Source organism: Pristiophorus japonicus, chromosome 5, assembly GCF_044704955.1.
Source record: "Pristiophorus japonicus isolate sPriJap1 chromosome 5, sPriJap1.hap1, whole genome shotgun sequence".
Taxonomy (NCBI): domain Eukaryota; kingdom Metazoa; phylum Chordata; class Chondrichthyes; family Pristiophoridae; genus Pristiophorus; species Pristiophorus japonicus.
This window is the reverse complement of record NC_091981.1, coordinates 116,189,561-116,333,739: the sequence shown is the minus strand read 5'-3', so window position 1 is coordinate 116,333,739 and position 144,179 is coordinate 116,189,561. Positions and strand designations below refer to the sequence as shown.

The 144,179-nt window shown below is 46.6% G+C and overlaps 2 protein-coding genes and 1 pseudogene across 3 annotated transcripts; 2 read left to right on the top strand and 1 right to left on the bottom strand.

Moving 5' to 3' along the window:
- Positions 1-51,765: 51,765 nt before the first annotated feature.
- ngly1 (N-glycanase 1) lies at positions 51,766-103,810 on the bottom strand. The gene is made up of 12 exons (XM_070880880.1): positions 103,323-103,810; positions 98,125-98,239; positions 94,561-94,803; positions 88,771-88,933; positions 76,737-76,956; positions 72,554-72,675; positions 69,894-70,039; positions 60,948-61,058; positions 54,920-55,090; positions 53,909-54,094; positions 52,257-52,434; positions 51,766-52,150 (listed from the first exon to the last, which is right to left on the bottom strand). The coding sequence occupies exons 1-12, from the start codon at positions 103,418-103,420 to the stop codon at positions 51,975-51,977; spliced, it is 1,929 nt and encodes a 642-aa protein (XP_070736981.1). The 5' UTR covers positions 103,421-103,810; the 3' UTR covers positions 51,766-51,974.
- Positions 103,811-103,828: 18 nt separating this feature from the next.
- oxsm (3-oxoacyl-ACP synthase, mitochondrial) lies at positions 103,829-118,012 on the top strand. 2 transcript variants are annotated; one of them, XM_070880883.1, is made up of 4 exons: positions 103,829-103,912; positions 106,470-106,591; positions 107,520-108,588; positions 117,581-118,012. In XM_070880883.1, the coding sequence occupies exons 3-4, from the start codon at positions 107,606-107,608 to the stop codon at positions 117,981-117,983; spliced, it is 1,386 nt and encodes a 461-aa protein (XP_070736984.1). In that variant the 5' UTR covers positions 103,829-103,912; positions 106,470-106,591; positions 107,520-107,605; the 3' UTR covers positions 117,984-118,012. The 2 variants fall into 2 exon arrangements, with proteins under 2 accessions (XP_070736984.1, XP_070736983.1); XM_070880882.1 differs by lacking the exon at positions 106,470-106,591.
- A 2,193-nt stretch (positions 118,013-120,205) lies between these two features.
- On the top strand, positions 120,206-120,324 carry LOC139264838 (5S ribosomal RNA; annotated as a pseudogene).
- The last annotated feature ends 23,855 nt before the right edge of the window (positions 120,325-144,179 follow it).

Below are 144,179 nucleotides of genomic sequence, written 5' to 3'. Positions count from 1 at the left end.
GTTCATTGGATACATTCAAGACGGAGTTAGATATGGCCCTTATGGCTTAGGGGATCAAGGGGTATGGAGAGAAAGCAGGAAAGGGGTACTGAGGGAATGATCAGCCATGATCTTATTGAATGGTGGTGCAGGCTTGAATGGCCTACTCCTGCACCTATTTTCTATGTTTCTATGTTTGGCAGGAACTTTGAATATTTGGAAGAAAAGTCATGACCAATTGCTATTGGACTAGATTTGAAATTATTTAATGGATTAAATTTTCATCGAGAAATGTGTTTGAAGTTTGAACATATTTTGATGTATAATCATTTTCTATTCAAAATTTCCTGGGATGAAAGTCATGCAAACAGTTTACTCACTGTAAAACAAAACATGTTCTAAAAGATAAATGCTGTATCTAGAATAGAATATGTTTGCTTCACATTTAACAGTATGAATGTGTATTTGAAATAAGATAAGGTAGCATATTCTTCACAGCAAGAGTTGTGTGCAAGACTTGCTGAATGGAATTAATACAGTATTGCATATTTTTATATCAGTTTTCATTTTTTATTTATGGATGCAGCAATTACATCTTCTGAAACTTGGTTGTAACAGAATAGATTAATTCCACTTTTTGATTACAATCTTGAGTTAGGCACTTATGTGCTGCTTGCCTGTCAGATTTGGAACAGGATTCAGCTTAGTTGATTCGATTACTTAACTGCGCTGAACCTTAAAGTGCAATATTTAAAAAAATATTAAGGGCTAGAATTTCCCTAAAGCCCATCAGGTGCAAACATGAACCGTAAAACATACTGCAGCCCAAAAAACCGCTAAGGCTGGGAAGATTATCGCCGGCGAAAACTTCGTGAAAAATGTTTTTTTAAATCTGCCCAGCGATAAACATGGGCCTTGCACCCCCAATCTGGGCGAAAAAGTGCAACTTAGGTTGGATTGGGCAGTGCCGAAAGAAAATGGCGAAAAATAAAATCTATGAAAATTTACACCGAGGCTACAGGTTGGGTCCAACACCAAAAAAATTAAAATAATTTTTCAAAAAAACCTAACTAAAAATCCAAAAAACATTCCCAAGACACTTTCAAATTAAATCACCTCAACAGATTTTGAAAATAATGTGTTAAAAAAAAACAATCACTGACCTTTTTCATGCAGATCTACTTACCTAGCGCCCAGTTCCGCTGATCCTCGAGGGCATTTAAAAAAAAAATACTTACCTATGGGTCACTGCTCAGCCAAAAATCACTCCTGGGTGAGTGGATAGTGATCTGTGGACGGTGCATGCTGGCAGTCCGCTCCCCAGCGGGACTTCGAAACCGCGGGCATACCTCAGGTAAGGAATATTCCGCTCACCTGATTACCGCCCAGAAATGGGAAATTCTAGCCCCATATCTATAAAAAAAAAACGCAGTTAAATATTGCAACATACAGGACACAAAATGATTATGGTCCATTGGGTTTGTCCCAGTATCTGCAACACTATCTTGTACCTCTCAATCACTTCCCTTCACAAATATCCATCCTGCTCCCTCTTGAATTTACCAGACACCATATACCTGCACTGTTTTCTTGAGTTGTCCATTCCTCAGGTAATCTTTGTAAGGCTTTTTCCTTTCTTGGTATTAAATGTTACAACTCAATCTCATTTTAGTGCTCGCTAGGATAAGCCCAAAGTACAAATACCTATTATTTCACAGCCTAAGCTGTGTCACATTTGTATTGTTAGAGCTATAACTACAGTATATTCCAGTGAATAGTAGAATTCAACAGGCAGATTTTCACAAATGTAGAATGATAAAAAACAGATGTTCAGTAGTGAAACACTGGGGTAGAGTTGCCGCTTTGGGTGCAATCGGTAATACGGGCACACATTACGCACAAAATTGCGCTAGTTTTCACAACTGAATTTTTTGCTCAAGTTTCCGTTCAATCATTTGCATATTGCCAAATGTAAAATCTTCTATGACCAGCGCAACCGGGCAGCATTTTAACTTTTTTTGCATCAAACAATATTCCTGGATATATCCGAGTGTAACCTAGTGCAGTCCAGGTTACCAAAATGGGTTTAATCACATTTTTAATGTGTCCAGTCAACCACCTGAGAGTAAACCGATTTGTAAATAATTGTAGATGACTTTAAAAAAAACTATAATGAATCAATTACTGGTTTCATTGGTGTACAATAGCCCGTTTTAGTAAATTATGTAATATTTAAAAGATGCCCAATAGTGCCCATGTGCCTAAAAAGTTTAATTTTAAGAGCCTCCTCGAAGGCCACAAATGGGCACAATTAGCAGAAACTTGCCATGATGATTAATTCAATGGGGGTGTGGCCAGTTGTGGGTGGGGCCCACTTCCAGCGCTATGTTTAAACTAGTGCAAAAGATTTTGGAAACTTGAGGGGAAGGGAGACGGAGGGAATGGTGAGTGGCAGAATGGAATGGGCACTCAGGGCAGGAAGGCAGGATGGGGGCAATAAAAGGTAGAAGAAAGCATGAAGGAAGGAGGCATATCCTCATGGAAGGAGTAAGCTTGAGGGAGAAGAGTGGTAGCAGAGATGGAGGGTGGCGATGCATGCACATTCGATAAGGGCAGGAGTCGACTATCAAGAGAGCTCGAGGGGAAAAAAAAGCTGGCTACACCTTTAAAAAAAATAGACGAGCCTTTAAAAAAATAGAATGAAGGAAACAAAGGTGGTAAAATCCCAATCAGGGAAGAAGCAAGACTGTGAAAGCTTACTTGGAGAGAACCACTAGTGGAATGAAGCCTTCGGTCTGACCAGCTACAGGACTGGGAGGACAACATGTGACCTATTCAAAAATTAATGAATTTTAAAATATATTTTTTTGAAGAAAAAGAACATGTGGAATTCAATTTCAGAATACAGGTACTACATAATGAAACAGAATTTTAGCAATTAAGTCACCATAAATCATTAGCCCTGGTAACACACTAGGGTGTTATGCCATGACAGAGTATCCTCAACTCACCATGATCAACTGCACGAGAGGCTTGCTGATAATATATAGCTCAGCTTTAGGAAGAGGAGCAGGCCATTCAGCCCCTCAAGTCTCTACTGCCATTCAATGAAATCGTGGCGAATCTGTATCCTAACTCCATCTATCCGCCTTAGCTCCATATCCCTTAATACCCTTGGCTAGCAATAATCGATCAATCTCACATTTAAAATTATTAATTGAGCTAGCATCTACTGCTTTTTACGAGATATTTCCACACTTCTACAGCCCTTTGTGTGAAGAAGTGTTTCTTAATATCTCTCCTGAATGGCCCAGCTTTTCAGTCAGGTCCCCCTTGTTCCAGACTCCCACCAGCGGAAAAAGTTTCTCTCTACTGACCCTTTCAATTCCTTTCAAAATTCTAAAAACCTCAATCAAATCACCCCTTAATCTTAATAGCTACATCTATTACAAAAAACCTTGCATCAGCACACACCGCCTGTCAACTTATTCCCGTTATAACTTCACATAGGTAATGGAAACGGATGGAAATTTGTCATGCTGTAATTACTTCCTCCCACTAGAGGTAGTGCTGGAGCACCTCGGTTTTGAATTTCCCATCTCCTCAACCTGTACTCCTATACTCCAACCAACTCTGCTTTCTGAATTGCTGTATATTTTGCAAGGACAGGAATTATGAAAATATTGGGATTTTTAAAGCAAATAGTTTCAACCTGCATGTTAAAAGTCTATTGTGCTGATGTAAAAATGCTCCAAACAAATTGGTGACATTGACTGCAAAACTGCTTCTCTTCTTGGGCCTCCAATCCCATCATCAAACCCTGAACATATGAGTAGCTTTAACAGCTATTGCCAATGTTTACTTGATGTCCCGAGGTTGGGGAACAATTGTTAAAACTTGGAAATGTTTAAGAAGTGTCAAATCTGTGATCAGCGAACATTGAACAGCAGAATATCTTTCTGAACTGTCGAACAAAACAGCTGAAATCACCTGTTCCATGCCATGTTATTGAACACCTTTCCCAAGAACAATCCAGCCCATGCTACATAACAAAACTGAGTCAAAAGTAACCAACAATTAAATACATATAGAATATGCACGAGGGGAATATTTTATAAAAGTCAGAAACACAGAGATCCTCAATCCACAGATGCCAGAATGATAATGGCCCAACTTAAAACGATGAACAGAGATTAAAAATCTTAATTGAGAGATTAGTCACGAATAATTACAATATTTCCACATTAGTGATAACTTGTAATTCACTTGTGGCTATGTCTTGAGTCAAGACATTTACATAATCGTAACTATGTCTTCAAATACGTGGGTTACACACTCAAAAATGCTTTGTTTAAAAAAAATAAAAGGAACAATTCTATTTTGATAAATAATTTAATCTAACTGAAAATGTGCTGAATATTAGAGAAATGTATAAACAGGAACTGTTTTTTCACATTCATCACCAGTCCTCATTAGCAAGCAAGTGCTCTTTGCTATTACACCGGGATGAGCACTACAAATCACTCTATTCACGTGCATAACAGACGTTTAAAATGGCTGTGAGGCGCTACTGTCCTGCAATGGTGTTCGCAAGATATTTTTGTCAACTATAACTTGAATAGTTCAACAATTTGAGTTGAAACAAATATATGGTTACAAGTAATAACAAATTATTCACCTGCCCATTTAAATGACTTGCAAAATTCTCTGAGAAACCTGTGCCTTCCTCAAATAAAATCCAATAAGGGAAGTAATCTATGAAAACTATTTTTGTTTTAAATTACATTGTGTCTTTGTAGAATGAATACACAGGGCTAAAAATTCACTGACCTTGCGACCAGTTTTTCATGATATTTCACCGTTTTTGGCAAAAAAACAGTGCAACGGGAAATTCGGAGAAGTCTTGCAGCAGGCGCTTTTCAAATACCGCTGGAGAGAGGACCGTCGCCGTGCAAGACTCAAAATATCGCTTTTGCCAAAAATTTGGCTGAGCGCACCCGTATTTAGGATGAAAAAAAACGCCAAGGATAAAGCTACGTTGCAGCCCTTGGATCAGCGGTAAGCAAGATGACCTGCAAAAAAGGTTTAAGTTAAAGTTTTTATTTTTTTAATTCTTTTACAGCGATTTGCTAGTTAAGTGTCTTGTGAATGTTGTGATTTTTTTTGCTATTTATGTTTTGGTGTTTTCCCCCCTCCCTAGGCCCAACTTGCAGTGGTATCGACCTCGGAGTAAAGTCGCAGAAAATTCGCGATTTGCGCCACGAACCCTTGTGCAACAGTGAATCTTACCACTGCGCAAATTGAAACTCTAATTTACTGCCTCATAGCAATAGCGTTGCCATAATGATAATTTGGGCGAAAAAATACAATTATCACTGAGAACCGAATTTCTAGCCCTTAGACTTTCCAAAATGTCCTTGGGAAAAAAAATATTTCCAACAGTACAATAGCTAACTGTGATTTACCACAAAAGGAATCCCTGATCACATTCAAAATCAAAGACTACGGCATTTCTTCGTGGGAGAGAGGGACAGGAGAAAAAGAAAGACGGGGGAAACATAGGATCAGGAGTAGGCCCATTCAACCCCTCAAGCCTGTTCTGCTATTCTATTAGATCATGGCAGATCTGTAGCTTACTCCATTTACACACAACCCCAGTTAATTGCAACCACTACAGACTACTTCACAAAATGAGAATTTCTATAAAGCAGGAAGCAACAAAAATCAAGGCTGGACTGGTGCATAGCAACCTTTATCTGCCTAAATGTCTTATATCGTACTCAGTCCATGGATCAACAGGTTTGTCACTTTCCACTGTGCAGCTTTTTTTATAAACAACGTTGAAATTCACTTTCTAGCAGCACAGGCATCTTACATTTTTCAGTTTCCAACAGCCAGCCATCAAGCCGGATGTCCTGAGGGGTTTTGTGATTTGACCACCTAAACAGCATTTGATCAACATGGTCATCTTACTTTCACTCTTCTATCCATTCCCTGTTCTTTCCACCCCAACGCCCCCTCTCACCAATTCCTTAAGACATTCACTTTTCTTTTCAGAGTTCTAGTAACCCAGGATTCAGAAATGCAACACTTCTGTGCAACTAGCTTTTGAATCTTTAATTTCTTCAAAGAATTCAAAATATCCATTTGCTTGCGCAACGACAAGTCACAGCACTTTATGAGCCATCTTGAAATTCAACTTCCATTCCTCCCTCACCCACCCAACACTGGCAAACATTAGAGATGACTGGAAACCAGGTCAAACCAATTTTTAGGCATATTGACTAATGAACTCAATCAGATTGAGGGGTGAAAGCCTCAGGTTCAAAGATGAAAAGTCTTGTTAGCACACGATTTGCATGCCACACTTGGATACAAGCAGGTTTTGCAATAAAACAAACTTTTCATAATTGAAGTATAGAGGAAAAATGGAAGAAAGAAATGGTTGCCTTAAAATGGGAATTATAGTTAAGCACGTTGCAAATAAACAGGTATGATTCCACTTCCCTTTTCTCCATACCCAACAGCAAAAAAAAAATCTATCAGAATAAGTTCTGAAAATTTTAATTGACCCAGTCAGTATCTGCAGCGTTTTGTGTGTGTGTGTGGGGGGGGGGGGGGGGGGGGGGGGAGAAGGAGGGGAAAGAGTTCCAGATTGCCACTACCCTTTGTGCAAAAAAAGATTCACTCCAGATTTCACTTCTAAATGATTTATAGCTCCAAGGTTATGCCCTTTTGTTTGGATTTTAACCCAACCAGCAAAAAATATAGGGCCCAAGTATCCCCAGGAGTTGCTCCTATTTTTTTTTTGAGCAAATAGGTTTTTTTGAAGTATCTTAAAAATCGCAATTCTCCCCATTTAGTTTGCTCCAATTTAAGTGAGTTAGTTCAGTTTCTTTTTAGTTCAGTTTTACTTTCCCAAAAGGCCACTTACGCCTGTTTTGGACATTTAAGCAAGTTTAGCCAGTGAAAAGTTACTCCAAACTAACTTAGTCTGGTGTATGTGGCCACTTCTGTATGCTCAGAAAAACCTTGGAGACTTAAGAAATCAGCGCAGGTTGCCAGAGATTGGAGGGGGGGGGGGGGGGGAAGGAGGGAGGGGAGAGGGGATTTTGCAAAGCACTAAACACCTTCACAACATTAAAGAAGCATAAGTACATTTAAAGCACTAAACAAAACAATACATTTAAAGCACCAAGCACTAAATAAAGCACATAAATAAGCATTCAATAACATTAAAAAATACAAGGAAGCTGAGAGGACCTGCACTAAGACTTACAAAGCACAAAAAAGTAACAAATTAATTAATAAAAAATAGAAGGAACCCTGCACCTAAAGCACCAAGACCAAAGTAATAAGCAACCAATCAATAACAAATGAAAAATAGAAGTCCTACCTTTATGTGAAGGGAAGGTGTTTCTGTCAGTCTCTCTCTCTCTCTGACTGTGAGGGCTGGGGAGAGGGGATATTTGGAGAGAGAGAGAGAGAGAGAGAGAGAGAGAGAGAGAGAGACACGCACGAAATGTATTCGATTTGGTCAACAAAATAACGCCACGAACCAATATTGGATTGGTGCCAGCAGCTGTTGGTTGTTTGCCTTGGTTCGTTCAAAGTTTGCTTTTCTGGCCTCAGCCAGCTTGGTAATTCAGCTCGAGCCAGGTCCCATCTGCCTCGCCCCCTCTTGACCTGTTACTTTGCTTTTACACGCTGCATGAAGCCAACCCCGCTCTCTGAATGCTTCATGTGTCCCGCACGCACATTAACACTGTTGCGGAGCAGCTCCTGGCTTTGACTTGCTGGTTGACAATAACGCCTTTGGCAAGTTATGCTGTAAAGATCCCAATCTTGTCATAAAATATTCAAGATACTTTAAATCAAAGCGTGCACCCACACAGGCACAACCACTGAAATAATGCTGCTAGGGCCAGGGCTAGAGGCGGCGTGCTTCAGGCCCCTCCCACACAGCCTGCAGAGATTCGGGCTGTGAGGAGCTACTGCACATGCGCGCACACTCTAGCATGCATGTGCATAGGTCCCAGCACGGTTTTCAGCGCCGGGACCTGGCTCCGCCCCCACCCCCCCACCCCCTTGGCGCCGTTTCTGTTCTTAAAAAGTCGGTGCACCTCATGGAGGTGCGCCGTTCGAACAGAGGGCAAACTTGGGCCCAATGTCGCTGTAGTTAGCAATGTCTCTGTAGTTAGCTACAGAATCGCTTTGATTAGATCACCCCTCAACTGTCTAAATTCAACAGAATATAAGCCTAGTTTATGCAACTTGTGTTCATATTTAACCCCTTTGCCCAGGTACCATTCTGATGAATCTGCAAGGCAAATATATCTTTCAAGCGGTGCAGTGCCCAAAACTGAACACAGTACTCCAGAATTTGACAAAAGGTTTGTACAACTTAAGCATCACTTCCTCACTTTTGTATTCCAACACCCTTGAGATAAAAGGCCAACATTCCACTGACTCGATTACTTTTTGTATCTGTGCACTATATTTTAGTGTGTACATGGACACCTAAATTCCTTTGCTCCTCCACAGCTCCTAGCCTCTCACCATTAAAATATTGATGTGTCTTTCGTGGACGACATTTATTGAACCAAGTCTGTCAGTTTTACCCACTCACTTAAATTAATAACATAAGCAATAGGAACAGGAGTAGGCCATGCGGCCCCTCGAGCCTGCTCCGCCATTCAATATCATGGCTGATCTGATCATGGACTCAGCTCCACTTCCCCTCCCGCTCCTCATAACCCCTTATCATTTAAGAAACTGTCTATTTCGGTCTTAAATTTATTCAATGTCCCAGCTTCTACAGCTCTCTGAGGCAGCGAATTCCACAGATTTACAACTCTCATAAGAAATTCCTCCTCATCTCTGTTTTAACTGGGCGGCCCCTTATTCTAAGATTGTGCCCTCTAGTTCTAGTCTCCCCCATCAGTGGAAACATCCTCTCTGCATTCACCTTGTCAAGCCCCCTCATAATCTTATACATTATAAGATCACCCCTCATTCTTCTGAATTCCAATGAGTAGAGGCCCAACCTACTCAACCCTTCCTCATAAGTCAACCCGCTCTTTGTATCGTCGGCAAACTTGGCTACATTACACTCAGTCCCTTCCCCCAAGTCATTAATATAGATTGTAAATAGTTGGGCTCCCAGCACTTATCCCTGCGGCATCCCACTGGTTACCGATTGCCAACCCGAGAATGAACCATTTATCCCGACTCTCTGTTTTCTGTTAGTCAATCCTCTATCCATGCTAATATATTACCCCCAACCCCGTGAACTTTTATCTTGTGCAGTAACCTTTTATGAGGTACCTTGTCAAATGCCTTCTGGAAGTCCAAATACACCACATCCACTGGTTCCCCTTTATCCATCCTGTATGACTTCAAGGTGCCCTAGAAAAAACTGAGGATCAGTTGGGGTTAAAGGGAAACCTCTCCAGTACATGGGATCCCACCTGACAAAGATGTTTATGTTTTTCCAATGCCCAACGCTACACCGGGGCATCGACTGAAGTGTTCTTGGCCCAACCAGTTTCAGTTGCTTCATCGGTGACCTTCCCTCCATCATAAGGTGAGGAGTGGACTCTTTAGCTCCATTTGCAACTCCATAGATAATGAATCAGCCCATGCTGGCCTACAGTAGGACATGGCAAACATACAAGCTTGGGCTGACAAATGGCAGGTAATATCCATGCCATAGAAGTGCCCGGCAACAGGAAAAATCCCAACCATCTCCACCTGACCTTCAATGACACAACCATTGCAGAGTTCCCCAGGATCTTAGGGATCACTACTGACTAGAAGCTTAACTGAACCACCCATATCAACACCATGGCTGAAAGAGCAGGGGAGAGGCTTGCTACACTGACGGGTGGCTCACTTCTGGACCCCTTAAAGTCTCACCTACAAGGCTAAAGTCAATCCTGAAATCCTGCTGGAAAACTTACCACTTGCATGTGTGGGTCCAGCTGCTGTATTGAGTTTTTCCAGAGTGAAGCTCTCATGGTGAGGTATTTCACCACTATCCTGCTTAAATTTCTGAGCAATACTGATGGCTCTCAATGTAGACAATTTGACACTTCCAGTTTTATCAATCTTCAGTGTCAATATGCCTGGATGCTATTAGATTTTTGCACAGTTGCTGAGACCCTTCAGACGATCAGCCATGCCAGCCAACCTGAAGTCACTTCATTACTTGATGTTTGGAGATGTGCAGAAAAGGTTGACTGCTTGTCAAGTCAAGGGGAGGATCTTAGTGGATTTCATACATGGAAGGAAATGGTGATGGTGCAAATCATGGGACTTAAGCAAATCTCTCGGACCTGGGTTTCCACCCCAGGGTATTACAAGAAACAGAAATAAATTGCAGTTATGTTCTCATAATTTTCCAAAGCTCCTTAGCTTCAGGAATTGTACCACTGGATTAGAAAATTGCAAATGTCAACTCCATTATTTAAGAAAAGGAGGGGGGACAAACAAGGTAACTACAGGCCTGTCAGTTTATCAGGTATGGGAAATTTATCAGAGACAGAGTAACTGAGCACTTGGGCAATTATAAACCTGATCAGAGAGTCAGCATGGATTTTTGAAGGCTAGGTTGTGTCTGACTAATTTAGTTGAATTTTGAGGTGGTCACTGGCATGGTGGATAGGAGAGTATGTATTTGGACTTTCAGAAGGCATTTGATAAGATTCTGCCCAAGAAATGATCAAGTGCAAGAAATTGGAGATAACCTTGTGACATGGGCTGGCAGTTGGTTGGGAGTTAGGAGAAATGGAGGAGGGATAAAGGAAACAATTCCTGATTAGTAGGAGATGATAAGTGGTGTTCCTCAGGGGTCTGTACTGGGGCCTCAGCTTTTCGCCATATATATTAATGACTTGGATGAAGAAATGGAGAGTTGTACATCCAAGTTTGTAGATTAAATGTTAGGAGGCTCAGTACGTTGTGTTAATTGGAGCTAGAAGTTAAAGGAACAAGGACAAATGGGAGGAAAAACAATGTGTGAGGAGGACACAAAAAATCTCCAAAAGGACATAGACAGGCTAAATGAGTGGGTAATAATTTGGCAGATGGCGTATAATGTTGGAAAGTGTGAGGTCATGCACTTTGGCAGAGAAAAAAATCAGAGCAAGTTATTAGTTAAATGGAGAAAGATTGCAAAGTGCTGCAGTACAGCAGGACCTGGGAGTACTTGTGCATGAAACACAAAAGGTTAGTACGCAGGTAGAGCAAGTGATCAAGGCGGCCAATGGAATCTTGGCCTTTATTGCAAAGGGGATGGAGTATAAAAGCAGGAAAGTCTTGGTGAGGCTGCACCTTGAATACTACCTGCAGTTTTGGTTTCCATATTTACGAAAGGATATACTTGCTTTGGAGGCAGTTCAGAGAAGGTTCACAAGGTTGATTCCAGAGATGAGGGGTTGACTTATGAGGAAAAGTTGAGTAGGTTGGGCCTCTACTCATTGGAATTCAGAAGAATGAGAGATGATATTATCGAAACGTATAAGATTATGAGGGGGCTCGACAAGGTGGATGCAGAGAGGATGTTTCCACTGATAGGGGAGACTAGAACTAGAGGGCATAATCTTAGAATAAGGGGCCGCCCATTTAAAACTGAGATGAGGAGAAACTTCTTTTCTGAGGGTTGTGGATCTGAGGAATTTGCTGCCTCAGAGAGCTGTGAAAGCTGGGACATTGAATAGATTTAAGACAGAAATAGACAGTTTCCTAAAACGATAAGGGACTAAGAGGTTATGGAGAATGGGCAGGGAAGTGGACCCGAGTCCATGATCGAATCAGTTATAATCGTATTACATGGTGGAGCAGGCTCAAGGGGTCATATGGCCTTCTCCTGCTCCTATTTCTTATGTTCTTATACTTATTCAAATGCTGCCTTGATGTCACACATCTGTTCTGGACTGGCTGAACACTGGCATCAATAATGATAGGTGTCTCAACAAGAGACTCAGTAGGATTGTTCACGGTACCTTTGGCTGAAAACAACTGCGGATACTTCAGCCTTGTCTCTTGCTCTCACATACTGGACTCCATCGTGGTTGAGGTTGGGTACATTAAGATAGCCTGGTTGTCCACCACCAGTGTCGATTGGATGTAGTAGGGCTAGAGCTTTGCTCTGACTAATTGGTTGTGGGACCACTTGGCTCCATCAGTGGCCGACTGCAGATAGCCTCATGTAGTAGCTTCCCTCAGTCGGTACCTCATTGTAAAATATCCTTAAGGCTGCTCCCGGCATACCCCTCGACACTTCGCATTCAACTAGGTTGGTCTCCTCCCTTAAATTTTGTTCAAAGAATGAATGATATGCTCGCGCTATGAGGTGGCAGATTGTGGTGGTATACAATTCTGTGCACAGCCCACAGCCTCTTATTGATGGCCAATTCTGGGTTGCTAGATCTTCTCCAAGTCTGTCCTACTTATCACACAGGTGGTGCCACACTACACAATGGAAGTTATCCTAATTGTGACACTGACTTTGCAAGGAGAGTGTGATAGTCACTCCTACCAATGATGCAGGAGGTTTCTTCAACAATTTTTGACCCAAACCAGTCTCAGTTTTTCTAGGGCATCGTGGAGTAATACACATTCAAATGGCGCCTTGATGTCAAGGGCAACTACTCTCACCTTTACTCTGGACTGGCTGAACAACGGCATCAATAATGACAGGGACCTTATCAACATTCTCTATAAGCTGCACGATTGCACAGTTCTCTTGCCACTCCTGCACAGCCCAGGACCAGCTTTTTTAATGTTAAGTTTCACACTTGCGCAACACTGAATGGGCTGTGCAGTCCATAAATGGGACTGGCACCCCAAAAAAAAGGGAATATTGGACATGCCTTTCTAACCTCTGGAGTCGACTACTCCAATGATCACCTGGCCAGCCTCCTACCTTGCACCTGCTGTAAACTTTTGAGTTCATCCAAACCTCAGGTGCCCACATCTTTACTTTCACGCATCCAATTCGCCCATCAATCCTGTGTTCGTTGACCTACATTGGCTTCCGGTCCAGTAGCATCTCAATTTTAAAATTCTCATCCTGGTTTTTAAATCCCTCCATGGCCTCACCCCTCCCATCTCTAACCTCCTTAAGCCCTACAACCCTGCAAGATATCGGCACTGCTCCAATTGTTGCCTCATGCACATCCCTGATTTACATGGCTCCACCATTGGCTGCTGTGCCATCAACTGCCTGGGCCCTAAGCTCTGGAATTCCCTCCCTAAACCCCTCTCGCCTCCTTTAAGGCGTTCCTTAAAATCTACCTCTTTGACCATGCCCTAATATTTCCTTACGGTGCGTGAATATTTATCAAATAGTGATCATAATATGATCAAGTTCAACGTAATGTTTGAAAGGGAGAAACACGAAACAGCTGCTCAGATTCTAGATTTAGATAAGACCGTTAGATAAGGTGATGAGACAGACGCTGTCCACAGTAAGCTGGGCAAATCCATTAACAAGTAAAATGACAGATCAATAGGTGGTGTTCAAAAAAGAATGTGATACAGAACTGGCTTATACCCTAAAGGGCAAGAGCTCTACTTGCTAAAAAGACACTGCCACAGACAGCTAAAGAGGTAAGGGGCAACATAAAACTTAAAGAAAAAGCATACATAAATGCAAAAACTTGAACACATCCTCCCCCCACACCCCCCCTACCCCCACTCCTGTCCTCCTCCTACCCCCCGCCCCCCCACTCCTTTCCTCCTCCTCCTCTTACCCCCCCCCCGACCACCAAACAACCTCAGCCCGGCCTTCCACCCCAGCCCAACCGACGCCCCTCCTTACCTCTCCTACCTCGGCCCAGGCAAAGACATTCCGAAATCCGGAATGGCCTTGGTCCCTAGGTTTCCGGATTTCAAATGTCACACCTGTATTATAATCTTCCAAAGTGCTCTCAATTCTGGAACCGTTCATTCAGATTGGAAAATTGTGCATGTCACTCCGCTATTTAAGAAAAGGAGAGAGGGGGAAACCGGGGAATTATAGACATATGTTGTCAGGAAATTACTAGGGTCTATAATTAAAAGGAGAGTGACTGAACGTCTTAAATGTTCTGCAGATCAGAGAGAGCCAGCATGGATTTGTAGCATGTAGGTCATGCCTGACTAACCTAATTGAATTTTTTGACGAGATGACTGAAAGTGGACAGGGGAATGTCCATGGATGTTATTTATATGGACTTCCAGAAGGCATTTGATAAAATCCTTCATAAAAAGACTGTTAGCTAAAATTGAAGTTCATGGAATTGAAGGTAAATTATTGACCTGGTTAGAAAATTGGCTTCAGGAGACAAGAGATGTGGGATAATGAGCAAGTACTCTGTTTGGCAGGATGTTTAGTGGTGTCCTGCAAGGATCTGTGCTGGGGCTTCAACTAATAATCACATTTATTAATGACTTATGATGGTATAGAAAGCCACATATCCAAGTATGCCAACGACACAAAGATAGGCATCATTGTAAACAGTGTAGATGGAAGCATAAATTACAAGAGAGATTAAGAGATTAAGCAAATGGACAAAACTGTGGCAAATGGGTTTAAATATAGGGAAGTGAGTCTCGTCCGCTTTGGACCTAAAAATTAGTACTTTCTAAATGGTGAAAAGATAGAAACAGTGGAGATCAAGGCACTTGGGGATACATGTACATAGAATATGAAAATTTCATGGACAAGTACAGGAAATAATCAAAAAGGCTAATGGGATACTTGCCTTTATATCTAGAACAACCAGAATACAAAGGAGGTAGAGTTATACAAAGCCCTGGTTAGATTACACCTGGAGTACTGAGTAGTAGTTCCGGGCAATACACCTTAGGAAAGATATACTGGCCTTGATGAGAGTGCAGCGTAGTTTTACCAGAATGCTACATAGACTAAATTACAAGGAGAGATTATACAAACTAGGGTTGTATTCACTGGAATTTAGAAAATTATGAAGTGATCTGATTGACGTTTTCAAGATATTAAGGGGAACGGATAGGGTAGATAGGGAGAAATTATTTCCGCTGGTTGGGAAGTCGAAGACTAAGTGGCATAGTTTAAAAATTAAAGTCAGGCCTTTCAGGAGTGAAATTAGGAAACACTTCTACACGCAAAGAGTGGAGAAGTTTGGAACTCTCATCCGCCAACAGCAATTGATGCTCGGACAATTGTTAATTTTAAATTGGAGATTGACAGATTTGTGTTAACCAGAGGTAGTAAGAGATATGGAGCAAAGGATATATGGGCCCGCAAATTGTGGTGTCTGTGACAGCCTACTCTGAGTATGTCTTCGTAATCCCTTTGAAATGCCAGCAAGTTCCGGAACTTGCGCTCTGTCACTGTATGCCTGGACAGATCATCTGGCAGGGGGGGGTCCAAAAAAGTTGGGCTATTTGCTCAGTGAATAGCCTGCAATTGCCCACTCAAGTGTTTTGGATGATGCAAGTAGGATCTATGCCTGCTTGTATCAGCATAATGGGATATCTAAACCTAAAATTAAAATTTTTATATCCTAAATTATGCACACACACTTTATTAAATGAGTTTATGCAAATATTGGACCAGATTACAGTCTTAATGTACGGAATTATCAAAAAATTAAATTTTGAGGTTAGTTCAATAAAGGATCATGATTAAATTGCAATCGTGTACATTGTCTAATTATTAGATTTGGGGATTCCATTGCATATCATTATGGGATTTCCTTCGTAAATAATTACAATGGAATTCTCCTGTGTCATTGGAGGACCTGGTCCACACGATCCCAGATGTGCTTCTGAATTGCCTGCATCCCTGGGATCCATGGACCATTACACTGTCCTCTGTCTTGAGGCCCGAGACCACAACTCTTCGCAGCCTAGGCGCCAGGAGGTACTTTTCAGAATTGTTTTGCGTGTCGGGGGTGTACTCCGGAGGTATGCCTCTGACTGCAATTTCTCGGCCATGGAGTTAGATCACAGATCAGCCATGATCTCATTGAATAGCGGAACAGGCTTGAGGGGCTAAATATCCGGCTCCTGTCAAATTTATAACGCTCCTGCCACTATGTTAAACTACATTAAAAGGTGCTGTATAAATACAAAGTTGTTGTTGAAGCCATGAGCCTTCACATGGTCCAGAATCAATATTGGGGACCCCCAGAACAACTTTCATTTGACTGCAAATACCATTCTGCTCCCATCTCTTATGGGTCAGGATATATCTAGGGATGGTGACGGGGTTTGAAATGTTGGCTAATAGAAGGGAGTACAAAAGTATCAGGCTGTCGCTTGACTAGCTCAGGACAGTTTTTCCAACTTGGGTACCAAGTGAGGAGGACTATGCTAGGTCAATCTGGGCCAAGATATCCCAATCTTGTCCTAAAAATTATGCTTGGGTAGTTATTATTGTGAACTATTTGAAGACAAGCTGGCTTGAGATTTTTCCAAAGGAAAAACAAGAAAGCTTTGAGGGAAAAAAAATCTAGAGAAAAGTAAAACCTATTTTTGGCTAACCAATATGCACTTACTGCATAAAAATAACCAGCTGGATCCATGACCATAGGATCATCATTTAATCTCAACATTCCATATGGAATGACTCAAACTGGAAAGGGGTGGAGGGTGTAAGAAAAGTGATTGTTTGGGCTTGAAGTAGAACATGTTCTTTCACCTTTGTATTATTTTCAGTCGTACCAGAAAACCAGTGCCCAATCTGTGTTCCAGTAACCCTATACAGCAAGTAATGACTGACTTAGTACAAACTTTGAAATACAAGACACACAATCCCAGAGCACACTACCGGTGAAAGAATTCTACAGGCAAAAGCAGTTTGTGCTGCTTCACTACTGATACTTAGGTGGATTTTTGCAATTCGAGCCAGGGATAAATGAGGTGGTTTAGGTTAAATGCAAAAAAACTTTTGTATCATAATTCAGACAAATTCCAGTTCAATAATGAAAACATTGTTTGTACAGGATTTCTGCCACATTCAATTTCAAATACTGGAAGAATTAATTACATCTGTTTCACCATTTAGCAATATTCATGAAGTTAGCTATTCAGACATTTGCCAGATCTGAAGTTTATTAACAATGGGGGAATGTGACAATATTTTTCACCAAATTTCCTACCAAGGAAAAGTGCACCAAGTGTTCAGCCATTGGCATGTTTTAAGTAAGGTCAAGCAACACCAGATTGCCCCTTTGGTTAGTCCAAAGTCTTAAACCCCCAGTTCCAATTAATGGAGGATGCCTGGGTTTCTGGAGATAGGGGAACAATAGAAGAGACAGGTGTGGAAGAGTGGGTTTTTGCTGATGCAGGAAACTTTAAGTGACTTAACATTTTCTTTGAAGAGACATTAAATATCTTGAACATAAAAAGAGAAAGTACTTTGACCAAGAGGTACTCCCCCAGATTTTCCTTCCATTTTGAGAAAACCTCAGGGAGCATACTGCACCATTAAATGAGTATGGCTGACAATCTTCCAAGTTCCATCATTAGACTTTTCACAAGCAGGCAAGAATCTGATGAGCAGTATTCAGTGCACAAAACTCTGCCTTTCCTCACTCAATAGCAAAGATAAGCAGCCAAGTGAAGTACAACTGCCTGAATGTACTATTCCTTTGGCGGTCAGCAGCAAAGCGAAGGTGTTCGCCACTGGCCCCGAAGTACACTTCACACAAGGATCTCGTGATTTGTGTCGAGAACTTCGATTTCGGACATTCAATTCAACGGAGGCTAGTGGGGATCACCTTGCACAAACTGAAATAAAGATGGACAAGCTTTAAAAAAAAATGGATAAATTTCACACGGCACAAAATTAAAATTCATTTTCCAGGCCCTGAACCTTTGTTTAGCAGTCAATAAGCTGTTAAAATGCCAGTTACACCCAATCCCTTTGGCTCTAACCTTTAGTGGGGAATTTAACAGTGTACTTCGTCAGCTTCCCAGATTTGTGATTATGTTGATTGCTGGTGCAGCCTGTGTTGGAGTGGTGAATTGCAGACCACAACTTCCAAATCCTGTAGTTGCAGAGAGTTTCAAAAGCGGAATGACGGCAAACATTGCCAGTTCGCTGTCATCCCAACCGCAAATTCCAGGCCAATGTCTCAGTGCAGCTTCTTTTGGCGGGGGTAGGGGGAAGAAGTGTGCTACAGAAAAATAATTGGAGGCAAGTTTAGTTCAAGCAGGTACATAGAACGATTCATGTAATATTTTGATCAGTGAATTAATAATTTTGAATATAATTTGAATACAAAGCTATTGCAGACTGAAAGAATGGTGTGCATTTAAAAACAAAACGGAATAGAATTTACAAGGTGGGTGTCCTCCTGATCAAGACAGGCATTCTCAATGAGTCTTGTCTTTATTTCTCCTTCTAACATCCACCTTGCATTTTACTGAAATTAGGTTTCAATATTGAGCCTCAGAAGTGTTTTAAAAATTTGTTCCCAGGATGTGGGCGTTGCATATATTTCCCATCCCCAATTGCCCATGAGGGGGTGGTGGTGAACCATCTTCTTAAACAGCTGCAGTCCTTGTGGTTAAGGTACTCCCACCGTGATGTGAGGGAGGGAGTTCCAGGATTTTGACCCAGCGACTATGAAGGAACAGCGATATAGTTCCAATTCAGGAAGGTGTGTGATTTGGAATGGAACTTGCATTCCCATGCGCCTGCCGCCCTTGTCCTTCTAGGTGGTAGAGGTCGCGGGTTTGGAGAGGTTTGTCGAAGAAATCTTGGCAAGTTGCTGCAGTGTATCTTGTAGACGGTACACACTGCAGCCACGGTACGCCGGTGGTGGAGGGAGTGAATGTTGAAGGTGGTAGATGGGATGCCAATCAAGCAGGTTGCTTTGTGCTGGATAGTGTTGAGCTTCTTGAATATTGGAGTTGCACTCATCCAAGCAAGTGGAGAGTATTCCATCACACTCCTGACTTGTGCCATGTAGATGGCGGAAAGGCTTTGGGGGGTCAGGTGGCGAGACACTCGCCGCAGAATACCCAGCTTCTGACCTGCTCTTGTAGCCACAGTATTTATGCGGCTGGTCCAGTTAAGTTTCTGGAAAATGAAGCAGCCCATCATAGGCAGCCCCTCGGAATCAAGGAAGACTTGCTTCCACTCTAAAAGTGAGTGTCCTTAGGTGGCTGAACAGTCCAATACCAGAGCCACAGTCCCTGTCACAGATGGGACAGATATGCCGCATGCTCTTTCCACTGCCTGCGCTTGATTTCTGCATGCTCTCGACGATAAGACTCGAGGTGCTCAGCGCTCTCCCGGATGCACTTCCTCCATTTGGGACTCCCTGGCCAAAGACCGTCCTAGGTGTCGGTGGGGATGTTGCACTATATCAAGGAGACGTTGAGGGTGTCCTCTGTGCACCTTTGGCTCATTTACAGTGAAGGAGATCAGAGTAGAGCGCGTGCTTAGGGAGTCTCGTGTCTGGCATGCGGATAATGTGGCCTGCCCAGCGGAGCTGATCAAGTGTGGTTAGTGCTTCAATGCTGGGGATGTTAGCCTGGTCGAGGACACTAATGTTGGTGCGTCTGTCCTCCCAGGGGATTTGTAGGATCTTGCGGTGATGATGGTGGGGGGATTCAGCAATGGCGATGCAATTAAGTGTACTCCTTAAAACCTACCTCTTTGACCAAATTTTTGGTCATCTACCCTAATTTCCCCTTGTGGCTTGTTGTCAAATTTTGTGTCTTATAATACTCCTGTTAAGCACCTTGGGATGTTTTACTATGGTAAAGGCGCTATATAAATACAAGTTGTTGTTGACTCCAGCCAGTTGAGAGTTTCCCCCGATTCCCATTGACGTCAATTTTACTTGATTGATGCCACACCCGATTAAAAGTTGCCTTGATGTCAAGGGCAGTCATACCCACTTCACCTCTGGAATTCAGCTCTTTTGTCCATGTTTGCACCAAGGCTATAATGAAGTCTGGAGCAGAGTGGTCCTGGTGGAACACAAACTGAGCACTGAAGAGCAGGTTATCGGTGAGTGTCACTTGATAGCACTGTTGATGAGACTTTCCATCACCTTGTTGATGATTGACTTATGGGGTGGTAATTGGCCGGATTGGATTTGTCCAGCTTTTTGTGGACAGGACATACCTGGGCAGTTTTTCACATTGTCAGGCAGATTCTAGTGTTGTAGCTGTATTGGAACAGTTTGGCTAGAGGTGTGGCTAGTTCTGGAGCACAAGTCTTTAGCACAACAGCCAGGATATTGTCAGGGCCCATAGCCTTTGCTGTATCCTGTACACTCAGCCGTTTCTTGATATCAGTGGAGTTAATCAAATTGGCTGAAGATTGACTTCTGCAATGGTGGGGACGGCAGATAAGGGATCATCCCCATGGCATTTCTGGCTGATGGGTGCAAACGCTTCAGTCACATGCTGGGCTCTGCTATCATTGAGGATGGAGATATTCATGGAGCCTCCTCCCATTAGTTATTTAATTGTCCACCACCATTGATGACTGGGTGTGGTAGGACTGTAGAGCTTTGAACGAATCTATTCATTGTGGGATCACTTCGCTCTGTCTATGTAGCATGGTTCTTTTGCTGTTTAGCATGCATATAGTCCTGTGTTGCGGCTTCCCCAGGTTGGCACCTAATTTGTCGGTATGCCTGATGCTGCTCCTGGCATGCTCTTCTGCACTCCTCATTGAACCAGGGTGCATCTCCTGGCTTGATGATAATGGTAGTGAGGGATATGGTGGGCCATGAAGTTAGATAGTGGTGGAATACAATTCTGTGGGTGCAGATGGTCTGCAGCGCCTCATGAATGCCCAGATTTGACCTGCTCGATCTTTTCTGAATTTATCCCATTGAGCACGGTGGTAGTGCCACACAACACGATGGAGGGTGTTCTCAGTGTGAATGCGGGTCTTCGTCTCCACAAGGACTACGCGGCGGTCTCTGCTATCAACGTTGTCATGAACAGATGGATCTGCGACGAGGTCAAGCAGGTTTTTCCCCTTGTGTTGGTTCTCTCACCACCTGCCGCAGACCCAGTATGGCAGCTATGTCCTTCAGCATTCAGCCAGCTCAGTCAGTAGTGGTGCTACTGAGCCACTCTTAGTGATGGACATTGAAGTCCCCCACCCAGAGTATATTTTGTGCTCTTGCAACCCTCAGTGCTTCTTCCAAGTGGTGTTCGACATGGAGGAATACGGATTAATCAGCTGAGATAGGGTTGTAAGTGGTAATCAACAGGAGGTTTCCTTGCCCATACTTAACCTGAAATCATGAGACTTCATGGGGTCCAGAGTCAATGTTTAGGACTCCCAGGGCCACTGCCATCCTGCCTTATACCACTGTACTGCCATCTCTGGTGGGTCTGTCCTGCCGGTGAGACAACATACCTACGGATGGTGGAGGAGGAGTCTGGGACATTAGCTGATGAGGATGACTATATCAAGCTGTTCCTTGACCAGTCTGTGGGACAGCTCTCAATTTTGGCACGAGTCCCCAGATGTTAGTGAGGAGGACTTTGCAGGGTCAACTGGGCTGGGTGTGCCATTGTCTTGCCCGGAGCCAATGCCGGGTGGTCATCTGATTTTATTCTTATTATTGTTTTTCGTAGCAGTTTGGTACAATTGAGTGGCTTGCTAGGCTATTTCAGAGGGCAGCTGACAGTCAACGACATTGCTGCGGGTCTGGAGTCATATGTAGGGCAGATCAGGTAAGGATGGCACATTTCCTTACCTAAAAGGACATTTGTGAACATTTAGTGGACATTTGGGAGGACCAGCAATGGGTCCAACCATAGCTTGCGCATTTCTCAGTTACACAGACCTGTACTTTCTGGACAGTATTCAGGGATTAGGTCAGTCTAAGAGGCTTGTTGCAGAGTATTTCTTTGTGATCCAGGCTTCCTGGCCCCCTCCCAAATCCTTAGTAGACTTTCTATTCCATATGCCTTTGGGCCTCCATGCATAGCCAGGTCAGCTGTGGACTGTTGCCTCCTCTTTTCTTGTTCTCTTGAAAAAAGGTGGCAAGAGAATGCAAGGCTATCCCTGCTACCATAAAACGAGTGAAAAGCTCCTGTAGCATTATCTTTTCCTTTCTCTCTCTGTGGAGCTGCCTGCCATCCACTTACCAACTGTCCAGGGTCATAATTGAAACTAGGAGTTCACCATGTTAGGAATAAGAATTAGCAGGAGTAGGCCATTCAGGCTCTCGAGTCTGCTCTGCTATTCAATAAGATCATGGCTAATCTTTGACCTCAACTCCACTTTCATGCACTGTCCCCACATCCCTTGGTTCCCTTAATATCCAGTATATTGCAGTATTCTGGAGATTGGCCTTCAAGCGTGGCATTGGTTGGGATTGTAGCCCGAGACAAATATAATGAGTAACTTAGTAATTGCTCTAACTAAATTTTGTATGGCTAATTTAACACCAAATATGGCACACTATACATTATTTTATGTAATGAAAACAATTATTGAATTAATTAAATACAAAAGACCCAGAAATTGTGGAGAGAACTATAATTTAAAATGTGTATGATTTTCCTCAACTGTCCCATCATTTTTCTTTTACTTGATGGATTTTTAAAAATTCATACATGGGTTTTGGGCATTGCTGGCAAGGCCAGCATTTATTGCCCATCCCCAATTGTTCTTAACTGAGTAGCTTGCTAGGCTATTTCAGAGGAATATGCACATCATCAATTGATCTCTAACCAATAGGTATCTTTGCATTGCTGTGAAAAGAAACCCCCAACTTCAGCAGCAATGTTGTAATATAGTACAGTATGACAGAACCATTTCAAGAGATAACTTTTACCTTTTCCTCCAGAGATGGTTTTTAACCTGTTCCTACAAAAACATTTTTTTTTTTGCAGTTTTCAGATGGCTGGCCTAATCAGCCTTCAGGCAGAATTATTTGAATTTTGGAATGTGGACAATATTTACTTCCCATTCTTCTAAGCAAATAATCACAAAATAAAAGACTATGTTAGAAGGATATGCTGACAGGGCGAGATGAAGTAGGGTGGGAGGAGGCTCATGTGAGCATAATCACCTTCCAAGGTAACTGCACTTCAGACGGCATTAAAAGCCAAACACATAGTATAGACTAGTCACATGTAGGCCAGACCAGGTAGATGTGGTAGATTCCCTGAAGACATTAGTGAACCAGCAGTTAGGATTTTACAACACTCTGGCAGGTTTCATGGTCATATTTTCTCATGCTAGCCCACAAATTATCAGATTTATTCAATTCAATTTTATAATTGGCTATGCTGGAATTACAACTCTCAACCTTCTAGTTGCAAATCCAGTACTATAAACCACTATACCACAGTAGACTATATATGCTCACAAATGAAAGTCAGTATTCATAACTTTTAAGCAATGAAGATGCAGTTTATTTCTGGCAATGCTATGACATCCACCTTAAAACATAAAACGTCCAAACTTCATACCATCAAACGCATCTGCCCAGTGATGCCATTTCTACTTGAAGGTTTTCTGTAATAAAGAGGCATTCATCACAATGGACATTTCCTGTCCCATCCCTTACTTAGATCAGTTTTGTTACCAGTTGCACTTCCATGGATTATGCAATGACAATGTGCAACTGATGGATACTAACATTTATTAACAATGGAATTGTCTAAAGTCTGGTAACCAATAGAAAACAACTTTTTCTTTCTAATCCATAGATCCATAGTCCTGCAGTCCTTGACTCAATTTTTACACTTCTGTTAAGAACATAACAGGAGCAGGAGTAGGCCTTTTGAGCCTTCTCCCCCATTCAATAGGATCATGGCTGATCTTCTACCTCAACTCTGCCTCCCACACTATCCTCATAACCCTTGATTCCCATAGTATCCAAAAATGTATCGATCTCTGTTTCGAATATTCTAAAATGACTGAGCAACCACAGCTCTCTGGTGTAGAGAATTCCAAAGATTCACAACACTTCGAGTGAAGAAATTTCTCATCTCAATCCAAAACCCCTTATTCTTAGATTGGGATGCCCTAGTCTCCTTAACCAGGGGAAACTTCCTCTCAGCATCTACCATCAAGCCTCAAGAATTTTGTGTGTTTCAATGAGATCACCTCTCATTCATCTAAACTCTAGGAAATGTAGGCCTAATCTACTCAATCTGTCCTCATAGGACAATCTCATCACAGAAATCAGTCCAGTGAACCTTTGTTACACTCCCTCTAAGGCAGGTATATCGTTCCTCCTGTCCTGCGACAGTTAGAACTAGTGCTCTCCATCCTCCCGTCCTGCAACAGTTGGAACTGGTGCGCTCTATTCTCCCTTCTTGTGACAGTTGGAACTGGTGCTCCCCACTCTCTCACAGTGCAGGAGGCCATCCAAGTGAGGAGAGTAAAAGGGAATGCAATTGTGGTAGGGGACAATATGGTCAGAGGGATAGATACTGTTCTCTGCAGCTGCGACCAGGAGTTCCGAAGGTTGTGTTGCCTGCCCAGTGCCGGGGTTAAAGATGTCTCCTCACAACTGGAGAAGAACTTAAGAGTGGGAAAGGGAGGATCCAGTTGTCATAGTCCATGTAGGAACTAACGACATAGGTAGAACTAAGAATGAGGTTCTGCTGAGAGAGTTTGAGGAGTTGGGGTCCCACGCGCCAATTGGCATAGGGATAAGCAGATTAGAAGGTTAAATGCGTGGCTCAGAGTGGTGTGGGAGGCAGAGGTTTTGCTTTGTGGGGCACTGGCACCAGTACTGAGGAAAGAGGGAGTTGTTCGGTTGGGATGGGCTCCACTTAAACCAGGCGAGAACCAGTGTCCTGGCAAATCGAACAACAGAGCAGTTGACAAGTCTTTAAACGAATGGGGGGGGTGGGGAGGTGGAAGAATTCAGGAAAGAGTAAATTTAAAAGCAGCAAGAGAAAGGCTCCAGAGCAGAGCAGAGTTTTGTGTAAAAAAATAAGCAGAGAGAGTCAGGAAGGGAAAGAGAAAGTTATAAAGGGCATCAGTGACTAAGGTGACATCAGGGAAAATAGAAAAAAGTCAAAGCTAAAGGCATTATATCTGAATGCGCGAGGCATTCACAACAAAATAGATTATTTAATAGCGCAGATAGAAATGAATAGGTTTGATCTAATAGCCATTATGGAGACATGGTTGCAACGTGACCACGGTTGGGAGCTAAATATTCTAGGATACTTTATTTTTAGAAGAGATAGGCAAATTGGAAAAGGAGGAGGGGTAGCCCTGATAATAAATGATGGGATAAAGACAGTAGAGAGAAAGGATCTCGGCTCCGAAAATCAAGAAATAGAATCAGTTTGGGTGGAGCGAAGGGGCAGAAACAGCAAGGGGCAGAAAACATTAGTGGGAGTTGTTAAAATGCCCCCAAACAGTACTTGTAATGTAGGGCAGAGTATAAATCAGGAAATTAGAGTTGCATGTAACAAGGGTAATACGGTAATCATGGGGGACTTTACTCTACATAAAGACTAGGCAAACCAAATTTGCAGTAATATGGAGGACGAATTCATGGAATGGGAAACTTTTAAAAACCAGCAAAGGACGACTAAAAAAAAATGGGGGAAGATAGGTTATGAAAGTAATCTAGCACAAAATATAAAAACATAGTAAGAGTTTCTACAGGTATATAAAAAGGAAGAGAATGGCTAAAGTAAATGTTGGTCCCTTAGAGGATGAGACTGGGGAATTAATAATGGAAATGGCAGAGACTTTGAACAAATATTTTATCAGTCTTCACAGTAGAAGACACTAAAAACATCTCAATAATGGATAATCAAGGGGCTATAAAAAGGGAGAAACTTAAACCAATATCACTAAAGAAGTAGTACTCAGTAAAATAGGGGGAGTAAAGGTGGACAAGTCCCCTAGCTTGCATCCTAGGGTCTTAAAAGAAGTGGCTGCAGAGATAGTGGATGCATTGGTTGTAATCTACCAAAATTCCTTGGATTCTGGAGAGGTCTCAGCAGATTGGAAAACTGCAAATGTAACACCCCTATTTAAAAAGGGTGGCAGACAGAAAGCAGGAAACTATAGACCAGTTAGCCCAACATCTGTCGTGGGGAAAATGCTGGAGTTCATTATTAAGGAAGCTATTGCAGGACATTTGGAAAAGCATAATTTAGTCAAGCAGAGTCAGCATGGTTATGAAAGGGAAATCACGTTTGACAAATTTGCTGGAGTTCTTTGAGGATTTAACAAGCAGGGTGGATAAGGGGGAACCAGTGGATGTGATGGATTTGGATTTTCAGAAGGCATTCGACAAGGTGCCACATAAAAGGTTACTGCACAAGATGAAAGTTTGAAAGTTCACGGGGTTAGGGGTAATCTATTAGCATGGATAGAGGATTGGCTAACTAATAGAAAACAGAGAGTTGGGATAAATGAGTAATTTTCCGGTTGGCAAACAGTAACTAGTGGGGTGCCGCAGGGATCGGTGCTGGGTCCTCAACTATTTACAATCTATATTAATGATTTGGATGAAGGGACCGAGTATAATGTAGCCAAGTTGGCTGATGATACAAAGATGGGTGGGAAAGCAAGTTGTGAGGAGACACAAAAAATCTGCAAAGGAATATAGACAGGCTAAGTGAGTAGGCAAAAATTTGGCAGATGGAGTATAATGTGGGAAAGTGAGAGGTTATCCACTTTGGCAGAAAAAATAAAAAATAAAATTATTTAAATGGAAAAAAATTAAAATTGCTGCAGTAGAGACACCTGGGGGTCCTTGTGCATGGAACACAAAAAGTTAGTATGCAGGTACAGCAAGTAAGCAGGAAGGCAAATGGAATGTTGGCCTTTATTGCAAGGGGGATAGAGTATAAAAGCAGGGATGTCCTGCTACAATTGTACAGAGTATTGGTGAAGCCACACCAAGAGTACTGTGTACAGTTTTGGTCTCCTTATTTAAGGAGGGATATACTTGCATTGGAGACAGTTTAGAGAAGGTTGATTCCCGAGATGAAGGGGTTGACTTATGAAGAAAGGTTGAGCAAGTTGGGCCTGTACTCGTTGGAGTTCAGAAGAATGAGAGGTGATCTTATTGAGATATACAAGATAATGAGGGGGCTCGACAAAGTAGATGTTTCTACGCATGGGGGAATCTGGAACTAGGGGGCATAGTTTTAGAATAAGGGGTCGCCCATTTAAAACTGAGATGAGGAGGAATTTCTTTTCAGAGGGTTGTAAATCTGTGGAGGCTGGGTCATTGAATATATTTAAGGTGAAGATAGACAGATTTTTGAGCGATAAGGGAGAGCAGGCAGGGAAGTGGTGCCATGATCTTATTGAATGGCGGAGCAGACTCGAGGGGCCAAATGGCCTACTCCTGCTCCTATTATATAATGTTTACAAGATAGTTTTCTAGATCAGTATGAGGAACCAACTATTTTAGATGTACAGTAGTATTGTGCAATGAGAAAGGATTAATTAATAACCTGCAGTAAAGGGGCCCTTAGGGAAGAGTGATCATAACACGATTTAATTTTGAAATTAAGTTTGAAAGTGATTTAGTTAAATCTAAAACCAGGGTCGTAAATCTAAAAGCAAACTATGTCGGTATGAGAGGCGGGTTGGCTAAAGTAGACTGGGAAACTACATTAAAAGGTATGACGGTAGACAAGCAATGGAAAGCATTTAAAGAATCAATATATAATTTACAACAAATATACGTTCTTTTAAGGCACAAAAACTCCACAGGAAACGTGGTCCAACCGTGGCTAACAAGAGAAGTTAAAAATAGTATTAGATCAAAGAGGCTTATAATGTTGCCAAAAAGAACAGTAAGCCTGAGGATTGGGAGGATTTTAGAATCCAGCAAAGGAGGACCAAGAAATTGATAAAGAAAGGGAAATAGAATACAAGAGTAAAGTAGTGAGAGACATAAAAACAGACTGTAAAAGCTTCTTAAGGTATGTAAAGAGGAAAAGATTAGCAAAAGTAAATGTTGGTCCCTTACAGGCTGAGACAGGAGAAATTATAATGGGGAATAAGGAAATGGCAGAGAAATTCAACAAATATTTTGCATCTATCTTCATGGAAGACGACGCAAAAAACCTCCCAGAAATAGTGCAGAACCAAGGGTCTAGCGAAAATGAGGAACTGAAAGAAATTAGTATTAATAAAAAAAGTACTGGAGCAATTAATGGGACTGAAAGCCAATAAATCCCCTGGACCTGATGGCCGACATCTTGGGTTTTGAAAAAGAGGTGGCTATAGAGATAGTGGATGCATCGGTTGTCTTCTTCCAAAATTCCATAGATTCTAGAAAGGTTTCCATTGATTGGAAGGTAGCAAATATAACCCTGCTATTTAAGAAAGGAGGGAGAGAGAAAAGAGGGAACTACAGACCAGTTAACCGGACATCAATAGTAGGGAAAATGCTAGAATCTATTAAGGACGTGGAAACAGGACATTAATAATAATCGGGTGGGCAGAGTCAACACGGATTTATGAAAGGGAAATCATGTTTGACAAATCTTTTTTTGCAGTTGTAACTCGCAGAATAGATAAGGGGGAAACCAGTGGATGTAGTGTATTTGGATTTTCAGAAGGCATTCGATAAAATGCCACACAAGAGGTTATTAAACAAAATTAAGGCTCGTGGGATTGGGGGTAATATACTAGCATGGATTGAGGATTGGTTAACGGACAGAAAACAGAGTAGGAATAAACGGGTCATTTTCGAGATGACAGACAGTAACTAGTGGGGTACCGCAAGGATCAGAGCTTGGGCCTCAGCTACTCACAATCTATATCAATAATTTGGATGAGGGGACCAAATGTATTATATCGAAGTTTGTTGATGATACAAAGATGGGTGGGAATGTAAGTTACGACGAGGATGCAAAGAGACTTCAAGGGGATATCGACAGGCTAAGTGAGTGGGCAAGAACATGGCATATGGAATATAATGTGGAGAAATGTGAAGTTATCCACGTTGGTAGGAAAAATAGAAAAACAGAGTATTTATTTTTAAACGGTGAGAGATTGGGAAATATTGGTGTCCAGAGGGACCTGGGTGTCCTTGTACATGAATCACTGAAAGTTAACATGCAGGGACAGCAAGCAATTAAGAAAGCAAATGGTATGTTGGCCTTTATTACAAGAGGATTTGAGTACAAGAGAAAAAATATCTTACTGCAATTATATAGGGCCCTAGCGAGACCACACCTTGAGAATTGTGTACAGTTCTGGTCTCCTTACCCAAGGAAGGATGTACTTACCACAGAGGGAGTGCAACAGAGTGATTCCTGGGATGGGAGGATTGTCCTATGAGGAGAGATTGAGCAGAGTAGGCCTATATTCTCCAGAGTGATCTCATTGAAACATACAAAATTCTTACAGGGCTTCACATGATAGATGCAGGGAGGATGTTTCCCCTGGCTGGGGAGTCTGGAACCAGGGGTCACAGTCTCAGAATAAGGGGTCGGCCTTTTCCAACTGAGATGAAATTTCTTCACTCAGAGCGGGGTGAATCTTTGGAATTCTCTACCCCAGAGGGCAGTGGATGCTCAGTCGTTGAATATATTCAAGACAGAGATCAATAGATTTTTGAATATTAAAGGAATCAAGGGATATGGGGAAAGTGCAGGAAAGTGGAGTTGAGGTAGAAGATCAGCCATGATCGTATTGAATGGCGGAGCAAGCTCGAAGGGCCGAATGGCATACTTCTGCTCCTTAAAAACTGTACACAGTACACCAGGTGCGGTATCACCAAGACCCTATATAATTGTAGTAAGACTTATTTACGCTTATACTCCAACCCCTTTGTAATGAAGGCTATAATACAATTTGCTTTCCTAATTGCTTGCTGCACCTGCATGTTAACTTTGTGATTCATGTAGGACACGCAGTTCCCTCTGAATACCAATATTTTCCAATCCCTCATCATTTAAAAATATTCTGTTTATTTTTGCTCACACTTTACATTATATTTCATCAGCCATGTTGTTTCCCACTTACGTAACATGTCTATATCCCTTTGCAGCCTCTACATCCTCCTCACAGCTTACATTCCCACCTTACATTGTATCGTCAGAAAACTTGGATATATTACACTCGGTCCCCTCATCTAAGTAAGTCATTGATATAGATTGTATTAGGTGATCCTTACGGTAGCCCACTGCCAACCTGGAAATGACCTGATTATTCCTACTCTCTGTTTTCTGTCCGTTAATCAATCCTCAAATCCATGCTAATGTATTACCCCCAATCCCATGAGCCCTATTTTGTGTAATAACCTAATGTGGTACCTTAAATCAAATACTTTTTGAAAATCCAAATACACTACATTAACTGATTTCACCTTATCTACCCTGCTAGTTACAACTAACATTCCTACCAGGCTGCGTGGCCACGCAGCAATCTATAGGTCCCGTGCAGGCCACAGCAGCTTTTATAGTGGGAGAAACCAGGCGTGCGAGAAAATTTGAATGGGGTGCGCACCCAGTTAAAGGGACCGCGCACCAAAAAAAAGAGGAAACATTGATTACAACCGCGAAATACAAACAGATTTGTCAAACAGGATTTCCCTTTCATAAATCCATATTGACCCTGCCCAATCATAAGATTTTCTAAATGCCCAGTTACCAAGTCCCTAAGATTCGAGCATTTTGCCTATTACTGGTATCAGACAAACTGGCCTACAAGTTCCCTGTTTTCTCTCTCCCTCCTTTCTTGTTAAATAAGGAACATTTCTATCTCAAGTCAGTAATATGACAATTAAAAGCATGATCATCCACGCTTGCTGAATACATTAAAGTGAAGTAACCATCTAAAATCAATAATGAACTGTAAAGTTGCAATTACAAAAAAGAAATTAAGAACTGTGGAAAAAGTAGGAGCGCCATATTTCATGTACAACACAATTCAAGAAGTACATTGCATAAATAGGAATGTAGAGGGAACTGACCTAAAGAAAATGTTGTAACTTAACAGAACACAACTTTTGTTTTAGAAGGTTTTAAAGTTAACTACATTTTCCAAGTCTCTAAAATAAAAAAGATCTTGCATTGGTAAAGCAGTTTGGGCTTTACACAGCCAGAAAGTTTACTTCTTCCTCCTATCGTTTGCAAGCTGTCAGTAACATGAAGGGAATCAGTCACATCTATTTTTGCAGAACTCAACGAAGAGCAGGAATGAAACAAGGATGGAGACGATGTGGTTCTCAAGACAATAAAAAAAAACACAACTTTAGACACATTAGAATCTCGAACCTCTCAGAAATGTTGCCGACTTATGAAAGGTTTTTAAAAATCCAGAGCATAAAAATTGTTATTAAATTGACATAGGCTTTTGTATCCATCCCAAACTTTAAATAAAGACCTCTGGCCGGCCTGGTGAGCAGGGTGCGCCTTACACTGATGGATACCGAGGGGAGAGAACACCCACCCTTCACACACACATAACCCCGTTCCTTCTCCCGACAAGGGCAATCGACCCCCACCCCTGCCCTGCTAAATGCCTTTCCTCACACCGGACACTTACCACCCAGGTCAAACCTCCTGACTCTCCGTCTCCTTTGGACATTTTTCCGAAGACTGCCCTCTCTCCGCCGCGGCTCGATGGTAGTGCGGGTCAGTTGCGGTTTAAATGTGGTTTCGGTTATCCCGGTCTCCGCGGTTACCGGCTCCACCAAACCGTCGGCTGTTCCAATCCCTCGCCGTCACATCGATGACGACCGCCGGCCGGCCCGCCCGGCACACTGGCTCTCCGCAGGTCTGTGAAGCCCCGGTTTAAACACTAATATTTATAAAACGTGAGAGCGGGTGGGGTGGGGAGGATGGCGGCTCCTTCTGTACCGGAGCGGCCTCCCGTTTGTTTGCCTACGCCGGATCCGGGCCGGGGGCGGCGTGTCTCCCCCTCAGTATGCCGCCGCCGTTGCAGTTCCTGGTGTTTTAAAGAAAGCCGGGTCGTATCGGGACTTCTGGAGCGACAGTGCGGGCAGGGAGAGGAAACGGCCCGCTTTATTCTTCCCTCTTGGTCGTCGTCTTCGAGCCGGCGTCGAGGCCGAGAATCTACAAAGACGTAAACAAAATACCCGTATTTAAATACTCTGCCGCTACCGCCTCTTCAGAATAAAATGGAGTATCGCCAGCGTTAAAATTTCCTGGCCGGCCGGCAGGCGGACCGTTAATTTAATGTTTAAACGGTGGCCTCGCGCTCTGCCGCTGCCCGCGCGCGCTCACGCAGCGAGCCCGAACAATAGGAGCGCGAGGAGGCTGACATCCGAGTCCGCGTCCCCGGCCCTCGCTCCCTCCCGCTCCACTCAGGCGGACGGCAGGCCGCCTTGTCCAATCGCCTGCTTCCGTCTTCACCGGCTGTCAGAGCCACCAATCGACGGGGCCGTTCCGGCGTGACGTGTTTGATTCGTTTTTTTTAAATCTCGTGCGACTGCGCGAGAAATGACGGAGGCTGAGAGAAGGGGCAGCTGGTGCTGGTGCTGGTGCTGGTATCAATAGTGGGAAAGATCGGCACTTCTCATTTATTTCTTAAAATCAACCTCCATAAAGAATACTAGACGTCTGTACTGATTACCTTTAATGTATTGTACATTGTACAGTTTCTCCAATGGAGCCCACACAGCCATGTACCTCAGGAAACGAACATTGCCCCCCCCCCCCACCCCAGGCCATCTCACCTTTTATATCCTACCCTTCAGCAATATAATCTGATAGTTTCTTCATCGATGCCAAAGTCCCCAAGCTTTAAGTTTCCACACCCCCGTCTAGCCCCTGCTCCAGTCTCCAACATTCAAACGTGGATGAGCTGAAATCACCTGCGGTTTAATGTGCGTAAAACCAAATAAATCCTTTCTTGGCACCACATGCTTCCGCTGCCATCTCAAGGTTCTGCTTGATCCTGAGTTTCCAGGCCCACTCTTTAAAACGCTTCGAAATGTCTTTCTGTACGTGAAGAATGTTATAAACAAGTAAGTAGTACTGTTTTGCTTATAAATCATATGCAAATGACCAGTTTTGAGAAACATAATCTCAGTTAAACCTTTGCTACCTACTGTCACGTTAAGAAAAATGCTACACACTTAATTTTTAAATGTTACACATAGAAGTTATAACAGCACCATTTGGCCCAACCATACTGTCGGCGCTTAGCTTATATGTGAGCAAATAGTCCTAATCGCATTAATCCACCATGTTCCAATATCCATTCATCCCTTTTTTCTTCATTTGGCTTTCCCAGTATTGTCCAATACGTTAGCCATTAGCCACACATGGCGAATTGTATTTCTGCTTAGTCAATAAAAAATGAGTAATCAACACCATCGTTGGGCATGTGATCGGAACTAATAGGCATGTCTACTTTCAATTTTTTTGTACGTTTCCTGGTAAAATGGTAAGATGGCACGTAGAGTGTACCAGTGTTTTTTGATCATTGTGAGTGCTTTACTTCCTTAGTTACTGCTTACTGATTATCTGCTAAAAATGACATTGGTGAAACAGCACATTTCAGCACCAAGGCAACATTGAATAGAGACGGGGAACTGACATTGTGGTCAGCTCGACCAATTGGAATAACTGCTCCAGATCATCAGAAGAAAGCAAGCCCCACCAATAACCAGCAGCTCCAACAGGGCACATCATACCAAAGAACAAGCAACATTCAAGGCTTCTGGATGGACAGGTCTGATGCATCTTGTGAAGAAAAATAATGGATTCAATAGCTTTGGTACAAGAAAACAGGAAATTATGACATTTCTGTGAATAATTCTTTTAGACTACTGACTGATGCGCCAGTGGGGGATCTAGTCAAAGAGGTGAGAATGGGTGAAAGTTAGATGAAAATTTCAGGATGAATGGAAATTCAGTTTACAGTTGTGGATAATGAAGAGGCCACTTTGCCTTTTGTGCACAGTCATTTGCTGAGAATAACTTGAAGAAACATTTTGCAAATGTGCACTCTTAATTTGACAGAAAATTTCCATTGGTTTGAAGAAAAGAATGCATGAAATTTCTCAACTGGAATCAACTTTAAATCAGCAGAAAACAGTTCTGAAATACTTTTTCCGGTCTTCGGAATATAACTTTACCAGTTCCAAAACTGCTTGATTTCTGGCGCAAGGTAAGATGGAACGGTGGTGAAATTGTGGTGCCAGTTATGGGCATTTTATTAATGAACTATGAACTAAATATTCGAAACTACATGCTGCAGAAAATTTGAGAGCTGCAATTGTCATCAATTTGTTGTCATTGTTGGATCTGTCTGGCAGCATCGAATCTCAGCTGAAAGCTGAACTAAAAGATTCTCTTGCATTTTCACTTGCACTGGATTAATCCTGCAGCACAGCAGTTAGTGTTCTGGGTATGATTTATAGAATCATAGAATGATACAGCACAGAAGGAGGCCATTCAGCCCATCATGCCTGTACCTGCTCTTTGGTGAAGTTATCTAATTAGAACCACTCCCCTGCTCTTTTTTCATAACTCTGAAAAATTTTCCCCTTTAAGTATTTATCTAATTCCCTTTTGAAAGTTACTATTGAATCTACTTCCACCACCCTTTTAGGCAGTACATTCCAGATCACAACCACTTGTTGCGTAAAAAAGGTTTTCCTTATGTTGCATCTGGTTCTTTTGCCAATCATCTTGAATCTGTCTCCTGGTCACCGACCCTTCTGCCACTGGAAACAGTTTCTCCTTATTCTCCTCTATCAAATCCGTTCCATGATTTTGCACGCCTCTATTAAATCTCCTCTTAACCATCTCTGCTCTAAGGAGAACAACCCCAGTTTCTTTAGTCTCTCCACATAACTGAAGTCCCTCATCCCTGTTACCATGCTACTTCTGCATCCTCTTAAGGCTTTGGCATTGAACTCAGAGGAGCTGTTGGCGGTTACGGAACAGAAAGGCCTGATTTATTCTGATAAGGCCAGAGAACAAGTTTACTTTGGTTCTCAGACCTTTTCGTTGCTGGATACTGGATCATTGCTGTGTGCCAGCAGAATCGCATCCAATTTTGGGTGCAAAGAAATTTAAGTATACAGTAATGCCATATTGCAACCCCACTGTCTCAAATCATGAGACAATCAGACAAGGTTCTATACAGGTTTAACATAACCTCTCTGCTTTTGAATTCTATTCCTCTAGAAATGAACCCCAGTGCTATATTTGCACTTTTATGGCTTTTTTAACCTGCGTTGCTACTTTTAATGATTTGTGAATCTATACCCCAGATCCCTTTGCACCTCTGCCTCATTTAGACTCTTATGTTCCAAGGAGTAGGGAGCCTCCTTACTTCTACCAAAATACACTACCTCACACTTATCTATATTGAAATTCATTTGTCATTTACATGCCCTTTCTGCATGTTGGCTTACGGTAGAATTAATTAAAAGCTTCTAGTTCGTCATGTACAAACCTTTTAAAAATTACTTATCAGAAATTACTGGGATATAAAAGAACTGCATAATAATGCATTACCACTTCAGAAATGTCACTCAGTTACATCATCATCATAGGCAGTCCCTTGGAATCGAGGAAGACTTGCTTCCACTCTTAACATGAGTTCTTAAGTGGCTGTACAGTCCAATACGAGAACTACAGTCTCTGTCACAGGTGGGGCAGATAGTCAGTCGTTGAGGGAAGGGTTGGGTGGGACTGGTTTGCTGCACGTTCTTTCCGCTGCCTGCATAACGTGGTTATGCATTGACAAACAATCCAAAAGCCCTAGGTGAGCTTAGAAGCATATTCAATTGTGCAATTTGTATTAATTTTAACATTTTCGACATAATAGGCCATCCCTCATGTCACTATAGCAATGGCTGCACAAGCAGCAGGAGCAGCGGCTTTCCTATGGCGCTGACGTGCTGTACATCCACGTAAGTAATTAGAATAGTGATCACAATGCAGCCAGACAACCAACAAATATAAAGTGCTGTAGTTCTTTAGTTCACAGTATTAAAAAGAATTGAACGAAAATGGGTATCCGTAGTTTCAACTTCAGTCACTTCCATTAATAAACGTGGTCTTCTTGAACCAGCACACTCCCCACCCCCCTAACCCCCGCCCCATGTAACATGCAGAGATGGATTGGGGGGGAGGGGAGCGGGGCAGATTGGGCAGTCGCCCGGGGCCCAAGCCTAGAGTACTAGAGTAGGGCCCATACAACGTCGGATTAAGGATAAGGGTAAACAATATTGACATTAAGTGATGTAGCAAGAGCGGAGCGAAGCCGCAAGGGCTCAGGCACATGTTATTCTCGACTTGATGTAAACAGACTGAAGGTGCCCTTTTTCTAGAGGTGCATTTTACACACAAATTGGGGGCGAAAAAAAGGAAAGAGCACCAGCTATGCGAGGAGTAAAAGAGACGAGAAGTAGCTAAACTGATTAAACTAGATAACTTTTTCCAACTAAAAACTCAAGATCATGAAGATGAAGGCCAAGACGATGTTATGCAGTCAACTTCAACAACCATACCACTAGTGGCACCCGACCCGGAGTTGGCCGAGTTGGAGCTCCAAGTCCAAAAAGTTGAATAAGATGAAAACCAATTGCCGCATACTGAGCTGAAAGAGGCACAACTTACGAGTGACATTGGGCTGTGGGGAGACAATATCTCAGAAGACATGCAAAACCATTGGATTTCAAAAGGTAGTGAAGGGTGCCGAAACTGATAAAGACTTCCAAAATTCCAGCATGATTCATACCAAGGAAGGATGTCGCTGATACTGCTTGAAGTCTTTCTTCACACGTGTGCACCCGCTGACAGGGAAACGTGTGGAGCAAACGTGGCACTGTTATTCACCTTCAAACGGTAGAGTATACTGCTTTGCTTGCAAGGTTACAGCACGAACAAGTAGCCACTTTACTCATGTGTTTAATAACTGGAAGCATGGAGATGAGAGGATTTCATCTCACGAAAACAGCCACCAGCATAGAGAATCCATGGTAGTAATGTGCACTAGACAAGCAAGCACTGGCTGTGTGGATGGTGATATTGTCTTCCAGTTTGAAAATGAACAGCAGTACTGGCGCAAGGTGCTAGAGCAGGCTGTCTGTGTGATGACATTTCTCTGTGAGCGAGGTATTTCATTGCGAGGCAGAGACAAAATCATTGGGTCTCCAAGTAATGGTAATTATCTGGGTGTGTTGGAGGATCTCGCAAACTAAGATGCATTTCTTGCTGAACACATCAAGCGGTTCGCCAACAAAGGCAAGGGGCATACTTCATACTTGTCTTCCACCACATGTGAAGAACTGATTTGTCTGATGGGTAGCAAAGTACTTGAGACGATTATCCAGGATTTGAAATCAGCGAAGTTCTATTCAATATCTATTGATTCCACGCCAGATGTCACACACTCAATTCAGCTGACATTTGTCGTCCGTGATGTTCTGCCAACTGGTCCTGAGGAAAGGTTCTTAAAGTTCTTGCCGATAATCGGTCATACTAGACAAGAAATAGCAGAAATAATACTGGCATTTCTGGATGAGAATGAGATCAACATACAAAACTGCCGTGGACAATCTTATGATACTGCTTCAAATATGAGTAGGAAATACGTTGGTGTTCAAACTATCATCAAAGAGCTATACCATGCGCAGCACACTCACTCAACCTTGTGGGGTAAAACAGTGCCAAATGCAGCCCAGTGATCATCAGATTTTTTGACAAGTTGTACAATTTTCTCTCTGCATCAACATATCGCTGATTACTACTTTATGAAAAACTAAAGCCTTTAGGGCTGTCTGTCGTCAAACAGCTTTCTGCTACTTGATGGTCAGCAAGGTTATGAAGCAGTGTCGGTCCTGCTCAAAGGTTACACTCCCATATGCAAAGTGTTGGAATCCCTGGCAACTGATGTGGAACAGAAAGTTGAATGCCGAAATGAAGTTCAGTTGATCCTTGACAAATTGGGCGAACTGGATTCAGCTATTCTCGCTGTTATTTGGAACACAGTTTTGAAGCGCTTTCACCTGACCAATCTCTCACTTCAAGAGTGGTGAGTCAGCTAGAAACAGTATAAAAAGTGAGGGCTTTGTGCAGACCTGCACGAGTACAGCAGGAGCTCAGAGTGGAAAGGTAAGAGTTTGGTAAGTGGAAGAGTTTTAAGGGTTAATCCCTTTTAAACCATTTCAATTACTAGTGTAAATTACTAGTGACAATTTATAGTAGCTTCTAAAGATAAAATAAAATTACAAGTTTAAGTAAAACTGAAATATTAAATAGATAGGATTCTTGTAGGTTTAAGCAGAGACAAACAAGCAAGCTAACTAAGTTAATTGGCCAGCTAGTAAAAACTGCTTCCCTAAACAGGCCAGTGGTGAGTCAGCTAGAAACAATATAAAAAGAGAGGGCTTTGTGCAGACTTGCACGGAGTGCAACAGGAGCTCAGGGTGCAAAGGTAAGAGTTTGCTAAGTGGGAGAGTTCGGGCAAGTGGGAGTGGGAGGTGTTGCTTTGTCTTGTTTTCCCCACCAGTGCTGACTCCCCGACCTGGGAGGAAAAGAAAACGAAGTGTGACGTCACAGCCAAGAGGGCTGGTTGATTGGTGAGTAGTTTTTCTTTTTTCCTTATCTTGTCAGTAAGAACCCTTTGGCATTGTTGCCAAATTAGGTTATTTTAAGGGTTAAGTCATGGCAGGAGAGCCCAGACCCGTGTCATTCTCCTCCTGTGCCATGTGGGAAATCAGGGACGCTTCCAGTGTCCCTGATGACTATGTGTGCAGGAAGTGTATCCAGCTGCAGCTCCTGTTAGACCTCATGACGGCACTGGAGCTGCAGATGGATTCACCCTGGAGCATGCGCGATGCTGAGGCTGTCGTGGATAGCACGTTCAGTGAGTTGGTCACACCGCAGGTAAAGGTTACAAAGGCAGATAGGGAAAGGGGTGACCATCAGCCAGAGCTGGAGTAGGAAGGCAGTGCAGGACACCCTGCGGTCATCTCCCTCGAAAACAGATTTACCGCTTTGGATATTGTTGGGGGAGATGGCTCACCAGGGGAAGGTAGCAGCAGCCAAGTTCATGGCACCGTGGGTGGCTCTGCTGCACAGGAGGGCAGGAAAAAGAGTGGGAGCTGTAGTGGTAGAGGTTTCTATTATAAGGGGGATAGATCGGCGTTTCTGCAGTTGCGACCGAGACTCCAAGATGGTATGTTGCCTCCCTGGTGCAAGGGTCAAGGATGTCTCGGAGCGGCTGCAGGGCATTCTGGAGGGGGAGGGTGAACAGCCAGTTGTCGTGGTACATATAGGTATCAACGATATAGGTAAAAAGCAGGATGAGGTCCTACAAGACAGATTTAGGGAGCTAGGAGTTAAATTAAAAAGTAGGACCTCAAAGGTAGTAATCTCAGGATTGCTACCAGTGCCACGTGCTAGTCAGAGTGGAAATAGCAGGATAGCTAAGATGAATACGTGGCTTGAGAAGTGGTGCAAGAGGGAGGGATTCAAATTCCTGGGACATTGGAACCGGTTCTGGGGGAGGTAGGACCAGTACAAACCGGACGGTCTGCACCTGGGCAGGACCGGAATCAATGTCCTAGGGGGATTGTTTGCTACTGCTGTTCGGGAGGGTTTAAACTAATATGGCAGGGGGATGGGAACCTATGCAGGGAGACGGAGGGAAATAAAATGGGGGCAGAAGCAAAAGATAAAAAGGAGAATAGTAAACGTGGAGGGCAGAGAAACCCAAGGCAAAAATCAAAAAGGGCCACATTATCGCAAAATTCTAAAGGGACAAAGAGTGTTAAAAAGACAAGTCTGAAGGCTCTGTGCCTCAATGCGAGGAGTATTCGTAATAAGGTGGATGAATTAATTGCGCAGGTACCTATTAACGATTATGATATAATTGGGCTTACGAAGACATGGCTCCAGGGTGACCAAGGCTGGGAACTCAACATCCAGGATTATTCAACATTCAGGAAGGATAGACAGAAAGGAAAAGGAGGTGGGGTAATGTTGCTGGTTAAAGAGGAAATTAACGCAATACTAAGCAAGGACATTAGCTTGGATGATGTGGAATCTGTATGGGTAGAGCTGCGGAATACCAAAGGGCAGAAAACGCAGTGGAAGTTGTGTACAGACCACCAAACAGTAGTAGTGAGGTTGGGGATGGCATCAAACAAGAAATTAGGGATGCGTGCATTAAAGGTACAGCAGTTATCATGGGCGACTTTAATCTACATACAGATTGGGCTAACCAAACTGGTAGCAATGCGGTGGAGGAGGATTCCCTAGAGTGTATTAGGGATGGCTTTCTAGACCAATATGTCGAGGAACCAACGAGAGAGCTGGCCATCCTAGACTGGGTGTTGTACAATGAGAGAGGACTAATTAGCAGTCTTGTTGTGCGAGGCCCCCTGGGGAAGAGTGACCATAATATGGTAGAATTCTTTATTAACATGGAGAGTGACACAGTTAATTCAGAGACTAGGGTCCTGAACTTAAGGAAAGGTAACTTAGATGGTATGAGACGTGAATTGGCTAGGATAGACAGGCAAATGATACTTAAAGGGTTGACAGTGGATAGGCAATGGCAGACATTTATAGATCACATGGATGAACTTCAACAATTGTACATCCCTGTCTGGAGTAAAAATAAAACGGGGAAGGTAGCTCAACCGTGGCTAACAAGGGAAATTAGGGATAGTGTTAAATCCAAGGAAGAGGCATATAAGTTGGCCAGAAAAAGCAGCAAACCTGAGGACTGGGAGAAATTTAGAATTCAGCAGAGGAGGACAAAGGGTCTAATTAGGAGGGGGAAAATAGAGTATGAGAGGAAGCTTGCAGGGAACATAAAAACTGACTGCAAAAGCTTCTATAGATATTTGAAGGGAAGAAGATTAGTGATGACCAACGTAGGTCCTTTGCAGTCAGAATCAGGTGAATTTATAATGGGGAACAAAGAAATGGCAGACCAATTGAACAAATACTTTGGATCTGTCTTCCCTAAGGAAGACACAAATAACCTTCCAGAAATACTAGGGGTTCGAGGGTCTAGCGAGAAGGAGGAACTGAAGGAAATCCTTATTAGTCAGGAAATTGTGTTTGGGAAATTGATGGGATTGAAGGCCGATAAATCCCCAGGGCCTGCAAGGCTGCATCCCAGAGTACTTAAGGAAGTGGCTCTAGAAATAGTGGATGCATTGGTCATCATTTTCCAACATTCTATTGACTCTGGATCAGTTCCTATGGACTGGAGGGTAGCTAATGTAATACCACTTTTAAAAAAAGGAGGGAGAGAGAAAACAGGGAATTATAGACTGGTTAGCCTGACATTGGTGGTGGGGAAAATGTTGGAATCAATTATTAAAGATGAAATAGCAGCGCATTTGGAAAGCAGTGACAGGATCGGTCCAAGTCAGCATGGATTTATGAAAGGGAAATCATGCTTGACAAATCTTCTAGAATATTTTGAGGATGTAACTAGTAGAATGGACAAGGGAGAACTAGTGGATGTGGTGTATTTGGACTTCTAAAAGGCTTTTGACAAGGTCCCACACAAGAGATTAGTGTGCTAAATTAAAGCACATGGTATTGGAGGTAATGTATTGACGTGGATAGAAAACTGGTTAGCAGACAGGAAGCAGAGAGTCGGAATTAACGGGTCCTTTTCAGAATGGCAGGCAGTGACCAGTGGGGTGCCTCAGGGTTCAGTGGTGGGACCCCAGCTATTTACAATATACATCAATGATTTAGATGATGGAATTGAATGTAATATCTCCAAGTTTGCAGATGACTCTAAGCTGGGTGGCGGTCTGAGCTGTGAGGAGGATGCTAAGAGGCTGCAGGGGACTTGGACAGGTTAGGTGAGTGGGCAAATGCATGGCAGATGCAGTATAATGTGGATAAATGTGAGGTTATCCACTTTGGTGGCAAAAACAGTAAGACAGAATATTATCTGAATGGTGACAGATTAGGAAAAGGGGAGGTCCAACGAGACCTGGGTGTCAAGGTACATCAGTCATTGAAGCTTGGCATGCAGGTACAGCAGGCGGTGAAGAAGGCAAATGGCATGTTGCCTTCATTGCTAGAGCGTTTGAATATAGGAGCAGGGAGGTCTTACTGCAGTTGTACAGAGCCTTGGTGAGGCCACACCTAGAATATTGTGTTTAGTTTTGGTCTCCTAATCTGAGGAAGGATGTTCTTGCTATTGAGAGAGCACAGCGAAGATTCACCAGACTGATTCCCGGGATGGCAGGATTGACATATGAGGAGAGACTGGATCAACTGGGTTTGTATCCACTGGAATTTAGAAGAATGAGAGGGAATCTCATAGACACATATCAAATTCTGACGGGATTGGACAGGTTAGAGGCAGGAAGAATGTTCCCGTTGCTGGGGAGTTCCAGAACCAGGGATCACAATCTAAGAATAGGGGTAAGCCATTTAGGACCGAGATGAGGAGAAACTTCTTCATTCAGAGAGTGGTTAACCTGTGGAATTCTCTACTGCAGAAAGTTGTTGAGGCCAGTTCGTTAGATATATTGAAAAGGGAGTTAGGTATGGCTCTTACGGCCAAAGGGATCAAGGGGTATGGAGAGAAAGCAGGAAAGAGGTACTGAGGTTGAATGATCAGCCATGATCTTATTGAATGGGGTGCAGGCTCGAAGGGCCGAATGGCCTGCTCCTGCACCTAATTTCTATGTTTCTATAAGAGACCAGCTTGAATCTGAATGTCATGGTGTCCTTACTCAAGTCCCTTGTCGATTTTTGTCAAGACCCAGCGGACAGAGTTTGAGGACTTCGAAAACCATGAGATTAAACTGTGTGGCCACGAGTACAATTCAGCTCAGAGGTGCGTCCAGGTACGCTACTGCCGCTATGACGATGGAGATGCTGAAACCACTGTGCTGTCACCCAAGGAGAAATTCAAAACTGAAGTGTTCCTTGTCATCATTGATCAACTAATCAGTACCTTGAAACACCCACCGCCTTGAAGCATACAAGGAAATCAACTGAAATTTTTAGAATCCTGTCCAAGCTAGCCACTCTATCGACTCATGAGATCAAACAAGCCACAGCAAATCTTGCCCACTCCTACCCCAAAGATCTGGAACCTATGATTGAAAATGAATTCATCCAGTTATCTAGCTTGGTGCTATCCTCAACAGAACTTCAAACCTCAATTTGTGTCAAACAAACTAAGTCAGCAGAGCTGAGAATATACCAATTCCTCCATACACACACCCTCACCCAAACCTTTTCCAACATTGAAATAGCTCTTCAAATATATCTGTCGATGATGGTATCAAATTGCAGTGGTGAGCGGTCCTTCTCAAAACTAAAACACATCAAGGATGAGGTTAGGAACCGAATGGGACAAGATCAACTTAATAATCTTTCAATCATGAGCATCGAGAGCGAAGTACTGAGAGGACTTGACTTCTTGAAAATCATTGATGAGTTTAGCCGACAAAAATCTAGGAAAAGACCAATGTAATGTTATACTTGTAGTTGCCTCTGTGGAGAAAATTGTTGTCGTCGATTTAGTTTCAAAATGTAAAGATTTTTTTTATTAAAGTGTTGTTGTTTACTGTTTATACAGGGTTTCATCAAGGTATCGGTTTGATTGTTTGGAAACATAATAAAATATTAAATGAGTGCCGTCATAGTATCAATGAGAACATAACCTGAGATGAAGACCTGACCTCACCTTGACCTGATGCATACTCAGTATAGTGCCCTGTGACTTAGTTCACTAATGTCATTTACTGCAGGATATGAATAGGAATAGGGGGCCCATGGCCGGAGTACTGCCCGGGGCCCAAGGCACCCTTAATTCGTCCCTGGTAACATGTCAGAAATGCAGCACTTACTCACAGAAGTGCAGAAAAACACATACACAATTTGCCTCACCAAATTAAAAACAAAAAACAGCGAAAACTATGATTTAACAGAAATAAACATTCATCTTTCTTCCTGGATAGGAGAACCAATCAGACTGACTTGGAAATATTTATAAAGATGTTAATTTACGAATTTTGCTGCTGATGTTTTTCTCTCAAACATTCTCCACAATATTAATCCCAGTTCTTATGAAAAGTGTTAAATTATTTTAGGTACTTCGCAATTAAATACCGGGAAACAAACTTTATTGTACTCTCAATTTTTAATCTCCTATTTCAAACATATATACCAAATGAAAATTGTACATTATCAGTTTAATCAAAGTATTTTCTGTCTTTCTCAATAAACAAATAGTGGTTTCTTCTAAAGTAGCTTCCTGCAAATTTTATGCATCATTACATAACGCTTGTTTCTATTAACACTCAGCTAAACGTTTAAGAGGAAATCTATATTTACATTACTCCTGGGACTTGTTAGGACTATAGAATGACAGACAAAATAAAATGGTTTGTGTTTTTCTCCTTTTTTGTTTCTCTCCCTAAACTTCTTAATATTATTTTGTTTAAAAGTCAATAAAAAGTAATAGTAACTCCTACAAATCTCCCCCTCCTCAACAGCATGGTTGCATGTTTATGTAAAGCTACTCACTACAGTCGATTGTTCAAAATCAAATATTGAGAAATTTCAATTTTAAAACGTTTTCAACATTTCAGAGCCTCTTTAAAAGCTTCAAGATCTGGTTGAAATTTAGACGAGGGGAAATTTATTTTTATTTCTTATTCTTCCAAAATCATTTTCGAAACTTGGGGGGTTGGGGGTGGGGGAGTGTTTTTAACACTCATTTTTTGTGAAAAGTTCATTAAAAATCTTTACATTCTTTCAAGTCTCGTTGCAGCTTTGACAAAAGAATTTGCTCCAAGTTTTTCTTGCCCTCTTCAATATTGTCATTAAACGTACAACAAAAAAAATAAAATAAACTCTCATACAAACGGAGCTCAAATAAGAAAGTGAATAAAGTGGTTAAACTTCCTAACAAGGCGGTGAGATTATCTATCCCCAGCCTTGGCGATATGTTGGGATCAATTTTGAAGAAGTTGTTTCCTCTTTTTCTGCTGCCATTCCCTCTATCTCTTAGACTCTGAGGTATAAACTGGGGCACAAACTTTTTCCCTTCTCATAATATGATTTAAATAACCCTGATAAACACTTTCAAAAACTCTGGCAAAATTTAACTGGAATTTACCGTGGGACTTCAACATCACTTTACTGATTTTTTTCCGGTTTTAAACATTTTTCTGAATTTTTTTTCTCAAATTTTTGTTTCACAGGTCTAAAGTTGTTTGCTTTAGCCTCCTTCCAGCGACCATTGTATATGTACTGCACCTCCATCTGTGTTGTTCCAAAGTGCAGCTGCTGCTCAGTCCCTGAGAATGGACTACATGCATCTGGACTCTTGCCCCTCTTTTGCTGTCTCTCTCTCTCTCCCTCTGTTTCTCTATCTCTCTGTCTCTATCTCTCCCTGTCCCTGTATCTCTCTTTCTTTATCTCAGTGGCCAAAATTTTCCAGGTGGTCAGCGGGTGGGATCGGTGACGGGTCGGGTGGGAGATTTGATTTTTTTGACAGCGAATCAGGAACCCGCTGTCATCCCGATGCAACATGCCTTTAGCTTTTAATTTTAACTGCTCGCCCACTGGGTCCACGCTGCTCGTGGACCAAGTCTGGTAACTTGAGGCGGGAGTTGAATGGCCATTAAATCAGCTGATTAGTTGACAGCTTGAAATGTACTCTAAAAGCTCCCACCTCACAGCTGTTCACTTTCCAAGCGCAGAATCTGTTGCTTACTTCATTTGGAACATAGATTGAGCTTTATGCAGGCTGCAAGTGTTTGGTGCAAACTCTCCATCCAGTCACCACATTGGAACAACCTCTCATCATCGATAGATTGCTTCTGTCATCTCAACTTCACCTGCCATCTATTCCATCAGCAAGGGTACCGTTTATACTGTTTCACCTTGGTCCTCAGAATCTAACTAGGATCATCCCCAATACCAGCAGCACCAGGCACACCAACAACAACACCAACCTTCTCCACAATCAACTAATGCTGCACAGGATAGAGGGCATCAGCATCTGAGCTGCCTGGAAGGCCAGGGATGGCCTCACGATTGCCAGATTAATTTCACTTGATTCTGTACACCCTGGCTGCCACATGAGGCATCAGGTTGGCACCACTCTACACCAACACCATAAAGCATCCCTTCAAAGTTCAAGCCATTCGTTTCACCCTCATCACCATTGTGGGGGTACCGTTTTGTCTCACCATTCACTGCAACTCATTGAGCCACTTCCAAAGATGCGCATAAATCTGTCCAAGAACACAAAGTGTTGAAAATAAAGGTTTCAATATTTGACAGCACATTAACAGAAACTTTACATGAACATTGGTTAAAACACCCAAGTCGCTACCCTTCTTCTTAGGCAGTCCCTCGAAGTCGAGGATGACTTGCTTCTACACTAAAAATGAGTTCTCAGGTGACTGATGAGATTTTAAACAGTGGAAGATGCCTGTGCATTAATTCTTTTAACGTGGGGTGGCTGTTGCACACCAGCTACCACATGGGCTTGACAGAGCAAGGTCTTGGTCCAGTGGCAAAGGGATTCAAGATGATTGGAGACCAGGCTCCGCTGCTTAGGCCTAATGCATACACACAAACATACTCCCACTGTCCTTCCTCCTTCCCACAGGTCCTCCCTAGGATTTATAGCACGTAGTGTAGGCCTCACAACCTCGATATTGGCCCGTGCTGCGCCTTCCCTGGGCCTCAACCCCACTGCTGGTCCACGCTGCACCACTCCTGAGCCCCCACCTCTCCGCTCCTCTGGGCTTCGCCGATCCCGACCTCCACTCCTCGCCACTTCCGACCTCCGCTCCTCACTGTTTCTGATCTCTGGTCCCGACCTCCACGCCACTTCCGACCTCCACTCCTCGCCGGTCTCAACCTCCGCCCCTCGCCGCTTCCGACCTCCAGACCTTGCCGGTCCCGACCTACGCTGCTCACCACTTCCGACCTGCGCTCCTCACCGTTTCCGATCTCCGCTCCTTGCCGCTTCCAATCTCCGCTCCTCGCCGCTTACGACCTCCGGACCTCGCCGGTCCCAACTTCCGCTCCTCGCCACTTCCGACCTGCGCTCCTTGCTGCTTCTGACCTCCGCTCCTCGCCACTCCCAACCTCCTATTAGATGTCTTTAAAATGTATTCTCTGTCCAGTTATTTTATTAATAAATGGCTACCCTAATGTGTTGTTAGTTGGAATGATTGCACAAGGATGAGTATGAGGTGTGGCTAATGAGAAGGGGATGTGATAATGTAGATAGAGGGATGGGTGGAGGTGCAAGGTAAGTTAATATAAGGATGTGCAGGAGTAGGGAAGGGAAGGCAGAGTAATGGGGATGTGATGAGAGGCAAATCAGGATGAAGCTAAGTGGCTTTGTACTCTCATTTCCTGATCTAATGCACCACTACACCCAGGTCCTCCCGACGACATCCCTGATCGTGACCTCCTCTGCAACGTGCATTCAGGCTGTCTTGGTCTCCTGGGGAGGTCTCTTCCACCCATGGGAATGGAAAAGGACTTCCCTGCGTGCTTTGACTCCCTCCATAAGCATATGGAGTACCCAGTTGCGACTTGCACCGTGAGCTATGCATTCCTTGGCTCCGTGCGGTGATCATCGGTCAGAGGATCTATTGGAGGCCGGGATAATCCCTATCCCCCGTCTCTCTCTCTTTCTCTCTTCCCCTCCAGTCTCTCACCCCAGTCTTTCTCCCTCTCCCCGTCTTTCTTCCCCAGTCTCTCTCTGAACCCCCCCCACCCCATCCCCGTCTCTCTCCCCAGCCTCTATTTCCCTCCCAGTCGACCTCCCCTAATCTCTCTCCCTTCCAGTCTATCCCTCTCCCCATCTCTCTCCATCCTCCTGTCTCTCTTCCCCCCTCCCATCTCTTTCTCTCCCCCCCCCCCCCCCGTCTCTCTTTCTCCCCCCCCCCCCCCCCCCGTCTCTCTTTCTCCACCCTCCAATTCCCTCTCCCTCCCCTTTCAATCCTCGATCACACCGGCCTCCAACGGATCCCCTGACCGGTGTTCGCCGCACAGAATCGAGGAATGCATGGCCCCGGTGCAAGTCGCAACTGGGCATGCATGGTACTGGTATACCGTGGGCTCGTGCAGAAGGTTGCGAAGGTATTCGTGCAAATCATCAGAGCACAGGGGATTCTCCCGCTGTCCAGCTGAAAGGTCAAAGTTTAAGGGAGAGAACAAAACCCCTCCGGCATTATACAGGAACCCATTGACTATCAGAACACACACTTCAAGAGCTATTGAATGGGAAGACAGATTATTATCTGAATGGTGACAGATTAGTAAAAGGGGAGGTGCAAAGAGACTTGGGTGTCATGGTACATCAGTCATTGAAGGTAGGCATGCAGGTAAAAGCAGGCAGTAAAGAAAGCAAATGACATGTTGGCCTTCATAGCGAGGGGATTTGAGTATAGGAGTAGGGAGGTCTTACTACAGTTGTACAGGGTCTTGGTGAGGCCACACCTTGAGTATTGTGTGCAGTTTTGGTCTCTTAATCTGAGGAAGGATGATTCCCAGGATGGCTAGACTGACATATGAGGAAAGACTGGATCGGCTAGGCTTATATTCACTGGAATTTAGAAGAATGAGAGGGAATCTCATAGAAACTTAGAAAATTCTGACGGGACTGGACAGGTTAGATGCAGGTAGAATGTTCCCGATGTTGGGGAAGTCCAGAACCAGGGGTCACAGTCTAAAGATAAGGGGTAAGCCATATAGGACCGAGATGAGGAGAAACTTTTTCACCCAGAGAGTTGTGAACTTGTGGAATTCTCTGCCACAAAAAGTTGTTGAGTCCAGTTCGTTGGACATATTCAAAAGGGAGTTAGATGTGGCCCTTATGGCTAAAGGGATCAGGGGTATGGAGAGAAGGCAGGGGTAGGGTACTGAAGTTGCATGATCAGCCATGATCATATTGAATGGCCTGCTCCTGCACCTATTTTCTGTGAGGAGGCTCCAAGAACATCCCCATCCTCAACGATGGCAAAGTCCAGCACGTGAGTGCAAAAGACAAGGCTGAAGTGTTTGTAATCACCTTCAGCCAGAAATGCCGAATGGATAATCCATCTCGGTCTCCTGGTTTCAGTCGTGGCTCAGTAGGTAGCACTCTCGCCTCTGAGCCAGAAGGTTATGAGTTCATGTCCCACTTTAGAGACTTGTGCACAAAAATCTAGGATACTCCAGTGCAGTAGAAGGAGTGCTGCACTGCGGAGATGCCGTCTTTCGAATGAGACGCTAAACCGAGGCTACGTACGCCCTCTCGGGTGGACATAAAAGATCCCGTGGCAATATTTCGAAAAAGAACAGGGGAGTTATCCCGCGTCGTGGGCCAATATTTATCCCTCAATCAATATAATAAAATCAGATTATCTGGTCATTATCACATTGCTGTTTGTGGGAGCTTGCTGTGCTCAATTGGCTGCCGCGTTTCCTACAACAGTGACAACACTTCAAAAATACTTCATTGGCTATAAAGCGCTTTGGAACATCCTGAGATCATTCTATAAACAGAAGTCTTTCTTTTCCCTCCTGAGATCCCCACCATCACAGAAGCCAGTCTTCAACTAATTTGATTCACCCCACGTGATATCAAGAAACGGATGAGTGCATTGGCTACAGTAAAGGCTATGGGCTCCGGCTACATCCCATCTGTCTTGAAGACTTGTGCTCCAGGACTAGCTGCACCTCTAGCCAAGCTGTTTTAGTACAGTTACATTACTGGCATCTACCCAACAAAGTGGAAAATTGCCCAGGTATGTCCCGTCCACAAAAAGCATAAATCCAATCTGGCCAATTACTGCCCCATCAGTCTACTCTCAATCATCAGCAAAGTGATGGAAGGTGTTATTGACAGTGCTATGAAGCAGCATTTACTCATTAACTGTTTACCGCTGCTCAGTTTGTATTCCACTAGAACCACTCGGTTCCAGACCTCATTACAGCCTTGCTCTAAACATGGACAAAGGAGCTGAATTCCAGAGGTGAGAGTGACTGCCCTTAACTATATAGTTATCTAGACAGCAATTGACCGACTGTGGCATCAAGGAGCCCCTAGTATATATGAAGTAAATGGGAAACTGGGGGAAAATTCTCCACTGGCTGAAGTCAAAGCTAGCACATAGGAAGATGGTTGTGGTTATTGTAGGTCAATCATCTCAGCCCCAGGACATCGCTGCAGGAATTCCTCAGGGCAGTGTCCTAGGCCTAACCATCTTCAGCTGTTATTAATGACCTTCCCTCTATCAAAAAGTCAGAAGTGAGGATTGTTCAGTGATGATTACAGTGTTCAGTTCCATTCGCAACTCCTCAGATTATGAAGCAGTCCGTGCCAGCATGCAACAACATTCAGGCTTGGGCTCATAAGTGGCAAGTAACATTTGCACCACACAAGTGCCCGTCAATGACTATCTCCAACAAGAGAGTCAGGGGCTGGGTATTCTGTGGCGAGTGACTTCACTTCCCGCCTCCCCAAAGCCTTTTCACCATCTACAAGGCACACGTCAGGAGTGTGATGGAATAATGTTCACTTGCCTGGATGTGTGCAGCAGGACAAAGCAGTCTGCTGGATTGGTACCCCATCCACCATCTTTAACATCCACTTCCTCCACCATCGGCACATCGTATCTGCACCATCTACAAGATGCACTGCAGCAACTCGCCATGGCTTCTCCCAACCCACAAACTAAACCGTCTAGAAGGACAAGGGCAGCAGGCGCAAGGGAACACCACCACTTCCAAGTTATCTCCAAATCACAGACCATTCTGACTTGGAAATCTATCTCCGTTCCTTCATCGTCGCTGGTCAAAATCCTGGAACTCTCTACCCAACAGCACTGTAGGAGTACCTTCACCACTCGGACTGCTGCGATTCAAAATGGCAGATCACCACCACCTTCTTATGTGCAACTGGGGATGGATAATAAATGCTGGCCTTGCGAGCAATGCCTACATCCAGTGAATGAATTAAAAAATGCAGCACAACATTTGCAGCACTCACGAACATCAAAGCTCAATGTGGGAGGCAACAGTTATCCAGTTACTGTTCAATAAAATTGGCAGTATTTAGCCCAAGGCATTGTCCAGTGAATGTTTATTTTGCCACCTTCCAAAGTCAAGGAAGGTCATGGGAGACCACATGATATTACCAGAATGAAATAATGGCAATTTTCATTTGACCCCTGACCTCACTACACATTACCTAGATAATGAACATGTATAGGTACAACCCAGGCCATATGGAGCAAAGGCGCACCATTAAGTGTGGGTCTGAGATGCTGAATCCATAAAAAAAAAAGAGAAAAGATCCCAAAATAATATTCAGCACTAGCTATATTTAACTAATACATATTGAACAATGTTTGTTTAATCGCCATTTAAAAAGAATTAATAAAACCCTGCATTTATATAGCACCTAATCATGTTCTGAAGACATTCAAATGCACTCAACATCCAATTAATTATTTTTGAAATGTAGTCACACGTGGGTAAATGTGGCAGCCAATTTGTGCTGTAGGCACATTTAGTTTGAGAAGCTTTCTAGAACATATTGGATATTTTACAATGCATTGAGAACACAGTACAAAGCACAAGTAACCAATTTTTATTTACCATATGGTATAAGAAAGCAAAGCTATCTTATATTTTACTGATATTCTCCATTGTACACAAGTGTTGCTGTCACAGTCTCCAAAAAAAATTCAATGAAAATCTCAACTGCATCCAAAAGTATGGTACTGAAAATAGTTTTAGTGCAAATGCCTGTTCTATTGAATACGTTAATATAAAAAATTACATGGTTTGAGTAATTTGAAAACTTCTGTTCATGCTATTTGTAAAGTCCTTACTCTACAGCATGAAACCACACGAGGCACATTCTGGGAACAAGGTCACTCTGTGACCTTAACTCTTTATTTACAGGACTCCAAGTAATGACCCTGCGTGGGACCTCCCTTTTTATACTTGTGTGATCAGGTAAGGAGTGTCTCCCACAAGTTCACCACTTGTGGTCAAGGTGTGCATTTAGGTTGAGTGTATACAGTAATACAGTGGTGTTACATTGAGGTTACATACATGACACGAATCTAAATATCCTGAAGAGTTATTACAATCTCCATGGGATACTCCTGACGATCATTCAAACTTTGTCTGAAGAGTTGGGTGTGCTGCCATGCAACAGCTCCTTCTCCACCACTTAGCTCAGCTTCCAAAATTAATTCGGTAGATCCATTAAAGTCAGGGAATGAATGAGTAGCTTGATCTAATTTAAAGAAAAATATGTAAGAATTAAGATCATTGTTACTGTACTTATTTTTCCTTATCAAGGGGAAAAAGAGTGTCAAATTCAATAATATAGCAATACACACCTCCATTTAGATCTACACTGACTAAGTTTGAAGTTAGATGCCATCGAACTTCTCCAGTTTGAAATGTCTGACTGCTGGATCTAATCGAAACATCGGCAATCCTTAGACCCACTGAACCACATTCAAACTTCCAACTGACTTTAGCAGATGATGATCCTTCTGTGCGAGCAATATACACCTTTTTCCAGAAAAAAAATTATAAAATTATACTGTAACAAGTTGTATATAGTAAAACTTTTCTACAACAAATCTGATTGTTTATATAATAAAACAAATTTAGAGAGTCATAGTCAGCTGCACGAGAGCAATAAGCATCAACTGCATGGCCAAATAATTAAAACATCTTTTCACCAATCTATGCTATTGTCCTTGTAAATGAAGAGGTCAACTTTGATCGTCCCTAGTACTCCAGAGCCATGTTAATGATTGAACAGTCAGCGCAAGAAAATGCCCTAACTGGTAGGGTGATTCTATCAGAACAAGCAATGCAAACTTACCAGTACTCTTAACTTCTTAAATTCTAGTAATACCCCATTACACATATTCAAGGTTCCCTCAGCCTTGGTTCTCCCAATCTGCATGCAAGCTTCCTAGACTTAGGTAAGTGGATCATGTCTCTATACAGAGACAGTATACACTATCTCAGGCAAACATAAATTCTGCAGGTGCAGATTTAACAATAGGTTCACTAAGAAACTCCCAACCACAGTGATGTTTTTCCATGTCAGATATCCTGCTTTGCTATGCACATCATAGAACAATTACACAACTACTCCATGTTTGTAACATTCACACTACAACAAAGGAATGTCAAGTAACCAAGTGCACTGGACCAATAGGGAGTACAAAGGTCCAAGTATTCTTTTGAAACTACCATTTTATAAAGTATTAATTTTGAGTTATATTGGAAGGTTGGAGTACCACAAAGATTTAGAAAACAATTTGTTGTACAAGCTCACACCACGATTCATCTGCAACTACCAAGCATTCCCACAGCCCAGCCAAGCTGTACACCTCCAGAGCAGTGTTAATGATTGAACAGTCAGCGCAAGAAAATGCCCTAACTGGTAGGGTGGTTCTATCGGAACATATTATTATGTACACCTACAAGGATAATTTACAGAAAACAAAGTTCCAAATACAGTTCTGCTAAGTCAAAGGTTTACAAGTTGGGCTCTTAGCACTAAAGCAAAAATCATGTTAAATATTTATACCGGCCAGTAGTAGAAAAAAAGCTTATTTTCCAGAAGCTATGCTGAGATTCATTAATAGCTCATTTTCTATATAATTATACAGTGCATCTCTAATGAACCCTTTCTAGCAATAGAAGCACCTTCTAATATCTTGATGGGTGACCACTATTTACATGTGAGCCCGAACAATTAGTGTGGCCAGCTTTTTGATCAGAGATCATCACAGTCAAGCTTAGGACCTTTCTGGTTTGTACTGCTCAGCTACCCACTGCATCAATTAGCTGAGCCATTTGGCAGCCTTATTTCTATACTTTTTTGAAAAAAAAGACATACCCTTTCCATTCCAACAGGTTTTCACTGGAAATGTATTAGAATTCCTACTGGAACAATGAGGGCTTTTTAATAGCTCTTTATGGAAGATATGTACAAATGCGAGAAAATCTTGCTGCAAACTCATACCATTTTCCAGTCTTGTTCCACTTTTCGAAGCACAGAATCCATTTTCCATACACCTTTTTCCCAGTCATTAATGATTTCATTGTTGTTGGAGACTCGAATATAGTGATTTTCTGCTACATTGTATTTGAGATGAAACAACTTTGCTGTTTTTTCTTTTTCAGTAGCTAGAAAACTGAATCCTGTGTTCTGTGCAGAAAGAAAACTACAAGGTGAAAAATTGTGCTCTATACCATAAAATAGCCTTGTATAAACAGTGTTGGAATACATTATTGGGTAACTTGGAGAAGTTGCTGAGCAGAAAGAAAAATCTGAGAGAATTGCCTTCATATGTCTCAGAAACTTATTTAAAGTGTTTTACATATGGTAAATTAATAAATTAGTAAATTAATGGCAAATAAGTAGCACATCAGCCATGAAACTTGTAGTTCCGAGTGGGAGCAGGGCAGGGGGAGTGGGCATTACAAAATTTGGACTCCTACAACTGCCATTTCTCATGCACGACCCTGGATAGGGATGCCAGCAGGCTAATAGATTGGGGGGGGGGGGGGGGGCGCGGAGGGGGCAGCAAAGACAAGGTTGATCCTGTTGGACGTCCTCACAGGTGGACATTGCAGCAAGAGCTAATAGGGAATAGAATCCTGATCTTTTTCCCTCCGCACTGAGACCAATTACAGCAACCCTAACTCCACCCTAGATGAAAGCAAATAAATCAACATATCAGGGGATCAAATCCAGTATTTCACTGGTCCATATGGTACAACATCACACTAATGATGTATTTACCCACCAAGTCATCCTGAATTTATAATGTAATGGCCCTATAGGAATTTGTACTTTCAGCTGAGACATAAAACATGAAATGTTTACAATGGAAAAAAAATTATAAAGAGTCCGGAATTCCACAATATACAAAAGAGCTTTAAAATCAATGGAAAGCTTCTAATAATCAAAATACAATGGGCTGAAAAAGGAGTTAGTGCCCAAAAAGCCAAGTTTAATTGATCATACTACCTGAGTAAGGGCTCCAGTTTCTCCTCTAGCTACTCTCCATATTACAGAGCCTGATGTCCTCCCACCAAGTTCTCCTGGATTAGGGGTCTTTGGCGAAATGAATTCTACAAGTTCAACAATGTACCTTTCCAAAAGTTCTTGCTTCCTGTCTTGTGGAAGGAAGTGCCTTCTCTGAAATTATAAAATAATCAGTAATGAAACCAGGTTTCAATTTAACCAGACAGGTTTATACACCTCGTTAAGGCCATTCTGTATGATTCACATTACACTAGAACTCAAGACTGTATCCATTTAAATCCCACTTCAAAAAATATATTTAATTAAGTAAATTTAACACACTCCTTTATGCCACCAATCATGCAGTATAAATAACCTGATGGTCTTGATAGCAAAATCTATCTGGAATTAACTCACTGCTTCGGACCAGAATGTCATTGCAGCTTATAATGGAACCCCATAGGTTGAATCCCCCAGCTTTGAGATCTGGAATCTACCTGACTTTACATCGAACAATGTAGGTATGTTTTTAGCATGTTAATGTGCTTTCCTCTAACATCAGAGAGTTTTCACAACCAGACTGCGAAGGTCATGAATACAATTTGTATTAACTCCACATGTGCAAAATTTTCACACCCAAAGTAGCACTAAAGACATGTAAATAACTTAAATACAGAGAACAAATTTTGGTCATGCAGATTTCCATTGGTGCTGAATCCAGATTGCAATATAAACAGGGCAGATTAGTCATAATGACTATGTCATTTACAAAAACCTGGATGACACAGAAGTGTTGGAGGAGGATGGCACGATCAGACACCGTGGAGGAATAATGCACCACGATCACAGGGATTGCTGTTCAAGATTTTAATTAGGGCAATTTTAGTGGCGTGAGAGCAGAGTTGGACTGGAGATATTTGAATATGGAGCTACTGAAAAGATGGGCATGAATTGGGAGGTGACAACCCTTGAGGGGAGACAGAGGTTAAAGATGGGTTGGGAGTTGCTCATGACAAGATTTTGAGGGGTCTTTATTAAAAAAAAGGGAGGGGTGGTGATAACAGAAGTTTTGAAGGGGAGCTAGACAATGCCTCCTGATATGTAACAACTGACAATATTTACCAGCATTGGAACAGAAAAAGGAATTGTATACTTATGAGTTGATTGGGAACTGAAATCCAAGGGAGTAGGAGCTGGATCTCATGGACAAGATTAACTTTGAGAAGGCCTAGTAGAGTTTGTAACCATTAGACTTGAGTGGGAATCAAGGGTCTAATGAGACAGAGAGGAACTTAAAGGAATTCTTAGTAAAGAGAAAGTACTAAAAAGACTTGCATTTATAGAGCACCTTTCATGACCACCGGGCGTCCCACAGCGCTTTACAGTCAATTAAGTACTTTTTGAAGTGTAGTCACTGTTGTGATGTAGGAAACTCAGCAGCTAATTTGCGCACAGCAAGCTCCCACAAACAGCAATGTGATACTGACCAGATAATCTGTTTTAGCAACGTTGACTGAGGGATAAATATTGGCCCCGCTCTTCTTTGAAATAGTGCTATGGGATCTTTTATGTCCACCCGAGACAGCTGAAGTGGCCTCGGTTTAATGTCTCATCTGAAAAAAGGCACCTCCGACAGCGCAGCACTTCCTCAGCACTGCACTGGAGTAGTGTCAGCTTAAGAGTTTTGTGCTCAAGTCTCTGTAGTGGGACTTGAACCCACAACCTTCTGACTCAGAGGCGAGAGTGCTACTAACTGAGCCACTGGCTGACACTAGAGAAATTAACAGGACTGAAAGCCGACAACTCCCCATAACCTGGTGGCCTGCATCCTAGGGTTTAAAGAAGTGGCTGCAGAGATAGTGGATGCATTGGTTTTGATCTTCCAGAATTCCCTAGATTCTAGAACAGTCCCCATGGATTGGAAGGTAGGAAATGTAACCCACTGTTCAAGAGAGGAGGAATAGAGAAAACAGGGAACTATAGGCCAGTTAGCTGGACATCAGTAGGAAGAAGATTCTAGAATCTATTATTAGGGATGTGGTATCAGAGCACATGGATATTCACAATATAATTAAGCAGTCAGCATGATTTTATAAAAGGGAAATTGTGCTTGACAAATCTTTTTTGAATTTCTTGAGGGTGTAACAAGCAGGGTAGATAAGGGGGAACCAGTGGATGTAGTATATTTGGATTTTCATGAGGCATTCGATAAGGTGCCAAACAAGAGGGTGTTACACAAGATTAGTGCTCATGGGATTGGGATAATATATTAGCATGGATTCAAGATTGGCTAAAGGACAGAAAACAGAGTAGGAATAAGCGGGTCATTTACAGGGACCAGTGCTTGGAACTCAGCTACTTACAATCTATATCAATGAATAAGATGAGGGGACCGAGTGCAATATAACCAAGTTTGTTAACGATACAAAGCTAGGTGGGAAAGTAAGCTGTGAGGAGGATGCAAAGAGATATAGACTGGTTAAATGATTAGGCAAGAAGGTGATAGATGGAGTATAATGTGGGGAAATGTGATATTATCCACTTTAGTAAGAAGAATGGGAAGCAGAACTTTTTAAAAAGGTGAGAGACTGGTAAATGTTGGTATTCAGAGGGAAACATAACATTTTTAGAGAACTCTTAAAAATGTAATTCATGGAAAGTGGGCATCGCTAGCAAGACCAGCATTTATTGCCCATCCCAATTGCCCTCAAGAAGGTGGTGGTGAGTCCTTCTTGAACCACTGCAGTCCATGAAGGTACTCCCACAGTGCTGTTTGGGAGGAAGTTCCAGAATTCTGACCCATCGACGATGAAGGAACGGCAATATATTTCCAAGTCAGGATGGCATGCGACTTGGATGGGGAATTTGCAGGATGTTCCCATGCACCTGCTGCCCTTGTCCATCTAGGCAGTAGAGCTCACTGGTTTGAGCGGTGCTGTCGAAGAAGCATTGCCAAGTTGCTGCAGTGCATCTTGTAGATGGTACAAACTACAGTCATGGTGGTGGAGGGAGTGAATGTTTAAGGTAATGGATGGGGTGCCAATCAAGTGGATTGCTTTGTCCTGGATGGTATCAAGCTTCTTGAGTGTTGTTGGAGCTGCACTCATCCAGGCAAGTGGAGAGTATTCCATCACACTCCTGACTTGTGCCTCGTAGATGGTGGAAAGGTTTGGGGTGTCAAGAGGCGAGTCACTCGCTGCAGAATATCCAGCCCCTGACCTGCTCTTGTAGCCACAGTATTTATGTGGTTAGTCTAGTTAAGTTTCTGGTCAATTGTGACCCCCAAGATGTCTTTGGTGGGGGATTCGGTGATGGTATTGCTGTTGAATGTCATGGGAAGGTGGCTAGATTCTCTCTTGTTGGAGATGGTCATTGCCTGGCACTTTTGTGGTGCGAATGTCACTTATCAGCCCAAGCCTGAATGTTATCCGGGTCATGCTGCATGCAGGCACTGACTGCTTCATTATCTGAGGAGCTGCGAATGGAACTGAACACTGTGCAATCATCAGCGAACATCCCCACTTCTGACCTTATGATGAAGGAAAGGTCATTGATGAAGCAGCTAAAGATGGTTGGGTCTATGATACTGCCCTGAGGTACTCCTGCAGCAATGTCCTGGGGCCGAGATATTTGGCCTCCAATAACCACAACCATCTTCCTTTGTGCTAGGTATGACTCCAGCCAGTGGAGAGTTTTCCCCTTGATTCCCATTGACTTCAATTTTACTGGGGCTCCTTGATGCCACACTCAGTCAAATGCTGCCTTGATGTCAAGGGCCGTCTCACCTCACCTCTGGAATTCAGCTCTTTTGTTCATGTTTGGACAAAACCTGTAATGAGGTCTGGAGCAGGGTGGTCCTGGCGTAACACAAACTGAGCATTGATTAGAAGGCTATTGGTGAACAAGTGCCGCTTAATAGCAATGTTGATGACACCTTCCATCACTTTGCTGATGATTGAGAGTAGGCTGATGATGGATTGGATTTGTCCTGCTTTTTGTGGACAGGACATACCTGGCAACACAGCATGATGGAGGGTGTCCTCAGTGTGAAGACAAGACTTCGTCTCCACAAGGACTGTGCAGTGGTCACTCCTACCAATATGGTCATGGACAGATGTATGTGACAGGTAGATTGGTGAGAACAAGGTCAAGTAGGTTATTCTCTTGTGTTGGTTCACTCACCACCTGTCACAGGCCCAGTCTGGCAGCTATGTCCTTCAGTACTCGGCCACCTCGGTCAGTAGTGGTGCTACCGAGCCACTCTTGGTGATGGACATTGAAGTCCCCACCCAAGGTACATCTGTGCCCTTGCTACCCTCAGCGCTTCTTCTAAGTGGTATTCAACATGGAGGAGTACTGATTCATCAGCTAAGGGAGGACAGTAGGTGATAACCAGCATGAGGTTTCCTTGCCCATGCTTGACCTGAAGCCATGAGACTTCATGGGTTCTGGTGTCAATGTTGAGGACTCCCAGGGCCACTCCCTTCCAACTGTATACCGCTGTGCCACCATCTCTGATGGGTCTGTCCTGCGGTTGAGAAAGGACATACCCAGGGATGGTGATGGAGGAGTCTGGGACGTTGGCTGAAAGGCATGATTCGGAGTATGATTACGCAAGACTGCTTGACTAGTCTGTGGGACAGCTCTCCCAATTTTGGCACAAGTCCCCAGATGTTAGTGGGAGGACTGAGTCTACTGGGTTGGGTGTGCCATTATCATGCCTGAAGCCAGTGTCTGGTGGTCCTTATTATTGTTTTTCGTTTTGGTTTAGTACAACTGAGTGGTTTGGTAGGCCATTTCAGAGGTCAGTTAAGAGTCAACCACATTGCTATGGATCTGGAGTCACATATAGGCCAGACTAGGTAAGGATGGCAGATTTCCTTCCCTAAAGAACCAGATGGGTTTTTGCAACAATCCGGTAGTTTCATGGTCACCATTACTGATACAAGCATTTTATTCCAGATTTATTTAATTAACTGATTTTAAATTCCCAAGCTTCAGCGGTGGGATTTGAACTCACGTGTCAATCATTAGTCCAGGCCTCTGGATTACCAGTCCAGCAACATAACCACTATGCTACCATACCTTACTGTACTCTGCGACAGGTAGATTGATGAGGATGGGGTGAAGTAGGTTCTCTCACTATCTGCTGCAGGCCCAATCTGACAGCTATGTCCTTCAGGATTCGGCCAGCTCGGTCAGTAATGGTGCTGCCATACCTCTCTTGGTTAACAGGATAGGTGCTGAGAGGCTGTTTCCCCCGCCTGGGGAGTCTAGAACTAGGGGCCATAATCTCAGGATAAGCAGTCAGCCATTTAGGACTGAAATAAGGAGAAGTTTCTTCAGTTAGAGGATTGTGAATCTTTGGAATTTTCTACCCCAGAAGGCCATGGATGTTCAGTCATTGAGTATATTCAAGACTGAGATCGATAGATTCTTGGGTGCTAAGAGAATCAGGGACAAGAGGATAGGGCGAGAAAGTGGAGTTGATGTCGAAGTTCAGCCTGATCTTATTAATTGGCGGATCAAGCTCGAGGGGCTGCAAGGCCTACTCCTGCTCTTATTTCTTTTGTTCTTACATAGGTCAAAGATGAGGGATGAGAGTGCAGGTGTAAGGGTGGGAGGGGGATTTTTTCCCCCCATATGCAGACAGTGAACGGAAGAATGACATAAATTATGTAAATATTAGTAACATTACATTTGTACATTCTTAAACACTACTGTCTACTCTTAATAATTCAAAGCAATTTTTGTGCCTAATTCAAACTATGCAGTAATTTGCATTCAGCAAAAAAGCAGGAAAAATAGGAATTTAGAGCTCAAAAATTCAAAATCAGGCAATTCTAATTAAGTGACTTTGAATCAAGAGTTGATTGTATATATTAAGGCAATGAACCAGTAGGTGGACATACTAACTATTGCACACATCATTTCTGTAACACTTTTATTTTCTCAATAGAAAAGTCATTTGCACATATGTATTCACATATAGTAACCCAAATAGGTCAAATCCTAAAAGTTATACACTTACCTCAGAATTTAATTTATTAATAGTTTCTCGAAGCAATCCCTCCCCGAGTTGGGTTCTGCAAGTCAGAAGCTCTGCATGCTTGCATGAATATCTCCAGCTAACATCAACCACCTGAAATGATCATTTGAACAACATGATAAATGTTATGCAACCACTGATGTTCAAAGAGGTAAGTTTTAATGAGGGTCTTAAAAGGAGGGAAGAGGTGAAGAAGTTTAGGGAGGGAATTCCACAACTTACAGCCTAGACAACTGAAGGCATGGCCACCAATGGTTAAGGTGAAAGAAGCAGGGATATGCAAGAGACCAGAGTTGGAGAGTTGTCAGTTGTAGGACTGGAGGAGGTTACAAATATAGGGAGGGGCAAGGCCATGGAGGGATTTGAACACCAAGATGTGAATTTTAAATTAGAGGCGTTGGTTGGCTGGCATGCATAGAGCACTGGGGTAATTGGGAGAGCAGGACTTAATACGGGCAGCTGAGTTTTGGATGAGCTCAAGTTTATGGAGGGTGAAAGATGGGAGGGTGACCAGCAGAGCCTTGGAATAGTTGAGTCTGGAGGTAACAAACATGAATGACAGTTTCAGTAGCAGATAAGCTTAGGCAGGAGCAGAGACCGGCAATATTACAGAGGTGGAAGGAGATGATCTTTGAGATGGAGAAAATAAGGGATCGGAAGTAACATAGGACTCCAGGTTGCAAATTGTTTGGTTAAACCCGAGACAGTGGTCAGGGTGAAGCATGGAATTCATGGCAAGAGAATGGAGTTTGTGGCAGGGGCCAAAGCCAATGCTGTCCTAAAATGTAATTGAAAAAAATTGCAGCTCATCCAGGACTGGATGTCAGACAAGCAGTGGCAATGGAGGAGTCACAAAAGGGGGTGGTGGGGGTGAACTGAATGTTGTCAGTGTACATGTGCAAGCTGGCATCATGACTGAATGATGTTGATGAGGGGCAGCATATAGATGAGAAATAAGAGGGGGGCTGAGAATAGATCCTTGGGAGTCTCTAGAAGGAATGGTGTGGGGGCAGTTAGAGAAGCTATTGCAATTAGATTCTCTGGTTTTGGCTGGATATGTAAGAATGGAACTAGACAAGTTCCGTCGCACTCAGGCTTTGGACGACGATGGCATGGTCAACCTGGTCAAATGCTGCAGAGATCGAGAAGAACAAGGAGGGATAGTACACCATAGTCAGAGGATGTCATTTGTGATTTTCATAAGGGCCATATCAGTGCTGTCGTAGGGGCAAAAACCTGATTGGAGGTGTTGAAACATGAAGTTGTGGGAAAGATGGGCATGGATTTGGAAGGCAACAACACATTCAAGGACTTTTGAGAAAAAAGGGAAGTTGGAAATTGGGTTGTAGTGCGCAAGGGTGGATTTTTTGAGGAATGGCTGATGAAAGCAGATTTGAAAGGGAAGGGGACAGTACCAAAGGAGAGGGAACTGTTTACAATGTCAGCTAGCACGACGGCCAGGAATGGAAATTGGGTGGTCAGCAGTTTAATGGGAATAGGTTTGAGAGAGCAGGTGGTAGGTCTCATGGACAAGATGAGCTCGGAGCGGGCATGAGGGGAGATAGTCCCTGACTACGATGTATCCAGCTGCAGGTCCTGTCAGACCGCATGACGGCACTGGAGCTGCGCATGGATTCACTCTGGAGCGTCCGCGATGCTGAGGATGTTGTGAATAGCATGTTTAGTGAGTTGGTCACACCGCAGGTAAAGGTTACAAAGGCAGATAGCGGATGTGTGACAATCAGGCAGAGCAGGAGTAAGAAGGTACTGCAGAGTAAGAAGGTACTGCAGGAGTCCCCTGCGGTCATCTCCCTCCAAAACAGATATACCGCTTTGGATACTGTTGGGGGAGATGGCTCATCAGGGGAAGGCAGCAGCAGCCAAGTTCATGGCACCATGGGTGGCTCTGCTGCACAGGAGGGCAGGAAAAAGAGTGGGAGAGCTATAGTGGTAGGGGATTCTATTGTAAAGGGAATAGATAGGCGTTTCTGCGGCCGCAATCGAGAATCCAGGATGGTATGTTGCCTCCCTGGTGCAAGGGTCAAGGGTGTCTCGGAGCGGCTGCAGGGCATTCTGGAGGGGGAGGGTGAACAGCTAGTTGTCGTGGTGCATATAGATACCAACGATATAGGTAAAAAACGGGATGAGGTCTTACAGGCTGAATTTAGGGAGCTAGGAGTTAAATTAAAAAGTAGGATCTCAAAGGTAGTAATCTCAGGATTACTACCAGTGCCACGTGCTAGTCAGAGTAGAAATAGCAGGATAGTTAAGATAAATACGTGGCTTGAGGAATGGTGCAAGAGGGAGGGATTCATAGTCCTGGGATATTGGAACCGGTTCTAAGGGAGGTGGGACCAGTACAAACCGGACGGTCTGCACCTGGGCAGGACCGGAACCGATGTCCGAGGCGGAGTGTTTGCTAGTGCTGTTGGGGAGGGTTTAAACTAATATGGCAGGGGGATGGGAATCTATGCAGGGAGACAGAGGGAAGTAAAATGGGAGCAGAAGCAAAAGGTAGAAAGGAGATAAGTAAAAGTGGAGGGCAGAGAAATCAAAGGCAAAAATCAAAAAGGGCCACATTGCAACATAATTCTAAAAGGACAAAGAGTGTTAAAAAAACAAGCCAGAAGGCTCTGTGTCTCAATGCGAGGAGCATTCGGAATAAGGTGGGTGAATTAACTGCGCAGACAGCTGTTAACGGATATGATGTAATTGGGATTAGGAGACATGGCTCCAGGGTGACCAAGGCTGGGAACTCAACATCTAGGGTTATTCAATATTCAGGAAGGATAGACAGAAAGGAAAAGGAGGTGGGGTAGCGTCACTGGTTAAAGAGGAGATTAACGCAATAGTAAGGAAGGACATTAGCTTGGATGATGTGGAATCTGTATGGGTAGAGCTGTGGAACACCAAAGGGCAGAAAACGCCAGTAGGACTTGTGTACAGACCACCAAGCAATAGTAGTGAGGTTGGGAATGGTATCAAACAGGAAATTAGAGATGCGTGCAATAAAGGTAGAGCAGTTATCATGGGTGACTTTAATCAACATATAGATTGGGCTAACCAAACTGGTAGCAATACGGTGCAGGAGGATTTCCTGGAGTGTATTAGGGATGGGTTTTCTAGACCAATATGTCGAGGAACCAACTAGAGGGCTGGCCATCCTAGACTGGGTGATGCGTAATGAGAAAGGACTAATTAGCAATCTTGTTGTGCAAGGCCCCTTGGGGAAGAGTGACCATAATATGGTAGAATTCTTTATTAAGATCGAGTGTGATACAGTTAATTCAGAAACTAGGGTCCTGAACTTAAGGACAGGTAACTTTGATGGTATGAGGCATGAATTGGCTAGAATACACTGGCAAATGATACTTAAAGGGTTGACAGTGGATAAGCAATGGCAAACATTTAAAGATCACATGAATGAACTTCAACAATTGTACATTCCTGTCTGGTGTAAAAATAAAACTGAGAAGGTGGCACAGCCGTGGCTAACAAGGGAAATTAGAGATAGTGTTAAATCCAAGGAAGAGGCATATAAATTGGCCAGAAAAAGCAGCAAACCTGAGGACTGGGAGAAATTTAGGATTCAGCAGAGGAGGATAAAGATGTTAATTAGGAGGGGGAAAGTAGAGTATAAGAGTAAGCTTGCAGGGAACATAAAAACTGACAGCAAAAGCTTCTATAGATATGTGAAGGGAAAAAGATTAGTGAAGACAAATGCAGGTCCCTTGCAGTCAGAATCGGGTGAATTTATAATGGGGAACAAAAAAATGGCAGACCAATTGAACAAATACCTTGGTTCTGTCTTCACGAAGAAAGACAAAATAACCTTCTAGAAATACTAGGGGACCGAGGGTCTAGCGAGAAGGAGGAACTGAAGGAAATCCTTACTAGTCAGGAAATTGCGTTACGGAAATTGATTGGATTGAAGGCCGATAAATCCCCAGGGCCTGATAGTCTGCATCCCAGAATACTTAAGGAAGTGGCCCTAGAAATAGTGGATGCATTGGTGCTCATTTTCCAACATTCTATAGACTCTGGATCAGTTGCTATGGATTGGAGGGTTGCTAATGTAACCCCACTTTTTAAAAAAGGAGGGAGAGAAAACAGGGTATTATAGACTGGTTAGCCTGATATCGGTAGTGGGGAAAATGTTGGAATCAGTTATTAAAGATGGGGACAGCATCAAACAAGAAATTAGAGACGCGTACATTAAAGGTACAGCAGTTATCATGGGCGACTTTAATCTACATATAGATTGGGGTTATCAAACTGGTAGCAATACGGTGGTGGAGGATTTCCTGGATGTATTAGGGATGGTTTTCCAGACCAATATGTCGAGGAACCAACTAGAGGGCTGGCCATCCTAGACTGGGTGATGTGTAATGAGAAAGGACTAATTAGCAATCTTGTTGTGCGAGGCACCTTGGGGAAGAGTGACCATAATATGGTACAATTCTTTATTAAGATGGAGAGTGACACAGTTAATTCAGAGACTAGGGTCCTCAACTTAAGGAAAGGTAACTTCGATGGTATGAGGCGCGAATTGGCTAGAATACACTGGCAAATGATACTTAAAGGGTTGACGGTGGATAGGCAATGGCAAACATTTAAAGATCACATGGATGAACTTCAACAATTGTACATCCCTGTCTGGAGTAAAAATAAAACGAGGAAGGTGGCTTAACCGTGGTTAACAACGGAAATTAAGGATAGTGTTAAATCCAAGGAAGAGGCATATAAGTTGGCCACAAAAAGCAGCAAACCTGAGGACTGGGAGAAATTTAGAATTCAGCAGAGGAGGACAAAGTGTTTAATTAGGAGGGGGAAAATAGAGTATGATAGGAAGCTTGCTGGGAAAATAAAAAGTGACTGCAAATGCTTCTATAGATATGTGAAGAGAAAAAGATTAGTGAAGACAAACATAGGTCCCTTGCAGTCAGATTCAGGTGAATTTATAATGGGGAACATAGAAATGCCAGACAAGTTTGAACAAATACTTTGGTTCTGTCTTCACGAAGGAAGACACAAATAACCTTCCGGAAATGCTAGGGGACCGAGGGTCTAGTGTGAAGGAGGAACTGAAGAATATCCTTATTAGGCGGGAAATTGTGTTAGGGAAATTGATGGGATTGAAGGCCGATAAATCCCCGGGGCCTGATAGTCTGCATCCCAGAGTACTTAAGGAAGTGGCTCTAGAAATAGTGGATGCATTGGTGATCATTTTCCAACAGTCTATCGACTCTGGATCAGTTCCTACGGACTGGAGTGTAGCTAATGTAACACCACTTTTTAAAAAAAGAGGGAGAGAGATAACGGGTAATTATAACCGGTTAGCCTGACATCAGTGGTGGGGAAAATGTTGGAATCAATTATTAAAGATGAAATAGCAGCTCATTTGGAAAGCAGTGACAGGATCGGCACAAGTCAGCATGGATTTATGAAAGGGAAATCATGCTTGACAAATCTTCTAGAATTTTTTGAGGCTGTAACTAGTAGAGTGGACAAGGGAGAACCAGTGGATGTGATGTATTTGGACTTTCAAAAGGGTTTTGACAAGGTCCCGCAAAATTAAAGCACATGGAATTGGGGGTAATGTATTGCGTGGATAGAGAACTGGTTGGCAGACAGGAAGCAAAGAGTAGGAATAAACGGGTCCTTTTCAGAATGGCAGGCAGTGACTAGTGGGGTACCGCAAGGTTCAGTGCTGGGACCCCAGATATTTACAATATACATTAATGATTTAGACGAAGGGATTGAATGCATTATCTCCAAGTTTGCAGATGACACTAAGCTGGGTGGCAGTGTGAGCTGTGAGGAGGATGCTAAGAGGCTGCAGGGGAGTTGGACAGATTAGGTGAGTGGGCAAATACATGGCAGATGCAGTATAATATGGATAAATATGAGGTTATCCACTTTGGTGGCAAAAACATGAAGGTAGAATATTATCTGAATGGTGACAGATTAGGAAAAGAGGAGGTGTAACAAGACCTGGGTGTCTTGGTACATCAGTCACTGAAAATTGGCATGCAGATACAGCAGGTGGTGAAGAAGGCAAATGGCATGTTGGCCTTCATAGCGAGAGGATTTGAGTTTAGGAGCAGGGAGGTCTTACTGCAGTTCTGCAGGGCTATGGTGAGGCCACACCTTGAATATTATGTACAGTTTTGGTCTCCTAATCTGAGGAAGGACATTCTTGCTATTGAGGGAGTGCAGCGAAGATTCACCGACTGATTCCCGGGATGGCAGGACTAACATATGAAGACTGGATCGACTAGGCTTATATTCACTGGAATTTAGAAGAATGAGCGGGATCTCATAGAACCATAGAAACATAGAAAATAGGTGCAGGAGTAGGCCATGCGGCCCTTCGACCCTGCACTACCATTCAATAAGATCATGGCTGATCATTCACCTCAGTACCCCTTTCCTGCTTTCTTTCCATACCCTTGATCCCTTTAGCCGTAAGGGCCATATCGAACTCCCTCTTGAATATATCCAATGAACTGGCATCAACAACTCTCTGCGGTAGGGAATTCCACAGGTTAACAACTCTCTGGGTGAAGAAGTTTCTCCTCATCTCAGTCCTAAATGGCTTACCCCTTATCCTTAGACTATGTCCTGTTCTAGACTTCCCCAACATTGGGAATATTCTTCCTGCATCTAACCTGTCCAGTCCCGTCAGAAGTTTATATATTTCTATGAGATCACTTCTCATCCTTCTAAACTCCAGTGAATATAAGCCCAGTCGATCCAGTCTCTCCTCATATGTCAATCCTGCCATCCCGGGAATCAGTCTGGTGAACCTTCGCTGCACTCCCTCAATAGCAAGAACATCCTTCTTCAGATTAGGAGACCAAAACTGAACACAATATTTCAGGTGAGGCCTCACTAAGGCCCTGTACAACTGCAGTAAGACCTCCCTGCTCCTATACTCAAATCCCCTAGCTATGAAGGCCAACATACCATTTGCCTTCTTCAACGCCTGCTGAACCTGCATGCTAACTTTCAATGACTGATGTACCATGACACCCAGGTCTCGCTGCACCTCCCCTTTTCCTAATCTGCCGCCTTTCAGGTAATATTCTGCCTTCATGTTTTTGCCACCAAAGTGGATAATCTCACATTTATCCACATTATACTGCATTTGCCACGCGTTTGCCCACTCACCTAACCTGTCCAAGTCACCCTGCAGCCTTTTAGTGTCCTCCTCACAGCTCACACTGCCACCCAGTTTAATGTCATCTGCAAACTGGGAGATATTACACTCAATTCCCTCATGCAAATCATTAATGTATATTGTAAATAGCTGGGAGCCCTGCGGTACCCCACTAGTCACTGCCTGCCATTCTGAAAAGGACTGTTTATCCCGACTCTCTGCTTCCTGTCTGCCAACCAGTTCTCTATCCACGTTTGTACATTACCCCTAATACCATTGCTTTAATTTTGCACACCAATCTCTTGTATGGGACCTTGTCAAAACCCTTTTGAAAGTCCAAATACATCACATCCACTGGTTCTCCCTTGTCCACTCTGCCAGTTACATCCTCAAAATTCTAGAAGATTTGTCAAGCAGGATTTCCCTTTCATAAATCCATGCTGACTTGGGCCGATCCTATCACTGCTTTCCAAATGTGCTGCTATTTCATCTTTAATAATTGATTCCAACATTTTCCCCACTACTGATGTCAGGCTAACCGGTCTATAATTACCTGTTTTCTCTCTCCCTCCTTTCTTAAAAAGTGGTGTTACATTAGCAACCCTCCAGTCGATAGGAACCGATCCAGAGTCGATATAGACTATTGGAAAATGATCACCAATGCAAACATATAAAATTCTGATGGGATATGACAGGTTAGATGCAGGAAGAATGTTCCTGATGATGGGGAAGTCCAGAACCAGGGGTCACAGTCTAAGGATAAGGGGTAAGCCATTTAGGACCGAGATGAGGAGAAGCTTCTTCACTCAGAGAATTGTGAACCTGTGGAATTCTCTACCACAGAAAGTTGTTGAGGCCAGTTCGTTAGATATATTCAAAAGGGAGTTAGATGTGGCCCTTACGGCTCAAGGGATCAAGGGGTATGGAGAGAAAGCAGGAATTGGGTACTGAAGTTGCATGATCAGCCATGATCATATTGAATGGTCGTGCAGGCTCAAAGCGCCGAATGGCCTACTCCTGCACCTATTTTCTATGTTTCTATGAAAGTAGAGAAAGATATAGAATCGGGACTAGGAACAGTGACGCAGCAGGACAGCTGATCTTAATTTTATTGCCAAAGAAGTACATGTTTTGGAGCGAGGATGGAAGAAAAAGGAGTTTTAAGGTGACATATATAGTGGATAAAAGAAAGCAGGGGTTATCTTTACATTCCAGGATGATCCTGGAGTAGTAAGCAGTTTTGGTCGACGAGTGCATGGCCTTGATGTGGTCCAGACAGAACTGGCGATGAATGGCTAATCCAGTTCTGAGTCACATACGTTGGATGTCTGCACCCCACAGATTTAAGGGAGCGGTTGAGGACCATACTCAAAGGAAAGACCGGGGTGCAAGAGAGTAAGTGTTTTACTAGAACTCTGGTACGTTCCCTAATGATTATCCAGTTATGACCACCCTGTTATTGTGGATATTTTCTTGAGGGTTATCTGAAGCTGCATGAGAAGAATCCAAGTCCCAACTGACAGATTTACCCCTTCATTTTGCATTAGTGAGTCAGGGTTGAGGTGTCTCACAACATAAGGTGTCGTGATGAAAGTTTGGAATTAAGTAACCCCTTTATAATAGACTCAATTATCTGATGCCTGAACGAGACAGGTCCACAGCAGCGCATAGCAATATTAATGATTGACTCACTAATGCAAACTGAAGAGATAGATCTGTTAAATGGATTGTCACCCAATTAGGATTTACACAAGTACAAATTTTACCTCATCCTTCGAAACCGCAAAAACGTAAGACAACTTCTTTCCCCATCCAATTTCATATAGGAGTGGTTTGTCACAGACATTTTCACAGGGATCACAATGCAGCCACCTTTTCTGGGAGGTGGAGTACACCTCCGTCCACACATGATCTGAAAAGACAACCAATACTCAGTTACATGATTAAAACCAACCATCTGGTTATACTAGAGCTAATTGCCTGAATTTGCTGAAAACACTTTAGTACAACACATGCGCCCACTATTCCCTTGCATATATGACATTACATAACCATCAATTTATATTATGAATCACCTCACTTGTACACTTGGTGCAGAACAATGTTGCTATAAAAAAAAAATCATCAAAATCTAATATAATTTTTACTGCATTTACAGCAGTTAGCTGTTGAGCAATAGTTTAATCGGATCAGAGTTTGCTTCATTTACACAAGCTTGATGCGAGGAATTGCAATGTACCAGGGCTTGAGGATCATAAGAACCACACAAAATATTTTTTCAAAAACACAGTAATCATTGACAAAGTGCTGAATTAACTTTTCAAGTCAACTGCTTAATATGCCGGTTATTCAACAATTGGTGCAGTAGCTTACTGGTTATCCTACTAGACTAGCAAATCAGTAGGGTCAGGAATTTAAATCCGCCATGTCAAGTTGTGAAATTGAATTAAATAAATCTGGTAATTTGTGGGCTCACACCTGAAAGCGAAAATGAAAACTGTTAAATTGCACAAAACCCCAACTGGCTCACTAACGTCTTTCCTTCAGAAAGAGAACCTGTCACCTCTACGTCTAGTTTACACGCGACTCCAGTTTCACACTGCATGGTTGACTCGATGCTCTCAGGGCACCTAGGGATGGTGAAGAAACACGGTCTTGGTGTCGCCCATGTCCCCCCAAAACAGTTACAGATAGACATAACGAGAGTATAGGAGTAGAGAGGTCATACTACAGTTGAACAGGGCCTTGGTGAGGCCACACCTTGAATATTATGTACGGTTTTGGTCTCCTAATCTGAGGAAGGACAGTCTTGCTATTGAGAGAGTGCAGCGAACGTTCACCAGACTGATGCCCAGGATGACAGGACTGACATATGAAGAAAGACTGGATCGACTAGGCTTAAATTAAATGGAATTTAGAAGAATGAGAGGAGATTTCATAGAAACATATAAAATTTTGACGGGACTGGACAGGTTAGATGCAGGAAGAATGTTCCTGAGGTTGGGGGAAGTCCAGAACCAGGGGTCACAGTCTAAGGATAAGGGGTAAGCCATTTAGGACCGAGATGAGGAGAAACTTCTTCACTCAGAAAGTTGTGAGCATGTGGAATTCTCTACCACAGAAAGTTGTTGAGGCCACTTCGTTAAGATATATTCAAGAGGGAGTTAGATGTGGCCCTTACGGCTAAAGGGATCAAGGGGTATGGAGAGAAAGCAGGAATGGGGAACTGAAGTTGCATGATCAGCTATGATCATATTGAATGGTGGTGCAGTCTCGAAGGGCCGAATAGCCTACTCCTGCACCTATTTTCTATGTTTCTATGTAATAGTGCTTTTCAAATTCACAAAACTTAAATGCATTAAAAGGTCAACTTCAGGAGTTACATTAAAACAGCAGTTAAAATAGATTTTGTATTAGATACCTGTAAACAACTTGTATTGTATCAGTGTGTTACTTTAAATATAAAGAACTTGCATTTATACAATACCTTTCATGACCCAAAGACGTCCCAATGACTTTCACAGCCAATTAATTATTTTTTGAAACATCGTCACTGTTGTAATATAGGGAACGTGGAAGCCTATTTGCATTCGGCAAGGCTCCACAAATGGCAATCAGATAAATGATCAGATAATCCATTTTGGTGATAGTGGTTGAGGGATAAATGTTAGCCAGGACACCAGGAGAACTCCCTGCTCTTCTTCAAAAAGGTGCCATGGGTGTGAAAGGGCAGACAGGTCCTTGGTTTAACTTGAACACACAATCTAAGCTAGTACTGCTCTGATATATTAGCTTAGATGATGTGCTCAAGTCTCTGGAATGTGGCTTAAACCCACAGTTTTCTGACTCTGAGGCAAGAATGCTACTACTGCGTCAAGTCTGAACACATGTATAACAACCCATGTTCATAGAATGGAAATAACACAATTGGTATTAGACATTCATGTGTATGTAGAACAGAGTCAAATCAGGTAGCTACAATAGCAAAGGCTATGACATACATGCAAGCATTACAATGCTTACATATTGCTATGGAAAGAGGATGGATTAGTTAAGGACGTGCATTTATTTAGTGCAGGTCGCAGCTGGCAAGACTGACAAAATGAGGAAAATAGTGACTATGTTAAAACTTCTTTTTTGGGGAAGTTACTAAGTGTTTTATTTTCCACTTTACTCTAGCAAGAAGTAAATGTGTATTTTTTCCAAAAAATATGTATACATCAAAATACTGAACAGGTTGAACCGGCATTATTTTAGGCAGACAAGTAAAACACCACTAGAATGGAATTGTCCAAACTCAACATTAGAAAATGCTGGTCATTTATTTTGATATTTCTTGAAATCCGTGTAAATGTATAATTCAGAAAAACAAACAAAATAGCTGTGCTCTGTTGAGGTGCTACTTTACAGATGTACAGTATTTTACCTGTTGTACACCAGACATATCTTGCTTCAAACTCCATAGCTCTGCAGCAAAGTGTGAAGCAATTGACCCACTCTCCACAACGTCCCCTCCTGGTTTCCAGTAGCTTCTCTGCATGATTATATCTACATATTTCAGAGCATAAAGATGTCAAATTTAATATACTGCCAAACTCATGTAAACAATTTTGATCCAGAAGGAAAACTAGATCTTTCAAAAGATTGCTATAGTCTGCTTTCATGTGTATTGAAGGCAAAGTGTATGCTACTGAGTATTAGTTGACTTCCTGTGGAGTTACTCAGAAAAAGCAAGGAAAATTGGAACAGAGTTGCCTCAAAAGCTAAATACGTTTGATGAGCTTACTTATAAAGTCCAAGACGTTGTCCAAGGTCTCAAAGCTTGCCCTGGCCCTCAATTCAGTTAATATTTCAGTTAGTACTTGGATTGTTTCTCGTTACTTCAACTTTTAGATACAGTTTTTACATGGTTAGTTATTTCAATTTCCTGAAATTTTCTGTTTTTGGTGTGGAAGTACAAAGGCTCCCTTCCACAATTTCTCATGTATCTGTAAGGTATAAGCAGCTGACGCAGCATAAAGCACCTCCATATTATGATGAATCAAAGATTCATTCAGACATTGGCTACTTATTAGGACAATTAGGAATTATGGCATCTTTATATTTTTTTTTACAAGTTTGAGGAAGTAGTTTGTAAATAGGAGAAAAGCTCTAAAAAGTAAATGCATGTCTGCAAGCTTGTATGTTTTAGTACAGAGTAATCCAACAATAATAGTTGCTACATTTTATTCTAAATTAACATTTAATAATAATGGCCCGGAATTTGCGGTGGGTAATAACAGCATTGAAACTGGTCGCAACTTTGGGATGTCGCACATGCGCATCTAAACATGTAAATCCTGAAGTTGCGGTCAGTCATTCACTGCTTAGACACTGGCTGTGCTGCGCACCCCCCACACCCCACACCTTATTGCCCGCAATCAGTGAACCTGATGAAAACTTGGGGCTTTTTTGTGGTGATATCGCCATTAAAAGTGAGGCCTTGTTGGATCAGTTGCAACTGGGACTTTAACAGCATATTTATTGACAGCTAAACAAATGTTGTGGTCCTGAAAAACTACATTTTAATTTTGTGGAGTGTCAAATTTCTCCACAACGATGAAAATTACAAATTAAGAAACTTAATTTTTTTTTTGAAGTTTGTTCATATTTATTTCAGATTTATCTTTATCTCATGTGACAGAGAGCTCCGATCTTTGTTTTGCTCCCTCTAACATTTTTTAAAAAGACGGGATGAAAGCGACTTCTTCACTTCCTGGTCTGTGAGAATTCTGCAGTGATTGGCTGCTTAGACAGCTCATTGACATCACAGCAGCTTGTACTCGAGATTCCCACTAAACTAGTGTTCTCAATTGCAAATAGAAAAAAGCAAACTTCTTGCCACAGAGATCACAAGATCTTTGTGAGCAGTTTTCTTCAGGGCCAGCGGCGAACGACTTTGCTTTGCCGCTGACCGCAAGTTCTGGGCCAATGTGTTAGGAGAAGCACAAGAAGTAAATCAGTATAAGTGCGTGTAGCATTAGCCTCTACACTAAACAACTCCTCACCCTCGGATTTCAACCTTTATTTCATGCTACTGAATGTATGATTTGCTGAATGCATGCTCGTTTGCCTTACTTTGGTAGGGTGGAGTCTATTATACAGCAAGTGGTGACATTGCAGAAGCTTCCTAAATACAAATTCACCACTAAGTAAAAGTAGCTCAATAACAGACTGAAATATTTGCTTTATGATCCTGTTGTGAAATAGTAACTTACAATATACATTGAGAGCAAATATGTCATCATGATATTTTGTCTCTGGTTCAGATGGCATCACCATCTCAGTAACGTGTAGTCTGCTTGGAGCCAGGAATTTCAAACTTATGGCGAAGAATGCAATGGGTTAGAAAAGTCTTCTTTGACTATTGCTTCTGCTGGCAGATTTAAATTTGAAAAAATCTGGTTTAAAAGGTTTTGTGAACTGCTGAAACCTTCCATTAACTATTCTAAATCTAAGATTATAATGAATTGCTGGTGATTGAAACAAAGATTGCCTTTGAAATAAGATCAAATCTACTAGCGCAGATAGTGGATTGGTTAACGTACAGAAAACAGAGAGTAAGAATAAACAGGTCATTTTCGGGTTGGCAGGCTGTAACTAATGAGGTACCGCAAGGGTCAGAGCTTGGGCCCCAGCTATTCATAATCTACATTAATGATTTGGATGAGGGGACCAAATGTAATATATCCAAGTTTGCTGATGATACAAAGCTAGGTGGGACTGTAAGTTGTGAGGAGGATGCAAAGAGACTAAAGACAGGAAGTGAGTGGGTAAGAACATGACAAATGGAATATAATGTGGAGAAATGTGAAGTTATCCACTTTGACAGGAACAATAGAAAAGCAGAGTATTTTTTAAAATGGTGAGAGATTGGGAAATGTTAAGTGTTCAGAATGACCTGGGTGTCCCTGTACACGAATCACTGAAAGTTAACATGCAGGTACAGCAAGCAATCAGGAAAGCAAATGGAATGTTGGCCTTTATTACAAGAGGATTTGAGTATGAGTAAAGATGTCTTACTGCAATTATATAGGGCCCTGGTGAGACAGAACCTAGAATATTGTGTATAGTTTTGGTCTAAGGAAGGATATACTTGCCATTAAGGGAGTGCAATGAAGATTCACCAGACTAATTCTGGAGATGGAGGAATTGTCCTCTGAAGAGAGATTGAGTACACTAGACCTATATTCTCTAGAGTTTAGAAGAATGAGAGGTGATCTCATTGAAACATACAAAATTCTTACAGGGCTTGACAGGGTAGATGCAGGGAGGATGTTTCCTGTGACTGGGGAGTCTAGAATCAGGGGTCATAGTCTCAAAATAAGGGGTCAGCCATTTAGGACTGAGATGAGGAGAAACTTCTTCACTCAGAGGGTGATGAATCTTTCGAATTCGCTACCCAAGAGGGCTGTGGAGGCTCAGTTTTTGAGTATATTCAAGACAGAGATAGATAGATTTTTGGATATTAAGGGAATCAAGGGATATGGGGATAGTGCAGGAAAGTGGAGTTGAGGTAGATCAGCCATGATCTCATTGAATGGCAGAGCAGGCTTGAGAGGCCGAATGACCTACTCCTAATTCTTATGTTCTTGTGTACTAAAGCAGTACACAATGTGGCAGAAAATGAGGAACTCCAGTAAAAGATGCATATGGTTTTTAAAAAACTATTATTCTCCTTGCTTTCTTTCTCTGTGAAACTACTGGAAGTAATTTATATCCAGTCCAACAATTAAGGAAATCATAGCATATACTAGGGAAGGGTAGCAAGGGACTTTTGCTGCAAAAATAATCCACCCAAGGATTCTGCATCCCTTCCATAATGGAAGTAGAAAAAATTATATATTTTTAAATGGAAACGGAGATAAATTTGTCTGGCTCCAAGTATTTATATTTAAGAATTACTAAGCACTGCACTTTTTAGCTGAGGACTTGAATGGTTAGGAATGAGTTTTAGAAAATTGCTGTTCAATGTAGCTTCAAATAAAGAAATAAAGACTTGCATTTATATAGCGCCTTTCATAACCACTGGACGTCTCAAAGCGCTTTACAGCTAATGAAGTACTTTTGGAGTATAGTCACTGTTGCAATGTGAGAAATGCAGCAGACAACTTGCACACAGCAAACTCCCACAAACAGCAATGTGATAATGACCAGATAATCTGTTTTTGATATGTTGAGTGAGGGATAGATATTGGCCAGGACACCAAGGATAACTCCCCTGTTCTTCTTCAAAATAGTGCCATGGGAATTTTTACATCAACCCGCGAGGTTTAACGTCTCATCCGAAAGACGGCACCTCCAACAGTGCAGCACTCCCTCAGCATTGCATTGGAGTGTCAGGCTAGATTTATATGCTCAAGTTCCTGGAGTGGGACTTGAGCCCACAACCTTCTGACTCAGAGGCGAGCATGCTACCCAATGAGCCACAGCTGGCACTGTAAACAATACACAGTGACATGCGAAGCAACTACAGGATTATAATACAAAAGCCAAAAAAGTGAAGTGTCTAAAGTAAATTTCTATGCAGCCATATTATTTTGCACACCATACTTTAAGGTGGTTCATACCTTGGAAATCGATTACTGGTATGACATTTATTGCAAAGATGATTTTCAACTCTTCGAGCGTCCCATCTTAGATCTTCACTGGATGGTGGAAGTGAACCTGATGACTGTGTTGCTTCTCCACAGCTGTTACAGGGAAGAGAATCTACCCATTGGAAAAAATCTTGTTTAAACCACCGTAGAAGCTCCAACAACAAAAAGTCCTCCAGGTTTACTGTGGCCCCTATTAGAAAGAAATAACTTGCATTTATATAGCGCCTTTCATGGCCTCCAATTGCTTCAGTATTTTTGCAATGTAGTCCAACAGCAGAAGACAAGATCAGCTACAGGAGACAGCAAGAGTTCCCCGCAAGATGAACCAGGTGATATAAAGAGACATGGCAGAAGCCGAGCAGCACGTTGGTGCCTCTACCCCCACTAGATTGTTCTTGATAATCAAGAACAGGGGTATGAAAAGTGGATAGGCAATTGCAATCCTTTCACCTTCTTAATGCTTAGAAGGGTGTGGGTCCTGAAAGTATTGCCTTTAGTCGCTCACTGGACTCCGGGTGGGAAAACAGAATCAAAGAAAATCTAATAACAATGTTCAGACTGAAAGGTTAAGACTCTACAGCTTTAATGGTTCCTTTCTTGTACTCTCAGGCTGGGAGTCATGCAAGGGCAATAAATCATGTCATTACCAGGTCATCTTTCAGTCGGTGACTGCAGTATAAAAAGTAGCGTAAATCCAGGAAATTCACAGTCACGATTGACTGCAATAGTGGGCAGAACTATAATAACAAACTTATCTCGGTTTCATTGAGGGTATTGGCAGATCAAAAGTCCCAGGAAATTATGCCATTGTGTAACTAAGGGCATAACTTACGCCATTATTTCCTGAAACTTTTACACTGGAATAATAGCACAAACCATTGGTGATCATTACCATAGCGTAAGTTTTTAAAAGACATTTCGGGCCACCGTCAAAAGGGACCAGCACCAAAGCCAGATGTTACAGCTGCACTGAAGTCATCTGGACAAAATCAGCCATTTGTTTCAAGAGGGGTGCAATAATCATCATAGGCCCACGGGCTCTCAAATTTCTTGATCATTGAATTCCCAGTGACCTTCTCCAACACTACCACATGCATGACCAATATCAGATGTCAGCCAAATGTTTCTGGCAAGCAACTTATTAGTATTAATTGTAACCATAATCTAATTTCTGATGCAGAAGCAAAGGTTTTAACAGGCTGAAGCCTGCGTTTGCAACAATATCCCTGATGTAGGATTCCTTCCTTGGAGACAGCATCTTGATGTGGTGGGAAGGCTTGCATCTTATGACTCAAAGCTAGGCTAGTGAGAGCATAACTCCTGGTAGGGCCACCCAAGTCAAAAGGTAGAAGCTATTTTTGGTATGCTTTTTGTGTCTTCTGCTGTGAAGAGATACAAAATATTTGTTTAACATCTGCCATTTTCTTATTTCCCATTATAATTTTACCTGTCTCACAGCCTCTAAGGGGCCAACACATTGGGCTCAATTTTCCCCAATGATTTGCATCTTTTTCTTGCCACGCGCCGCTTTTTTTGGCCTAAATTTAAAAATCCAAGTTTCCTCAAAGATCATGCGCCAGCGTAACTCAGTTAGTTACGATTTTTTTAGGTTAGGTTTTTTTTGTGTCATAGGGGGTGTAACCTGTTATCTGCGCCAGTTTTTCATTTATACAAGTTTGACCAATTTACATTTCTCCTAGGACGACTTGTGACCACTCCCAAAAAACCTTCTGGGCACTTAAAAAAACCCAGCGCACATCAAGAAAAACCAGCGCACATCAAGAAATTGGCACAGAAAGATGCCATTGTTTTTATGCAAAGTTTTGGAGGGAGTCAAGAACACATTAAATATGCATAGTCAAGCTTAATTTTTTTCCAACTGAAAACGCAGTAAATGGAAGTTTCATTCAATTCTTTAATTTGGGATTTTTTTTCCCCCAAAAGTGCCACATCACCACTGAACATCTCCAAACTGAGCTCGAGGGTCGGCCGGCAGAATCGCTCCCTCACCCAGACACGGGCTCTGCTTCAAAAGGCGGCCGGTGGTGGTGGGGGGAGCCGAACTGAAGGGATGAAAACCCTTACACTATGCAGCAAGCAGCATCAAATGAAGCCCGGGGGTGGTGGGGCGGTTTCCAGATCTAAACAAGCCTATTGCGCATGCTCAGACCTGGGTGTGGTCTGTGGGAGCGCAAGCCCGCATTTCTGAAACGTTTTGCTTCGACACAGTCTGGAGATATCGAAAGGGTTAAAAGTTGAAACAGGCTGCTAGACGATATGGAGCCATTTAGCCATTGAAATGTGTCTATCTGATCACCTGTGTGTTTAGAGTACTTCATGGTGGCAATTTATAGCAGTGAGACTTGACTTCGGGATAATGAGTAGCTGGTCATTTATCTATACGTTAAGTACTTGAGTGTAGCTTTGTTACAATGCGAGGAAATGATCTGGTTTGTGTATAGTAGTTCAGAAAGCAGTTAGTCATGATTTCAGGACAATGCCATTTTGTTTCTACATCGTCTGCATGTACTATGCAAGGAAACAAGAGTTCAAAGGCTTTTTAGGTATAAGAGATGGAATTGTTTTTTGTTAGACACACACTAGACACTGGAAACTCCAAAAAGGGGTGTGTGTCACAAGCAGCCATGGAAATTGGAACAAGCAGAGAGCTGTCTTTGTGAAGTGTCTCAGTAACTTTCATACTTGGTTTGTATAGTATGAATGCCTAAATAAAACGACCTGATTCTGCCATTTACTACAACTGAGTGTATGTGTAATTCAACATTTAAAGCAACAAAGTGAAAAGAGCAAAAATCTGCACAACATGGTCCATACTAGGATGTCATCCTTGGGAAAGAGAGACAACAAAGAAGCTTGTCCTGCCTGCTGTTTTGAGCTTCTTGCAAAGGTACAATTTAATCATGGGGGCAATACTGACAATGCCATACCTCCTGCATGATGGTGCTGCAGAGGAGTCAATTGATTTGACGTCAGCGCATGAGGAACCTCCGAGCACGTAGGATGATGGGCAGGAGGCCTTACCCACGATGGGTATATCGAGACAGGCATTCATATCTGCACCTGAGTGATGCAGACTGTGTGAGAAGGCAGTGTTGCCGCAAAGAAGTTGTAACCGAGATCTGTGAGCTAGTAAAAGCAGACCTGCAACCTAGAATGGTCAGGAGGACTGCTTTAACAGTTGAAATGAAGGTTACAGCTGCACTATCATTCCAGGCCACAACTGGGGATGTACACCATTTCTCAACATTCAACACATCTGCATTCGGCACCTGACTACTGCACTATATGCCCAGAGGAATGACTTCATAAAGTTCCCCATGACCGCCCAGGCAATGCGTGAAAGGGCTGTGGGCTTCTCCAGGATTGCTGGCTTCCTAAAAAGGTACAGGGCCGCATTGATTATACCCACATCGCCTTGCAAGCACCTTTGGAGGATTCAGAGATGTACAGGAACAGAAAAGGCTTCCACTCCGTTAATGTACAACTCATGACGACATGTATCGCATCAGGTCAGTTGATGCAAGATACCCTGGGAGCACATGTGATGCGTTCATCCTAAGCGAGCGCGCTATATCTGCCATGTTTCAGCAGCAGCCAGAAGGGCAGAGCTGGCTACTGGGAGACAAAGGGTACAGCCTTGCCACCTGGCTCATGATGCCCCTATGCGTAACCCAGACGGAAGCTGACTGGGAATACAACATGTCGCACATTGCGACGCGCAGCATAATAGAGGATCATTGGCATTGGTCAGTTCACTGTTGTGTGCTGCATAACTTAATCACCATGAGGCAGCAGTAGCTGGTTGTAGAAGGAGGCTGATGAGGAGGAAGATGTAGATGAGGAGGAGGAAGAGGACGAGGAAGCTATGCAACTACTTGAACCCGGAGCATGACAGAGGAGGAGGAGGGCGGACCATCGTGCCCCTTTAATGACTGTTCAAACCTTGTGCCAGCAGCTCATCCGTGAACGCTTTTCTGCCTGAAGGCTCAGCGACAACTATTCAAAATGGACCATGTTGACTGCTTGGACCTGTTCTGAAATGTTGCGCTGTGTCAATGGAACAAATAATGGAAATGATTCTTCTTTACTTCAAAAAAGGTGTGTTAATAATGGAAATGATTCAGTTATAAATTTAAAATATATTTTATTCAAAAGTTTAACACTTGTTTGTCCTTAACTTTAATAAAAATATTCTTGTATCAAACATTAAAGTTTTCAGTTAAGATCACTTACAAACACTAAGATCACTGACAAACTTTTAAATTTGTAAATTTACAAAAAAATATTTTAATTTGAGAACAGTTACAACAGTAACAACAGCAAAGAAAGGCTGCACCCATCTCTCCTCCACCTTATTCTATGACCGCCCACTGCGCTTGATCTTGTTGACTCCACCCCTGTCTGCAGCATTTCTCGGGTTGGTACAGAGCTTATTCTTTCAAATATCTCAGGAATGCGCACTTCTTGATTTGGGGGGTCAGACGGTAATGTGGAAGGTCCGCCTTGGACCTCTTCAGAAGCTGGTCTGGGGTTAAGGATTGTAGTAGGACTGGCAGTTGATTCCGTCAATGGACGCGAGGTTTGGGCAGGTTCCCTTATTGCAGCAGCCAACTCCGACATTCCCTCCCTCGTGCCCAGACAGTGTCTCAACTACCTGTGGCATTCCCTCCCTCATGTTGACCAACAGTGTGTCAACTACCTGCAACATTCCCTCCCTCATGTTCACTGACAGCGCATCAGCTACCTGCGACATTCCCTCCCTTGTGCATCAACATTGTATCAGTTGCCCGAGACACTCCCACCCTCATGTTCCCAGACAGCGTTCCCATTTCTCGAGAGTGTTGTTTCTTCTCCGGACAATTCCGATACTTCAGCACCCACCCTCCTGATGGTGTCTAGGAGTGATCGCGCATGGTCTAGGCTCTCCGCACTCACTGCCATCATCTGAACTACATCTGTTAAATCCTGCACCTCAGGAGAGTGCTGTTGAGCTCTCCTTCCCAACTAAAAAATTAATCCAAGCTTTTTGAATTAAGCTGGACATTTGAAGGACATTCTGTGGTCAAGGACATAAAACTGAATTCATGCTTAACAACAATGGAGTTGTTACGTGAGGTTTTAAACTTGATCAGGGTGGGGAAAACATTCACTGGAGACATCGAGTCTGCAAAAAGACCGGACAACAAAGGACCCCACGAAATGCAAATTTTTGGATAACAGCATTCAGCATAAGGAAATATCTTTTGCGTTGTCGACTCCATGTGCAAATTAGTAGCCATTCAAACTCATCACCACAGCCAGTTAAACAGATCACCACCTCGGTAATTGGATAAGAAACTTAGTCATACTATGGATATCAATATTCGGACAGAGACACACAAGGCGGCAACAGAAGAAGGACGACTCGAAACACAAAAAGCGGCAGAAAAGGAACAGAAGCTGCAGAGAACAGCCGGAAGAAACAGGTGGTTATGGAATCAAGGACCATGAATCTCTGGTGATTGTATGTCTAAAGTCAAATTTCTCTCAGCAGTCTAGTCCTGTAGCTTTAGTCGGTTTTTGTTGCATAATAAAACAGACACTGGTTAAGTCTAAAATTTTGTGCCACATGTTGTCCTTTCCCACTAAGTTCCGAGGTCTAAGAATCAGAGTAGAATGAAAAACAAACATCCTACACTGCAGCCTCGGACGGTGTAGCCCTGGGTGTGCCTCGCTGCACCCCACTGGGACCCGCAGCCTTGGTGCATCGGACTGTGGGAAACCATGGAATGTTCCAACAACAATCGTACTACTCAGGAAAGGGGCTGCCACCTCAATGGGTGGAAACTGCACCTCCTCCAGAGTAAGTACAACAGTGGGGGCTTCATCCATCACCCGCACCCCCCCGCCCCCCCCATGCTCTTGATCTGGAAGATGTTCTCTTCAGGCTTGTCCAAATAATCTTCTGCATTGTCAGGGTTGGCCTAAACTTCTGCAAAATATAACAGTACAGACAAATAGTTAGCAGCATAGGAGGGGGCAGGTTGGCATGAGTAGGCACACACAGCAAGCTCATTTGAAGGACCACTGAAGCGTAGCTGGTGGAGAAATTCCCATTAACCGAAGCTTGGCTAGCCCACACAATACTTAACATTTAGCAAAGCCAGACTGTGGAAATTGCAGGACTTACCCTCTCCCTCGAGTGTGGGCCCAGCTTGTGCAGTGGTGGTTGCTTTTCTCTAGGCAGGACCCATCAAAGCAGCGACCCTGTCTTCCAAGTGTGTCAGTGGGTGCAGATTTGCCGGGCCTCCTCCTGTTCAGAGTTCTCTCTTTTGTTGTGTGCCACCTTCCTTTGCAAAAATAAAAATATAACTTTTTAGAGAGGGTGCCTTTCTGCTGGGTGGGACATAAACAGATGGTCACATTTACAATTCCAGTGAATAAATGAAAATATTACTTACACTAACTACTTGACTAAGGTCCTGCCACTTCTTTTTGCACTGGCCTCCAGAACTCGAGGTGGTCACCATTGCACAGTAATCTTCTACAAGTTGGTTCCAGCATTTCTTCATTTCTTTTGATGAAACTTGTGTGTGACCTCTGCTGGTGTCCAGCTCGTGCCATCTGGCCTCAATTACAGTAACCAGTGCCTCCACTTCATCCTGTAAGAAATTCTTGGTCCTTGAGCCGTGTTGCATCTTGTATTGCAGCTCCGATTTTTCCAATGAGAATTAAAGTTCTCACACAACTGGCTCTTTAAAGATGGCTAAATACAGACCAGGAGCTGTGCTGGGCGCCCATAGCAATCACGTCAAAAACGTCCTTTTTTCGCGCAGAAGGGGACCATCGTTTTCTCGGCGCAGACATTAGGCTCCACCCCCCCGAAGGTAAAGGACAGGCTGCGCGATGCGAATTGAAAAAAAATAGAACGGGGAAACTTGCTAGTTACTTTTTTGGAGTTGTTGGGGCCCCCCAAAAAAAACAGGCAATACACCAAAAAACGGCACTGGGGAAAATTGAGCCCTTACTTTTGTTACTCTTCTTCCCTTTTACATACTTGTAGAAGCTCTTGCAATCTGTTTATATTTCTTGCTAGTTTACTCTCGTTCTATTTTCTCCCTCATCAATTTTTTGGTCATTCTTTGCTAGTTTCGAAGGGTTCTGGAAGTCGTCAGAGGGCGCGGTCCTGGAAGAGAAGTCCTGGAAGTCCTTGGAGAGTCCTCGAGAGGGAGTCGGACCGCTGACTTCCCGGGCCGAGTTAGGAAGGAAGGACTTAAGTTTTATTTATTATTGATGGTTTTTATGCCTCTTGAATGTTGTTGTGAAGGTGTTTAGTGCTTTGCAAGGTTCTCCCCCCGCCGCCCCCCTAATCTCTGGCCACCTTCGCTGATTTCTTAACTCTCCGCAAGTGTTTTCCGTGTGGCCACAAACGCTAGCCTAAGTTAGTCTGGAGCAACTATTAGCTGTCCAAACTGGCTTATATGGCCAAAATGGGCATAGGTGGCTGATAATGCCCCCTTTTTGAAAAAAAAAAATCTTAACTCACTTACACTGGTGCAAATTAAATGTGCAGAATGGGGATTTTTAAGATATTCCAGAAAAATCAAGTTGCTCCAAAAAAAAGAGAAACTCCTGGGCAAATTTGGGCCCTATAGCTCTCCCAATCCTCAGGCTTACTACTATTCTTCGAAACATTATATGCCTCTTTTAATCTAATACTAGCCTTAACTTCATTAGTTAGCCACAGATGGATCACTTTTTCCATGGAGTTTTTATTTCTCAACGGAATGTATATTCGTTGAGAATTTTAGAATATTTCTTTAAATATTTGCCACTGTTCATTTACCGTCATACCTTTTAATCTTACTTCCCAATCTACCTTAGCTAACTTGCCCCTCATACCTATGTAATTGGCTTTTAGTTAAAGACTCTAGTTTCTGACTGAAGTATTTCATTCTCAAACTCAATGTGAAATGTTATTATAATTACTCTTCCCCAGGAAATCCTTTACTAGGAGATTACTAATTGACCCTGTCGCATTACACAATACAAGATCATCATTTATTATCAGGGCTATTCCCCCCCTTCTTTTCCATTCTGCCGGTCTTTTCTAAACATTAAGTACCATACAATATTTAGTTCCCAACCTTGGTCATCTTAAAACCACATCTCTGTAATGGCTATTAGATCAAAGCCATTTATCTCTGTGCCACTAATTTGCTGATCTTGTTACAAATGCTTCATGCATTCAGATAAAACGCCTTTAATTTTAATATTTTACCATTATTCCCTGCTTTCACCTTACTCGCTGATGCACTTTCACCATTAAACACTCTGTCCGTTCCGGTCACACTATGCTTATCTTTACCCAAATTGCTACTGTTCCATTGCCTTGACTTTTCTCTTTAGATTTCTAAATTTCCCCTCACCTGACTCATCCCCCACTTTTTAGTTTAAAGCCCCATCGACAGCCATTTGATTCACCATGACACTGGTCCCAGCGGAGACCATCCCAACAGAACAGCTCCCTCTTTCCCCAGTCCTGGTGCCAGTGCCCCATGAATCGAAACCCCTACTTCCACACCACTCCTTGAACCACTCATTTAACCTTCCAATCTGCTTGTCCCTATGCCAATTGGCACGTGGCTCAGGTAACAATCCAGAGATTACCATCTTTGAGGTTTTGCTTTTTAAATTTGGACCCTAGCTCCTCAAACTCTCAGCAGAACCTCATTCCTAGTACTACCTAGGTTGTTGGTTCCAATGACAACTGGATCCTCCCCCCTACCAATTCTTCTCCAGCTGCAATGAGATATCCTTAACTCTGACAGTCAACACAGCCGTTGAAACTCCCGGTTGCAGAGAACAGTAGCTATCCCTCTGACTATACCGTCCCCTAGTACTACGACATTCCTCCTCACTCCCCCCACTTGAATAGCCTCCTGTACCACGGTGTTGTGGTCAGTTTGCTCATCCACCCGATAGACTTTTCTCTCATCCGCACAGGCAGCGAGAATCTCACACATATTGGGCAAGGGCAAAGGCTGAGACTCCTCCAGCACTACACCAGAGGTGTCCCTTAACTTGCCCAAGTTGTAGTCACACCCTCCTAGTTATAGAGTTAAGATTTTCTATTTCTACATTTTAGATTTGCAGTTTTTGAGATTCATTTCTACTTGCTTCCATCCCAATTTGGCTAACTTCAATCTTTATTTGAAAATATGTATGGACTGTACTGCCCAATACCTTAATTCCACTCACACAATGCAGCCATTCATCATCATCATCATCGGCGGTCCCTCGAACGAGGATGACTTGCTTCCACATAAGTTCACAGATGTTTTAATGAAGGACCCAATGTTCCAGTCCTGAACGCCAATTGAAGGGGGTGGAAGATGCCTGTGTGTGGATTTTTTTTTTTTAATGTGTGGTGACGGTTGCACATCAGCCACCATACGGGCTTGACAGAGCTAGGCCATTATCGAATGGCAAGGGTTAACCAGGACAACTGGAGACCTGTTCTGCTGCACGGACCTATTGCACACACATATCGCAGTGTGGGCAGGCAGGCCAGTGCTGCCCTTGGGCCCTCGGCTCTTTTGGGCCCCGTACCCTCATTCACCGCACTTCAACCACAATCTCCGCCACAAACATTCGCTGCACCTCCGCCACAATCTCCCTCCACACCAAACATTCGCCGAACCCCTCACAATTACCCACCAAATCTCAGCCACGATCCCTCATCACAAGTCTGCCACGACCTTCCCGCTCCTCTGCTGTACCAGGGCCCTGCCGATGCTCCTGCCCACGTTCCAAACAGTGACCTGGGTCCTGATGACGTCACCCAGTCGCCCACCTCAAAGCCGTTGCACATTTGTGCCAGCTCACGCTGGAAGCTGCAGTGGCATGCTCCAGCTCTATGGGCTCAATTTTGGCCACTAGAGATTTCTGGTGTTCTTGCCAGAGGTGCGCCAGTTTTCCACGCTTAGAATCTTTGGGCTGATTTTGGCCACTGTCCCAGGCCTGCTAGCCGCTGGCGTGGTGTGGCGACTGGGTGTGTGGGCAGAGCCAGCGTCCTGCGCTGGAAACAGTGCCGGGATGCTGGACATGTACAGTAGGATCTGGATTGCAGTGATCGCGCATGCACAGTAGAATTGGGCTCCCAATACTTTGCCGCGTTTCTGTCCTGTCCAGCCCAGCCTCCTCCCCCTCCCACCACTATCACTCCTCCTCCCTCCTGTTCAGCCCATTCCCCTCCATGGGATGGGTTAGCATGAAAATAAGTAAACAGTGGAAAACAAGTTGATGGGCAAATGAAACAAATAGATTTGGAAAAGCAATGTAATAACAGGTAGAAAAGAAAAAAAGCTGGTAATTAATCATTTGTTAAAATATATAGGTGAGTCACAATAATCAATTGATTTGGCAACTATAGGTGGTGGTGAGAGAAAGTTATGTAATGGCTAATTAGTGTATAATTGTGGTACTGTAATGTTATTTGACTGCTTTACTGCCATACGGTTCTGTGACCTCAGCAAATTATCAAGGCAGATATGCCTTTCATCAGACCTGAAAAATTTTTTTATTTTTTTTAAAAAACAAAGTACTAGATCAGTGAAACTTAACCTCTCCCCCCCCACTGTCAGACAGAGGCTGAGAGAAACACCTTCCCTTCACATAAAAAGGTTGGACTTCTATTTTTTTTTTTAATTTGCTATCGATTGGTTGCTTGCTTATTACTTTAGTCTTGGTGCTTTAGGTGCAGGGCTCCTTCCATTTGTTTATTTGTTAATTAATTGCTTATTACTTTTTGTGCTTCATTTGGTGCTTTAAATGTACTGCTTTGTTTAGTGCTTAAAATGTACGGCTTTGTATAGTGCTGAAAATGTACTGCTTAGTGCTTTAAAATGTACTTTAATGTTGTTGTGAAAGTGTTTATTGCTTTATCCTCTTAACTTTCCCCCCCCCCCCCACCATTGATGTTGATGTGTCTGCCTCAGCCAGGAGTCTACACTTGCTTATTTATTAAAAAAAAGAGAAACAACTGTCCTCACTCAGCAGATAAGGCAAATTATCATCGCAAGAGGTTTTAGGCCATTTTAAGTGATGTGTTTAATGCTTTAGTCCTTTGTGTTTCCCACCCCCCGTCTCTGGCTGTGCCTGCACTGAACTTAACTCTAGGTAAGGTTTTTCAGAACTTAGAATGGACTAAGTGTCCACTTTTGTAAATTAGTTTGGAATAAGTTTTCGCTGCCTAAACTTGCAAAACATGCCTAAGTGGTTGGACACACCCCCTTTTGAAAAAAACTGAACTAAAACAAAACCAAACTAACTCGCCACAACTGGAGCAAACTAAATGCCAAGAATTACAATTTCTAAGATACTCCAAATTAAACAAAGTTGCTCCAAAATCCACCCAAAACTTGAGCCCTTAAGCCCCGAAGCTACGGAGAGGTTCTCTCGCAGGTCAGGGTGGCCCACGACATCCCAGGGCCCGGCGCTCCAGCTCTTTTTATAGCCCCGACCTAACCTAAAAGACATTTACATTCGCAATAAATTACCTCAGGTAGGAAGAAGCCATTTATACATGGACAAAAAGTAAGATAGCAAAATGTGGTGGCTGACACACTTATCTAATTACAAGTGTTAAAGGTTGCCATATTGGTGCAGCTCATTGGATTGCCAACACACTAGAGAGTGGAAAGGTAAAACACAAGTTTGTGCCCATGATCTCCTGAAGTGTAAAGTCTCAATTTTGTCACCATGGAGGTGCACCAGCAAGCACGTTCCAACTAAGAGAAAGGAAGAGAGAAAAACAAAAGTCCTGAATTTCTGTCACATCCATGTATCCTTTCCAGCAGTAGATACAAAGCTGCATTTGTAGAAGTAGGTTTCCCAAACATACCCTTGTAGCCCAAAGAAAGGTTCATGACCAGGTAGAACTGACCCCTCCCCCACTCCCTACAAGAGAGAAAATTTACTCAGAACTTTTAAGAGAACATACCCGAATCCAGCTTTGTGGCACACAACAGCTTTTCTTCAGCTCTTTTACTCAGTTCTTGGGTGGGAATACAGGCCAGGGCTTTTTGTTGAAGTGTAGTGTCCTCGTACATCAAGACATCTTGAAAATGTGTTTTTAAAGTTGCCAACAAACTGCTCTCCGCATGCTTTAGGAGTAAAAGGAAAAATTGACAACATTCAATGAGGCTGCAGATTAATATCTTAAACTCAAAATGCTATAAAATACACAAGTTCTCAAATTAATTTAAATTAATGGAGCGCCGGGCCCTGGGATATCGTGGTCCACCCTTACCTGTGAGAGACCATCTCCGTAGGTCGGGGCTATAGAGCTAGAGCACGCCATATGACTTAATTGCATTAGTCAACTTTCACAAGTCACAAGAAATATTAAAATCAGTCCCATCTGATATGTCACCAAAGTAACTGCTTAATAATGTTTACATTTTCACCAAGCAATATTTTAAACAAGTACTAGTTAAAATAGGTCGTGTTAACTTTGCTATCCGTAATCAAGACCCGAATATAGTTTCTGAAAAACTGAAAATTATTTTGTGTTATTAATGTGCTGCAATAGAAAAAACCTGAACAAAGGAAGAGAGAATTGTCTTCTGAAAGAGATCCACATTCCTTTGTCCTATGATTTAATTATTGGTTTATAAAATGCAACAGTTTTAGCTTTACAGAATGAAGAAAGAGTTGTACGTCCAAGTTTGCGGATGACACGGTTAGGAGAGACAGCAAGTAGTGCAGATGGGAGCAAGAAATTTCAACGGGACACACGCAAATTAAGTCAATGCACAAAACGTGGCAAATGGAGTTCAATGTGGGCAAGTGTCAGGTCATCCACTTGGACCCAAGAAAGATAAATCGCAGTATTTTATAGCTGGTGAGAAACTAGGAACAGTGGAGGAACAAAGAGGTCTGGGAGTCCAAACACTCAAATCATTAAGAGTCAGTAAAGATAAGAGAAAGCAACCAAAAATGTTAATGGTATGTTGGCCTTTATCTGGAGGTTGGAATACAAAGGGGAAGAAGCATTGGGCTCAATTTTCCCCAGTGATTTGAGCAGTTCTTTTTGAGCAGGCTGCTTTCTTTGGTCTAAGTTAAAAAACCAGTTTCCTCAATCAATTTGCACCAGCGTAATGCAAGTTAGTTACGATTTTTTAAGGTTACGTTTTTTTTTCAGCCAAAGGGGGCGTAATTTACTACCCGCACCAAGTTTGGCCAGCTGAGAGTTACTCAGTTCTGTTGCCTCTGCAGAAAAACCTGGAGAGTTAATCTGCATAGGTAAGGAAATCGGCACAGGTAAGTGCAGCAGCAGCAGAGGTGGAGGTGGGGGAAAAAAAGAGAGGGGGGGGGCGGAACCACGAGGGAGGAGGCCATTCGGCCTGGGATAGGGGGATAGGGGCGGGGGAGCGGACCGGGAGGTCATTTGGCCTGAGCTAGTGAGCAGACAAGCAAGGCACTCGGGGCCAGGGTCGGGCGGGGGATCGGACCAGCAAGCCCTTTGGCCAGGGTTAGGGACTGGCAAGGCACTCGGGGCTGGGGGAGCTGGAGTGGCACCGGCAAGGGGCTCGCTAGGCAAGCCCTTCGGCCAGGGCCAGGAACGGGGAGCGGGACCGGCTTTAATAATTGGAGGCAAGTTGCTGCAGTATATTTTAATGTTTTTAAGTTGATGCAATGTGTTTTAATGTGTTGGGAGCTGGCTGTATGTTTCACTTTGCAGCCTCAGCTCGCATGGTGTGCCTGGTTACCGTGGCAACCCGATCTTTTTGGTGCAGATTAAAGCTCCACCATAAAACTAAAGGACAGGTTAGGTCACGCCAAAATGAAGAAATCCAACGGGGAAACCTAGAACTTTTTTGGCGTACTTGGGCCCCCCAAAAAAACTCTTCAAGTACGCCAAAAAAAAGCTTTGGGGAAAATGGAGCCCCAAGCTTCAGTTGTATGGGAAAGTAAGCTGTGAGGACACAATGAGTCTGCAAAGGGATATAGAGAGGTTAAGTGAGTGGGCAAGAAAGTGGCAGATGCAGTATAATATGGGGAAATGTGAGGTTATTCACTTTAGTAGGAAGAGTAGAAAAACAGAATATTTTTAAGAATGGTGAGAAACTATTAAATGTTGATACTTGCCTTAGAAGTTATGCATCGATGGTTCACTAAATTGATTCCTGGGATAAGAGGTTTTTCCTATGAGGAGAGATCGAATAGAAAGGGACTACACTCTCGAGTTTTGAAGAATGAGAGATGATCTCACTGAAAGAGGTTCCGAGAGGGCTTGACAGGGTAGATGCTGAGAGGCTGTTTCCCTTGACTGGAAAGTCTAGAACTAGGGGGCATAGTGTCAGGATAAGAGGTTGGCCATTTACAAATGAAATGAAATTAGGAGAAATTTCTTTATTCAGAGGGTAGTGAATCTTTGCAATTCTCTACCTCAGAGGGTTTTGGATGCTGTATTGAGTATATTCAAGACCACGATCGATACATTTTTGGACTCTAGCGGAAATGAAGGGATATGGAGATCGGGTGGAAAAGGAGTTGAGGTCAAAGATCAGCCAGGATCTTATTGAATGGCAGAGCAGGCTTGAGGGGCCGTATGGCCTACTCCTGTTCCTATTTCTTATGTTCTTATGACCAGACCTCATCTGAAGAGCTGCGTTCAGTTTTGAGCACTTCACCTCAAGGATACAATGGTCTTGGGAAAGGGTGTAGTGCCAATTCACAAGAATTATACTGGGGCTTAGAGGGCTACGTTATGAGGACATGTTGCATAAATTTGACTTGTATTCATTTGAGTATAGGAGATGGAGGGCAGATCTGATAAGAGATGTTTAAAATGTTAAATGGATTTGACAGGATAGATACGGAGAAACTATTTCCTCTGGTGTGGACATAAAGAACAAGGGGACATAATCTTAAAATTACAGCTAGGCTGTTCAGGAGCAAAAAATCAGGAAGGACTTTTTCCAAACAAAAGAGTAGTAGAAATTTGGAACTCTCTCTCTCTCCAAAGGCTAGGACAATTGGAACTTTTAAGACAGAAATAGCTAAGATTTTTGTTCGACAAAAGCATCAAGGGAAATAGAGCAATGTCAGTAAAATGGGAGTTGAGGTGCAGATCAGCTGTAATCTAATTGAATGACACAGCAGGTTCAAGGGGCTGAATGGCCTACTCCGATTCCTAAAACTGAATTCCTCCAACTCTGGCCTATTGTGCATCACCCATTACTGGCAACCATGCCTTCAGCTATCTAGGCTCCAAACACAGACTCCCTGCCTCTCCAAATCTCTCTTCCTCAAGTCACTCCTAACCTCGGACAACCATTTAGTCATTTATCCCAATATCTCCGCCTTTGACTTGGTGACAATTTTTGTCTGATTATGGTCTTGTGAATTACATTTTCCTACATTAAAGACATTATATAAATGCAAGTTGCTGTTGTTGTTAACACGCACACAGATAAATATTCTATACTGAAAGTGTTAGGAAATTTGGAATCCTTTATGAAGCTGCACCATCTAAAGGTTCCCCTTGATTTGACTCCTCATATCAACCTAATAAAATGTAAGTTTCAGTCACGTGAAATTGGATGAGAGCACTTTTGGTCTCTAGATCTACATGCAAAAGATTAGATAACTAATGAATATCTTTTCATTCAGACTGGAGATGATACAGGCTTCTTGAAAATGTTTAACATTCACTTTGACTAGTAAAAAAGTCAGAAGAATAATTGTGTTTGATTTATCACTATGATGAGCTATGAGATCCACTTGTTTTGTCTACACAATCACTAAGGAGGTGGTACTCAGAAAGATAATGGGGCTAAAGGCAGATAAATCCCCTAGACCTGATGGCTTGCATCCTAGGATCTTAAGAGAAATAGCAGCAGGGATTGTGGATGCATTAGTTGTAATTTACCAAAATTCCCTGGATTCTGGAGAGGTCCCAGCAGATTGGAAAACTGCAAATGTGACGCCCCTATTTAAAAAAAGGAGGCAGATAAACAGCAGGAAACTATAGACCAGTTAGCCTAACATCTGTGGTTGGGAAAATGTTGGAGTCCATTATTAAAGAAGAGTAGCAGGACATTTGGATAAGCAAAATGTGGTCAGGCAGAGTCAGCATGGATTTATGAAGGGGAAGTCATGTTTGACAAATTTGCTGGAGTTCTTTGAGGATATAACAAACAGGATGGATAAAGGGGAACCAGTGGATGTGGTGTATTTGGATTTCCAGAAGGCATTTGACAAGGTGCCACATAAAAGGTTACTGCACAAGATAAAAGCTCATGGAGTTGGGGGTAATATATTAGCATGGATAGAGGATGACCTAACTAACATAGAACAGAAAGTCGGGATAAATGGTTCATTCTCCGTTTGGCAACCAGTGACTAGTGGGGTGCCGCAGGGATCAGTGCTGGGACCCCAACTATTTACAATTTATATTAACGACTTGGAAGAAGGGACTGAGTGTAATGTAGCCAAGTTTGCTGACGATAAAAAGATGGGAGGAAAAGCAGTGTGTGAGGAGGACACAAAAAAATCTGCAAAAGGACATACAGGCTTAGTGAGTAGGCAAAAATTTGGCAGATGGAGTATAATGCCAGAAAGTGTGAGGTCATGCACTTTGGCAGGAAAAAAAAATCAAGAGCAAGTTATTAATTAAATGGAGAAAGATTGCAAAGTGCCGCAGTACAGTGGGACCTGGGGGTACTTGTGCATGAAACACAAAAGGATAGTATGCAGGTACAGCAAGTGATCAGGAAGGTCAATGGTAATGTTATCTTGACCTTTATTGCAAAGGGATGGAGTATAAAAGCACTTGCTACAGCTATACAAAAAGGTATTGGTGAGGCCACACCTGGAAAACTACGTGCAGTTTTGGTTTCCATATTTACAAAAGGATATACTTGCTTTGGAGGCAGTTCAGAGAAGGTTCACTAGTTAATTCCGGGGATTGAAATATATATGAGGAAAGATTGAGTAGGTTGGGCCTCTACTCATTGGAATTCAGAAGAATGAGAGGTGATCTTTTCGAAATGTGTAAGATTATGAGGGTGGATGTTTCCACTGATGGGGGAGATTAGAACTAGTGAGCATGATCTTAGAATAAGGGGCCGCCTATTTAAAACAGATGAGGAGAAATTTCTTCTGGGGGTTGTAAATCTGTAGAATTCACTGCCTCAGAGCTGTGGAAGCTGGGACATTGAATAAATTTAAGACAGAAGTAGGCAGTTTCTTAAACGATAAGGGGATAAGGGGTTATGGAGAGCGGGTGGGGAAGTGGAGCAGAGTCCATGATCAAATCAGCCATGATCTTATTGAATGGCGAAGCAGGCTCGAGGGGCCATAGGGCCTACTCCTGTTCCTATTTCTTATGTTCTTATTATACATGCAGCTTGCAACTTTATTGTTGATTTAAGTAAATTAAGAGACATCTTATAGTATATTGTTATTATGTTCAACTTCTGTCATTTCCACCCTGCCACAGCATTGAAATGACCCTAATCAAAGTCACAAAGGACATCCTCTGACTGAGCATGGTGCACTATTCCTCCATGCCCTTCTTTACTTCCCTGCAACCTCTGATAATTGTTAAATTTTCAATAGATGTCATCAGGCACCATGAAACAATTTTGTAAGGTAACTTTACGGACTGTTCAGATTTTGCCTATTTTGTGATCCTTCACACACCCCTCAAATACTGCTGTTCTAAACTACTCCACAAATACCTTCCCTGCTACATAATATAATTTCTGTTTAAAAATCTTACCGTCGTCACCGGCCTGAATGTCTGAGCTGGTGTCTGCCTTGGAGTTTCATTGAAAAATGACAGTGCACGGAAAGAGGCTTCAGGCTCTGTTGGCTGGGCCTGGGCAGAGGTGGAAAGTGGCTGCGATACTGGGACCGATTTATTAGCAGTTGTCCTCCGACTCCTCTCAGCAGCAATCAAGTCTCTAATTCTTTGCAGCTTTTCTACTGAAGCATTTTTACAAAATACAAGGTGGGTTTCCTCCTGAAAATTTTGAAAAAATTAACCATGAATACAATTCTAATTGTAATCTACAAGGAGTCACCAGTAACATATTTTCATAAGAGTACCAATTGTAGATTTTACTACAGGGTACTGATGCTGATATAATGGAATATGTAATTTAAGCAATTTTCCTGTTTACTCACACCACCCTCCAAGCATGGAAAAAAAAAAGCTTAATGTCATCCCTTGAAGATGATCCTGTTAAATAAAAATATGGATTGCCGCATTGGGCACTAATAATATTTATGGATTTTGAAAGATAAACTGATTTTAAAAATCATCTTTATTGCTTACCAAAGCCTTTTAAATTACTCAAATTAATTCAATTATTCCAAATCAAAGCAAGTGGTACTCTAGACAACAATGCACAATAGAAGACAAGGAACACAAATAGATATATTGTTGCCACAGTTTTGCAGTCTACCCTCGCTTGGGTCCACTCATGCCTATCCAATTGTAGTAACTCCAATAATGGCTTCTCTGCTCGCGGATCTATCCTTGCTTCTTCCTCGTCTATGTACTTCCCCTTCCAACATCATCTGCAGATATGTGTTCCTACTTCCACATATAGGCTGTCTCAATTACCTTTCTAAAGCAGACCTCTGTTTCTGTTGTCAAACTGATCGTCTGATATCTAATCTTGGATGAGCTGCAATTTTCTCCAGTTAAACACTGGGAAAATTGAAACTAGCCATCTTCAGCCACCACTCTCCCCACTACACTCCATAAACCTTTTCACTAATTCTACTCTTTCCCTGCCCATTGGCTCAGGCTGAACCACACTGTTCACAATTTCAGCATCCTATTCAACCCGAGCTTCTGACCCCAAATACTCTCCAACACCAAGACTACTTCCACCTCCAAAGTATTGTAAAAGTTGCTTTTTGGAGAGAGAGTCACAAAAGTTAGCAATCAATGATGAAAAGAAATGCCGGAGTTTTAAGCTGTGATCATAGTCAAGAATGAAACAAAGAATGGGTTGGGCTGAACAAAAGTATTCTGGAATAGTTAAGATTTAAACAGTAGCAATGGCTATGTTCATGTTTTGGCAATGCCGGGTTCTCACCAAACCATGATAGTTCTGCACAGAATAAGTACAGATTATGCTATGTATCAGGAATTTAAGCTACTACGGTTAAGGAAGGTGGGCTTGAGTTTATTTTGGAAAAAAAAAATCAAGACCTCAAGTTTTGATGATCATGATAGCATGAAGGGAATTGATTAGATAAATTATTCATTTTGGTAAAAAGGTATGAGGAGAAATGTTTTCACTCAGAGGGTGGTGAACCTGTGGAATTCTCTACCACAGAAAACTGTGGAGGCCAAGTCACTGAATATATTTAAGAGGGAGATAGATAGATTTCTAAAAACAAAAGACATCAAGGGGTATGGGGAAAAAGCAGGAATATGGTGTTGAGATAGAGGATCAGCCATGATCATATTGAATGGCGTTGCAGACTCGAAGGGCTGAATAGCCTACTACTGCTCCTATTTTCTATGTTTCTAACAGAAAACAGTTGCAATAAATGGGTCATTTTCCAGTTGGCAAACAGTGACTAGTGTGGTGCCGAAGGTATCAGTGCTGGGTCCTCAACTATTTACAATCTATATGAAAGGACCGAGTGTAATGAAGCCAAGTTTGCTGATGATACAAAGATGGGTGGGGGAAAGCAAATTGTGATGAGGACACAAAAAAATCTGCAAAGGGATATAGACAGGCTAAGTGAGTGGGCAAACATTTGTCAGATGGAATATAATGTGGGAAAATGTGAGGTTATCCATTTTGGCAGAAATAATAGAAAAGAAAATTATAATTTAAATGGAGAAAAATTGCAAAGTGCTGCAGTACAGAGAGACCTGGGGTCCTTGTGCATGAAACACAAAAAGTTAGTATGCAGGTACAGCAACTAATCAGGAAGACAAATGGAATGTTGGTCTTTATTGAAAGGGGGAATAGAGTATAAAAGCAGAGAAGTCCTGCTACAACTGTAGAGGGTATTAGTGAGGCCACATCTGGAGTACTGCGTACAGTTTTGGTCTCCGTATTTAAAGGAAGGATATACTTGAATTGGAGGACGTTCAGAGAAGGTTCACTAGGTTGAGGGCATTGACTTATGATGATATGTGTATAGGTCCAACCTACTCAACCTTGGAGTTCAGAAGAATGAGAGGTAATCTTATTGAAACATGTAAAAGATAATGAGGGGGCTCGACAAGGTGTATGCAGAGAAGATACTTCCACTCATAGGGGAAACTAAAACTAGGGGACATAGTCTTAGAATAAGGGGCCGCCCATTTAAAACTGAGATGAGGAGAAATTTCTTCTCTGAGGGTTATAAATCTATGGAATTCTCTGCCCCAGAGAGCTATGCAGGCTGGGTCACTGAATATATTTAAGGTGGAGATAGAGAGATTTTTGAGCGATAAGTGACTAAAGGGTTATGGGGAGCGGGCAGGGAAGTGGAACTGAATCCATGATCAGATCAGCCATGATCTTATTGAATGGTGGAGCAGGTTCGAGGAGCCAAATGGCTTGCTCCTGCTCCTATTCCTTATGTTCTTGTGTTCAAATATCAGTGGAAAAGTTAAAAACTAAACCGAAAGTTAGGCAAAGTTTTTATTTTCACACAAAGGGTAATGGACTTGAACAAGTTACTGGGAAGTTCATTGAAACAGATGGTTTAAATGTAGTTAAGAAACAATTAGTTGTATTTCTGGAGAAGTAATTGAGGAATATGGTATAAAAGTGGGAAGGTAGCAATGATCGAAAAGGGACATGGGTAGGCCCAAAACTGTGGAATGTTATCACAGGGAAAACTGTACAAACAAGTAGAAGGAAATTCATCATGATGGAGCCTACATCCAGCCAGACATGGCAGAAGCCTAGCATCCATTAACAAATGCTAATCTGTGGGTTGGCCTAGACCAGACTTCTAATATCTTATAGCTTGAGAGTAAAATTGAAGATATTGGCACCAGATTCCAACTAAGGTCAGGAGAACTGAAATTTACATCAGAGATCACTAAATCTTATAGGCACCTTTCTTCGAAGTCAGTGATGAGCACCATCGCTTCACCACTGACCGCAAATTCTGGGCCAAGGTTGCGACAGAGGAAGAGGAACTTTATCCTGCAAACATACCTGAGGTGTTTGAGGTAAACAATAGATGCAAAATGTTGGAAAGTCTTCCATATCTCACTTTACCATCTTGAACTCCTCCCACCACCACCCAAAATTATTCTATTCCATACCTAATAACTACTATACATTACCTTTACTTTAATTAAAAATTACTGTACCTCTTGAAATCCCATTTCAAAGAGACACTCAACAGCTCCCTTGACTGGCAGCAGTCGGTTTGAAAAGGCTTGATTTCCAATCTTAATTGATTTGTATTTGTCTTCATTTGGGTTCCTGTTAAAGACAGAGAGCATCACTTGACAAAATACTGAAAGTATTGAACATATTCCTCATTTGAAAGAAAGACTTGCATTTAAATAGCGCCGTTCACGACCACCGGACGTCCCAAAGCACTTTACAGCCAATGAAGAACTTTCTGAAGTGTAGTAACTGTTGTAATGTCAGAAACACGGCAGCCAATTTGCACACAGCAAGCTCCTACAAACTGCAATGGGATAATGGCCAGATAATCTGTTTCTAGTAATGTCGATTGAGGGATAAAGTTGATTGAGGGATAAATAATGCCCAGGACACATTTGACTGAAGAAAATATTTTTTTCAAAAAAGGGGTCACACGCCACTTATGATTCTTGGTATAGTATCTGATCTTCCATTATGTAGGTTGCCTGGGGTCTGCAGCATGGCAGTAATATTTATCTGCTAACCTGGCCTGCCTTTTTAGGGCTACTGCTCAGGTACTGTGGAGATGTTTTCAGGGTCTGAACTCAATTAGAAGCCCATTATTATGGTTGACAGTTTCTCTGGATTGGTAGCCGTTTGCCTTGTCTCTTAGGGAGGATCACGTTATCTCAAGGTCGGAAAAAAATAGCAGGAATCAACTGCATCTGTCCTTTTTTTAAGGATTTCAATTGTGATTGGTTGGTTTTATACAAGTATAACATGTGGACTATGATGGACACGACAAACTTGCTCTCCTGTGGTGCTGCTCACAGTGAATTGGCCAATATGTTGTTTTGTAACAATAGGGGTTATGCATAACATATTAGGGACACTGATTTACTCTGACTTTCCTGTGAAAAAACCCAACTGGAAGAGAGACATTTTCAGTGATTTGAGAAGGGATCCATCATAGGTGGACTGGAAACAACGATTGGCCAAGAAAACAGTAAATGAGCAATGGTAGTCCGGAGATAGTTTGGGTAAAAACCGAGATATTCCCATAAAAGGAGGAAAAATGGGGCATCCAAAACTAGAGCTCCATGGATGACAAAGGAACTGGAGGCTAAAATAAAACAGAAAAAGATTCGACAAATATCAGGTACAGAATAGTCGAAAACTAGACAGAATACAGAGTGCGTAGGGGGAAATTGAAAAAGGATGCAAGAAGGGCAAAGAGAGAGTATGAGAAGATTAGCAGATAACATAAAAAAGGGAATCCCAAAATCTTTTATCAATATATAAAAAGTAAAAGGAATGATGGGGTCGATTAAGGACAACAAAATTCGTGGAGGCAGAGGGCATGCCTGAGGTACTGAATTTTATTTGTTCTGGGATGTGGATGTCACTGGCACGGCCAGCATTTATTGTCCACCTCGAATTGCCCTCGAGAAGGTGGTGAGCTGCCTTCTTCAACCCCTGCAGTCCACATGGTGAAAGTACTCCCATAGTGTTGTTAGGGAGGGAGTTCCAGGATTTTGATACAGCGATGAAGGAACGGCAATATATTTCCAAGTCAGGATGGTATGTAACCTGGAGGGAAACTTGCAGGTGATGGTGTTCCCATGCTGTCCTTGTTCTTCTAGGTGGTAGAGGGCACGGGTTCGAGAGGTGCTGTCGAAGAAGCCTTGGCGGGTTGGTGCAGTGCATCTTGTAGATGATACACACTGCAACTATGGTGTGCCAGTGGTGAAGGGAGTGAATGTTTAAAGTGGTGGATGGAGTGCCAATCAAGCAGGCTGCTGTGTCTTGGATGGTGTTGAGCTCCTGGAGTTGCACTCATCCAGGCAAGTGGAGAGTATTCCATCACACTCCTGACGTGGTGCCTTGTAGATGGTGGAAAAGGTTTGGGAAGTCAGAAGGTGAGACACTCGTGACTCCCCAAAGCCTTTCCATCATGAGTACTTTGCATCTGTCTTCACAAAAAAAAAAATGGATGAAAAGAAAGAAGGGCTTGGATTTATATAGCACCTTTCATGACCACCGGATGTCTCAAAATACTTTACAGCCAAATGAAGTACTTTTGGAATGTTGTCATTGTTGTAATGTAGGAAAAAAAAAGTTAATGGGCTCAAAATTACCCAGGAGTTGCTCTCTTTTTTTTTGGAGCAACTTGATTTTTCTGGAGCATCTTAAAAATCCCCATTTTGCACATTTAATTTGCTAGTTACTCCAAACTAACTTTGGCCAGCGTATGTGGCCACTTGTGGCCGCACAGAAAACTCTTGGAGAGTTAAGAAATCAGCACAGGTAGGTACATTGGAAACCAGCAGAACTTAATGACTTGACTAAAGAATGTGAATAGGATCAAACAGCTATACTGCAAAGTTAATTTACTATACAACAGAAGCAATCATGGAAGCTTAAACTACAAAAATAGCAGAGAAAAACATATTTACATAATTTTTTCAAAATATCCAAATAAAAAATATAAGTACCTCCTGCTCGTAATTCTTATGTTCTCCCAGCCACCTAAGCTCACCCACCATCAGCCTGCCCCTTACAAACAACTCTACCTCCTGGAGTTGGGGATCAGACCCGCCAGGATCAGAACAGCACCTGGGGTCAGAGAATGGACATGTCTGGGGATCAGATCGTCCCTAGAGGTCAAGGATCAGACCGCCCACGGGATCGGAACCCCCTAGCCCCATGGCCCCCCTCCCCCCAGATCAAAGCTCCCCCCGCCACCACGGCTTGGGCCTCGCACCAACCTGCTTGTTGTGGCGTTCTAGCCCGGGAAGGCAGCGGGCCGGCCTATGCGGGAGGCCACTCGGCCTGGGAGAGGGGCCGGACGCACCAAGTCCCACGCTGCAGCACGCACACAGAGGCTTGGGGCAGGAGATACTGCGCGTCCATGCACACATCAACACGCACGTGGAGAGCTGCCGGCAGTGTTTCTGGCGCAGGGCCCTAGCTCCCACACCAAGCCCTGGGAGAGGCACCACAGTGGCCAGAATCGGGGGACATTTTAAATCAGCAGACATTTTAATCGGCGCCCTTTTCAGCCCACAAAGTCAGCACACTCAAAAAGGGGTGGGCCAATTTTGAGTCTAATGTTGCAGTAGGAGAGGGGGAGTAGAGATATTGGATTGGATAAAAAGATAGAAAGGTGGTACTAAATAGTTTGGCATCCCTCAAAGTTAACAAGTCATCCAGTTCAGATTGGATGCATCCTAGGTTGCTGAGGAAAGTTAGGGTGGAGATAGGAGAAGCTCTGACCACAATCTTTCAATCCTCCTTGGATATGGGAGTGGTGCCAGAGGACTGCAACTCTTACACCCCTGCTCAAAAAAGGAGAGGGGGATAAACCTGGTAATGAATTCTCACTTAGAGAAGCATGGGTTAATAAGGGATAGGTAGCACAGATGTGTTAAATACAAATCATGTCTGACTAAACTGATTTGAGTTCTTTGATGAATTAAGAGAGGGTTGATGAAGGGACTGCAGCAGATATTACATATAGACTTTCAAAAAAGGTATGTGATAAAGTACCGTACAACAGACTTATTCAGAAAATAGAAACACATGGTATTAAAAAGGAACATTGGTAACTTGACTAAGGGGTAGAAGGTAGAGACTAGTGGTGAATGGATGTTTTTCCTGAGTGAAGGGAAGTATGCAGTGGGGTCCCCCAGGGGTCAGTATTGGAACCATTGTTTTTCTTATGTATAAAATGACCTAGAGACTTGGGTATAGGGAGCACAATTTTGAAGATCGCAGAAGATATAAAACTTGGCAATGAAGTAAATAGTGAACATGATAATAGCAGACTTGAAGAGGAAGAAAGATAAAAGACTTGCATTTATATAGCACCTCTGACGACCTCAGGGTGTCTCAAAGCACTTTACGGCCAATGAAGTACAGTACTATTTTGGAAGTGTAGTTAGTCAGTATTGTAATGTAGGAAACAGCAGCCAATTGACAATGGTGAAATGGGCAGATGCAATTTAATGTGGTAAGTGTGGAGTGATGCACTTTGGGAGAAACATGAAGAGGCAGCATAATCTAAATGATACTACTTTAAGGAGGAGCGGGGCAGTGCAAGAGCAGAGGGACCTGGGGTGCATATTCACAAATCTTTGAAGGTGGCAGGGCACATTAACAAGGTGGTTAAGAAAGCATATGGGATACTTGGCTAATAGGGGCACTGAATTTAAAAAAACAAGGAAGTTATGCTCTGGTTAGGTCTCAGCTGGAGTATTGTGTAGCATTCTGAGCACCACACTTCAGGAATGATTAAGGTTTATCAGGAATGAGGGACTTCAGTCATGTAAAGAAAAAGACTTGGATTTATATAGCGCCTTTCACTACCACCAGACATCTCAGAGCACTTTACAGCCAATGAAGTACTTTTGGAGTGCAGTCACCGTTCTAATATAGGAAACGCAGCAGTCAATTTGCACACAAGCAAGCTCCTACAAAGAGCAATGTGATAGAAACCAGGTGCAGGAGTAGGCCATTCGACCCTTTGAGCCTGTACCACTATTCAATAAGATTATGGTTGATCATTCCCTCAGTACCCCTTTCCTGCTTTCTCTCCATACCACATAGAATGACCAGATAATCTGTTTTTTTGTTATATTGATTGAGGAATAAATATTGGCCCAGACACAGGGATAACTCCCCTGATCTTCTTCAAAAAAATGCCATGGGATAGTTTAAGTCCACTTGAGAGAGCAGATGGAGCCTTGGTTTAACATCTAATTCGAAAGACGGCAGCTTCGACAGTGCAGAGATTGGAGAAGCTGGTATTGTTCTCCTTAGAACAGAGAAGGTTAAGGAGAGACTAAATAGAGGTATTCAAAATCATGAGATGGATAGAGCAAGGTGGTCAATAATCAGAGGTCACAGATTTAAAAATAATTGGTAAAGAACTAGAGGGGAAATGAGAAATCTCTTCACACAGAGGGTTAAGATCTGGAAAGGCATACCTGAAAAAGTGTGGTGGATGCAGATTCCATAGGAATTGGACATGTACCTGAAGGATTCATTTGCAGGGCTATGGGGAAAGAGGGCGGGAGGAAATTTACTTTAACCTTTAATAAACTTTCTCACTTCCCCCATCCGCACCCACCCACCGGGCCCTGGCGGACTCCAGTTCGGTATCAATCTAAGCGGAGCCCGCGGGCCGAGGCCTTACCGGAGGATGTTGTCGGCATATTTCAGCAGCAGCTCGGATGCGTCGAGGAAAAGCGGCTCCGGGTTGTCGCTCAGCTCGGCTACAGCCGCCGACGCCATGGCGGGTCAGGTCAGAGCCCTTGCACTAACTGTGAGCGAGCACACGGTTGTCAAGAAGCGGTGCCTCGGATTGTGCTGCCGCCGCGGCTCTGTCTGGACCTCTGGCTAACTTCCACTGGTGAACTGCGCGCTGAAGGCACCTTCCTGGCTCCAGAGGCGCTCAACCAACCACAGCATTCTCCATTAAAAATCGGTGGGTGAAAAATAAACGGAAATGCAAATGACGGGCCGGGTATCGGAAATAAGACAACTAAACGGATTTTATCCTGAAATCACTGCCGCGCACCCCGGCTGGGGAGGCGATACAATTTCGTAAGGTGATGATGTTGCGTTGACTTTCGCCCCTCTTGGTGCCGTTCCTCGGTGCTTGTTGGCACTCGGAGCCAGTCTCCGACTCCGCCCACTCGGTGAGGTCACGGGTAGCTGGGAATGATGGGCTTGTCCCACACAGCCTGGGCCTTGGGCAGCCGAGCCCACACAGACTGCTATCCGGTAAGCTCCTCTCCGCTGTGATTATATCTCATATGAAAGGACAGTTCCTCCTCCTCCGCAACAAGTATTTATATAGCGCCTTTAACGTACTAACACGTCCCAAGGTGCTTCACAGGAGTGTTATAAGACAAAATTAATTTTATGTATTTCATTTACTAAATCCAATCCCTATCCAACACTTTTCCATCCCTATTCTTCAGTCAACTTGATTTGAGCAAGTTTCAATATGTTTTCCGGTATTGCTTTGAGGTTGACAACATTTATAACGAGTCCGTATAATTTCCCTTACAGGAAACACAATTAAAGTGAAATAGTAAAGACCGTATTCTTAATGTCAGCCTGTAGTGACCAATTGGACAATTTTCTGTAAGGGTAATTTCTTAATGTATAAATTCACATACAGTTCATTAAATGTTATTTAACTAATTCTACAATCAGGACGAACCTTAAAGAACTATTCTGCATGATAGCTATACCTATAATATATTAAAATGTTACGCCTAAGTATACTTCTTGTATATAAAACATTACTTCCTGTGTAAACTTTACATTATAAATTCCTTTGTCCACATTTATAATAGAAATTGCCTTTGTAAATGTGTCGCATTGTAATTACAACCTCCCTGCAATAGTGGCACTGTAGCACCTCTGTTTTCCAGCTCCTAACTCCCCAGCCTGTATGTCAGAGAAACATCTCTGTTGCAACCAATCCTACTTCTCTGTTTCACAATTATTATACAAAATAAATAACAACTTGTATTTATATAGCGCTTTTAATGTATATACGTCCCAAGGCACTTCAAAGGAGTGTTATAAAACAAAAAAATTGACACCGAGCCACATAAGAAATGAGGGCAGATGACCTTGTTCAAAGATGTAGGTTTCAAAGAGCGTTTTAAAGAAGGAAAGAGAGGTTTAGGGAGTGAGTTCCAGAGCTTAGGGCCTAGGCAGCTGAAGGCACAGTCATCGACGATTGAGCGATTATCATCAGGGATGCTCAAGACGGCAGAATTTGAGGAGTGCAGATATCTCGAGGAGGGGGGTTGTGGCGTGGAAGGAGATTACAGAGATAGGGAGGGGCGAGGTCATGGAGGGATTTGAAAACAAGGATGAGAATTTTGAAATCGAAGTGTTGCTTAACCAGGAGCCAGTGTAAGTCAGCAAGCACAGGAGTGATGTGTGAACGGAACTTAGTGCAAGTTAGGACACAGGCAGATGAGTTTTGGATGACCTCAATTTATGTAGGGTAGAATGTGGGAGGCTAGCCAGGAGTGGGTTGGAATAGTCAAGTCTAGAGATAACAAAGACGTGGATGAGGTTTCAGCAGCAGATGAGCTGAGGCACGGGCAGAGACAGGCAATGTTACAGAGCTGGTTATGCCACGGATATGTGGTTGGACGCTCATATGACACCAAGGTTGTGAACAGTCTGGTTCAGCCTCCGACAGATGCTAGGGAGGGGGATGGAGTCGGTGACTAGGGAACGGAGTTGTGGTGGGGCCCGAAGACAATGGCTTTGGTCTTCCCAATATTTAATTGGAGAAAATTTCTGCTCATCCAGTTGTACAAGCTGTGTGTCAATTTAGATACTGGAGCGAAGTGGTGGTGAGGTAGAGCTGGGTGTCGTCAGCATACATGTGGAAACAGACGCTGTTTTTTCAGATGATATTGCCAAGGGCAGCATATAGATGAGAAATAGGAGGGGGCCAAGGATAGATCCTTGGGGAACCCCAATAAAGACATGATGTTTGGTTTTAAAATGGTGACTGAATTATGCCTATGCCCCGAGTCAAATTTCCATCTCTAAACCTGCTGTACCTGAAGATTGCTTCAAAAATATTAAACAAAATATTAAACATCAAAATAACTATATATTTTGCAATAACATGATGCATTTATTCATTGAATTGTCCACATGCAGTCTCTCGGAGCTTAACAGTGGAGGATAGGTGATTGAGGAGGAGGTCAGGGCCAACAGTATCGAACGCTATGGAGAATCCAAAGACAATAACACACTGCAGTCATAGAGAAGGTTATTCGTGATATTGGCTAGGGTGATCTTGGCGACTTTTGCCAGGCAGCAGGAATTCAAGCAGGGAATTAAAGAATATTTGGCTGAGGAGATTGAGACAGAGGTTCAGTCCCAACTCTGCTCAGTTCCCAAATTTGGCCGGTTTGCTTGAAGAGAAGAAACATTAAGGGGAGAGTCATAACTGTTGCACACCACCTAGTGATCTGTCAAGCATGAGATGCTAAGAGGCATGGAAGTACATCAGCCACAATTGATGTTGCCCAGGAGAAGGAAATACTGAAATAGGAATATTGAACAGTACTAGTCCCTTCCTTCTAAAATTAGATTTTAACAATATATTTATTGAAGAAATTAATTAATAAAGTTTTAAAATCAATATTATATTGATAGTATTAGAACTCATTGACATGTTTAATCTGAAAATAAGTTTATACATTGCTCTAAGTTCAGCGATAGTGATTAATTGAAAAGGAAAACAGAAGCAGGAGGACTGGCTGAAAGTATGTTTTTTGTGTTTACAACAAAGGATTTCATCTTGTCAGGAGCAATAGAAGGATTATTCCGAATGACTTGCATTAATAATGGCACAATATGGATCTGATACAGGCACGTTGTAACAATACATGAGAGTTTTATACTAAATCTAAGGTCAGTAGCGTAGCACGTTGTGCATTGTGTCATGGAATAATAGGTCACAATGTCACACCTTTGATCCGCTATGTAGCATGATTATGTCCGGATGGGGTGCTGAGTAGAGATCAAAGTGCTGAGTGCACATAATGAAGGCAAAATCGAAAGATAAGTTGCAAGGCTGCTTGTCTATCTCCACGTAGTTGGCTCTAAAGCAGTATTGCGGGAGTCCTCAGCAGGACAGTTTTTTCTGGGACTATTTTTTCTGGGAATGGTGATACACAGATCTTGAGAAATTTAGAGTTGAATGAAAAGTAAACAGCAATATAAATGCAGAGCAATCAGAAGTTAGATTGTTTTTACTTTCAATTTTGGACAATAGCTTATTTGAGGCCTCTTTTTAGTGTTAAATCACAGTTTAAAATAGAATGAATGGCCATATTGTGAGTTTTTTTGTAGTAAAACATTATTGCTTTGAGTATGCATTTTGGGCTCGAGAAAAGTTACATAGGTACAACGTCCCAAAACCTCAGAACCAAGGCCATTCCGGTTTTCGGGTTTTTTTGGATTTCGGAGAAGAAATCCGAAGTCCCGAATCCGGCAACCTCATGGATGATTTTCGTGTATTTCCGGATTTCGGAGACAATCTGACGTCCCTAATCCAGAAATCCTTGAGCTGACCTTTGTGTATTTCCAGATTTCGGAGCAATAAATCCGACGGCCCGAATCCGGCAACTTTGGATTTATGTTTGAAAATGTTATGTAAAGCTTAAAAGTCAAGTTTTCGGGAAATATTTCCGGATTCCGGACAACGACGCTTGCAATCTTCACAGTCCGGTTTTCGGACAATTCTGTTTTTTAGAATTCCGGATTCGAGACGTTGTAACTGTAATACAAAGATTTGAAAGCCACCTTTTCATAAAGAATATCTGTTTACCTCTTGCAGGTGTGTTTTGGAATTTTTCTGTGCACTGTTACAGTTCAGGTGAAACCAAGTGCATTTTCTTTCTAAAGTAGTGAAGATATGGTAAAATGTTGCCACAAAGGAAGCAGCTGCTCATGAAGATTTTAAAGTATCGACTGTTCAACCTCAAATATATAAGTTCAGAACTGAACACAAGATGTTTCACCAGCACAACCCTTCCAAAATGTCAAAGGCGAGTTGTCATTACTGGGATTGGCTTAGTGTCTCCACTTGGAGTCGGCACTCAGCTCACGTGGAACCGAATTCTGAAAGGAGAGAGTGGTGTTATATCTTTAGATGCATCAAAATACAGAGACTTGCCTTGTAAAGTAGCTGCCTGTGTGCCTCGTGGCGATCAGGAGGGAGAGTTCAATGAAGGAAATTTTGTTTCAAAATCTGAAGCAAAGTCGATGTCGGGTGCTACAATAATGGCAATAGGAGCAGCAGATCTTGCACTCAAAGATTCCGAGTGGCACCCACAGTCTGAAAAGGACCAGATAACCACTGGAGTTGCTATTGGTATGGGTATGGTCCCACTTGATGAAATTAGCAACACTGCTGTGATATTTGCAACAAAAGGTTATAAAAAAGTGAGTCCCTTTTTTGTTCCCAAGATTCTTCCCAATATGGCAGCTGGACAGATCAGTATTAAATATAAACTTAAAGGCCCAAATCATGCAATATCGACTGCATGCACCACAGGAACGCACGCTATCGGAGATGCTTCAAGATTTATCCTCCATGGAGACGCAGAATTGATGCTGGCAGGTGGAACCGAGGCTTCTGTCAACCCCTTATCTATCGCAGGCTTTGCAAGAGCACGTGCTCTCTGCACCAGCTGCAATTCCACCCCCAAACTGGCTTCACGTCCATTCCACCCTGACAGAGACGGGTTTGTAATGGGTGAGGGTGCATCAGTGCTGCTACTGGAGGAATATGAACATGCTGTAGAGAGAGGAGCACGAATCTATGCAGAAATACTAGGTTATGGACTCTCTGGAGATGCCAGTCATATAACCGCTCCCTGCACTGGAGGAGATGGAGCATTTAGGTAAATTTGGGTGTTCTGATTAAGGATATGAGCACATTTATCACGATTGGGACTAGAGGTACCAAATGGGAAGTTTGGAAACTGGAGATTTGAAATTCCCCTCGAAATTCCTCACCAGAGGGTTTAGGGCATAGGGATATGAATCAAAGTGATTGATTTATGGACAGAATTGTGGAAATTGATTCCCAACATACTGGTAAAAATCCCAGAATCCATATAATAAAAACAGAATTTGATTTACTCAATTACTTTGAATCGGTGGCCCTAAATATGGGATGTAAATTTCTGTTGGGATTCTGCTCACATGCTGTAACTGCAGCGTGGGATGACAGAAACTCAAGTTTGGGGTTTTCCAGTTCGGTCCTCCAGGATAGCTTCAGAGGATTGCATTATGGGGAAAGACTGGAGAAATCTGGGCTTTTCAATCTTGAAACGATGATCATATAGAAGTACATAAGATAGTAAATGATTTAGAAACGGTGAATGAAGAACATTACTTCAAACTAATCCATGATAATAAGTAAAGTGGACCCAGGTTCAAAGCTGCAAAAAGGAATTTAGGATTAATGTCAGGAAGTTGTTCACACAAGGAGCAATCAACTGGTGGAAAGGACTTCTGGATTGGGTAATAGAGGCAAAAGTGCTGAAATCATTTTTTTAAAACAGTTGGGCGCCATGAAGGGTAACTGTAGGATCTTTCCAGGTAGACAAATTAAGATGGGCCACATTGCCTTCCTCATCTTTATCTATCTTGTGAGTCCACATCTGAGATTTGGATCTCTATTTACAGCCAGTGGCTCAGTTGGTAGCACCCTTGCCTCTCAGTCAGGAGTGCACCTCTAGGTCCCCAAGGAATCCACACAAAAAGCAAAAAATAAAATTTAACATGACCTCTTCTGGAATTTGTGCCACCAGGAGGTGCGCCCCTGCAAGTTGCAGTAAAAATAGGATTGTAGCAACGTGAGATCATCGGGCTGTGACTTTTACATTTTAATTAGGCTTCCACTTGACTGTAGCGGAATGGTGGGGCTGGTAACCAGACTTGACTGGTTTTAAACCCTCCACATACTGGGCCCCAAGTTTCCTCCGAGCTGGGCGCCCGTTTTCCGCGCCTAAAACGGCGCCTAAAAAAATCCTCGGTATTCTCCACCTACCTGTAGGTCCTCTGGCCCTCAGCGCAGCCAGCACGAGCTGTGGGGGGGCGGAGCCAGGTCCCGGCGCTGAAAACAGTGCCGGGACCTCTGCACATACAGTCGGCACGCAAGTGCAGTAGCTCCAGGCACCGAACTGTGTGGGAGGGGCCCGAAGCACGCAGCCCCTAGCCCTGGCTGAATGGCCTCACTGGGGCTGCGTGAATAAGGCTCCTCCCACGGCCAGCTCCTGCTCCCCGCCCCCAACAAGACCCGACACCCGCTCCCCCCCCCGCTGACCAGACCCGACCCGACACCCGCTGCCCCCGCCCCGACCCGACACCCGCTCCCCCCCGCCCCGACCCGACACCCGCTCCCGAGACCCGACACCTGCTCCCCCGCCCCGACCCGACACCCGCTCCCCCCCGCCCCGACCCGACACCCGCTGCTCCCGCCCCAACCCGACACCCGCTCCCCCCCCCCGACCCCACCCGACACCCGCTCCCCCCCGCCCCGACCCGACACCCGCTCGCCCCCCCCGACCCGACACCCGCTCCCCCCCGCCCCGACCCGACACCCGCTCCCCCCCGCCCCGACCCGACACCCGCTCCCCCCCCCCGACCCGACACCCGCTCCCCCCCCCCGACCCCACCCGACACCCGCTCCCCCCCGCCCCGACCCGACACCTGCTCCCCCCCCCCAACCCGACACCCGCTCCCCCCCCCCGACCCCACCCGACACCCGCTCCCCCCCGCCCCGACCCGACACCCGCTCCCCCCCGCCCCGACCCGACACCCGCTCCCGAGACCCGACACCTGCTCCCCCGCCCCGACCCGACACCCGCTCCCCCCCGCCCCAACCCGACACCCGCTCCCCCCCGCCCCAACCCGACACCCGCTCCCCCCCGCCCCGACCCGACACCCGCTCCCCCCCGCCCCGACCCGACACCCGCTCCCGAGACCCGACACCTGCTCCCCCGCCCCGACCCGACACCCGCTCCCCCCCGCCCCAACCCGACACCCGCTGCTCCCGCCCCAACCCGACACCCGCTCCCCCCCCCCGACCCCACCCGACACCCGCTCCCCCCCGCCCCGACCCGACACCCGCTCGCCCCCCCCGACCCGACACCCGCTCCCCCCCGCCCCGACCCGACACCCGCTCCCCCCCGCCCCGACCCGACACCCGCTCCCCCCCGCCCCGACCCGACACCCGCTCCCCCCCCCCGACCCGACACCCGCTCCCCCCCCCCGACCCCACCCGACACCCGCTCCCCCCCGCCCCGACCCGACACCTGCTCCCCCCCCCCAACCCGACACCCGCTCCCCCCCCCCGACCCCACCCGACACCCGCTCCCCCCCGCCCCGACCCGACACCCGCTCCCCCCCGCCCCGACCCGACACCCGCTCCCCCCCGCCCCGACCCGACACCCGCTCCCGAGACCCGACACCTGCTCCCCCGCCCCGACCCGACACCCGCTCCCCCCCGCCCCAACCCGACACCCGCTGCTCCCGCCCCAACCCGACACCCGCTCCCCCCCCCCGACCCCACCCGACACCCGCTCCCCCCCGCCCCGACCCGACACCCGCTCGCCCCCCCCGACCCGACACCCGCTCCCCCCGCCCCGACCCGACACCCGCTCCCCCCCGCCCCGACCCGACACCCGCTCCCCCCCCCCCGACCCCACCCGACACCCGCTCCCCCCCGCCCCAACCCGACACCCGCTCCCCCCCCCGACCCGACACCCGCTCCCCCCCCCCGACCCCACCCGACACCCGCTCTCCCCCCCCGACCCCACCCGACACCCGCTCCCCCCCCCCGCCCCGACCCGACACCCGCTCCCCCCCGACCCGACCCGACACCCGCTCCCCCCCGCCCCGACCCGACACCCGCTCCCCCCCGCCCCGACCCGACACCCGCTCCCCCCGACCCCACCCAACACCCGCTCCCCCCCCCCGACCCCACCCGACACCCGCTCCCCCCCGCCCCGACCCGACACCCGCTCCCCCCCGCCCCAACCCGACACCCGCTCCCCCCCACCCGACACCCGCTCCCCCCCGCCCCGACCCGACACCTGCTCCCCCGCCCCGACCCGACACCCGCTCCCCCCCGCCCCGACCCGACACCCGCTCCCCCCCCCCGACCCGACACCCGCTCCCCCCCCCCCGACCCCACCCGACACCCGCTCCCCCCCCCCGACCCGACACCCGCTCCCCCCCGCCCCGACCCGACACCCGCTCCCCCCCGCCCCGACCCGACACCCGCTCCCCCCCCCCGACCCGACACCCGCTCCCCCCCGCCCCGACCCGACACCCGCTCCCCCCCGCCCCGACCCGACACCCGCTCCCCGACCCCACCCGACACCCGCTCCCCCCCGCCCCGACCCGACACCCGCTCCCCCCCGCCCCGACCCGACACCCGCTCCCCCCCGCCCCCACCCGACACCCGCTCCCCCCCGCCCCGACCCGACACCCGCTCCCCCCCGCCCCGACCCGACACCCGCTCCCCCCCGCCCCGACCCGACACCCGCTCCCCCGCCCCGACCCGACACCCGCTCCCCCCCGCCCCAACCCGACACCCGCTCCCCCCCGCCCCAACCCGACACCCGCTCCCCCCCGCCCCGACCCGACACCCGCTCCCCCCCGCCCCAACCCGACACCCGCTCCCCCCCCCGACCCCACCCGACACCCGCTCCCCCCCGCCCCGACCCGACACCCGCTCCCCCCACCCGACACCCGCTCCCCCCCGCCCCGACCCGAGACCCGCTCTCCCCGCCCCCCGCCCCGACCCGAGACCCGCTCCCCCCGCCCCAACCCGACACCCGCTCCCCCCCCCCCGACCCCACCCGACACCCGCTCCCCCGCCCCGCCCCGAGACCCGCTCTCCCCGCCCCCCGCCCCGACCCGAGACCCGCTCCCCCCCCACCCCGACCCGAGACCTGCTCCCCCCCCTCCCCCCCTGCTCTCTCTCTCTCCCTCCCCCCTCTCCCTCCCCCCTCTCCCTCTCCCCCCTCTCCCTCCCTCTCTCTCTCTCTCTCTCCCTCTCTCTCTCTCTCCCTCTCTCTCTCCCTCTCTCTCTCTCTCTCTCTCTCCCTCCCTCCCTCCCTCCCTCCCTCCCTCCCTCCCTCCCTCCCTCCCTCCCTCCCTCTCTCCCTCCCTCCCTCCCTCCCTCTCTCTCTCTCTCTCTCTCTCCCCCCCTCCCGCTCAGCGACACGAATGGCTTTCTCCCCCCCCCCTCTCCCGCTCAGCGGCACGAACGGCTGCAGAATTCTCCCTGGCTGAAGCACTTTCACACAGGTAGGAAGATGGTTTATTTAATCTTTTCTTGGCTTATAAATGTTTATACAGGTTGGATTTATTTGTAGAAGTATAAATAAGGATTTATTGTCGAATTTAATGAGTTCCCTTCCCCCCCCCCCCTCCCCCCCCACCTCGTTCTGGACGACTAATTTGTAACCTGCGCCTGATTTTTTTTAATGTGTCGAACAGGTTTTTTCAGTTCTACAAAAATCTTCACTGGCTCCATTCTACTTTAATTTGGAGTACATTTTCACTGTAGAAACTTTCAAATCAGGCGTCAGTGGCCGGACACGGCCCCTTTTCAAGAAAAAATTCTGTTCTAAACTAGAACTGTTCTACCTGACTAGAACTGCAGAAAAAAAAATGTGGAGAATTGCGATTTCTAAAATAGTCCGTTCTCCACCAGTTGCTCCTAAAAATCAGGCGCGAATCATGTGGAAACTTGGGCCCACTGTTTCCACGTGAAGGGGGTTACAATCAACTCCAATAATTTAACTAATTCAAAAGTTGCAGGCATCAACGGCCTGAAATTGCACTCCTGATACAAAAACCTGTCCAATCTGCCCTAATGTAGAAGTGCATAGAGTGCTCTAATTTGCACGGCATTAGAATAATTATGCTTAGCTATCTGATCAGCGTTGCCCTGTGCAGGGACCCACCCCTTTGCAGCAAGCGGAATTTTTGGCTATCCAAATTAAAGGGATGTGTGTATTTAAAGCTGAGTGCCTGCATATGAGAACCAATATTTCAATTGTATCAAGCTTCAAAATCCTGGAGCCGTGTAAGACTCTTGTCCCTGGAACAGAAAATCTGGCAGAGGTACTCAACCAGCACAAGCATCATCGACCTAAAACATTCCAGCATTCTCTGTTTTTAATTTTGGATTCCCAACATCCATAGTATAATGCTATGTTGCATGGGCAAATTTCCCTGTGTGTGACTCACTGCTTGAATTTGAAGGGCTAGCAAGAAGATGAATTTGAAGAGGACATTTACCTTGTTGGGCTGCTCCAAATCCTCTATTCCCAAGGCCTTCACCCCAATAATTGGGAGCGCCAGTTGTTCATGGCAAGTGAGAGGTGGTGTTGATCGACTGGACCACAGGTTTCCTCCTGTGCTCCCAATGACTTCATTCAAGTAATAAAGCTGTTAATGAAAGAATTTTGTTTTTGAGAATACACTGAGAAGATTGATGTATAAATTTTTAATATGTTTGTATTAAATTCCTTTAACTATGTTAGCAGGCACTAACCTATTATAATATGACCTCAATTAAAATAGCAGGTGATGGAATTCGAGCCCATTAAGCATACCAACGAATCCATCACAGACCCAATCCACGTCCGGACTGGGGTCAAGCAGAGCTGCGTCATCGCCCCAACCCTCTTCTCAATCTTCCTCGCTGCCATACTCCATCTCACAGTTGACAAGCTCCCCGCTGGAGTGGAACTAAACTACAGAACCAGTGGGAAGCTGTTTAACCTTCGCCGTCTCCAGGCCAGGTCCAAGACCACTCCAACCTCTGTCATCAAGCTACAGTACGCGGACGACACCTGCGTCTGTGCGCACAGACGAGCTGAACTCCAGGACATAGTCAACGTATTTACAGAGGCGTATGAAAGCCTGGGCTTTGCGCTAAACATCAGTAAGACAAAGGTCCTGTCCTCGCCGCACAGCATTGCCCCCAAGACGTCAAGATTCACGGCACGGCCTTGGACAATGTGGACCATTTCCCTTATCTCGGAAGCCTCCTATCAACAAGAGCAGGCATTGACGACGAGATCCAACACCGCCTCCAGTGCAGCTTTTGGCCGCCTGAGGAAAAGAGTGTTTGAAGACCAGGCCCTCAAAACCGTCACCAAGCTCATGGTCTACAGGGCTGTAGTAATAGCCACTCTCCTGTATGGCTCCGAGACGTGGACCGTGTACCGTAGACACCTCGAGTCACTGGAGAAATACCACCAGCGATGTCGCCGCAAGATCCTACAAATTCCCTGGGAGGACAGGCCCACCAACATTAGCGTCCTGGTCCAGGCCAACATCCCCAGCATTGAAGCACTGATCACACTTTATATCAGCTCCGATGGGCAGGCCACATAGTTCGCATGCCGGACACGAGAGTCCCAAAGCAAGCGCTCTACTTGGAACTCGTCCACGGCAAATGAACCAAAGGTGGGCAGAGGAAACGTTACGAGGACACCCTCAAAGCCTCCCTGATAAAGTGCGACGTCCCTGCCAAAGACCGCCCTAAGTGGAGGAAGTGCATCCGGGAGGGTGCTGAGCTCCCCGAGTATCGTCGCCGAGAGCATGCAGAAATCAAGCACAGGTAGCGGAAGGAGCGTGCGGGAAACCAGGCTCCCTGCCCACCCTTCCCCTCAATCACTGTCTGTCCCACCTGTGACAGAGACTGGTTCTTGTATTGGACTGTACAGCCACCTAAGAACTCATGCTAAGAGTGGAAGCAAGTCTTCCTCGATTCCGAGGGACTGCCTATGATGATGATGATTTACACAGTATAAATTCAAGGCCTTTGAGTTTGAGGGGATGTAATTTATGCACATTGGGGATGAATTTCCACACTGGTTCTCAATCTTCTGGTAGAAAAGCCAGGGAATCCCTAGAAAAGTGGCATAAATACAATTTACATCTTTTTCTGGGGTTTTCGTGGTTGCTCTAAGTGGGAGAATCTCTGAAAATTCACCCTCATTATATTTATAATCTTCAATTCCATTCCTCACTAGATTTTGATCTAGCTGTTGTTAGTAATTAATTGGTGCAGCGCAGCACCATCTGCCTTTGCCGGGAATCTGTTTGAGCAGGAAAAAAAAGCCTAAGTTCTTCACTTCCTTGAGTTCTGCATCACCTTTTATTGAGGTAACCTAAGTAAATGAGCACAGAGAATTGGAGAATTTGGAAATAGCTGAAAAAGTTCAGTCGTAAGAAAAGAGCTCAGGATTAATATTTGGAAAGGAGTGGTTATATTATTGGAGTTTAGTCTCCCTGTTATATGGAGCCATCCTGTCTGAAATTGTAACATTTATCAAACAAGCAAATTGTCCAGATGGGCTCAAGTCTGATTCAGTAACCTTGATTCCAACTGATGTTAAATGGTCACTGCATAAAGCTCTCTCTTTATAATGTGAGCTTTTGGTAGCTGGTGAGCGTTTAAAATTGGTTACTGCTTGTTGAAAATCAGCCTGTTTATGTATATGAACAAGCAGACTGCCAGTTCAGAGGAAGATTAATCACCTCTGCCGAGGTGGACTTTTAACTAGTGTTACATACAAAGTTCAGTTGGAGACAGTTCGTATTGATTAACAGATTGTAAATATGAATAGTTGTGAGAGCTAACCACGAGGGTGGGAGGTAGTGGTGGTTTGTGTGAGAGACAGCCACCTATTGCATTAGACGTGTTGTAGAGGCATAAACAATACATCAAGCAAATCTTATCAAGTGCCTTTGATTCCTATTGTGATTGAAAGCTGTATCTAATTGTGAAAGTCACACTTTTGATCTTCAAGGTGGTTTAATTGGGGCCCCATATCAGGGCTTCTTTAATGAAACTGCTTCACCAGGCAGTTGAAAGAGCTGAGGCAGGGAATGCTCCATGATTATCCCAGTTCACATGTAAGCCTTTTATCACAGATGTGTTCAAAATTTTGAGATATCTACAACAACTGCAACTTGCATTTATAAAGTGCCTTTAATGCAGTAAAACATTGGAAGACGCTTCACAGGAGTGTTGTCAATCAAAATTTGCCACAGAGCTGCATAATGGGATATTAGGTCAGATGCTTAGTCAAAGAGGTAGATTTTAAGGAGCATCTTAAAATAGGAAAGAGAGGTTTGGAGAGGGAATTCCAGAGCTTGGGGCCTCGGCAGCTGAAGGCATGGCCGCCAATGATGGAGTGATTAAAATCAGGGATTCTCAATAGGCCAGAATTGGAGGAGCACAGATATCTCAGAGAGTTGTGGGGAGGGATGAGGCCATGGAAGGATTTTTAAAACTATTGTTGCTCTTGCTATTTAGTTTTACTTTATAGCTTATAGCCTGAGATTCCCACTCTGGCAGATTGTTATTTGTCTGTCAAAGAGATTATGAGGCATCGTGCATTATTTCCATTTATCAGTAGTGTAAGAGATTGATTGCTCACCCTTGACATACTACATTGTGGGATACTGGTTTGTGGGAACCAAGGGCTTGCCAATAGGAGTGGCCCTTTGTGCTGGGCGTGAGCAGTCAGTAACAGCTGGTTTATAAAATCCTTTACCAATTAAACTAACACAATACAATTTTAAGGGGGCATTAAAGTGCAGTACAGTGACTAGTGCCACATTTTGTTTCCTACAATACAGTGGAATAAATGATGAATAAAAAGCAACACTTCGGAAAGCACAGCAGGTCCAACAGCATCTTAGAGAGATAAAAACAGATTAGCATTTCAATAGTGAGCCTTTATCACTCGCATACCATTGCATGCATTTCTTTGTAAGTTAATGTTTTTGTTTAATCTAGTTGAGACTTATGTAAATATAATTTTGCGTTATCTGTGTGATTTTTCACAGGTGTATGGCTGCTGCAATGAATGATGCTGGAGTAGTACCAGAGGATGTTACATACATTAATGCACATGCCACATCCACACCACTAGGGGATGCAGCTGAGAACCAAGCCATCAAGAGATTGTTTAAAGAACATTCACACTCCCTTGCTGTATCTTCCACTAAAGGAGCTACTGGTCACCTCCTGGGGGCAGCTGGAGCCATAGAAACTGCATTCACAGCACTGGCTTGCTTTCATGCGATCTTGCCTCCTACTGTGAATCTTGACAAGACAGACTCTGATTTTGATTTGAATTATGTACCTATTACAGCTCAAGAGTGGAAAACATCAAAAAGACGTATTGCACTGACTAATTCATTTGGATTTGGAGGCACTAATGCAGCACTTTGTTTGGCGAGTGTCTAATCATTTTTATAATAAATAATTGAAAACTTTTGTTGTCTGGCTATACATTTGGGGAAGCACATCTTTAAAAAAAGCAACAAGTGACCAGTACAAAGTGTTTACCAGAGGAGCTCCACCATCATGACAGCACTGGTTAATGGCACTGATTAGCAATGCTATCCCTAAATGGAGCAAGTGCATCCAGGAGGGCACTGAGCACTTCGAATCTCAACGCCGAGAGCGTGCAGAAATCAAACACAGGCAGCGGAAAGGGCATGTGGCAAACCTGTCCTACCCACCTCTTCCCTCAGTGTGTCCCACCTGTGACAGAGTTTGTGGCTCTCGTATTGGACTGTTCAGCCACCAAAGAACTTGCTTCAGGAGTGGAAGCAAGTCTTCCTCAATTCTGAGGGACTGCCTGTGATGATGATGATATCCTGTATAGCTTAATTTCTTTTCTCACTGATAACAGCAGAGATTTTCATCTATGAGCAAGAATGCTAAAATGAGTTTCACACTTTGTGTTCATTAAAGGTATTTTTAATAAAAACACTGGGTGAAATTTAGATTTTTTTTTAAAACACTTTTTGTTCAATACTGTGTTTTGTTGTCGTGAGAGTGAAGGTTGACTGATCCGGGAAATGGAACACTTTCTTAATTCGGACATCAAGCACTTTCAGGTCAAGAATATCATATCTACAGGCACAGTAAAGCACCTTCTGCTCTGCCCAGCCATGTGCCGCTGCCTCAAACTCAGAAGAGCACACTCAACCACAATAGTTTTGTTATGTTCAGTTCCCACACCAGCTGTAATGAGTAAAGCCACAAGCGAGCCCAAGGTGGGCAGAGAAAACGCTTCAAGGACATCCTCAAAGCCTCCTTGACAAAGTGCAACATCCCCACCAACTCCTGGGAATCCCTGGCCCAAGACTGCCCAAAGTGGAGGAAGAGCATCTGGGAGGCCGCTGATCACCTCAAGTCCCATCACCGAGAACAAGCAGAAACCAAGAGTGGACAGCGGAAGGAGTGTGTATCAACCCAGACTCCCCAACCACCCTTTCCTTCAACCACTGTCTGCCCCACCTGTGACAGATTGTAGGTCCCACATTGTACTCCACACTCAGTGAGTTCTTTGGTGACTGAACAGTCCAATTCGAGAGCCACAAACTCTGTCACAGGTGGGACAGATAGTCGTTGAGGAAAGGGGTGGGTGGGACTGGTTTGCCGCATGCCCTTCCCGCTGCCTGTGTTTGATTTCATGCTCGCTCTCGGCGTTGAGATTTAACAAATCCATGCTGACTGTCCTTGATTAACCCGTATCTTTCCAAATAAAGATTTATTCTGTCCCTCAGGATTTTTTGCAATAATTTTCCCACCACTGAGGTTAGGCTGACTGGCCTGTACTTACTCGGTCTATCCCTTTCTCCATTTTTAAACAAAGATATAACATTACCAGTCCTCTGGCACCACACCTGCAGCCAGAGAGGACTGGAAAATGATGGTCAGAGCCTCTGCTATTAACTCTTTTGCTTCTCCTAACAGCCTGGGATACGTTTCATCCGGGCTTGGAGATTTATCCACTTACAAAGCTGCTAAGCCCCTTAATCTTCCTCTCTTACTATGTTTATCTCGTCTAATATTTCACCCCCCCTCATTGCTAAGTCTTTTGTGAAAACAGATGCAAAGTATTCATTAAGAATCACTCACATTTCCTTTATGGTCTATAATATGCCCCACTCTCTAGTTATCCTCTTGCTCTTAATGTATTTATAAAACATCTTTGGATTTTCCCTGATTTTACTTGCCAATATTCTTTCATTAGCTCTCTTTGCTTTCCTGATATCTTTTTAATTGCACCCCTGCACTTCTTATACTCCTCTAGAGTTTCTGCAGTATTGAGTTCTTGGTATCTATCATAAGCTTCCCTTTTTATCTTTATCTTACCCTGTATGTCCCTTGACATCCAGGGGACTCTAGATTTGTTAGCCCCACCCTTTTTTTAAAAGGATCTCTCAAGACATTCCCAATTGCTAGTGGGACGCACATTATGTGACATCCAGCATTATGCCAATCAGCTGACCCCAGGATTTCTGTCTGGTGGTGGATTGCACAGTGAGAGGCTGTGGCTCAGTGGGTAGCACTCTTGCCTTTGAGTCAGGAGGTTGTGGGTTCAAGCCCCATTCCAGGGACTTGAGCACAAAAGTCTAAGCCTGCAGTGCTGCACTGTCGGAGGTGCCATCTTTTCCTACGGCCACTCTAGTCTGAAAACACGCGATCTCGTCTGATCTCGGAAACTAAGCAGAATCAGGCCTGGTTAGTACTTGGGTGGGAGACTGCCTGGTAATACCAGGTGCAGTAGGCTTTGTCTACATCCGGGCCAGGGTGTCCCTAGAGATGGAGCACGCGGTGTCCACCGTACGCTCGTGACCTTCCGTAAGAAGTGGGCACCGGAGGGACTGGAGTGCATCATCACGCCCGGCAACCAAATTTTAATTTGATTTTATGATTTAAAGTTTAATTTGTTTTAATTGCCGGGGTTTTTAGTGTCCCCCTCCCCTTTTATGGGGGGCACTTGTAAACTTTATGATTTTATTGCTCAAAAAAATCACAAAAACCCCCCCAAAAAAGTACAAAAAAAGAGGGCAGGTATAAGTGTCTGGAGTGTCCCCCAGATCGGGGGGCACTCGATCTAATGTTTGTTTTGTACTCCCTAAAAGAGTTGTGGTGGTGGATTGCGGATATCATAATTTCTGGGCCTAAAGTAACAAGCTTTGCAATAATGTGTCTGGATAAGCATTCAGGCCCAAATCCTGACCTGGATCCCACCTCATCTCCCTCGGCACACTGGTCTCCAATATTATGAAGCGTCTCCTGTGATCCTAGTGGGTCCCTGCCATCAAATCGATCCTTTTTGATGCGGGGGCCCAAATAAGGGGCAAAGGGGAGGGGGGGTTATTCCTTTACTCAAACCCATGGGAACTCCTGTCCAGTGTACCTGGGGTTTGTGGCCGTTCTATTGGACTCCCACCTGAGTTATTGCGGGAGAATACAAAAGTGGCCGCCCAATTTCAGCTCCATTGTCTCTGTGCCAAAAAGTTTTCCTTCAAATTTTATCTGTATGACCCTGGTTGGTTGATTTTTACTACTGACACTCCTGCACCTGCACTGGCTGTCAATCAGTGGCAGCAAAATGCAGCTATATAGATGGTGGTAGTGACAATAAATCTGATAGAGTTTTGTGCTGTTAAAATTGAAGCAGTACTTCTGCCACAGACAAAGAGGATTGTGTCCACTGAACCAATAGAGTCACTGTAAATCAATAATTTTATAAAGAAATATATATTCATTGCCATTGAGTCACAAGAGCTAATAGTAGTCACTACCTCTGTGATAATCTGCAGAACTGTTGCATTTTAGATTGTCAGAGCCAAAGGAGGCGAAATTGCCCTGCGCCCTGATTGGAGGTGGTAACATTCCGGGGCCGGAACTTTTATCGCCCGGCCTGGAAGTCCCGCACACGAAATGGAATTGGGCCTTACAGCCCTCTAAGGAAGCGGAACGCCGTCTCCGGCGCTCTGTTTCCTTTAAGGGGTGCTCCCGGGGCGGTAGTGCGGATGTTCCGCATAGCGCTAATGCGCTACAATGCCTGTCCCCTTCCATTAAAGGGGAGGGCCGCTGCACACTCTGCATGGCCCTTTGATGGCCGCCACGAGGCCACCAGGGACGCGTAAGACCGAGACAGCAGCCCGGCACCCAAGACGGAATGCATGATGGTGGCTCGGACCACACTAGGGCTGCTACGATCAGGTCGACCCAAGAGTCAACCGAGATGGTAGCCTGGGGCGCTGCAGGCCTCCCCTTTAAACAGCTCCCCAGGAGTGGATGTCCGCCAGCTTCACGACCCGCGAAGTTGGCATTTATATCAGCCTGTACCAACCTTGCAACCTGCGGCACGGGGCAGTGAGAGGGGTGCGGCCGATGAGGCGGTCATCGCCGGTTGCGCGCGGCCCAGGGCGCTAACCTCGGGGCTCAGCTCTGCCAGGACAGTATCTCCCAAACTTCCAAAGCAATTTCCTGGGAGGTGGTAGTGCCCCCTTCCCCAGCCAAAACTGGATGCTAATGGGCCGCAAAAAAGGGGCAAATTCGCCCCCCAAATATTTTGACCTAACTTTCTCCACGTTGGGGATTTCCAATATACTGGCAAATGACTTGGTGGGGAAGGAGTTGGTAAAGGTAGATCCCATTGCAATCTACTTTATAAACACAGAATAATCTTCTCAACACCATCAAGGGCAAAGCAGTCCGTTTGATTGGCACCCCATCCAGCACCTTAAACATTCACTCCCTCCACTACTGGCGCACTGTGGCTGCAGTGTGTACCATCTACAAGATGTACTGCAACAGCTCACCAAGGCTTATTCAACCGGGCCTCCCAAACCCACAAACTCTACCACCTAAGAAGGTCAAGGGCAGCAGGCAAATGGGAACACTATCATTTGCAAGTCACTCACCCTTCTGACTTGGAAATATATTGCCATTCCTTCATTGTCGCTAGGTCAAAATCCTGGAGCTCCATACCTAGCAGCAGGTGGGAGTACCTTCATCACATGGGTCCCTGGCCACTACTGGGGCAAAATGTTCAGTGTAGCGCTGACGTCCTTCAGCAACCCTCCCCTTCGATTAAAGGGGAAGGCCGCAGCACTCACTGCCCGGCCGCTGATGGCTTCCACTAAGTCACCAGGGCAGCATGCGACTGGGCCAACAGCTCGGCACCCAAGATGGAGTGTCAGGCTGCACGATGGCTGCCCAGGGCATGCTAGGGTTGCCATCGTTGAGCTGACATGAGAGTCGTCCGACAAAAAAAGATGATGGCCCGGGGCACTGGCGACCTCCCCTTTAATCACTGCATTGAGAAACGATGTCTTCCAGCTTTGCGACGCGCAAAACTGGCATTGACATCCGCCCACGTCAGCCTCATGGCCCGCGGGGCAATTCCCCTTCTTTGAGGATATAATGAGCATGGTGGATAGAGGTGTACCGAAGGATGTGGTGTATTTAGATTTCCAAAAGGCATTCAATAAGGTGCCACACAAAAGGTTACTGCAGAAGATAAAGGTACGCGGAGTCAGAGGAAATGTATTAGCATGGATAGAGAATTGGCTGGCGAACAGAAAGCAGAGAGTCGGGATAAATGGGTCCTTTTCGGGTTGGAAATCGGTGGTTAGTGGTGTGCCACAGGGATCGATGCTGGGACTACAACTGTTTACAATATACATAGATGATCTGGAAGAGGGGACAGAGTGTAGTGTAACAAAATTTGCAGATGACACTAAGATTAGTGGGAAAGCGGGTTGTGTAGAGGACACAGAGAGGCTGCAAAGAGATTTGGATAGGTTAAGCGAATGGGCTAAGGTTTGGCAGATGGAATACAATGTCGGAAAGTGTGAGGTGATCCACCTTGGGAAAAAAAACAGTAAAAGGGAATATTATTTGAATGGGGAGAAATTATAACATGCTGAGGTGCAGAGGGACCTGGGGGTCCTTGTGCATGAAACTCTTTTGAGTTAACCTGCAAAACATAAAACATGTATCCGTGCCACCCGACCTGGAGGACACACACAAGACATTTACAAGGCCCTTTTTTGTTTTTTTGGGGTTTTTTTGTGGTTTTTTTTTGGGCACTAAAATCAAATTTTTCCTTTTTTCCAGTGCCCCCTATAAAAGGAGAGGGGGACACTAAAAGCACCGGCAATTAAAACAAATTAAACTTTAAAACGTAAAATCAAATTAAAATTTGGTTGCCGGGCGTGATGATGCACTCCAGTCCCTCCGGTGCCCACCTCTCGCGGAAGGCCGCAAGCGTACCGGTGGACACCGTGTGCTCCATCTCCAAGGACACCCTGGACCGGATGTAAGAGCGGAAGAGAGGCAGGCAGTCAGGTTGAACGACCCCATCGACCGCCCGCTGCCTGGACCGGCTGATGGCACCCTTGGCCGTGCCCAGGAGCAGTCCTACGAGGAGGCCCTCGGACCTACCCGCTCCCCTCCGCACAGGTAGGTCAGGAGAGTGGGACTGAAGTGCAGCCAGAATTTCAGGAGCAGCCCCTTCAAATAATGGAACAGGGGCTGCAACCTTGTGCACTCAATAAAAACATGGAACACGGACTCCTCCAGACCGCAGAAATTGCAGGCGGCCTGGGAGTCCGTGAACCGGCTTAAAAATTTGTTGCACGGCACTGCTCCGTGCACCACCCTCCAGGCCAAGTCCCCGATGAATAGTGGGAGGACCCCTGCGTAGAGTGCCCTCCATCGGGGACCCCCGCCTCCTCCGGACGGCAAGATGGTACGCCATGGCGTGTCCGGACGGCCGGCGAGGATGGCAAAGTTGAGGGTGTGCAGGAGCAGCCCGTACAGGAAACCCCTCCGCGCGGAACTGAAAGGCACGGAGGGGATTTCCCCGAGGCGGCTCAAGTTGTGAGGCGCCGGCCCCCGAGGGAGGTTCCGGGGTTTGGCGCCGATGAGGAATTCCGTCCGGACGGGGGTCAGTTCGGACGGGATCTCCCCACGTGCTTGAGCCTCCTCGATGCACCTAACGGAGTCAGGGCCCAGAGCTGTTTTTAGCGACTCGATGGCATCGGCCGCGTGGCGGACGTTGGCAGAGTTTAGGCGCCGCGCCAGCGTGTCTGGCGCCATCCAGCCCGCTCCTCCGCCATCGAGCAGGTCCCTGACCCTGGTCACCTCACCAGCCACAGCCCTCTCTTCCGACCGCCACATGAAACCTCGGCCGTGGAGGTACGGATTCCCGAGCAGCGGCTCCTGCAGGACGGCCGCCACTCCAGCCGGCGGAGAGCTGCACTTGGTGGAGACTTTGTTCCAGACCCTGATGAGTTCCCTGTAAAAGACAGGCAGCTCCCGGAGGGCGGTCCTGGCACCCCCCAAGTTCACAAACAGGAGCTGCGTGTCATAATTGAGGTCGAGCTGCTGGCGGAAGAAATACCTCGCCAGAGCGCACCACCTAGGAGGGGGCTCGACGTAAAGGTATCTCTGCAGGGTCTGAAGACGGAAAGTCGCGAGCTGGGTGCTGACGCACACCAACGACTGACCGCCCTCCTCAAGCGGGAGACTCAAGACCGCGGCAGAGACCCAGTGCTTCCTGTTGTTCCAGAAGAAGTCCACCAGCTTCTTCTGTATCTTGGCGACAAACGCAGGGGGAGGGGTCAAAGTGACCAGCCGGTACCACAGCATTGCGGCCACCAGCTGGTTTATGACTAGCGCTCGACCCCTATAGGACAGCACTCGGAGCAGTCCTGTCCAGCGCCCTAGGCGAGCGGCGACCTTGGCCTCCAGCTCCTGCCAGTTCGCCGGCCAGGCTCCCTCGTCGGGGCTAAGGTAGACTCCCAGATAGAGGAGATGGGTCGTGCTCCAGGCAAAAGGCCTGAGCTCCTCCGGCAGGGAGTCCACCCGCCACTGACCCACCAGGAGTCCGGAACATTTCTCCCAGTTGATCCTGGCGGAGGACGCGGCCGAGTAAATCTCCTGGCACTCACGCATCCTCCGCAGGTCAGCGGGATCCTCTATCGCGAGGAGCACGTCATCGGCGTAAGCCGAGAGGACGACCTCCACGCCCGGCCCTTGCAGAGCCAGTCCCGTCAACCTCGTCCGCAAGAGGCGCAGGAAAGGCTCCACGCAAACGGCGTATAACTGGCCGGACATGGGGCATCCCTGGCGCACCCCTCTCCTAAAGCGAAGGGGCGCCGTCAAGGACCCGTTAACCTTAATCAGACACTCCGCGACGGCGTACAAAAGTCGGATCCGGGCGACGAAATGCGTCCCGAACCCGAAAGCGCGCAGAGTTCCGAGCAGATAGTCGTGATCCACCCTGTCGAACGCCTTCTCTTGGTCGAGGGATAGGAAGGCGACCGACAGACCAGCCTCCTGGGAACAATGGATGAGGTCCCGGACCAGATGGATGTTATCGTGGATTGTCCGGCCCGGGACCGTGTAGGACTGGTCGGGGTGGATCATGTGGTCCAGCACGGCACCAAGGCGAGCAGACATCGCCCTGGCGAAGATTTTGTAGTCCGTGCTGAGGAGGGAGACCGGGCGCCAGTTCTTAAGGAGGCGGAGATCGCCCTTCTTAGGCAGCAGGACGATGACTGCCCTGCGCCAAGAGAGGGGCATCTCCCCGGTCGCCAGACTTTCCCCCAGGACCCGCGCGTAGTCGCTCCCCAGGACGTCCCAGAACGCCCTGTGGAACTCCACGGTCAGCCCGTCCAGCCCCGGGGATTTTCCCCTCGAGAGCCGGGCGAGGGCACCGGTCAGCTCCGCCAGGCTTAGCGGAGCTTCCAGATTTTCGGCGCCCTCCGGGCTGACCTTCGCCAGGTCCTCCCACAAAACTCTACGCGCTTCCTCGCTGGACGGATCCGGAGAGAACAGAGCCCCGTAATATTCACGGGCCCTGTTGTTGACGCCCTCCGGATCCGAGACGAGAGAGCCGTCGTCGGCCAGCAGCGTCAAGAGCTGCTTACGGACACTCTGCCTTTTTTCCAGCGAGTAGAAGAAGGGGGAGCCACGGTCCAGATCTCGCAGGAACCGGATCCGCGACCTCACGAACGCGCCTCGGGACCCGACGAGCTGCAGGTCCTTCAGCGCGGCCTTCTTCGCTTCGTACACCGTCCGCAGGGCCGGGTCCTGGACGACTTGACCGAGACGGGCTTCCAGGTCGAGCACCTCTTTTTCTAGGCGCCCGACTCTGGCCGCCCGCCTCTTGGTCGACCCCCTCGCGTACTCTTGACAGAAGACGTGGACGTGAGCCTTGCCCACGTCCCACCATAGCCTCAAGGAGGGGAAGCCCCCCTGCTTCCTTCTCCAGTCGGACCAGAATCGACGGAACGAGTCCTGGAACCGCACGTCCTCCAGCAGCTGGTTGTTAAAGTGCCAGTACGCGGACCCCGTCCTCGCGCGGAGCGAAGCGAGCTCCGCCCACACCAGGTGGTGGTCCGAACACGGCACCGGCCGCATGGAGGCCGCCGGGACGCAGGAAACGTACGCCCGAGACACGTAAAGGCGGTCGACTCTAGACCATCCAACTCCAGGCCTCACCCAAGTAAAGGCGCTGGAGTCGGGGTGGAGATTTCGCCAGACGTCCACCAAGTCGAAGGACCCGACCAGGTCCCTCAACTTCTCCATCGCCGTCATGCACTGCGGGGCACCGGAGCGGTCCCTCGCCTCGAGGGTGCAGTTAAAATCCCCCCCGAGGACAATGCAGTCGCCGACGTCGACGGAGCCAAGAAGAGCGGACACCTCTTCAAAGAAGCGCGTTTGCTGCGGGCCGGGATGAGGGGCGTACACGTTCACGAGATGGAGCGGCACGTCCCCCAGGCGAACCGTTACGTGCAGCAAGCGGCCTGGCACGGGCTCCTCGACCCCCAAGATCTCCGGCTGAAAATGCGGGCCCAGCAAGATGGCCACCCCACTAGAAATGGCGGTGAGGTGGCTCATGCGGACCTCTCCTTGCCATTCCAGGAGCCACGTGGCTTCGTCTCCCGGAACGGTGTGGGTTTCTTGCAGGAAGCACACCGCATATTTCCCCTCCCGCAGGAGCGAAAAATTGTCAAATCTACGGCGTGCCCCTCTGCCGCCGTTGATGTTGAGGCTGGCTATGGTTATCTTCATGGCAAAAGCATAGTGCAACCTCTACCTTAACCTGTTGTGGGGGAGGGAGTGGAGTCTTTTGTTGAACTCCGCTCCTTCAGCAGCCCAGCGAGGAACTTTTTGAGCCGGCGCAGCTCAAGGCCTTGAGCCTTTAATAAGGGCCCGCCCGCGGCCATGGTTTTAGCGGCGGCGCGGACGGATGCGACGAGCAGCCCCGGCTCGGACCATCTTTCCAGGGCCAGACGGGCTTGGTCGCGGCGACCCGGCACTGGACCAAAAAGTCCCGGAGTTCCTCTGCGGGAATGAGGAGGGTCTCAGTGGCGGCCGCGAGCAGATCCACCGCCTCACTGGCGATGGACTCGAGATCTTCACCCGCGTCCTCCACCGAGTCCCCGTCCACCTCCGGGAGGTCGCCGCTAGCAGCCGGCCCGTCGACCGCACGAGGTACGGCAAACGGCCCGGCCGCTCCATCTGGCCCTGGCTCTGCCCCGATCCCACCCCCAGGATCGTCGGCAGAGGAGTCCCCACTGGGCTCTTTTAAAATTGGTGCTGGGTCGGGAAGCGACAGCGGAAGGGGTTCCTCCTCCGCCCCAGGAGCCGGGGAACACGGAGAGACCTGGTTTAGAAAATTCCCCAGGTCCACCAAGTCCCTCAGCTCCAAAGTAGGGGGCGAGGGTTGTTGTTCTTCCCCCTCCCCGCCGCCACCCCCCGGCCCAGCGTGTGGATGTATGTTAAAATTTTCAGTTTCTGCCGAGTCGAGCAAATCCCGGGGGAAGTTGGGTATTGGCTGGGCGGGCTCAGGTTCGGCCTTTTCGGCCCCGCCCGCCTCGGTCCCCGGGACGCTCGACCCGGCGGCTACGCATTCTTCCTCTGGCCCCACGCCCCCCACGACAGGCAGATCTTCCACGCCCTCCCCAGGAGGCAGCGGCTGGGCAGCCTCGACTGCCTCACCCTCCCCGGGGAAAGACTCCTCGCGCCTGCAGCGCAATTTGGGGGCGCTGGTGGGGGACGCGGGACACGCGGCGGGCACCGCCTCCTCCGCGGAGGGATGTTGTTCCCCCTCCGCCTCATTGGGGCGGTGCCTCTTTTTGTTCCTGGGGGCGCGCGGAGTCAGGGAGACCTCCATGTCTGCCGAGGCCTCCCGCTCCGCCCCCCCCTTTTCCTTTTCTTGCCCGCGCCCGGGCCCCTCTGTGGTGTTGTTCAAGGGCTCGGGCACGGGCTCGGGGCACCCCGCGCTCGCCGGTGACGGGGTTGGGCTGAGCGCGGTGGTCAAATCATCTGGCGCACTGAGGGGACCCGCCTCTTGATGTTTTGCCTTCTTCCGCGCCTTCTTTCCGGTCGGACGCTCTCCCTCCCCCCCGCCGGAGGCCCTGAAAACAAAGGCCTCCGACGATGCCCGCGCACCTACGGCTCCCGGCACGCGGACGCAATTAGGGGGAGGGGTGGCGGCGGCGCCAGCCTTGGCCGCCTTCGGTGGTTTGGCGGCCTTGGAGGCGGGGCAGTTCTTGCGAACGTGCCCCACCTCTCTGCAGGCATGGCACCGCACGCCGTCCGACGTCCAGAAGATGCGGTAGGCAGTCCCCTCGTGCACCACATTAAAAGACCCCTCCGTCGTCTCCTCCCGCGCCAGGCGGACAAAGAGCTGGCGGCGGAAGGAGAACACGTGGCGCAGGCTGCTCTCCCTGAGGCCGAGCGGTATGGGGTTGATCCCCGACCTTACCTCCCCCAGTTGGTGTAGGTGAGGGAGGAGGAGCCCAGCGGGAACAAAGGGCGGGACGTTCGATATGATGACCCTCTGTGCGGTGGCCTCGAGAGGGTCCACCGGCAGGAACGTCCCGCCCACCGTGAGCCCCTTTTCGAGGGCCAGGGACACCGCCCGCTCCGACCCCAGGAAGAAAACAGCCTTCCCAGACATCTTGGAGGCTGCGACAATGGCCGAGGGGCCGACTACCCCAGCCATCGCCCGCACGCACTCCTCAATGCTCATTGTGGGGTGAGTGTAGCTCTTGACCCCGTGTTTTTTTGTAATGAGTCTGAATGGTGGCAGGGCAGCGGGTGGCGCAGGAGGTGCCGTGGAAGCGGTTGCCACCTGCGCATACGTCTTCGCTGGCCCCGCCACCGGCGTGGATGGGGTCGCCATCACGGGGTCCCTTTAAGGGCTACACCCACCCCAAAGTCACAGGCCTTAATGGTCTTTAATGGCCTCGTATATTAACTGAGCAGAGGAGCCCTTAACGAGGCACCTCTCCCCTCGTTGGCAATTGGGGAGAGGCCTTGCTCCCTCTGCTCAGTTGTCTTAATTGTTTTTTTTTTAAAAATTAGGAAGAAAAGGGTTCTCAGAGAGAGAGGGGAGAAACAGAGGGTAACGGAGAAAGAGAGAGGGGGGTGGGAAGGGGGGGGGGGCTGCGAGGGCAGGTCTCCCCTCGCAGCTGTGGGTGGGTGCACTCCCCAGATGGCAAAAACACACAAAAAACACAGTCTTTGGATTTGTCTTCAGGTGGGGGGAGAAGACGTCTTCACCTGGGGTAGCTAGAGCCACCAGGCACGCACTCCTAACGATGTTAATTGGGTAAATCTTCAGCCTGGTAGCTCCAGCTATCCCAGGCTAGGCAAATGTGGGGGGGGTGGGGGGGGTTCCAATTGTGGGGGGGGCCTAGTTGTAGCACGGCCCCCACGCACACTTCCACACACACACACACACCCCCGCGATGTTCCGGCCCTCAGTGGTCTTCTTTCCTCCCCCCACCGATATAACAAAGTCTTTTTGGGAAATGCACCAACACCCACCTGTTGAAATGTAGAGTCTCCCTCCTTCCACACTGGATGTTGTTGGTTTTTCCCCCTCTCTCCAACTCTTTGCAGAATGGTAAAAAGATGTACAAAGTTTTCTGTTCTCCTCCTCTCTTCTGGGTAAAAGTTGGTGGTGAAGCCCCTTCCCTCCTTCTCTTCCTGGGCTGGTCTCAGGGCTCTCCAGGCAGGAGCTCAAGTTGCTAGCTGCTCTCCTCACTGCTCACAGCTCCAACTGAGCAGGACACGCCTCCACTCCTCCACGATTGGTTCCTTGTGCATGAAACTCTTTTGAGTTTATCTGCAAAACATAAAAACATTAAACGGTGCCACCCGACCTGGGTGACACTCCAGACATTTACAAGGCCCTTTTTTTTCCCCCCCCCCCGTTTTTTTTTTTTTTTTTTTTTTTTGGCACTAAAATCACAATTTTCCCCAGTGCCCCCTATAAAAGGAAAGGGGGACACTAAAAGCACCGGCAATTAAGACAAATTAAACTTAAAAAACGTAAAATCAAATTAAAATTTGGTTGCCGGGCGTGATGATGCACTCCAGTCCCTCCGGTGCCCACCTCTCGCGGAAGGCCGCGAGCGTACCGGTGGACACCGCATGCTCCATCTCCAAGGACACCCTGGACCGGATGTAAGAGCGGAAGAGAGGCAGGCAGTCAGGTTGAACGACCCCCTCGACCGCCCGCTGCCTGGACCGGCTGATGGCACCCTTGGCCGTGCCCAGGAGCAGTCCTACGAGGAGGCCTTCGGACCTACCCGCTCCCCTCCGCACAGGGTGCCCAAAGATCAGGAGAGTGGGACTGAAGTGCAGCCAGAATTTCAGGAGCCCCTACAAATAGTGGAACAGGGGCTGCAACCTTGTGCATTCAATAAAAACATGGAACACGGACTCCTCCAGACCGCAGAAATTGCAGGCGGCCTGGGAGTCCGTGAACCGGCTTAAAAATTTGTTGCACGGCACTGCTCCGTGCACCACCCTCCAGGCCAAGTCCCCGATGAATAGTGGGAGGACCCCTGCGTAGAGTGCCCTCCATCGGGGACCCCCGCCTCCTCCGGACGGCAAGATGGTACGCCATGGCGTGTCCGGACGGCCGGCGAGGATGGCAAAGTTGAGGGTGTGCAGGAGCAGCCCGTACAGGAAACCCCTCCGCGCGGAACTGAAAGGCACGGAGGGGATTTCCCCGAGGCGGCTCAAGTTGTGAGGCGCCGGCCCCCGAGGGAAGTTCCGGGGTTTGGCGCCGATGAGGAATTCCGTCCGGACGGGGGTCAGTTCGGACGGGATCTCCCCACGTGCTTGAGCCTCCTCGATGCACCTAACGGAGTCAGGGCCCAGAGCTGTTTTTAGCGACTCGATGGCATCGGCCGCGTGGCGGACGTTGGCAGAATTTAGGCGCCGCGACAGCGTGTCTGGCGCCATCCAGCCCGCTCCTCCGCCATCGAGCAGGTCCCTGACCCTGGTCACCTCACCAGCCACAGCCCTCTCTTCCGACCGCCACATAAAGACTCGGCCGTGGAGGTACGGATTCCCGAGCAGCGGTTCCTGCAGGACGGCCGCCACTCCAGCCGGCGGAGAGCTGCGCTTGGTGGAGACTTTGTTCCAGACCCTGATGAGTTCCCTGTAAAAGACAGGCAGCTCCCGGAGGGCGGTCCTGGCACCCCCCAAGTTCACAAACAGGAGCTGCGTGTCATAATTGAGGTCGAGCTGCTGGCGGAAGAAATACCTCGCCAGAGCACACCACCTAGGAGGGGGCACGACGTAAAGGTATCTCTGCAGGGTCTGAAGACGGAAAGTCGCGAGCTGGGCGCTGACGCACACCAACGACTGACCGCCCTCCTCAAGCGGGAGACTCAAGACCGCGGCAGAGACCCAGTGCTTCCTGTTGTTCCAGAAGAAGTCCACCAGCTTCTTCTGTATCTTGGCGACAAACGCAGGGGGAGGGGTCAAAGTGACCAGCCGGTACCACAGCATTGCGGCCACCAGCTGGTTTATGACTAGCGCTCGACCCCTATAGGACAGCACTCGGAGCAGTCCTGTCCAGCGCCCTAGGCGAGCGGCGACCTTGGCCTCCAGCTCCTGCCAGTTCGCCGGCCAGGCTCCCTCGTCGGGGCTAAGGTAGACTCCCAGATAGAGGAGATGGGTCGTGCTCCAGGCAAAAGGCCTGAGCTCCTCCGGCAGGGAGTCCACCCGCCACTGACCCACCAGGAGTCCGGAACATTTCTCCCAGTTGATCCTGGCGGAGGACGCGGCCGAGTAAATCTCCTGGCACTCACGCATCCTCCGCAGGTCAGCGGGATCCTCTACCGCGAGGAGCACGTCATCGGCGTAAGCCGAGAGGACGACCTCCACGCCCGGCCCTTGCAGAGCCAGTCCCGTCAACCTCGTCCGCAAGAGGCGCAGGAAAGGCTCCACGCAAACGGCGTATAACTGGCCGGACATGGGGCATCCCTGGCGCACCCCTCTCCTAAAGCGAAGGGGCGCCGTCAAGGACCCGTTAACCTTAATCAGACACTCCGCGGCGGCGTACAAAAGTCGGATCCGGGCGACGAAATGCGTCCCGAACCCGAAAGCGCGCAGAGTTCCGAGCAGATAGTCGTGATCCACCCTGTCGAACGCCTTCTCTTGGTCGAGGGATAGGAAGGCGACCGACAGACCAGCCTCCTGGGAACAATGGATGAGGTCCCGGACCAGATGGATGTTATCGTGGATTGTCCGGCCCGGGACCGTGTATGACTGGTCGGGGTGGATCATGTGGTCCAGCATGGCACCAAGGCGAGCAGACATCGCCCTGGCGAAGATTTTGTAGTCCGTGCTGAGGAGGGAGACCGGGCGCCAGTTCTTAAGGAGGCGGAGATCGCCCTTCTTAGGCAGCAGGACGATGACTGCCCTGCGCCAAGAGAGGGGCATCTCCCCGGTCGCCAGACTTTCCCCCAGGACCCGCGCGTAGTCGCTCCCCAGGACGTCCCAGAACGCCCTGTGGAACTCCACGGTCAGCCCGTCCAGTCCCGGGGATTTTCCCCTCGAGAGCCGGGCGAGGGCACCGGTCAGCTCCGCCAGGCTTAGCGGAGCTTCCAGATTTTCGGCGCCCTCCGGGCTGACCTTCGGCAGGTCCTCCCACAAAACTCTACGCGCTTCCTCGCTGGACGGATCCGGAGAGAACAGAGCCCCGTAATATTCACGGACCCTGTTGTTGACGCCCTCCGGATCCGAGACGAGAGAGCCGTCGTCGGCCAGCAGCGTCAAGAGCTGCTTACGGACACTCTGCCTTTTTTCCAGCGAGTAGAAGAAGGGGGAGCCGCGGTCCAGATCCCGCAGGAACCGGATCCGTGACCTCACGAACGCGCCTCGGGACCCAACGAGCTGCAGGTCCTTCAGCGCGGCCTTCTTCGCTTCGTACACCGTCCGCAGGGCCGGGTCCTGGACGACTTGACCGAGACGGGCTTCCAGGTCGAGCACCTCTTTTTCTAGGCGCCCGACTCTGGCCGCCCGCCTCTTGGTCGACCCCCTCGCGTACTCTTGACAGAAGACGCGGACGTGAGCCTTGCCCACGTCCCACCATAGCCTCAAGGAGGGGAAGCCCCCCTGCTTCCTTCTCCAGTCGGACCAGAATCGACGGAACGAGTCCTGGAACCGCACGTCCTCCAGCAGCCGGTTGTTAAAGTGCCAGTACGCGGACCCCGTCCTCGCGCGGAGCGAAGCGAGCTCCGCCCACACCAGGTGGTGGTCCGAACACGGCACCGGCCGCACGGAGGCCGCCGGGACGCAGGAAACGTACGCCCGAGACACGTAAAGGCGGTCGACTCTAGACCATCCTACTCCAGGCCTCACCCAAGTAAAGGCGCTGGAGTCGGGGTGGAGATTTCGCCAGACGTCCACCAAGTCGAAGGACCCGACCAGGTCCCTCAACTTCTCCATCGCCGTCATGCACTGCGGGGCACTGGAGCGGTCCCTCGCCTCGAGGGTGCAGTTAAAATCCCCCCCGAGGACAATGCAGTCGCCGACGTCGACGGAGCCAAGAAGAGCGGACACCTCTTCAAAGAAGCGCGTTTGCTGCGGGCCGGGCTGAGGGGCATACACGTTCACGAGATGGAGCGGCACGTCCCCCAGGCGAACCGTTACGTGCAGCAAGCGGCCTGGCACGGGCTCCTCGACCCCCAAGATCTCCGGCTGAAAATGCGGGCCCAGCAAGATGGCCACCCCACTAGAAATGGCGGTGAGGTGGCTCATGCGGACCTCTCCTTGCCATTCCAGGAGCCACGTGGCTTCGTCTCCCGGAACGGTGTGGGTTTCTTGCAGGAAGCACACCGCATATTTCCCCTCCCGCAGGAGCGAAAAATTGTCAAATCTACGGCGTGCCCCTCTGCCGCCGTTGATGTTGAGGCTGGCTATGGTTATCTTCATGGCAAAAGCATAGTGCAACCTCTACCTTAACCTATTGTGGGGGAGGGAGCGGAGTCTTTTGTTGAACTCCGCTCCCTCCGCAGCCCAGCGAGGAGTCCCTCGAGCTCGCGCAGCTCAAGGTGTTGCGCCTTTGTCAAGGGCCCGCCCGCGGCCAAGGTTTTGACGGCGGCGCGGACGGACGCCTTGATCAGCTCCGGCTCGGACCATTTTTCCAGGGCCAGTCGGGCTTGGTCGCGGCGACCCCGGCTCTGGGCCAAAAAGTCCCGGAGTTCCGTTGCAGGAATGAGGATGGTCTCGGCGGCGGCCGCGAGCAGATCCACCGCCTCACTGGCGGTGGTCTCTAGGTCTTCACCCGCGTCCCCCACCGAGTCCCCGTCCTCCTCCGGGAGGTGGCCGCCAGCAGCCAGCCCATCGACCGCACAGGGTACGGCAAATGAACCGGCCGCTCCAACCGGCCCTGGCACTGCCCCGATCCCACCCCCAGGATCGTCGGCAGAGGAGTCCCCACTGGGCTCTTTTAAAAATGGTGCTGGGTCGGGAAATGACAGCGGAAGGGGTTCCCCCTCCGCCGCAGGAACCGGGGAACAAGGAGAGACCCGGCCATGGGAAATCCCCAGGCTCCCCAAGTGCACCAGCTCCAAAGTAAGGGGCGAGGGTGGGTGTTCCTCCCCCTCCCCGCTGCCACCCCCCGGCCCAGCATCTACAGTTTCATTAAAATCAGTTCGTGTTTCTGCCGGGTCGAGCGACTCCCGGGGGAAGTTGGGTATTGGCTGGGCGGGCTCAGGTTCGGCCTTTTCGGCCCCGCCCGCCTCAGTCCCCGGGACGCCCGGCCCGGCGGCAATGCATTCTTCCGCTGGCCCCACGCCCCCCACGACAGGCAGATCTTCCACTCCATCCCCAGGAGGCAGCGGCTGGGCAGCCTCGACTGCCTCACCCTCCCCGGGGACAGACTCTTCGCGCCTGCAGCGCAATTTGGGAGCGCTGGTGGGGGACGCGGGACACGCGGCGGGCACCGACTCCTCCGCGGAGGGATGTTGTTCCCCCTCCGCCTCATCGGAGCCGCGCCTCCTTTTGTTCCTGGGGGCGCGCGGAGGCAGGGAGACCCCCATGTCTGCCGAGGCCTCCCGCTCCGCCCCCCCCTTTTCCTTTCCTTTCCCGCGCCCGGGCCCCTCTGTGGTGTTATTCAAGGGCTCGGGCACGGGCTCGGGGCACCACGCGCTCGCCGGTGACTGGGTTGGGCTGAGCGCGGTGGTCAAATTATCTGGCGCACCGAGGGGACCCGCCTCTTGATGTTTTGCCTTCTTCCGCGCCTTCTTTCCGGTCGGACGCTCTCCCTTCCCCCCGCCGGAGGCCCTGAAAACAAAGGCCTCCGACGATGCCCGCGCACCTACGGCTCCCGGCACGCGGACGCAACTAGGGGGAGGGGTGGCGGCGGCGCCAGCCTTGGCCGCCTTCGGTGGTTTGGCGGCCTTGGAGGCGGGGCAGTTCTTACGAACATGCCCCACCTCCCTGCAGGCATGGCACCGCACGCCGTCCGACATCCAAAAGACGCGGTAGGCAGTCCCCTCGTGCACCACATTAAAGTTCCCCTCCGTTGTCTCCTCCCGCGCCAGCCGGACAAAGAGCTGGCGGCGGAAGGAGAACACGTGGCGCAGGCTGTTCTCCCTGAGGCCGAGCGGTATGGGGTTGATCCCCGACCTTACCTCCCCCAGTTGTTGTAGGTGAGGGAGGAGGAGCTCAGCGGGAACAAAGGGCGGGACGTTCGACACGATGACCCGCCCACCGTGAGCCCCCTTTCGAGGGCCAGGGACACCGCCCGCTCCGACCCCAGGAAGAAAACAGCCTTCCCAGACATCTTGGAGGCTGCGACAATGGCCGAGGGGCCGACTACCCCAGCCATCGCCCGCACGCACTCCTCGATGGTCATTGTGGGGTGAGTGTAGCTCTTGACCCCGTGTTTCTTCGTAATTAATCTGAAAGGTGGCAGGGCAGCGGGTGGCGCAGGAGGTGCCGTGGAAGCGGTTGCCACCTGCGCATACGTCTTCGCTGGCCCTGCCACCGGCGTGGATGGGGTCGCCATCACGGGGTCCCTTTAAGGGCTACACCCACCCCAAAGTCACAGGCCTTAATGGTCTTTAATGGCCTCGTATATTTAACTGAGCAGAGGAGCCCTTAACGAGGCACCTCTCCCCTCGTTGGCAATTGGGGAGAGGCCTTGCTCCCTCTGCTCAGTTGTCTTAATTGTTTTTTTTTAAAATTAGGAAGAAAAGGGTTCTCAGAGAGAGAGGGGAGAAACAGAGGGTAACGGAGAGAGAGAGAGGGGGGTGGGAAGGGGGGGGACTGCGGCAAGGGCAGGTCTCCCCTCGCAGCTGTGGGTGGGTGCACTCCCCAGATGGCAAAAACACAAACACAGTCTTTGGGATGGTCTTCAGGTGAGGGGAGAAGACGTCTTCACCTGGGATAGCTAGAGCCACCAGGCACACACTCTTAACGATGTTAATTGGGTGATTAAACAATCTTCAGCCTGGTAGCTCCAGCTATCCCAGGCTAGGCAAATGTGGGGGGTGGGGGGGGTTCCAATTGTGGGGGGGGGCCTAGTTGTAAGCAAGGCCCCCACACACACTACCACACACACACACACACCCCCCGCGATGTTCCGGCCCTCAGTGGTCTTCTTTCCTCCCCCACCGATACAACAAAGTCTTTTTGGGAAATGCACCCACACCCACCTGTAGAATTGTAGAGTCTCCCTCCTTCCACACTGGATGTTGTTGTGGTTTTTCCCCCTCTCTCCAACTCCTTGCAGAATGGTAAAGTTGTTGAAATGTTTTCTGTTCTCCTCCTCTCCCTCTGGGTTAAAGTTGGTGGTGAAGCCCCTTCCTTCCTTCTCTTCCTGGGCTGGTCTCAGGGCTCTCCAGGCAGGAGCTCAAGTTGATGGCTGCTTCCCTCACTGCTCACAGCTCCAACTGAGCAGGACACGCCTCCACTCCTCCACGATTGGTTCCTTGTGCATGAAACTCTTTTGAGTTTACCTGCAAAACATAAAACATTAAGACCATGCCACCCGACCTGGGTGACACAGCAGACATTTTCAAGGCCCCCTTTTTTTTTTTTTTTTTTAATTATTTTTTTTTGGTTTTTTTTTGGGGCGCTAAAATCAAATTTTCCCAGTGCCCCCTATAAAAGGGGAGGGGGACACTAAAAGCACCGGCAATAAAAAAAATTAAACTTTAAAACGTAAAATCAAATTAAAATTTGGTTGCCGGGCGTGATGATGCACTCCAGTCCCTCCGGTGCCCACCTCTCGCGGAAGGCCGCGAGCGTACCGGTGGACACCGCGTGCTCCATCTCCAAGGACACCCTGGACCGGATGTAAGAGCGGAAGAGAGGCAGGCAGTCAGGTTGAACGACCCCCTCGACCGCCCGCTGCCTGGACCGGCTGATGGCACCCTTGGCCGTGCCCAGGAGCAGTCCTACGAGGAGGCCTTCGGACCTACCCGCTCCCCTCCGCACAGGGTGCCCAAAGATCAGGAGAGTGGGACTGAAGTGCAGCCAGAATTTCAGGAGCAGCCCCTTCAAATAGTGGAACAGGGGCTGCAACCTTGTGCACTCCATAAAAACATGGAACACGGACTCCTCCAGACCGCAGAAATTGCAGGCGGCCTGGGAGTCCGTGAACCGGCTTAAAAATTTATTGCACGGCACTGCTCCGTGCACCACCCTCCAGGCCAAGTCCCCGATGAATAGTGGGAGGACCCCTGCGTAGAGTGCCCTCCATCGGGGACCCCCGCCTCCTCCGGACGGCAAGATGGTACGCCATGGCGTGTCCGGACGGCCGGCGAGGATGGCAAAGTTGAGGGTGTGCAGGAGCAGCCCGTACAGGAAACCCCTCCGCGCGGAACTGAAAGGCACGGAGGGGATTTCCCCGAGGCGGCTCAAGTTGTGAGGCGCCGGCCCCCGAGGGAGGTTCCGGGGTTTGGCGCCGATGAGGAATTCCGTCCGGACGGGGGTCAGTTCGGACGGGATCTCCCCACGTGCCTGAGCCTCCTCGATGCACCTAACGGAGTCAGGGCCCAGAGCTGTTTTTAGCGACTCGATGGCATCGGCCGCGTGGCGGACGTTGGCAGAATTTAGGCGCCGCGCCAGCGCCATCCAGCCCGCTCCTCCGCCATCGAGCAGGTCCCTGACCCTGGTCACCTCACCAGCCACAGCCCTCTCTTCCGACCGCCACATGAAGCCTCGGCCGTGGAGGTACGGATTCCCGAGCAGCGGCTCCTGCAGGACGGCCGCCACTCCAGCCGCCGGAGAGCTGCGCTTGGTGGAGACTTTGTTCCAGACCCTGATGAGTTCCCTGTAAAAGACAGGCAGCTCCCGGAGGGCGGTCCTGGCACCCCCAAAGTTCACAAACAGGAGCTGCGTGTCATAATTGAGGTCGAGCTGCTGGCGGAAGAAATACCTCGCCAGAGCGCACCACCTAGGAGGGGGCTCGACGTAAAGGTATCTCTGCAGGGTCTGAAGACGGAAAGTCGCGAGCTGGGCGCTGACGCACACCAATGACTGACCGCCCTCCTCATGCGGGAGACTCAAGACCGCGGCAGAGACCCAGTGCTTCCTGTTGTTCCAGAAGAAGTCCACCAGCTTCTTCTGTATCTTGGCGACAAACGCAGGGGGAGGGGTCAAAGTGACCAGCCGGTACCACAGCATTGCGGCCACCAGCTGGTTTATGACTAGCGCTCGACCCCTGTAGGACAGCACTCGGAGCAGTCCTGTCCAGCGCCCTAGGCGAGCGGCGACCTTGGCCTCCAGCTCCTGCCAGTTCGCCGGCCAGGCTCCCTCGTCGGGGCTAAGGTAGACTCCCAGATAGAGGAGATGGGTCATGCTCCAGGCAAAAGGCCTGAGCTCCTCCGGCAGGGAGTCCACCCGCCACTGACCCACCAGGAGTCCGGAACATTTCTCCCAGTTGATCCTGGCGGAGGACGCGGCCGAGTAAATCTCCTGGCACTCACGCATCCTCCGCAGGTCAGCGGGATCCTCTATCGCGAGGAGCACGTCATCGGCGTAAGCCGAGAGGACGACCTCCACGCCCGGCCCTTGCAGAGCCAGTCCCGTCAACCTCGTCCGCAAGAGGCGCAGGAAAGGCTCCACGCAAACGGCGTATAACTGGCCGGACATGGGGCATCCCTGGCGCACCCCTCTCCTAAAGCGAAGGGGCGCCGTCAAGGACCCGTTAACCTTAATCAGACACTCCGCGGCGGCGTACAAAAGTCGGATCCGGGCGACGAAATGCGTCCCGAACCCGAAAGCGCGCAGAGTTCCGAGCAGATAGTCGTGATCCACCCTGTCGAACGCCTTCTCTTGGTCGAGGGATAGGAAGGCGACCGACAGACCAGCCTCCTGGGAACAATGGATGAGGTCCCGGACCAGATGGATGTTATCGTGGATTGTCCGGCCCGGGACCGTGTAGGACTGGTCGGGGTGGATCATGTGGTCCAGCACGGCACCAAGGCGAGCAGACATCGCCCTGGCGAAGATTTTGTAGTCCGTGCTGAGGAGGGAGACCGGGCGCCAGTTCTTAAGGAGGCGGAGATCGCCCTTCTTAGGCAGCAGGACGATGACTGCCCTGCGCCAAGAGAGGGGCATCTCCCCGGTCGCCAGACTTTCCCCCAGGACCCGCGCGTAGTCGCTCCCCAGGACGTCCCAGAACGCCCTGTGGAACTCCACGGTCAGCCCGTCCAGCCCCGGGGATTTTCCCCTCGAGAGCCGGGCGAGGGCACCGGTCAGCTCCGCCAGGCTTAGCGGAGCTTCCAGATTTTCGGCGCCCTCCGGGCCGACCTTCGGCAGGTCCTCCCACAAAACTCTACGCGCTTCCTCGCTGGACGGATCCGGAGAGAACAGAGCCCCGTAATATTCACGGACCCTGTTGTTGACGCCCTCCGGATCCGAGACGAGAGAGCCGTCGTCGGCCAGCAGCGTCAAGAGCTGCTTACGGACACTCTGCCTTTTTTCCAGCGAGTAGAAGAAGGGGGAGCCGCGGTCCAGATCCCGCAGGAACCGGATCCGCGACCTCACGAACGCGCCTCGGGACCCGACGAGCTGCAGGTCCTTCAGCGCGGCCTTCTTCGCTTCGTACACCGTCCGCAGGGCCGGGTCCTGGACGACTTGACCGAGACGGGCTTCCAGGTCGAGCACCTCTTTTTCTAGGCGCCCGACTCTGGCCGCCCGCCTCTTGGTCGACCCCCTCGCGTACTCTTGACAGAAGACGCGGACGTGAGCCTTGCCCACGTCCCACCATAGCCTCAAGGAGGGGAAGCCCCCCTGCTTCCTTCTCCAGTCGGACCAGAATCGACGGAACGAGTCCTGGAACCGCACGTCCTCCAGCAGCCGGTTGTTAAAGTGCCAGTACGCGGACCCCGTCCTCGCGCGGAGCGAAGCGAGCTCCGCCCACACCAGGTGGTGGTCCGAACACGGCACCGGCCGCATGGAGGCCGCCGGGACGCAGGAAACGTACGCCCGAGACACGTAAAGGCGGTCGACTCTAGACCATCCAACTCCAGGCCTCACCCAAGTAAAGGCGCTGGAGTCGGGGTGGAGATTTCGCCAGACGTCCACCAAGTCGAAGGACCCGACCAGGTCCCTCAACTTCTCCATCGCCGTCATGCACTGCGGGGCACCGGAGCGGTCCCTCGCCTCGAGGGTGCAGTTAAAATCCCCCCCGAGGACAATGCAGTCGCCGACGTCGACGGAGCCAAGAAGAGCGGACACCTCTTCAAAGAAGCGCGTTTGCTGCGGGCCGGGATGAGGGGCGTACACGTTCACGAGATGGAGCGGCACGTCCCCCAGGCGAACCGTTACGTGCAGCAAGCGGCCTGGCACGGGCTCCTCGACCCCCAAGATCTCCGGCTGAAAATGCGGGCCCAGCAAGATGGCCACCCCACTAGAAATGGCGGTGAGGTGGCTCATGCGGACCTCTCCTTGCCATTCCAGGAGCCACGTGGCTTCGTCTCCCGGAACGGTGTGGGTTTCTTGCAGGAAGCACACCGCATATTTCCCCTCCCGCAGGAGCGAAAAATTGTCAAATCTACGGCGTGCCCCTCTGCCGCCGTTGATGTTGAGGCTGGCTATGGGTTATCTTCATGGCAAAAGCATAGTGCAACCTCTACCTTAACCTATTGTGGGGGAGGGAGCGGAGTCTTTTGTTGAACTCCGCTCCCTCTGCAGCCCAGCGAGGAGTCCCTCGAGCTCGCGCAGCTCAAGGTGCTGCTCCTTTGTCAAGGGCCTGCCCGCGGCCAAGGTTTTAACGGCGGCGCGGACAGACCCCTTGATCAGCTCCGGCTCGGACCATTTTTCCAGGGCCAGTCGGGCTTGGTCGCGGCGACCCCGGCTCTAGGCCAAAAAGTCCCGGAGTTCCTCTGCAGGAATGAGGAGGGCCTCAGCGGCGGCCGCGAGCAGATCCACCGCCTCACTGGCGGTGGTCTCTAGGTCTTCACCCGCGTCCCCCACCGAGTCCCCGTCCTCCTCCGGGAGGTGGCCGCCAGCAGCCAGCCCATCGACCGCACAAGGTACGGCAAATGAACCGGCCGCTCCAACCGGCCCTGGCACTGCCCCGATCCCACCCCCAGGATCGTCGGCAGAGGAGTCCCCACTGGGCTCTTTTAAAAATGGTGCTGGGTCGGGAAATGACAGCGGAAGGGGTTCCCCCTCCGCCCCAGGAACCGGAGAACAAGGAGAGACCCGGCCATAGGAGATCCCCAGGCTCCCCAAGTGCTCCAGCTCCAAAGTAAGAGGCGAGGGTGGGTGTTCCTCCCCCTCCCCGCTGCCACCCCCCGGCCCAGCATCTACAGTTTCATTGAAATCAGTTCGTGTTTCTGCCGGGTCGAGCGACTCCCGGGGGAAGTTGGGTATTGGCTGGGCGGGCTCAGGTTCGGCCTTTTCGGCCTCGCCCGCCTCAGTCCCCGGGACGCCCGGCCCGGCGGCAATGCATTCTTCCGCTGGCCCCACGCCCCCCACGACAGGCAGATCTTCCACTCCATCCCCAGGAGGCAGCGGCTGGGCAGCCTCGACTACCTCACCCTCCCCGGGGACAGACTCTTCGCGCCTGCAGCGCAATTTGGGAGCGCTGGTGGGGGACGCGGGACACGCGGCGGGCACCGACTCCTCCGCGGAGGGATGTTGTGCCCCCTCCGCCTCATCGGAGCCGTGCCTCCTTTTGTTCCTGGGGGCGCGCGGAGGCAGGGAGACCCCCATGTCTGCCGAGGCCTCCCGCTCCGCCCCCCCCTTTTCCTTTCCTTTCCCGCGCCCGGGCCCCTCTGTGGTGTTATTCAAGGGCTCGGGCACGGGCTCGGGGCACCACGCGCTCGTCGGTGACGGGGTTGGGCTGAGCGCGGTGGTCAAATTATCTGGCGCACCGAGGGGACCCGCCTCTAGATGTTTTGCCTTCTTCCGCGCCTTCTTTCCGGTCGGACGCTCTCCCTTCCCCCCGCCGGAGGCCCTGAAAACAAAGGCCTCCGACGATGCCCGCGCACCCATGGCTCCCGGCACGCGGACGCAACTAGGGGGAGGGGTGGCGGCGGCGCCAGCCTTGGCCGCCTTCGGTGGTTTGGTGGCCTTGGAGGCGGGGCAGTTCTTGCGAACGTGCCCCACCACCCTGCAGGCATGGCACCGCACGCTGTCCGACGTCCAAAAGACGCGGTAGGCAGTCCCCTCGTGCACCACATTAAAGTTCCCCTCCGTCGTCTCCTCCCGCGCCAGCCGGACAAAGAGCTGGCGGCGGAAGGAGAACACGTGGCGCAGGCTGTTCTCCCTGAGGCCGAGCGGTATGGGGTTGATCCCCGACCTTACCTCCCCCAGTTGGTGTAGGTGAGGGAGGAGGAGCTCAGCGGGAACAAAGGGCGGGACGTTTGAAATGATGACCCTCTGCGCGGTGGCCTCGAGAGGGTCCACCGGCAGGAACGTCCCGCCCACCGTGAGCCCCTTTTCAAGGGCCAGGGACACCGCCCGCTCCGACCCCAGGAAAAACACGGCCTTCCCAGACATCTTGGAGGCTGCGACAATGGCCGAGGGGCCGACTACCCCAGCCATCGCCCGCACGCACTCCTCAATGCTCATTGTGGGGTGAGTGTAGCTCTTGACCCCGTGTTTTTTTGTAATGAGTCTGAATGGTGGCAGGGCAGCGGGTGGCGCAGGAGGTGCCGTGGAAGCGGTTGCCACCTGCGCATACGTCTTCGCTGGCCCTGCCACCGGCGTGGATGGGGTCGCCATCACGGGGTCCCTTTAAGGGCTACACCCACCCCAAAGTCACAGGCCTTAATGGTCTTTAATGGCCTCGTATATTAACTGAGCAGAGGAGCCCTTAACGAGGCACCTCTC

Bases quoted from the DNA above. Each gene is read 5' to 3' on its own strand.
- oxsm (XM_070880882.1), top strand. From the start codon at position 107,606: ATGTTGCCACAAAGGAAGCAGCTGCTCATGAAGATTTTAAAGTATCGA. The intron at 108,589-117,580 runs GTAAATTTGGGT...GATTTTTCACAG, and splicing joins GGAGGAGATGGAGCATTTAG to GTGTATGGCTGCTGCAATGA.
- ngly1 (XM_070880880.1), bottom strand. From the start codon at position 103,420: ATGGCGTCGGCGGCTGTAGCCGAGCTGAGCGACAACCCGGAGCCGCTT. The intron at 94,804-98,124 runs GTACAGTAATTT...CAAAATTTTCAG, and splicing joins TTGAAATGGGATTTCAAGAG to GAGGAAACCCACCTTGTATT. The intron at 61,059-69,893 runs GTAAAATTTGTA...TGATCATTTCAG, and splicing joins TTGCGGTTTCGAAGGATGAG to GTGGTTGATGTTAGCTGGAG.